We start from the raw sequence: 144179 nt of genomic DNA on the forward strand, positions 1-144179 counted from the left end.
TTGTCTCTGATTGAGAATCATACTTAGGTAGCCTGAGTTTCACTGTGTGTTTGTGGGTTATTGTTCCTGTCTCTGTGTTTTGCACCAGATAGGGCTGTTTTTGGCGTTCCACGTTTATTGTTTTGTAGTGTTCGTGTTTATCTTTTTGTTATTAAACATGAATCAAAGAAACCACGCTGCATTTTGGTCCGCCTCTACTTCACCACAGGAATACCGTTACACCTGTCTCACGTGAAAATTCTCAACTTGATTCTGTAATCCATAGGTTGCATTATCAAAGCACGTCTCTTGCCTATGCATGTCAAAGAAAAATGCAATAACATTTCCCTGGCTTCTCGGCCTTGTCTCGTACATGCTGTCCATATGAGAGTTTCAGTGGAGAATGTGTGAGCAACAAACAATTTTTTTTTTTTATTATTATTTTTTTATTTTACCTTTATTTAACCAGGCAAGTCAGTTAAGAACAAATTCTTATTTTCAATGACGGCCTGGGAACAGTGGGTTAACTGCCTGTTCAGGGGCAGAACGACAGATTTGTACCTTGTCAGCTCGGGGGTTTGAACTCGCAACCTTCCGGTTACTAGTCCAACGCTCTAACCACTAGGCTACCCTGCCGCCCGAGAGAAGATACATTACGATACCTTGATATTTCAACGATTTCCGCTTTTCCTCTCCCTGTTATTCATGACCTGATCTGCTATCTGTATAATCATCAAATCGGTTTCCCCAAATATAGGAGATATTGTGTCAATTGTTGAAGTAGGTTATCTAGAAAGCTTGGTAACATTTGGTCATTGGACTTTTGTTTGACTGCCCTTACAAAGTTTGCATAATTCCACAACGTTGTACTCAGGGTGCACTCTGTGTGGAGATGGCCTACTGCTGAAATGCTCTGAATTAACCGAGGAACATGATAACCAACCCATTCTCCAAATAAAAAGCCAACCTTTGGCGTAACTGCACAAACAGAATTACACCATGTGGTGCTGTATCTTAGCTGTCAGTCACACGCAAAATAAATGTTAAAGTTAGGGTTAGGACAGAAATAGGATACCATTTATGATTAGGCATTTATTCTGAGTGGTTAAATCAAGTGTTAAGGTTTGGGAAAGGCTTAAAACAAAAAAAACAACATTTGAATTTAGCACTGGGATTGCACATGGGACCTTCGGAACCAAAAAGGGTGCTTCAAAGGGGTTCTCCTATGGTCACTTCCAAATAACACTTTTAGCTTCTAGGTAGCAATTTTTTTCTAAGAGTATCGTGGTGCAGCCAAGCAGACAAGTTACGCAGCCCCCTTATAATTTTAGGAGAACATTGGCATAGTGACCATATCTTGGTTTTAAACACTTTAAGTGGGCACTTCCCATTTGTCCTATATTTCCCAGGACTCATTGAGTAATTATGAATTATTCCCGGTATTGAAATCTGGTAGATTTGTGGGAAAACATTCATCCCTGATAGGCAGAATATTGATTTCCATTGTTGTTGGTGAATGTCCGCAGTACTTTATCCTACAATGCTAGTCTGAGCCATATGTCTGCTATAATGGACAACATACACCTCCTTACATTTCCAGTCACTTTCATTGGAGTGTCCAGTTAATTTCTCTCATTGCTTTGATGCAGTCAGCCTGTGTTCAAAAGCAGCAGCCGTTGTTACGGCTATGGCAGTATTTTACTCCTACCCCCTCAAAGCTTTCCCCTTCCTCTTATACCAGCCAATCCTTGATAGCAGAAGAGTGATCGCTTGTCAAAGCCACTCCACTCATGCCCCCCCCCCTCCACTTACACCCCTCCATCCCCTGCCGTCCATTTAATTTAGATGTCAGCATGTGTCTGTGTTATTGAAAGGCCTGTATATTTTAGTCTATTTACGCAGTAAATGAAAGCCCCTGTAAAAGCCTCATCAATTTCTATTAGGCCCTACCTCTCTCTAACTCAAACACACATGCACACTCATGTGGTCGGACAGCTAGACACACACACACACACACACACACACACACACCTACACATTTCCCTGGCTTCTCGGCCCTGTCTCGTACATGCTGTCCATATGAGTTTCAGTGGAGAATGTGTGAGCAACAAACGATATGAAGATATGGTCCCTGTTAAGATACCTTGATATTTCAACTATTTCTGCTTTTCATCTCCCTGTTCTTCATGAGCTGATCTGCTATATGTATAATCATCAACTCGGTTTCCCCAAATATAGGAGATATTCTGTCAATTGTTGAAGTAGGTTATCTAGAAAGCTTAGTAACATTGGTCATTTTACTTTGTTTGACTGCCCTTACAAATTTGTATAATTCCACAACTCTATACTCGGTGTGCACTCTTTGTGCCCTGAGCGCGCTCTGTGTCGAGATGGCCTACTACTGAAATCAAATCAAATTTTATTTGTCACATACACATGGTTAGCAGATGTTAATGCGAGTGTAGCGAAATGCTGAATTAACTGAGGAACATGATAACCAACCAATTCTACAAATAAAAATCCAACCTGTGGCGTAACTGCACTAGCAGTATTACACCATGTGGTGTGTATCTCAGCTGTCAGTCAAACACAAAATGAATTAGGATTACATTTAAGATTAGGCATTAATTCTCAGTGTTTAAATTAAGGGTTAAGGTTTGGGAAAAGCTGAAAACAGACACAAAAAAATGTGTACTTAGCACTGGGATTGCTAAGGACCTTCGGAACCAAAAAGGGTTCTCCTATGGGGACAGCCAAATAACACTTTTAGGTTCTAGATAGTACCTTTGTCTCTTAGAGTATAGTGGTGCAGACAAGTTGCGCAGCCCCCTCTAATTTTAGGAGCAGTCACCAAAGCTGTGAGCACAGCTGTCCTCAACGCAAAGGGTGGCTACTTTGAAAAATTTAAAATATATTTGTTTAACCTCTCTTGGGTACGGGGCAGTGTTTTGACGTCGGGATGAAAAGCGTGCCCATAGTAAACTGCCTGTTACTCAGGCCCAGAAGCCAGGATATGCATATAATTAGATTTGGATAGAAAACACTCTAAAGTTTAAAACTGTTAAAAGTATGTCTGTGAGTATAACAGAACTGATACGGAAGGCGAAACCCAGAGGACAAACCATCCCCCCCTCAAAAAAAATGTGGTCTTAAACAATTTTCAATGGCTATCACTTTTATTATAAGTCCTCCCAGATTGCAGTTCCTAGGGCTTCCACTAGATGTCAACAGTCTTTAGAAAGAGTTCCAGGCTGGTTTTTGAAAAATGAGCCAGAAAATTTTGTTTTTCTAGGTGGCTCCCATTTTGGCTGTAGTGTTTCCAAGCGTGTGGAAGTGTAACGGATTTCCTCCTCTTCGTCTGAAGAGGTGTAGCAAGGATCGGACCAATACGCAGCGTGGTAAGTGACCATGTTTTAATTGAAAAAACTGAACATGACACAAATACAAAATAACAAAGTGAAATGGAAACGAAACAGTCCTGTGTGGCACAAACACTGACACAGGAAACATTCACCCACCAAAATACCCAAAGAATATGGCTGCCTAAATATGGTTCCCAATCAGAGACAACGATAAACACCTGCCTCTAATTGAGAACCAATCTAGGCAACCATAGACGTACATAAACACCTAGATGGAAACAACCCCATAAATCTACAAAAACCCCTAGACAGTACAACCACCATAGATGAGACAAAAACACACATATCACCCATGTCACACCCTGACCTAACCAAAATAATAAAGAAAACAAAGAATACTAAGGTCAGGGCGTGACAGGAAGAGAGTGTGATCTTTGTTATTTTTCTCTGGTAAAGACAATAACGATTCTCCGTCTTAAATTTGATAGTTTATTTACATATTAGGGTACCTAAGGTTTCATTATAAACGTTGTTTGACTTGTTTGGAAAAGTTTATTAGTAACGATTGGGATTAATTGTGTATGCATTTTTATGGAGGGAAACTGGGTGGATTATTGACTGAAGCGCGCCAGCTAAACTGAGTTTTTATGGATATAAAGAAGGACATTATTGAACAAAAGGACCATTTGTGATATAACTGGGACCTTTTGGAGTGCCAACAGAAGAAGATCATCAAAGGTAAGGCAATTTTTATATCGCTATTTCTGACTTTCAAACTTTTAAACTCAGTTTTTCACAATTCCTGACATTTAATCCTAGTAAAACCACCATGTTTTAGGTCAGTTAGGATAACCACTTTATTTTAAGAATGTGAAATGTCAGAATAATAGTAGAGAGAATGATTTACTTCAGCTTTTATTTCTTTCATCACATTCCCAGTGGGTCAGAAGTTTACATACACTCAATAAGTATTTGGTAGCATTGGCTTTAAATTAATTCACTTGGGTCAAACGTTGTGGTTAGCCTTCCACAAGCTTCCCACAATAAGTTGGGTGAATTTGGCCCATTCATCCTGACAGAGCTGGTGTAACTGAGACAGGTTTGTAGGTCTCCTTGCTCACATACACTTTTTTAGTTCTGCCAATAAATCTTCTATAGAACTGAGGTCAGGGCTTTGTGATGGCCACTCCAATACCTTGACTTTGTTGTCCTTAAGCCATTTTGAAACAACTTTGGAAGTATGCTTGGGGTCATTGTCCACTTGTAAGACCAATTTGTGACCAAACCTTAACTTCCCGACTGATGTCTTGAGATGTTGCTTCAATATATCCACATAATTTTACTTCCTCGTGATGCCTTCTATTTTGTGAAGTGCACCAGTCCCTCCTGCAGCAAAGCACCCCCACAACATGATGATGCCACCCCCGTGCTTCACGGTTGGGATGGTGTTCTTCGGCTTGCAAATCTCCCCCTTTTTCCTCCAAACATAACGATGGTCATTATGGCCAAACAGTTCTACTGTTGTTTCATCTGACCAGAGGACATTTCTCCAAAAAGTACGATCTTTGTCCCCATGAGAAGTTGCAAGTTGTAGTCTGACTTTTGTATGGCGGTTTTGGAGCAGTAGCTTCTTCATGGCCATGTCAATATAGGACTCGTTTTACTATGGATATACAGTCGTGGCCAAAAGTTTTGAGAAAAACACAAATATACAATTTCACAAAGTCTGCTGCCTCAGTTTGTATGATGGCAAATTTAATATACTCCAGAATGTTATGAAGAGTGATCAGATTAATTACAATGAATTGCAAAGTCCCACTCTGCCAAGCAAATTAACTGAATCGCCCAAAAACATTTCCACTGCATTTCACTCCTGCCACAAAAGGACCAGCTGACATCATGTCAGTTCTCTCGTTAACACAGGTGTTAGTGTTGACAAGGACATGGCTGGAGATCACTCTGTCATGCTGATTGAGTTTGAATAACAGACTGGAAGCTTCAAAAGGAGGGTGGTGCTTGGAATCATTGTATTCCTCTGTCAAACATGGTTACCTGCAAGGAAACACGTGTCGTCATCATTGCTTTGCACAAAAAGGGCTTTACAGGCAAGGATATTGCTGCCAGTAAGATTGCACCTAAATCAACCATTTATCGGATCATCAAGAACTTCAAGGAGAGCAGTTCAATTGTTGTGAAGAAGGCTTCAGGGTGCGCAAGAAAGTCCAGCAAGCGCCAGGACCATCTCCTAAAGTTGATTCAGCTGCGGGATCGGGGCACCGCCAGTACAGAGCTTGCTCAGGAATGGCAGCAGGCAGGTGTGAGTGCATCTGCACGCACAGTGAGGCAAAGACTTTTGGAGGATGGCCTGGTGTTAAGAAGGGCAGCAAAGAAGCCACTTCCCTCCAGGAAAAACATCAGGGACAGAGTGATATTCCGCAAAAGGTGCAGGGATTGGACTGCTGAGGCCTAGGGTAAAGTCATTTTCTCTGATGAATCCCCTTTCCGATTGTTTGGGGCATTCATAAAAAAATCTTGTCCGGAGAAGACAAGGTGAGCGCTACCATCACCGCTGTGTCATGCCAACAGTAAAGCATCCTGAGACCATTCATGTGTGGGTTGCTTCTCAGCCAAGGGAGTGGGCTCAATCACAATTTTTCCTAAGAACAGAGCCATGAATGAAGAATTGTATCAACACATCCTCCAAATGCAACTTCTCCCAAACATCCAGGAACAGTTTGGTGACGAATAATGCCTTTTCCTGCATGATGGAGCACCTTGCCATAAGGCAAAAGTGATAACTAAGTGGCTCGGGGAACAAAACATCAATATTTTGGGTTCATGGCCAGGAAATACGCCAGACCTTAATCCCATTGAGAACTTGTGGTCAATCCTCAAGAGGCGGGTGGACAAACAAAACCCCACAAATTCTGACAAACTCCAAGCATTGATTATGCAAGAATGGGCTGCCATCAGTCAGGATGTGGCCCAGAATTTAATTGACAGCATGCCAGGGCGGATTGCAGAGGTCTTGAAAAAGAAGGGTCAACACTGCAAATGTTGATTCTTTGCATCAACTTCATGGTATTGTCAACAAAAGCCTTTGACACTTATGAAATGCTTGTAATTATACTTCAGAATTCCATAGTAACATCTGACAAAAATATCTAAAGACACTGAAGCAGCAGACTTTGTGAAAATTAATGTTTGTGTCATTAATCAAAACTTTTGGCCACGACTCTAGATACTTTTGTACACGTTTCCTCCAGCATCTTCACAAGGTCCTTTGCTGTTGTTCTGGGATTGATTTGCACTTTTCTCACCAAAGTACGTTCATCTCTAGGAGACAGAACGCGTCTACCTCCTGAGCAGTATGACGTCTGCGTGGTCCTATGGTGTTTATACTTGCGTACTATTGTTTGTACAGATGAACGTGGTACCTTCAGGCATTTGGAACTTGCTCCCAAGGATGAACCAGACTTGTGGAGGTCTACAATTATTTTTCTGAGGTCTTGGCTGAATTCTTTTGATTTTCCCATGATGTCAAGCAAAGAGGAACTGAGTTTGAAGGTAGGCCTTGAAATACATTCACAGGTACACCTCCAATTGACTCAAATGATGTCAATTAGCCTATCAGAAGCTTCTAAAGCCATGACATCATTTTCTGGAATTTTCTGAGCTGTTTAAAGGCACAGTCAACTTAGTGTATGTAAACTTCTTACCCACTGGAATTGTGATACAGTGAATTATAAGTCAAACAATCTGTCTGTAAACAATTGTTGGGAAAATGACTTGTGTCATGCACAAAGTAGATGTCCTAACCGACTTGCCAATGCTATAGTTTGTTGACAAGACATTTGTGGAGTGGTTGAAAGACAAGTTTTAATGACTCCAACCTAAGTGTATGTTAATATCCGACTTCAACTGTATATATATATATATACAGTTGAATATATATATATCCTTTCTATGCACCTTATCGAACAAAACATACATTTATTGTGTAACATGATGTCCTATGAGTGTCATCTGATGAAGATCATCAAAGGTTAGTGATTCATTTTATCTATATTTCTGCTTTTTGTGACTCCTATCTTTGGCTGGAAAAATGGCTCTGTGTTATTTTAACTTGGCGGTGATCTAACAATCATATGTTGTGCTTTAGCTGTAAAGCATTTTTGAAATCGGGCACGATGGGTAGATTAACAAGATGTTTATCTTTCATTTGCTGTATTGGACTTGTTAATGTGTGAAGGTTACATATTTCAAAAAAGTATTTTTGAATTTCGCCTTTTCAGCGGAATGTTGACGAGGGGTTCCGCCTGCGCTAGAATGGTTAATGCAACCGCTGTGTCAGATTTATTTATTTTTTTAGCGGAAAAAGCATAATCTGAGAACGTTGCTCAGAGCCCAAAACAGCCAGAGAAATATCCGCCATTTTGGAATCAACAGAAGTTAGAATAAACAATATAAATATTCACTTACCTTTGATGATCTTTATCAGAAGGCACTCCCAGGAATCCCAGTTCGACAATAAATGACTGATTTGTTCCATAAGGTTCCATAAAGGTCATCATTTAGTCACTTGTTGTTAGCGTGTTCAGCCCAGTAATCCATCTTCATGAGGCGCAAGTACTTCGTCCAGACAAAAACTCGAAAAGTTCCGTTACAGGTCGTAGAGACAAGCCAAACGATGTATGGAATCAATCTTTAGGATGTTTGTAACATAAATCATCAATAAGGTTCCAACCGGAGAATTTCATTGTCTGAAGAAAAGCACTGGAACGAGAGCAAACTCTGTCGGTAGCACGCGTCACATGCCTGAGACACCCTGCCAGACCACTGACTCAAAGAGCTCTCATGAGCCCCTCCTTTATAGCAGAATCCTCAAACCAGTTTCTAAAGATGGTCGACATCTAGTGGAAGCCCTAGGAAGTGCAACTTCATCCATATCTCACTGTAAATTCAATAGGGACTGGGTTGAAAATCGACCAACCTCAGATTTCTCACTTCCTGTTTGGATTTCTTCTCAGGTTTTTGCCTGACATATGAGTTCTGTTATACTCACAGACATCATTCATTTTAGAAACTTCAGAGTGTTTTCTATCCAATACTAATTATAATATGCATGTATTAGCATCTGGGACAGAGTAAGAGGCAGTTCACTCTGGGCACACTATTCATCCAAAAGTGAAATGCTGCCCCTTATCCCAAAAAAGGATATAGAGACAGAGAGACAGAGAGACAGAGACAGAGTCAGAGACAGAGACAGAGACAGAGAACAACAAGTAGCTATAGTGTTGCAATGTTTCTACAGAAAATGTTTGCGAAATTTTTAAATATGAGTCACTAGTCTACGTAACGTAACATGTGCGACCTGATAAATCAATGTGAAATCACTAGTTCTGTTTTGTCTTCGCAAAACTCTTCAAAATTGGATAACGGATGACACTATCAAGCTTGAGCACAGAGAAGATTCATCCATATACAACCACAGGCTCTTATAATATAACTATAGCTCTGTCCTGCGTGTCTTATGAAGCCGGACTGGACCTGTGTTGTTTGGATAGTTCCCTGTTTGAGTGTGGCTTCTTGTTGAAATTGTCTACTTTGTAAAACAAATGTATGCCGTGGAAGATACAGCATGATGAACGAGATCACGTTCTGAAATCGCTGAGAGATAAAATATTCTGACAGGCGGCCCTCCGATAAGAATGGATAGAATACAAAAGAGGAGAGGAGACTCAAAGACTTGGTCATCTGGAATGGAGTGTTGTACACAAAAAAAGCTTTATCTTAAAAGTAAAATCATCTTTTATGTATCTTATGACTGCATTTATGATAGCTAATTGTGGTCAAATACATGCAAGAGCATGTGTTAAATCATTAATCAAATTGTGTGAATGGCTGTACCTATCCATATTTATATAAGCTGATTATATCGCAGCATTTCAATAATGTGTGTATGTTGGATAGGAAATGGAACAGAGATGGCAGGTATGACAACACTAAAGTAGATCTGCACTAACTCTTTGGCCACCTCACTGTCACATGTTTTCTCTCTTGCTCTCTCACACACACACGCACACGCAAACACACACACACACACACTCCTTCACATATCACTTCTGCAGCACTACTACTATCTCTGTCCCTGGACTGGGTAAATCCCTTGGTGTAATCAGCTTCAGCTTGTCTGTCAGCTGATAAAAAGGGACACTGAGTCTCTTCTCCACTTCCCTGCCTCTCCTCTTCATTCTCTCCATCTATCTGAGACAACTGCTTCCACAGGTAGAGCTGTGTGTCTGAGTCCGCTTCCCTCTATGTACCTGCCTCTCTGGGGTTTCTCTTGTTTAGAGAACCACAACGCTCCATAGAACATGTACTAAAAGTGATAATTCACCCTTGAAATTTTATCAGATGTTTTCATACCGTGGCCTGAAGTCGAGCTGTGTCCATGTCCCGCTGCATTCATTCCATTTATCCATAGAAACCTCTGCAGTCTTGATTCCCTGAAGGAATTATTTTTTTTAGCACCAACTAGTTATAGCACAATTGTCCTAATTGTAACAATTGCAATAGACACTACTTTCAATTGGCAAAACCTTGAGATAGTGATGGGGTCAACTTGGGGTCATGATAGGGGCTGCACCAAAGGTTTGATGTATTATAATAATTGATTATGCTTATGTTGTATTAATAGAAGGGGAAGGGCTTTAAGACACCTCCCCCACTACATTTATAGGGTCCTAGACTACAGATTAACAATATATATATGCATTATAAGGCTTGCATATTGTTCCACAGTTCTTTTCTAGTCTTTGCCTCTTATAAGAAACAGTCTGAGAGATGTGTGAGTTAATGCAGTCAAAACAGGGTGTCTGTGAGAAAGTGCCTCGGGGCTAAAAGAGATTCATAGACACAGAACCCTGCAGGGGAGTGAAAGTGATAAGAGACTATATAGACATCCACTATAAAGCAACTTGGGGAGTGGAAAATTAAAGCCCTTAAAAAACACTGAAACTATTGTCTCTCCTGCAAGTTTGTAAAACTGTATATGCATGGGCTTGGTCTCATGAGTAGAAGGTAATAACGTAGGCAGTTACATTGCAAGGGGTTGACTGCAAGCATATTAAAAGCAACTTGGAGTTTTCCTACTTTGTAGAACTCAGGGGAGACATCAGTTGTATGTTTGATCTTTGATCTTTGACTTCTGTCTACAACTGTATTTTGATTAAAATTGTTATGATTTATAAGTGCACATTCTGAGTATTCCTTGTTTGTTAATTAAATAACTGAGCCCAGAAAAGTGGAACCAACATTAGCAAACTCTTAAACTTGTTGTACTTGTCTTGTTCTCCATCCTCAAATGAATATATACATTTTGTTTAACTTCTTATGGCTGAGATCCCATTACCAGGAGCGATATAACAACAACCACTGATAGTAGAGGGCGCCATATTCAAAATAACAGAAATATCATAATTAAAATTCCTCAAACATACACATATTTTATATCGTTTTCAAGGTAGTCTTGTTCTTAATGCCACCACAGTGTCCAATTTCAAATAGGATTTACGGGGAAGGCACCACAAACGATTATGTTAGGTCACCAACAACTCACTAAAATACATAGCCAATTTTACCAGCCAAAGAGAAAGAGAAAAAGCACATATTGAGATAAAATGAATCACTAACCTTTGATAATCTTCATCAGATGACACTCATAGGACTTAATGTTAAACAATACATGCATAGCCACATCATTCAACAGAAATACTCATCATAAATGTAGATGATAATACAAGTTATACACATGGAATTATAGATGTGTCAGATTTCAAAAAAACTTTATGGAAAAAGAAACGCATGCAGTAATCTGAGACGGCGCTCAAAAGTAAAAACACCACAGCCGCAAAGATGGCGTCAACATAAACAAGAAATTACATGATAAATATTCCCTTACCTTTGATAATCTACATCAGAAAGCACTCCAGGAATCCCAGGTCCACAATAAATGTTTGTTTTGTTCAAAAATGTCCAAATACCTTCTTTTGTTAGCGTGTTTGGTATACATATCCAAACGCTAATTCTGGTCAGTGTTATATCGGACAAAAACTTCAGAAAGTGATATTACCAGTCAAAGAAACATTTCAAACTAAGTACAGATTCAATCATTATGATGTTTTAACATATAGATTCAATAAAGTTCCAACCGGAGTACTCCTTCTTGTCTTCGTGAGCAATGGAACGCAAGTGACTACCACAAGGAATAAACATGATCAGAAAATGGCTGACTGCCAGACACCTGACCTATTCTGCTATCATTCACTCCCACAACATCATAGAAGTCTCATTAGAATTTCTATTGATGGTTGACATCTAGTGGAACCCCTAGGCAGTACAACATCATTCATATCTCAAGGGGATTTCATTGGGGACTCTGGTGAATACATACAAAGCTCAGATTTCTGACTTCCTGTTTTGATTTCAACTCAGGATTTTGCCTGCCAATATGAGTTCTGTTATACTCACAGACAATCATTCAAACAGTTTTAGAAACTTTAGAGTGTTTTCTATCCAATACTACTAATAATAAAATGCATATATTATATACTGAGACTGAGGAGCAGGCCGTTTACTTTAGGAACCTTATTCATCCAAGCTACTCAATACTGCCCCCCAGCCGTAAAAAGTTAATAAATTAAGCGTTAGTTACAGTTTGGACCGTTACAGATTCAAATGTTCTTCCAAATTACTGATTTGATGGTGCCAACTACCGCAAGAACGGACATTTGCTGGAACATAGTAGGTAGCAAATTATCATCTAAAGGGGACAATTGCCCTCTCCCAGAGGTTTGGTTCTTGAGTAAAACCTGCAAATTCAGTAAGCATAAAATGTGTTGGGTCCGCATAAAATATGTCGCATAAAGCTTACTTTCCTTTTCTTTATAATAGCTACCGGACTAACTATTTAGCAGTCTTATGGCTTGGGGGTAGAAGCTTTTCAGGGACCTATGGGTTCCAGACTTGGTGCATCAGTATCGGTACCACTTTCCGTGCAGAAGCAGAGAGAGCAGTCTATGATTTGGGTAGCTGGAGTCTTTGAAAATATTTACGCCCTTCCTCTGACACCGCCTGGTATAGAGGTCCTGGATGGCATGAAGCTCGGTCCCATTGATGTACTGGCCCGTACACACTACCCTCTGCAGCGCCTTGCGGTCAGATGCCAAGCAGTTGCCATACCATACGATAATGCAGCCAGTCAAGATACTCTCAATGGTGCAGCTGTATAACTTTTTGGGGATCTGAGGGCCCATACCAAACATTTTCAGCCTACTGAGGGGAAAGAGACGTTGTTGTGCCTTCTTTACGACTGTGTTGGTTTGTGTGGACCATGATAGATTCTTAGCGATGTGGACACTAAGGCTTAGCAGTTCTCTTTTCAACCTGTCATTGGCTAACATATTGATTTTGCAAATTTGAAGTCTTTTTTTTTTTTTTTACAATTTTGCTAAAATTAGATGCTGCTATTTTTGTCCATTCTAACTGGGAATCAAGACTGCAGAGGTGCTTACGGAATAAATGCAGTGGGACACAGCTGGACACAGATTCCCTTTAGGACACTGCCGAGGTGTGAAACCGTCTGATAAAGTTGTATATTCCATTAATTGCCAATGTGTTGGGTAGGCCTATGTGTTGCTCAAATCAAAATAGGCCTAGTTGTTACTGATAAAGAGTACATTGGAGGTAGTTCATGTGATCAAATGGCTAAGTTAGAGGTAGAGGAAAAACAGGGATGAGAGGAAAGAGGAGGAGTTGCTACAGAGGAGGATGGGACATCACCAGCATCCATCTTAGCTAATCAAGTAGGCCTAATTCCAGTGGTGGAAAAAGTACTCAATTGTCATACTTGATTAAGTAAAGATACCTTCATAGAAAATTACTCAAGTAAAAGTGAAAGTCACTCAGTAAAATACTACATGAGTAAAAGTCCAACAGTATTTGATACTTGTACTTAAGTATCGGAAGTGTATGGGACTGCTCAAATGAACTTAATCGCTATTTGTGAATTTATGAAACCTGTACCGGTGGAAAAAATATTTTGATGTGGGGCGCCGTCCCAAAACAATCGCATGGTATGCTTTCGCTGTAATGGCTACTGAAAATTTGACAGTGTAGTTAGATTAACCAGAATTTAAGCTTTCAACCAATATAAGACACTTGTATGTACCTACATGTTTAATATCCATCATTTGAATAGCGCGCCCTCCAGTTTCACAGGAAGTTGCCAAGCCCTTAGAAGAGTATCAGAAGTAAAAGTAAAAGCCATTTAAAATTCTGTATATTAAGCAAACCGGCACAATGTTTTTTTTTTATTGATGGATAGCCAGGGGCACACTCGAACACTCAGACATAATTTACAAACAAAGCATTTGTGTTTAGTGTGTCCGCCAGATCAGAGGCAGTAGGGATGACCAGGGATGTTCTCTTAATAAGTGTGTGAATTGGACCATTTTCCTGTCAAAATGTAACAAGTACTTTTGGGTGTCAGGGAAAATGTATGGAGTAAAAAGTACATTATTTTCTTTGGGAATGTGGAACAGGGAAACCCAAGAGCAGACTCAGACGAGGAGACAGGGATTAAGTAACCAAGGTATTTATTTAAACAAAGGGGGAAGATGGATTGCAGGCCAGGGGAAGCTTGGGCGGGTTGCAGGAAACCAGGTGCGGAGGCTGAGGCTGGAACGAAAGGGGTTGGGACAGGGTAAGCAGGTCCGGAGGGGAATCCAAGGGAGCAGTAGAGTGGGGAATCCAGGGCAGAGCAGCAGGATGAGGAGGCGTGGGACTGGAGACAGGGATCAGAGTCAATGCGGGCAGAACTGTAGCGGAGAGGAAAACATAGTCAGGAAAGGAAAACAGGGACAACAGGCTAACAGGATCTAAATGGCTAGAAATGTAGACTGACTGAGCAGAGATTACGATCTGGTAGTGTGGAAGTGGCAGGACTGAGTATTTGTAGAGGTCTTGATTATGGAACAGGTTGCAGCTGGTGGGGATCTGCTCTGACTTCAGCACACCTGTCTCTGCCAACACAATCCCACACACAGAGGGAGAGGGAGAGGGAGAGGGAGAGGGCACTGGGGGAGTGGTGGCAGTTCAAGGAGGCACAGGATGAGCAGTAGAGGGCGTGACAGGAGCACATGTAACAGAAGTAAAAGTAAAAGATGGCAAACAAATATATAGTAAAGTGAAGTGCAGATACCCTAAAAAACGACTTAGTAAGTACTTTAAAGTATTTTTTACTTTAGTACTTTACACCACTGCCTAATTCACATAATGTTAGCACCATCTGAAGCAGCGTATGAATGCGAAAGCATGAATACTGCATGATATTATTCCTCTAGAATGAATGAACATATACTACACTGAACAAAAATATAAATGCAACATTCAACAATTTCAACTATTTTACTAAGTTACAGTTCTTAAAAGGAAATCAGTTATTTGAAATAAATTCATTGGGCCCTAATCTATGGATTTGACATGAATGGGAATGCAGATACGCATCTGCTGGTCACAGACACAAGAAAATAAGTAGGGGCGTGGATCAGAAAACCAGTCCGTATCTTTTGGGAGCACCATTTGCCTCATGCAGCACGACACATCTCCTTAGCATAGAGTTGATCAGGCTGTTGGTTGTGGACTGTGCGAAGTTGCGGGATATTGTCAGGAACTGGAACATGCTGTCGTATACGTCGATGCAGAGAATCCCAAACATGCTCAATGCTTATTGGAAGAACTTGGACATTTTCAGCTTCCGGGAATTGTGTACAGATCTTTGCGACATGGGACTGTGCATTATCATGCTGAAACGTGAGGTGATGGAGGTGGTTAAACGGCACGACAGTGGGCCTCAGGATCTTGTCATGGTATCTCTGTGCATTCAAATTGCTATCAATAAAATGCAATTGTGTTCGTTAGCCATAGCTTATACCTGCCCATACCATAACCCCACCGCCACCATGGGGCACTATCAGCAAACTGCTCATCTGCATGACCCCATATACCCTATCTGCCATCTGCCCGGTACAGTTGAAACCGGGATTAATCAGTGAAGAGCACACTTTTCCAGCGTACCAGTGGCCATCGAAAGTGAGCCTTTGCCCACTGAAGCCAGTTATGACTCTAAACTACAGTCAGGTCAAGACTCTGGTGAGGATGTCCCTGAGACAATTTTTTGGTTGTGCAAACCCACAGTTTCATCAGCTGTCCGGGTGGCTGGTCTCGGATGATCCCACAGGTGAATAAGATGGATGTGGAGATCCTGGACTGGCGTGGTTGCACGTGGTCTGCGGTTGTAAGGTTGGTTGGACGTACTGCCAAATTCTCTAAAATTACTCTGGAAGCGGCTTATGGTAGAGAAATTAATATTAAATGATCTGGCAACAGCTCTGGTGGACATTTATGCAGTTAGAATTCCAATTGCATGCTCCCTCAAAACTTGAGACATCTGTGGCATTGTGTTGTGTGACAAAATTGCACATTTTAGAGCTGGCCTTTTATTGTCCCCTGCACAAAGTGCACCTGTGTAATGATCATACTGTTTAATCAGCTTCTTGATATGCCACACCTGTCATGTGGATGGATTATCTTGGCAAAGGAGAAATGCTCACTACCAGGGATGTAAACAAATTTGTACACAACATTTGAAAGAAATACGCTTTTGTGTGTATAGAACATTTCTGGAATCTTTTATTTCAGCTCATGAAATATGTGACCAACACTACATATTGCATTTATATTTTTGTTCAGTGTATATAATCTTCATATTCCACATCATAGCAGCCTATAGTTTTGAAAGAAAGATTTCCTCCTGTTTGGCCAGTTATTCAGAATTAGAGTGATGGCTGTTGTGTAGAGGAGTATCCTAAATGGCAGAGAGAAGAATGATCTATCCCTCAGCAGCAGCAGCCATTACTGTCACAGAGAGACTAACAGCGTGTGTGATCCTCATTGTAACGGCTTGGAGCAGCTCCCTCACACAATAGATAAAGGTCAGGCTGGAGTTGCATGGCTGCAGGCTACGTCTGATTGTCCCTCACACTGGGGCTGGTTTTGGCCTAAATGTCTAGCCTTTTCAGGTACAAATGTGTAGCCTGTTCTACTAAAATTCTAAATCAATTTCAAAAAGCTTACTGTCCATCTAATTTGCACGAGACAGAATTTTTTTTTTTGATATACAGTTGAGTTATGCAATACTATAAAAGCACTCACAATATACTAAAAGCACTCACATATAGTACATGCAAAGTCTCCCTCCCGCTCTCCCTGTTTTTCACTTCCAAACACCCACACACTCAGGCATTTCCAACCCATCATGTACATTCACACTTTGAAATAAAAGGCTACATTCATTTCCCTCTCCTAACATTAAATCCATGAATGTATAGTTCTGCATCATGTATCCCCTTCTCATTAGGAAGTAACCTTAAAATGCTGTCACTACTGACCTTTCACTGAGCTGCCTCTTTATCCTTCACGTCCACAGCAAAAGGGTTTCACAGAGTTATCACTTAGCATTAGTCGCCTCAAACGCTCCAACTAATTAGTGTCTAAATCTTTAAGCTTTTCATAGAAATATATTTCGTATTTTCTATTACTTCTCAGGTTTTATGTATCCTTGGTTACTGAAAATGGCAACTCCTGTGGAATGTCTACAGTGGCGTGTGGTCAGTGGTGACTTACAACCCAAACTAATTCATCAGATACTGTGTTTAAAGAACTAGGCCTATTTACAAATAGAACAGCTGAACACCTTCTTCACCCGTTTTGAGGAAAATGACACCCAGCCACCATTGCGGGGCCCTGCTGCTCACTAGGACTGTGGGCTCTGAACTAAATTATTATTGCCCCGTAGTGTTCTTTGAGAGGCTAATCAAGGACTACATCATCCCCACCTTACCCCACACCCTATACCCAATTTACATACCACCCCCAACAGATCCACAGATGACAGAACAGCCACTGCACTGCACACCTCCCTATCCCACCTGGACAAGAGGAATACCCATGTGTTAATGCTGTTCATTGACTACAGCTCGGCTTTCAACACCATAGTGCCCCCCAAGCTCATCACTAAGCTCCAGGTCCGGTGCAACTGGGTCCTAGACTTCCTGTCGGATCGCCCCCAGGTGGTGATGGTAGTCAACAACACCTCCGCCACACTGATCCTCAAGCCGTGGCCCCCCAGGGATGTGTGCTCATCCCCCTCCTTGACTCTCTGTTCACCCATGACTGCATGGCTGTGCACAACTCCAACTTTATAAATAAGTTTGCTGACAACAGTGGTAGGCCTGATCCCCAACAATGACGAGACAGCCTACAGAGAAGAGGTTAGTGCCCTGGCAGAGTGGTGCTGGGGAAATAACCTCTCCCTCTCCCTCAACTTCAACAAAACAAAGGAGCTGATTGTAGACTACAGGAGACAGCAGAGAGAGCGAGCGACCCCATCCACGGAGCCACAGTGGAGAGGGTCAAATGCTTCAAGTACCATGGTGTGCACATCATGAAGGACCTGAAATGGTACCACCAGACAGACACCGTGGTGAAGAAAGTGCAACAGCGCCTCTTCATCCTCAGGAGCCTGAAGAAATTCGGCATGGCCCCTAAGACCCTCACAAACTTCTACAGACGCACCATCAAGAGCATTCTGTCTGGCTGCATCAGCACCTGGTACGGCAACTGCGCCGACTGCAACCTCAAGGCTCTCCAGAGGGTTGTGTAATCAGCCCAACGTAACACCGGGGGCACAGTGCCTGCACTCCAGGATATCTACAGCACGCAGTGACATAGGAAGCCAGGGAAAATCATCAAGGACCTCAGCCAACCGAGCCATGCTCACCATGCTACCATCTAGAAGGCGGAAACAGTACAAGTGTCTCCGAGCCAGGACCGAGAGAGTTAAAAGCTTCTGTCTCTAGGCCATCAGACTGCTGAACAGCTATCAGTAGCCGTTCACTTCCCAGTACACTGTCCGGAACCTTAGATATTATCTCTAGCCGGCTACCTCCGGGTACACTGCCCTGCACCTTAGAGACTGATGGCACATGCATATAGAGACACTGGTCAATTAGCAAAGCTTACATACTGTTTTACCCACTTTATATGTACAGTGCACTTGGAAAGTATTCAGACCCCTTGACTTTTTCCACATTTTGTTACGTTACAGCCTTATTCTAAAATTGATCACTTTTTTTCCCCTCATCAATCTACACACAATACCTCATAACGACAAAGCGAAAACAGGTTGTTATACATTTTTGCAAATGTATTGAAAATAAACAACAGAAATACCTTATTTACATAAGTATTCAGACCCTTTGCTGTGAGACTCGAAATTGAGCTCAGGTGCGTCCTGTTTCTATTGATCATCCTTAAGATGTATCTTCAACTTAATTGGAGTCCACCTGGGGTAAATTCAATTGATTGGACATGATTTGGAAAACCACACAACTGTCTATATAAGGTCCCACAGTTGACAGTGCATGTCAGACCAAAAACCAAGCCGGGGCAGCAGGTAGCCTAGTGGTTAGAGCGTTGGGCCAGTAACCGAAAGGTTGCTCGATTGAATCCCTGAGCTGACAAGGTAAAAACCTGTTGTTGTGCCCCTGAACAAAGCAGTTAACCCACTGTTCCTAGGCTGTCATTGTAAATAATAATTTGTTATTTAACTGACTTGCCTAGTTAAATAAAGGTTAAATAAAAAAAATGAAAAATGAGGTTGAAGGAATTGTCCACAGAGACAGGATTGTGTCGAGGCACAGACCTGGGGAAGGGTACCAAAAAAATGGTCGCCAAGAACACAGTGGCAACCATCATTCTTAGTTTGGAACCCACAAGACTCTTCCTCAGCGGTGTAAAAATACTTTCAGGTATTTTACTTTTACCTCACTTACACTCCTACGTTTTAGTCCATCCATTTTCCCTGACACCCAAAAGTACTCGTTGCATTTTGACAGGAAAATTGTCCAATTCACACACTTATCAAGAGAACATCCCTGGTCATCCCTACTGCCTCTGATCTGGAGGACTCACTAAACACAAATGCTTCATTTGTAAATGTTACAAATGCAAGAAGGCTTGTTGAGCATTTAAACTGAACTTCATCACTTCAGATCAACATGTAAACAACTCGTACAAAACTCACTTATCCCATCCTCACACCTCCGTTTGTGCACAGCGTGCCTCATACATTCTTAAAGCAACAGTATTCAATACGCAACTGAGCTAAGACACCATATTACTGAACACAACAGTAAATTATGAGTGTTGGAATGTGCCCCTGGCTATCCGTCCCCCAAAAAATTATGGTTTGGTTAATATGGGGAATTTGAAATGGTTTATATTTGTACTTTTACTTTTGATACTTAAGTACATTTTAGTAATGCTATTTACTTATGATACTTAAGTATATTTAAAACAAAATACTTTTAGAATTTTACTCAAGTACTATTTTACTGGGTGACTTTCACTTTTACTTGAGTCATTTTCTATTAAGTTAACTTAACTTTTACTCAAGTATAACAACTGAGTACTTTTTCCACCACTGCTCTTCCTAGAGCTGGCCGTCCGGCCAAACTGAATAATTGGGGGAGAAGGGCGTTGGTCAGGAAGGTGACCAAAACCTGACGATCACCTTGACAGAGCTCCAAAGTCCCTCTGTGGAGATAGGAAAACCATCCAGAAGAACATCCATCCCTGCAGCATTCCACTAATCAGGCCTTGACTGCAGAGTGGCCAGATGGAAGCCACTCCTCAGTAAAAGGCACATGACAACCCTCTTGGAGTTTGCCAAAAAGCACCTAAAGGACTCTCAGACCATGAGAAACAAGATTCTCTGGTCTGATGAAACCAAGATTGAACTCTTTGGCCTGAATGCCAAGCGTCACGTCTGTAGGAAACCTGGCAACATTCCTACGGCGGAGCAAGGTGATGGTGGCAGCATCAAGCTGTGGGGATGTTTTTAGCGGCATGGACTGGGAGACTAGTCAGAATAGATGGAAAGATGAACAGAGCAAAGTACAGAGAGATCATTGATGAAAACCTGCTCCAGAGCGCTCAGAACCTCAAACTGGGGCAAAGGTTTACCTTCCAACAGGACAACGACCCTAAGCACACAGCCAAAACAACGCAGGAGTGGCCTCAGGACAAGTCTCTGAATGACCTTGGGTGGCCCAGCCAGAGCCCGGACTTGAACTCGATCGAAAGTCTCTGAAGAGACTCGAAAATCGCTTTGCAGGGACACTCCCCAACCAACCTGACAAAGCTGTAGAGGATCTGCAGAGAAAAATGGGAGAACTTGTGGAATCATACCCAAGAAGACTCGAGGCTGTAATCGCTGCCAAAAGTGCTCCAACAAAGTACTGAGTAAAGGGTCTGAATACCCGCATGCTCAGTGGTTTGTATGTGTATTGCCAGTGTGTACGACTATGTGCAGTGTGTGTGAATGTCTCTGTGTGTACATGTGTCAATTGAAGACTAACCACATAGCTTTTCTGAGCTAGTAATTCTCAGTTGGAGATGATCATAGCATAAGGAAAACACTGAGGCACAAAGGAGATGGTCCAGAGTAATATAAATATAAAATATCAAATGTTTGATATGATATTCATTTGCGAATGAATAGTTAGGTTGGCAATGCATGATTGAGCTCAGATAGCACTTGTGTCAAGGTTTTTTTTAATACAAAAAGCCCTCTTCAGTACGAAGAGCTATTATTTGTATAATGGCTGAGCGTGCTCTGGAATTAATTTCTCACACAAGTTAGAAATAAATGGAATTGAAAGAAGAGAACAAAGACAATGGGTAATATGACTGCTGTAACTTATAGAAAAGTGTGCATTGTGTTGTAGTGGCCTTCACAAATCCTTTCACGTATAGTAAGAAGTCATATGAAATCTCAGCAAATGCAACTTATTATTGACATGTACGTGAGTGTATTAAGACAAAGTGCAATATCTTAAAACCTATACAGCAGCCACAAATAATGCATCTCAATTCCAATTTTGAAGTATCTGTTGCCAAGTGCTCCACTTTTCTTGAAAAGCATACATCACCAAATAATATAAAAGCATGGTGAGGGTGAAAAGTTATTGGAAAAACTCAATTGTGAAAAATGTTAGTGTGGGATTTGTGAGATCAGGTGCAGAATGCAGAAGAGTCAGAGTCTGGGTCCCAAATGGCATCCTATCACCTACAGGTATGCAGTGCACTACTTGTGACCAGAGCCCTATGGACCCTAGTAACTCTGTCTCACTTTGTCCCTCTGTCCATTTTAACCAATGAGGAACACACCCACGCACAGCACACACACCGCCACAACCCCACCGGCCACTCTCTTTTCAGCCCACTCCTGTGTAAACATATGGCACATCCAATCAGGTAAACCCCTCTCTTCCTCCCCCTGTCCACCCTTCTCCCCTGGCTTTTCACTCCTGTGACAGCGTGGTATTGGCACATGAGAAGCGGTGTGTGTAATGAAAGCAGTCCAGGCTGAGCCCAGGGACTGAGAGTTAGTGTTTGCCAAACCCCCAGGTCCTTATGGGACATCCTCTCCCTGCAGGGACACACCGCACAGCTCATAGCTCAGCTGTCTTTCTGAGCTCCGACTACTTCTCCTTCTACCCTTTACACCCCCAGAGGAGCAATACGGAGACATCCCTCATCCTTTCCCTTCTTTATTTTCTCTCCCTCTTTGCCTTTCTCTCTCCCCCTACCCACTCTCTCTCCCTCCCCTTACATCACCTCTCTCTGTGTTTACCTCCCGCAGGTCTTCTCTGGGAGGGAAGGAGGGAGGGAGGGGAGAGGGAGCAGTGGAGAAGAGGAGAGCCCATCTTCCTCAGGGAGGGACAGCTTCAGTGACGTCCATCACCCTCCTAATGGTGATAAATGCTCCAACATTAGCATTTCCCTCACGTCTCCCCCGTCTCACCCTAGCCCTCCTCCGTCTCCCCCAAAAGCTCATGGATTTTTCCACTCCTTCCCTGTTTCAGTTATTTCCTTGGGTAATGCAGCAATCTTTGTTTTCTCCACACAGACTTCCAGGTGCGAGGGAATTAGACATGTCAATAAAAAAGAGAAACAAAAAAGAAAGAAATAACCCACTTGTCTTACCTCCTACTGAGCGTGCAAGTTTTTCCACTCAACAGCCTCATTCAACGAATCATAATTTTTCCATGATTGATTAACTACCGTCATTCAGCGTCTTCTGCTGTTATGTTAATATATTCAGTGCAGCATCCCCCACTAACTGTCTCAGATCGTCTCACTCCAGGAAGCAGTATATAAGATTTACAATGATTCAAGATAAACATTTGTTTTGTTCTTAGTGCCACTCATAGAAAGATAGTGTTCTGGTCTCTATGACTGCCTCTGTCTCAGTCTGTGGCTCGCTGGTTGTGAGTCTGCACAGTGCCCTCCTGCTCTTGGCACTGTCTTTGATGAGTGATATTCAGTTCAGGCCAGTGACCCGGGAGGTTTGCTAATCACAATGAGACACCAGGCAGGATGGATACCCTTACCATGCCCCTGTCTCCCTTACACTCCCTCCTTTCCTCTACCAACACTAAGCTTTCACAGGTAGTCCCAACTTCCCTCTCCTCTCACTCCTCCTCCCCCTCTCTGTCTCTCTCTCCCCTAGCTCCCTACTCAAAATGAAGACAGGCCGTTATCATCCCGACTCAGTCCTCCTGAAGCCCACCCAGAACTCCCAGCCAGCCAACAGCTCTACTCTCCTCTGCCCCCATCCATACAGTAGTCTCCTGGTGCATGGCTCAGGATCCTTCCAAGCTCTCCATTCCACAACTCTGTTCTGTCAGATGCCTGGAAGCACCTGTTAATTACAAAGATCCAGGCCTCTGAAGGAGGATGGTTGAAGAGATGAGTGGTTATGAATAGACAGGGGTATCTGTCTCAGTGGTGCTGGGTTGGATCTGAACTGGAAACCCTCCAGGCTGACAGTTCAAAAGAAAGTGGACTCTTATTGTGGGGATCAGTCTAAATGACCTACATTAGTATTGTTCGATCACCGCATTCCTATCAGCACTCAATAGCCTTGGCTTCTCAAATGACTGCCTCGCTTGGTTCACCAACTACTTCTCAGATAGAGTTCAGTGTCTCAAATCGGAGGGCCTGTTGTCTGGACCTCTGGCAGTCTCTATGGGGGTGCCACAGGGTTCAATTCTCGGGACGACTCTTTTCTCTGTATATTTCATTAATGTCGCTCTTGCTGCTGGTTATTCCCTGATCCACATCTACGCAGATGACACTATTCTGTATCCATCTGGCCCTTCTTTGGACACTGTGTTAACAAACCTCCAAATGAGCTTCAATGCAATACAACACTCCTTCTGTGGCCTCAAACTGCTTTTAAATGCTAGTAAAACTAAATGAAGGTTCTTCAACCGATTTTTGCCTGCACCCGCCCGACCGACTAGCATCACTACTCTGGACGGTTCTGACTTAGAATATATGGACAACTACAAATACCAAGGTGTCTGGTTAGACTGTGAACTCTCCTTCCAGATTCACACTAAGCATCTCCAATCCAAAATTAAATCTAGAATCTGCTTCCTATTTTGCAACAAAGCATCCTTCACTAATGCTGCCAAACATACACTGGTAAAACTGACTATCCTACCGATCCTTGACTTCCGCGATGTCATTTACAAAATAGCCTCCAACACGCTACTCAACAAACGGGATGTAGTCTATCACAGTGCATTACGTTTTGTCACCAAAGCCACATATATTACCCACCACTGCGACCTGTATGCTCTCGTTGGCTGGCCCTCGCTTCATATTCATTGCCAAACCGACTGGCTCCAGGGCATCTATAAGTCTTTGCTAGGTAAAACCCTGCCTTATCTCAGCTCACTGGTCACCATAGCAACACTCACCCGTAGCACACGCTCCAGCAGGTATATTTCACTGGTCATCCCCAAAGCCAACACTTACTTTGGCCTTTCCTTACAGTTATCTGCTGCCAATGACTGGAATGAACTGCAAAAATCACTGAAGCTGGAGTCTTATATCTCCCCCTCTAACTTTAACATCAGCTGTCAGAGCAGCTTACCGATCACTGTACCTGTACACAGCCAATCTGTAAATAGCACACCCAACTACCTCATCCCCATATTGTTATTTATCCTCTTGCTCTTTTGCACCTCATCATATTCACATCTGTCACTCCAGTGTTAATGCTAAATTGTAATTATTTTGCCTCTATGGCCTATTTTTTGCCTTACTCTTTTACATTTGCACATAATGTAAATTGTTCTATTGTGTTATAGACTGTACTTTTGTTTATGTGTAACTCTGTGTTGTTGTTGTTTTTGTCACACTGCTTTGCTTTATATTGGCCAGGTCTCAGTTGTAAATGAGAACTTGTTCTCAACTGGTGAAATGAAAAAATAAATAAAAAGGTCAACACAACCATAACCTTAGTCCTAACCCATAACCCCTAACCCTAGTACTACGCTCTAACCATAACCCTAGTCCTAACCCATAACCCCTAACCCTAGTACTGCGCTCTAACTCTAGTCCTAACCCATAACCCCTAACCCTAGTACTACGCTCTAACCCTAGTCCTAACCCATAACCCCTAACCCTAGTACTACGGTCTAACCCTAGTCCTAACCCATAACCCCTAACCCTAGTACTACGCTCTAACCCTAGTCCTAACCCATAACCCCAACCCTAGTACTACGCTCTAACCCTAGTCCTAACCCATAACCCCTAACCCTAGTACTACGCTCTAACTCTAGTCCTAACCCATAACCCCTAACCCTAGTACTACCCCATCCCTAGTCCTAACCCCTAAATCATACCGCTAGTTCTAACCCCTAACCCTAGTACTGCGCTCTAACCCTAGTCCTAACCCATAACCCCTAAACCTAGTACTACGCTCTAACCCTAGTCCTAACCCATAACCCCTAACCCTAGTACTACGCTCTAACCCTAGTCCTAACCCATAACCCCTAACCCTAGTACTACACTCTAACCCTAGTCCTAACCCATAACCCCTAACCCTAGTACTACGCTCTAACTCTAGTCCTAACCCATAACCCCTAACCCAGGTACTACCCCCACCCCTAGTTCTAACCCCTAACCCTAGTACAACGCTCTAACCCTAGTCCTAACCCCTAAATCATAACCCTAGTTCTAACCCCTAGTCCTAACCCCTAAATCATACCCCTAGATCTAACACATAACCCTAGTACTACGCTCTAAACCTAGTCCTAACCCATAACCCCTAACCTTAGTACTATCCCCATCCCTAGTCCTAACCCCTAAATCATACCCCTAGTTCTAACCCCTGACCCTAGTACTACACTCTAACCCTAGTCGTAACCCCTAAATCATACCCCTAGTTCTAACCCCTAACCTTAGTACTACGCTCTAACCCTAGTCCTAACCCCTAAATCATACCCCTAGTACTAACACCTAGTCCTAACCCCTAAATCATACCCCTAGTTCTAACCCTAGTCCTAACCCCTAAATCATACCCCTAGTTCTAACCACTAGTCCTAACCCTTAAATCATACCCCTAGTTCTAACCCATAGTCCTAACCCCTAAATCATACCCCTGGTTCTAAGCCTAGTCCTAACCCCTAAATCATACCCCCAGTTCTAACACCTACCCCTAGTCCTAACCCCTAAATCATACCTCTGGTTCTAACCCCTAACCCTAGTACTACGCTCTAACCCTAGTCCTAACCGCTAAATCATACCCCCAGTTCTAACCCCTAACTCTAGTACTACGCTCTAACCCTAGTCCTAACCCCTAAATCATACCCCAAGTTCTAACTCTGAACCCCTAGTCCTAACCCCTAAATCATACCCCTTGTTCTGTCCCTGAACCCCTAGTCCTAACCCCTAACTCCTACCGCTGGTCCCAACCCCTAACTCCTACCCCTAGTACTGACCTGAACCCTACCCCTAGTCCTAACCTCTAACTCCTACCCCTAGTCCTAACCCCTAACTCCTATCCCTAGTACTAAACCCCTAACCCTAGTACTACGCTCTAACCCTAGTCCTAACCCCTAACTCATATCCCTAGTACTAAACCCCTAACCCTAGTACTACGCTCTAACCCTAGTCCTAACCCCTAAATCATACCCCTAGTTCTAACCCCTAACCCTAGTACTACGCTCTAACCCTAGTCCTAACCCCTAAATCATACCCCAGTTCTAACCCCTAGTCCTAACCCCTAACTCATACCCCTAGTTCTAACCCCTATCCCTAGTATTACGCCCTAACCCTAGTCCTAACCCCTAAATCATACCCCTAGTACTATGCCCTAACCCTAGTACTACGCTCTAACCCTAGTCCTAACCCCTAAATCATACCCCAAGTTCTAACTCTGAACCCCTAGTCCTAACCTCTAAATCATACCCCTTGTTCTATCCCTGAACCCCTAGTCCTAACCCCTAACTCCTACCGCTGGTCCCAACCCCTAACTCCTACCCCTAGTACTGACCTGAACCCTACCCCTAGTCCTAACCTCTAACTCCTACCCCTAGTCCTAACCCCTAACTCCTATCCCTAGTACTAAACCCCTAACCCTAGTACTACGCTCTAACCCTAGTCCTAACCCCTAACTCATATCCCTAGTACTAAACCCCTAACCCTAGTACTACGCTCTAACCCTAGTCCTAACCCCTAAATCATACCCCTAGTTCTAACCCCTAACCCTAGTACTACGCTCTAACCCTAGTCCTAACCCCTAAATCATACCCCAGTTCTAACCCCTAGTCCTAACCCCTAACTCATACCCCTAGTTCTAACCCCTATCCCTAGTATTACGCCCTAACCCTAGTCCTAACCCCTAAATCATACCCCTAGTACTATGCCCTAACCCTAGTACTACACTCTAACCCTAGTCCTAACCCCTAAATCATACCCCTAGTTCTAACCCTGAACCCCTAGTCCTAACCTCTAAATCATACCCCTAGTTCTATCCCTGAACCCCTAGTCCTAACCCCTAACTCCTACCGCTGGTCCCAACCCCTAACTCCTACCCCTAGTACTGACCTGACCCCTACCCCTAGTCCTAACCCCTAACTCCTACCCCTAGTACTACGACCTAACCCCTACCCCTAGTCCTAACCCCTAACTCCTATCCCTAGTACTAAACCCAAATATTCTACCCCTAGTCCTAAGGCCTATCTCCTACCCCTAGTACTAAACCCTAATCATCTACCCTTACCCCTAATCCTAAGGCCTAACCCCTAGTCATAACCCTTAACTCCTACCTCTAGTACTCAGCTCTAACCCCTATCCCAAGTCATAACCACTACGGCCTACCCATGGTACTTAGCCCTAACCCCTATCCATGCTGTATCACAACCGGCCGTGATTGAGAGTCCCATAGGGCGGCACACAATTGGCCCAGCTCTGTCCGTTTTTTGCCTGTCTAGGCCATCATTGTAAATAAGAATTTGTTCTTAACTGACTTGCCTAGTTAAATAAAGGTTACATTTTTTTTTAAAGTAAAAACCTCTAGCCCTAAACCCTACCAGTAGTCTTAACCCCTAACCCTGGCAATAGAATACTTTTACAGTTACTAATGTGACTACAAAGCGTTCTATTGTGCACATCTTTTGAACAGCACTGCATACATCTGAGTTGATTTTGCACACATTAGGTAGCTAGCTAAGTGCTTTGGGGTGTGAATTTGTTTTTAAGAAATTGTATGTGCATCTTCTTACAGATGTATGATCTTAATTTGAGCCAGTTTGCTACATCAGGAAAATATTCCTGTAGCGGTAGGAAATGTGAATTATTACGTGGATTATTATTTATTTTGTCGGGGTTGGTACATTTTACATTAGGACAAATCAAGTCTAACATTTTAAAGTGGAAATGACAAACTTTAGAAGGCTTTGTAAACCTTCTTTAAATACACTACAAGTTTGCATTTCCTACTGTGGACGACAAATCCAATCAACAAAGGAGGGATCAACGAAACATCTTATGTCGGATACTGTTCTGTGCTCTTCTTGGTTACATGGTGGGTAAGCTAGTAGAACATAAATATTGACACCCTATTCTGAATGAGAAAATCAATTTACACTGAATATTATAAGCCTTGCTATAGATCACACTTCTAGAGACAAACAGGAATTTAAAAAAAAACAGTAGATTGCAATAAATTCCGAGGTGAGATCTTGGGAATGGGACCAGATTCTGGCTCCGTCCTCCACTGTATCAGAATCTGTCAGAAAGCAGAAATCTTAGAAGGAATAAAAGATTTGGATCTGTTGTAAAATGTCCAGATCAGCAGTAGAACTCCTCTCTCGCGTCACCAGGGTCAGAATATGTGCTGCTGACACAGCACTCCAGTCTTTGAGATGTGTGTGTGCGTGCATGTGTCTACAATTTGTGTGTGTGTGTGTGTGTGTGTGTGTGTGTGTGTGTGTGTGTGTGTGTGTGTGTGTGTGTGAGTGTCTACCAGACAGACTCCCACAAATGCAGCACAGACCTGAGGACTCAGAACACTTCGTAGAGTGTACAGTCCTACAGTGCATTCGGAAAGTATTCAGACCCCTTCACTTTTTACACATTTTGTTACGTTACAGCCTTAGTCTAAAATGGGTTGAACACATGTTTTCCTCATCAATCTACACACAATACCCTGTATGACAAAAAAACAAACGTTTGCAAATATATACAGTTGAAGTCGGAAGTTCACATGTTTTTCAACCACTCCACAAATGTCTTGTTAACAAACTATAGTTTTGGCAAGTCGGTTAGGACATCTACATTGTGCATGATACAAGTCATTTTTCCAACAGTTGTTTACAGACAGATTATTTCACTTATAAGCTTCTAAAGCCATGACATCATTTTCTGGAATTTTCCAAGCTGTTTAAAGGCACAGTCAACTTAGTGTATGTAAACTTCTGACCCACTAAAATTGTGATACAGTGAATTATAAGTGAAATAATCTGTCTGTAAACAATTGTTGGAAAAATGACTTGTGTCATGCACAAAGTAGATGTCCTAACCGACTTGCCAAAACTACAGTTTGTTAACAAGACATTTGTGGAGTGGTTGAAAAACAAGTTTTAATGACTCCAACCTCCAAAGTGTATATAAATGTCAGTCAGTCAATCAGTGGGTCCTCATAATCTCAAAATAAAGTAATTTACCCAGTCAGGTAATGGCAAGAGGAATTTAGACAATAAATTCTTTGCTATTCCTTTCTTTCTGTGGCACCACATTTTTAGCATAATAGGCTACTTGGTAATGTAATAGGCTACTTGGTAATGTTACTAGGACCACGTTCAGTTGCAACCTGTTCTTAAACATTGCAGATAGAAATTCCATGAATTATGCCAACATTATCCCTTATTAAACACGATAGAGAGGCATGTTTGTTCCACATAGCATATGTCTATCATAACATTCCAAAACATTTTATCCTGCTGAATACGCCCCTGGTTGTTAGCTATAGCTATCTAATGAGGTAACATGACTGAACACGGGGTAGCCTAAACAAATGGTTAGCGGTCCGGTCCACAAGAAGCCTAGTTTTAGAACGGCCTGTGATATGCTCTATGGAAGTCAAATGCGGCCTGCCATTGAACGATAGAGAGAAAAAACCTGCCGCTGGAATTATTGGTCATATCTTTTGAACTGTAAGTGCTAGAATCAAGCTGTTTTCTCGGAAGAAAATATGAAATGGCTTCGAAATGCAGTGGGGAAAGTGCGAGGGTTGAGAGAGACTACAAGTTTTTTTTAAATTTAACACTCAAGGGAAAGAAAAACATTGCTAGACTGTTGTATTATTATTCAGCTCAATGCTGCTATTGTTTTTCATTTCCTCGTAAAGCAGCTTGTGTTTCTTAACCAGGCAAGGGGTAGCTAACTAGAAGGCTGGTGGTGACTGGTTAGCTACGCGGAACCAAGAGAGTCGCCTGCATGATGTTCCTAATCAGAGGCAGTCTGTCTGCTTTTCTGCCCACACTCATTGCTTGCTCCCCCGCAGCTCACCAGATGATACAGGCTAGGCTGTGTATACCGGGTGAGGAGTGTCCTTCCCACTGCTGAACAGAACTGCGCTGCACATACTGCTAATATTAAATGTGTTATCACTGAAAAGCTCTCAATCTATCTGAAAACTCATGTCCAGTCCACTAACTTTACAGGTTTTAGTCACAGAGATAATTTATCTTTTTAGTCAACTTAAATTACATTTGCCACTGAAAATTTGATGTATGATGAATATTTTTGTCATCATATTTGTTGACAAAATGAATACTGCAATAAGCTGACCTTGGAGGATAGTAAAGGGTGCTTGGAAACTTTCTAATGAAGGAATCATCCAGGAATCATGCTGCTTCAATGCTGCTGACCAACAGCCTCTAGTCTCGATTTACACCCCGGTTCTGCTCTTCTCTCTCTCCTCTCTTTCCCATCCTCTCTGTCTCGTTACACAATCTCTCTATTTCTCTCTGTCAATTCAATTTCAATTTAAGGGGTTTAATTGGCATGGGAGACATGTGTTTACGTTGCAAAAGCAAGTGAAATAGATAATAAACAAAAGTGAAATAAACAATAAAAAATGAACAGTAAACATTACATTCATAAAAGTTCCAAATTAATAAATACATTTCAAATGTCATATTATGTCTATATACAGTGTTGTAATGATGTGCAAATAGTTAAAGTACAAAACTGAAAATAAATAAACATAAATATAGATTGTATTTACAACAATGTTTGTTCTTCACAGCTTGCCCCTTTCTTGTCTCAACAGGTCACAAATCTTGCTGCTGTGATTGCACACTGTGCTATTTTACCCAACAGATATGAAGTTTTATCAGAATTGTGTTTTTAAATTCTTTGTGGGTCTGTGTAATCTGAGGATAATATGTGTCTCTAATATGGTCACACATTTGGCAGGAGGTTAGGAGGTACAGCTCAGTTTCCACCTCATTTTGTGGGCACATAGCCTGCCTTCTCTTGAGAGTCAGGTCTGCCTTCGGCGCTCTTTATCAATAGCAAGGCTTTGCTCACTGAGTTTGTACATAGTAAAATATGTCCTTAATTTTGGGCCAGTCACAGTGGCCAGGTATTCTGCCACTGTATACTCTCTGTTTAGGGCCAAATAGCATTATAGTTTACTCAGTTTTTTTGTAAATTATTTTAAATGTGTCAAGTAATTATGTTTTTTATTTACTCATGATTTGGTTGGGTCTAATTGAATTGCTTTCCTGGGGCTCTGTGGAGTCTGTTTGTGAACAGAGCTCCAGGACCATCTTCCTTGATGGGCTCTTCTCCAGGTTAATTTCTCGGTAGGTGATGGCTTTGTTATGGAAGGTTCGGGAATCGCTTCCTTTTAGGTGGTTGTAGAATTTAACGTCTCTTTTCTGGATTTTGATAATTAGCGGGTATCGACCTAATTCTGCTCTGCATGCATTATTTGGAATTTTACTTTGTAGAATTCTGCAAGCAGTCTCAATTTGGTGTTTGTCCCATTTTGTGAATTCTTGGTTGTTGAGTGGAACCCAGACCTCACAACCATAAAGGGCTATGGGTTCTGTAAGTATTTGTTTGTCAATTAGGGTGTGCAGAGTGAATACGTGGTCTGTCGTACGGTAATTTGGTAAAAAGACAATTTGACATTTGCTGAGTTTATTGTTTTTTGCTGAGGACATGTATGAGTCTGCTGTTAATGATAATGCAGAGGATTTTCCCCAGGTTGCTGTTGATGCATATCCCTCAGAAGTTATTGGGGTCAAATTTGTCTCCACTTTTGTGGATAGGGGTGATCAGTCCTTGGTTCCAAATATTGGTGAAGATGCCAGAGTGGAGGATGATGTTAAAGAGTGTTAGTATAGTCAATTTGAATTTGTGGTCTGTGTATTTAATTTAGAATACCATCAACCCCACAGGCCTTTTTGGGTTGGGAGGTTTGTATTTTGTCCTGTAGTTCTGTCACAAATGTTGTTGTAGAGCAAACCGAGCAAACCGAACGTGAAGCTATGCAGTGCTCAAGGCAACTAACACAAACATAGACAAGATCCCACAACAAACAGGTGGGAAAAGGCTGCCTAAATATGATCCCCAATCTGAGACAACGATAGACAGCTGCCTCTGATTGGGAACCATACCAAGCCAACATAGAAATAACTAAACTAGAATGCCCACCCTAGTCACACCCCGACCTAACCCAAAACCCAGAATAAAGGATCTCTAAGGTCAGGGCATGACAAGTTCATTCAATGTAGTTGGAGAATTCAGTGGGTTCTCATAGTCTTTAATAGTTTATTCAAAAATGTGTTTTTGATCATGTATATGTTTTTTTCTGTCTGTTCTTTGTTATGGAACCAAAAAGATTGGAGAATTGGTTTATCCTTAAATCTCCATTTTGGAGAGATAACTCTTTGTGTTGTTGTTTCTTTGGAGTTTTCCAATTTTCCCAGAAATGTTTAGACTCTATGGATTCTTCAATTATTTGATTTGTGCCGTGCTGTTCCTTCTTTTTCCACAGTGTGTTTATGTATTGTTTTAGTGATTCACCATAATTCAGGTCTAGGCTCAGGTTTTCTGGATCTCTATGTTTTTGGTTGGATAGGTTTCTCAATTTCTTTCTTAGGTTTTTGCATTCTTCATCAAGCCATCTGTTATTGTTGTTAATTTTCTTAGGTTGTCGGCTTGAAATTTGATAGGGAAGCTGAGAGGTTAAATATACTGTTTAGGTTTTCTACTACCAAGTTTATACTTTTACTTTTTTTCATACTTTTTTTTCACTATTACAGTGAAACAAGGAAATTGTCCAGAAGGGATTGAATTTGTTGTTGCCCAATTGTTTTTTTGGTAGATCTATAGCATTTCTTAATATTATTCAGTTCCTTTGGCTTTGATGCCTTGTAATTAAGCATAGCTCTCTCATTTTGTTGTGATCTGATATGGGTGTCTGTGGACTGACTGTGAACGCTCTAAGAGACACTGGATTGAGGTCAGTGATAGTCTAAAGTACTACCTAGAGCACTACTGCCGAGAGATGAGCTATAGGTGCACCTACCATAGGAGTCCCCTCGAAGCCTACCATTGACTATTTACATACCCAGCGTCTGACAGAGATGCAGGAATTGTGACACGTTTTTGTTTGTTATGTTGTTGTAGTTGTGTCTAGGGTGGCATATGGGGGAGGGAATGCTGTCACCTTCAGGTAGGTGTTTGTTCCCCTGTGTGCTGAGGGTGTCGGGTTCTTGTCCAGTGCTGGCATCTCTCTCTTTTTTTCTCTCTCTCTCTTTCTCTCTCTTTCTCTCTCTTTCTCTCTTCTCTCTTCTCTCGGAGGACCTGAGCCCTAGGACCATGCCTCAGTACTATCTGGCCTGATGACTCCTTGCTGTCCCCAGTCCACCTGGTCATGCTGCTGCTCCAGTTTCAACTGTTCTGCTTGCTGCTATGGAACTCTGACCTTTTCACTGGATGTGCTACCTAGTCCCGGACCTGCTGTTTTCGACTCTCTCTCTACCGCACCTGCTGTCTCTAACTCTGAATGATTGGCTATGAAAAGCCAACTGACATTTACTCATGAAGTGCTGACCTGTTGCACCCTCTACAACCAAAGTTTGATTATTATTATTTGACCCTGCTGGTCATCTATGAACATTTGAATATCTTGGCCATGTACTGTTAAAATCTTCACAGCCAGAAGAGGACTGGCCACCCCTCAGAGCCTTGTTCCTGTCTTTGTTTCTTGCGTGGTTCCTGCCTTTCTAGGGACTTTTTCCTAGCCACCGTGCTTCTACATCTGCATTGCTTGCTTGCTGTTTGGGGTTTTAGGCTGGATCTCTGTATAGCACTTTGTGACATCGGCTGATGTGAAAAGGGCTTTATAAATACATTTGATTGAATGATTGATTGATTTAGGTCGCCACAGACTAGTACATGTCCCTGAGCCTGGAAATTGTTGCTCTCCCCCTCTAGGACGGAGAAGCTGTCATTGTTAAAGCATGGGGATTCTATTGGGGGGACATAGGTAGCACACATAAGGACATTGTGTGCTACCATTGTACATTTCTAGCTAGATGTAAAATGTTCCCATTTTGACTAATTTAATAGAGTGGGTTAGGTCTCTTCTATACCAAAGTATTATACCTGTCACGCCCTGACCATAGTTTACTTTGTATTTTCTATGTTTTGATTGGTCAGGGTGTGATCTGAGTGGGCATTCTATGTTACATGTCTAGTTTGTCTAGTTCTATGTTCGGCCTGATATGGTTCTCAATCAGAGGCAGGTGTTTTCGTTACGTTCATCACGTTCTTTATTTTGTAGTGTTTGCATTGATTCGTGTTTTACGTTTGTTCATTAAAACATGGATCGCAATCTACACGCTGCATTTTGGTCCGACTCTCCTTCTCATAAAGAAAACCGTTACAGAATCACCCACCACCAACGGACCAAGCGGCGTGTCAACAGGCAGCAGCAGCAGCAAAAAGAGGAGTTACGTTGTAAGGATTTCTGGACATGGGAGGAAATCCTCGACGGGAGAGGACCCTGGGCTAAACCAGGGGAGTATAGCCGCACCAAGGTGCAGCCGAAGAAGGAACAGAGGCAGCAGGAGCAGCAGCAGCCGCAGTGGGAGAGAGCGTCATGGGAGTATGAATTAGATAATGGTGGACCATGGGCTCAACCGGGAGAATATCGCCGTCCCAAGGAAGAACTGGAGGCGGCGAAAGCTGAGAGGCGCAAATATGAGGAAGTAGCACGACGGAGCGGATGGAAGCCCGAGAGTAAGCCTCAAAAATTTCTTGGGGGGGGGCTAACAGGGAGTATGGCTACGCCAGGTCGCAGACCTGAGCCAACTCCCCCTGTTTATCGTGAGGAGCCAAGGAGGAGACCAGAACCGGTGTTGGAGGTAAGCGAAGCAGAGACTGTGAAAGAGTTAATGGGGAAATTGGAGGAGAGTGAGATGAGGGAGTTGCTGTGTTGGTGCTTTAAATATGATATTCGCCCGAAGGAGCGTGTCAGGGATTTATTGGCACCTGGGTCAGTGCTCTCTACTCGTCCTGAGGTGCGTGCTAGTCAGCTGGTGAAGACAGTGCCAGTCTCACGCACCAGGCCTCCTGTGTACCTCCCTAGCCTTGCATGTCCTGTGCCAACACCGCTCTCAAGATCTCCAGTACGCCTTCACGGTCTAACCCATCCTGTGCCACCTCCACACCCCAGCCCTCCGGTAGCAGCTCCCCGCACTAGGCTTCCTGTGCGTGTCCTCGGCCCAGTACCACCAGTGCCAGCACCACGCATCAGGCCTACAGTGCGCCTCGCCTGTTTAGCGCTGTCGGAGCCTTCCTCCTCTCCAGCGCTGTCGGAGTCTCTCACCTGTTCAGCGCTGCCAGAGCCTTCCTCCTCTCCAGCGCTGTCGGAGTCTCTCACCTGTTCAGCGCTGCCAGAGCCTTCCTCCTCTCCAGCGCTGTCGGAGTCTCTCACCTGTTCAGCGCTGCCAGAGCCTTCCTCTTCAGCGCTGTTGGAGTCTCCCGCCTGTTTAGCGCTGTCAGAGCTTTCCGCCTCTACAGCGTTGCCGGAGTCTCCCGCCTGTTCGGAGCTGCCAGTCTGCATGGAGCTGCCAGTCTGCATGGAGCTGCCAGTATGCATAGAGCTGCCAGTCTGCAAGGAGCTGCCAGTCTGCAAGGAGCCGCCAGAGCTGCCAGTCTGCAGGATGCTGCCAAAGCTGCCAGTCTGCAAGGAGCCGCCAGAGCTGCCAGTTTGTAAGGAGCTGCCAGTTTGTAAGGAGCAGCCAGGGCCGCCAGTTAGCAGGGAGCAGCCAGGGCCGCCAGTTAGCAGGGAGCAGCCAGGGCCGCCAGTCAGCATGGAGCAGCCAGGGCCGCCAGTCAGCATGGAGCAGCCAGAGCAGCCAGGGCCGCCAGTCAGCATGGAGCAGCCAGAGCAGCCAGAGCTGTCAGTCAGCATGGAGCAGCCAGAGCAGCCAGGGCCGCCAGTCAGCATGGAGCAGCCAGAGCTGCCAGTCAGCATGGAGCAGCCAGAGCAGTCTGCCAGCATGGAGCAGCCAGAGCTGTCAGTCAGCATGGAGCAGCCAGAGCAGCCAGTCTGTGTCGACCAGTCTCTTCCAGATCTGCCAGTCGTCCAGACTCTTCCAGATCTGCCAGTCGTCCAGACTCTTCCAGATCTGCCAGTCGTCCAGACTCTTCCAGATCTGCCAGTCGACCAGACTCTTCCAGATCTGCCAGTCGTCCAGACTCTTCCAGATCTGCCAGTCGTCCAGACTCTTCCAGATCTGCCAGTCGACCAGACTCTTCCAGATCTGCCAGTCGACCAGACTCTTCCAGATCTGCCAGTCGACCAGACTCTTCCAGATCCGCCAGTCGACCAGATTCTCCCAGATCCGCCAGTCGACCAGATTCTCCCAGATCCGCCAGTCGACCAGATTCTCCCAGATCCGCCAGTCGACCAGATTCTCCCAGATCTGCTAGTCGACCAGGATCTGCTGAAACCGCCAGCCAGCCAGGTTCTGGTAGTTTCTACTACCTGCCTGGGCTTCCTCTCAGTGCTGAGCTTCTTCTCAGTGCTGAGCTTCCTCTCAGTGCTGAGCTACCCATCTGTCCCAAGTTACCTCTGTCCCGAGCTGTCCCTCTGTCCCATGTTATCATTGTGGTGGGTAACCTATTTAGGGACGTTTAGGAGGGGGATTAAAACTGTCATGGAGTGGGGTCCACGTCCAGCGCCAGAGCCGCCACCGCGGACAGATGCCCACCCAGACCCTCCCCTATAGGTTCAGGTTTTGCGGCCGGAGTCCGCACCTTGGGGGGGGGGTACTGTCACGCCCTGACCATAGTTTACTTTGTATTTTCTATGTTTTGATTGGTCAGGGTGTGATCTGAGTGGGCATTCTATGTTACATGTCTAGTTTGTCTAGTTCTATGTTCGGCCTGATATGGTTCTCAATCAGAGGCAGGTGTTTGTCATTGTCTCTGATTGGGAACCATATTTAGGTAGCCTGGGTTTCACTGTGTGTTTGTGGGTGATTGTTCCTGTCTATGTGTTTTTCACCAGATAGGCTGTTTTAGGTTTTCGTTACGTTCATCACGTTCTTTATTTTGTAGTGTTTGCATTGATTCGTGTTTTACGTTTGTTCATTAAAACATGGATCGCAATCTACACGCTGCATTTTGGTCCGACTCTCCTTCTCATAAAGAAAACCGTTACAATACCCCTGAGTCTCTTCCCTCTTTTACACCTGATAGCTTGGTGGATGGGACTACCAGCTCTCTGCAATCTAGAGGGCAACCAGTGGGTCTGTCTCCTTTAAACCATGTTTCTTGTAGGATGACAATGTCTGTATTTCCAATTTCTTTGATGAAGTCTGGGTTCCTGCTCTTTAGGCCAAAGGCAGATGACCTCAGACCTTTTATATGACAGGAAGAGATAGTAAAAGCTTTGTGTTCCATAGTGTCTAGTGTAGTTTTTGTGTGTTTTAGGCCCAGACTCATTATCACATTATGTACAGTATATTGCGATAATGAGTATTTTTCAAGTCCCAGATCGCAGAACTGTTTTGTGATGTCTTGCTCTTTCATGACTTTATAGTCCAAAGGTTTCTCTCTCTCTCTCTCTCTCTCTCTCTCTCTCTCTCTCTTTCTCTCTCTCTCTCTTTCTCCCTCTCTCTTTCTCTCTCTCTATTTTTCACTATCTCTCTCTCACTATATTGAGAAACATAAATCCTGTATGTACATTAAGCAGTGTGTCCCATACTGCACCTGCACTTCTGTGGAAAGCGTTTTACATGGAACCCAAAAAGGTCCTACCTGGAACCAAAAAGGGTTATTCAAAGGTTCTCCTATGGGGACAACCAAAGTACCATTTTAGGTTCTAGATAGCACCTTTTCTTCTAAGTGTAACAATGCAATTCACAATTAATCTTAAATCGTCATTATCAGTAAGGGATGGCACAATTACTGTATAACCATGTAAGTGACAGTTATCGGTGAAGACCGTCATGAAAATCAAATGACTTTGCTGAAACAAGCCACGTGTTGTAGCAAACAAGTCTGTGGTTGCCTAGCAACCAATGGTCCCCTCCCTGCAGCAGCAGCACCTGTATAAATATAATGCATCAAATGGGCTTGGAAGCTCTAACCCTGGCAATTTGACTGGTACGCTCATGGGTACACTCACAATGGCTGTCTGGTATTGGGATGAAATGTAGAATTTGAATTCAAATTATACTTACTAATGAGGCTCATGCAATGGAATGCAATTTTTGTAATGGCAGTTGAGTTGAATCACCAAATCACAGCACACGTTGATGGGTACACTTGCTGCTGTTACGTTCTGCTCTGCTACTAGGTCGAAAATATACCATCTCCATCATCATCTTCAACCTAGCTTTGCTCCTATGGGTACACTCGCAATGGCCGCCAATCCACCCATTATGCCAACAAGTCCACCCATCATGCCAACAAGTCCACTCACTATGCCATTGACTTGAAGGGGGACGCTTGTCCTATTCATTCTATTTAAACGGCAACACATGAAGCCAGGAGTGGAGGAGAGGAGAACATGCGTCTTAATTATTGTATATTTATTTTTATTATTCAATGGTTATTGCGGTATCTGCGGTCATTTGGCTGGCCAATACCCATCATCCAAAGTTCCATGACCATCACAACCCTATTACCAACAAGAAGTTACTCCCTGTCTTGTTCATCAATGTGTGAATTTCTCATTTACAGTACTTCTTATAATAACGAATATACACGATGTGAAAGTAGAACGAGTACATTCATGTAGTACACCCTTGCATTTCTGGCAAACACCTTTGCTGAGAGTTGCCATGGCAATAGGGCCGTTGAGATTTGCACAATTTATTGATTCTTTTTGTATTACACTTCAACCTCTGAGAGTTCCTAATTCACAGTTTAGAGTTTGAATGATTAAATGGGAAAGGGAAAACATAATTTGATGGATGGCAAGTGGACAGGGAAGGGAGCCAGGGAGGAGGGGAGGGAAGGAGGGAAGGAGGAATTGAAACAAAAAGATGTAGGAGAAAAAACCAAGAGAGTAGCTGGTAGTCAGACTGAGACAAAAAGAGTCAGGAAGAAAGAGGAGAGTAGAGAGAGAAAAGCAGCCATTTTCTCTTCCTTTTTCCCTTCATAAGCTGGCCTCACCATCCATCATGGTTACAGCCTGTGAGGAGGATGTCCAACTCAGGGCTGTGTGTGTGTGCATGTGCTAGTGCGAACGTGCACGTGCTAGTGTCACCTCTCCCCTTTATTTCTCTATCTCCCCTCTCTTTCTCTATATGCATCCCATCTCTCTCTTTCGCTATATGCATCCGATCTCTGTCTCTTTCTCTATATGCATCCCATCGCTCTCTCTTTCTCTATATGCATCCCATCTCTCTCTCTTTCTCTATATGCATCCCATCTCTCTTTCTTTCTCTATATGCATCCCATCTCTCTCTCTTTCTCTATATGCATCCCATCTCTCTCTCTTTCTCTATATGCATCTCATCTCTCTCTCTTTCTCTATATGCATCCCATCTCTCTCTCTTTCTCTATATGCATCCCATCTCTCTCTCTCTTTCTCTATATGCATCCCATCTCTCTCTCTTTCTCTATATGCATCCCATCTCTCTCTCTTTCTCTATATGCATCCCATCTCTCTCTCTTTCTCTATATGCATCCCGTCTCGCTCTCGTTCCCTATATGCATCCCATCTCTCTCTCTTTCTCTATATGCATCCCATCTCTCTCTCTTTCTCAATATGCATCCCATCTCTCTCTCTTTCTCTATATGCATCCCATCTCTCTCTCTCTCTTTCTCTATATGCATCCCATCTCTCTCTCTTTCTCTATATGCATCCCGTCTCGCTCTCGTTCCCTATATGCATCCCATCTCTCTCTCTTTGTCTATATGCATCCCATCTCTCTCTCTTTCTCTATATGCATCCCATCTCTCTCTCTTTCTCTATATGCATCCCATCTCTCTCTCTCTTTCTCTATATGCATCCCATCTCTCTCTCTTTCTCTATATGCATCCCGTCTCGCTCTCGTTCCCTATATGCATCCCATCTCTCTCTCTTTCTCTATATGCATCCCATCTCTCTCTCTTTCTCTATATGCATCCCATCTCTCTCTTTCTCTATATGCATCCCATCTCTCTCTCTTTCTCTATATGCATCCCATCTCTCTCTCTTTCCCTATATGCATCCCATCTCTCTCTCTTTCTCTATATGCATCCCATCTCTCTCTCTTTCTCTATATGCATCTCATCTCTCTCTCTTTCTCTATATGCATCCCATCTCTCTCTCTCTCTTTCTCTATATGCATCCCATCTCTCTCTCTTTCTCTATATGCATCCCGTCTCGCTCTCGTTCCCTATATGCATCCCATCTCTCTCTCTTTGTCTATATGCATCCCATCTCTCTCTCTTTCTCTATATGCATCCCATCTCTCTCTCTTTCTCAATATGCATCCCATCTCTCTCTCTTTCTCTATATGCATCCCATCTCTCTCTCTCTCTTTCTCTATATGCATCCCATCTCTCTCTCTTTCTCTATATGCATCCCGTCTCGCTCTCGTTCCCTATATGCATCCCATCTCTCTCTCTTTGTCTATATGCATCCCATCTCTCTCTCTTTCTCTATATGCATCCCATCTCTCTCTCTTTCTCTATATGCATCCCATCTCTCTCTCTCTTTCTCTATATGCATCCCATCTCTCTCTCTTTCTCTATATGCATCCCGTCTCGCTCTCGTTCCCTATATGCATCCCATCTCTCTCTCTTTCTCTATATGCATCCCATCTCTCTCTCTTTCTCTATATGCATCCCATCTCTCTCTTTCTCTATATGCATCCCATCTCTCTCTCTTTCTCTATATGCATCCCATCTCTCTCTCTTTCCCTATATGCATCCCATCTCTCTCTCTTTCTCTATATGCATCCCATCTCTCTCTCTTTCTCTATATGCATCTCATCTCTCTCTCTTTCTCTATATGCATCCCATCTCTCTCTCTTTCTCTATATGCATCCCATCTCTCTCTCTCTTTCTCTATATGCATCCCATCTCTCTCTCTTTCTCTATATGCATCCCATCTCTCTCTCTTTCTCTATATGCATCCCATCTCTCTCTCTCTTTCTCTATATGCATCCCATCTCTCTCTCTTTCTCTATATGCATCCCATCTCTCTCTCTTTCTCTATATGCATCCCATCTCTATCTCTTTCTCTATATGCATCCCATCTCTCTCTCTTTCTCTATATGCATCCCATCTCTCTCTCTTTCTCTATATGCATCCCGTCTCGCTCTCGTTCCCTATATGCATCCCATCTCTCGCTCTTTCTCTATATGCATCCCATCTCTCTCTCTTTCTCTACATGCATCCCATCTCTCTCTCTTTCTCTATATGCATCCCATCTCTCTCTCTCTTTCTCTATATGCATCCCATCTCTCTCTCTTTCTCTATATGCATCCCATCTCTCTCTCTTTCTCTATATGCATCCCATCTCTCTCTCTTTCTCTATATGCATCCCATCTCTCTCTCTTTCTCTATATGCATCCCATCTCTCTCTCTTTCTCCATATGCATCCCATCTCTCTCTCTTTCTCTATATGCATTCCTTCTCTCTCTCTTTCTCTATATGCATCCCATCTCTCTCTCTTTCTCTATATGCTTCCCATCTCTCTCTCTATATGCATCCCATCTCTATCTCTTTCTCTATATGCATCCCATTTCTCTCTCTCTTTCTCTATATGCATCCCATCTCTCTCTCTTTCTCTATATGCATCCCATCTCTCTCTCTTTCTCTATATGCATCCCATCTCTCTCTCTTTCTCTATATGCATCCCATCTCTCTCTCTTTCTCTATATGCATCCCATCTCTCTATCTTTCTCTATATGCATCCCATCTCTCTCTCTTTCTCTATATGCATCTCATCTCTCTCTCTTTCTCTATATGCATCCCATCTCTCTCTCTTTCTCTATATGCATCCCATTTCTCTCTCTCTTTCTCTATATGCATCCCATCTCTCTCTCTTTCTCTATATGCATCCCATCTCTCTCTCTTTCTCTATATGCATCTAATCTCTCTCTCTTTCTCTATATGCATCCCATCTCTCTCTCTTTCTCTATATGCATCCCATCTCTCTCTCTTTCTCTATATGCATCCCATCTCTCTCTCTTTCTCTATATGCATCCCATCTCTCTGTCTTTCTCTATATGCATCCCATCTCTCTCTCTTTCTCTATAAGCATCCCATCTCTCTCTCTTTCTCTATATGCATCCCATCTCTCTCTCTTTCTCTATATGCATCCCATCTCTCTCTCTTTCTCTATATGCATCTCATCTCTTTCTCTATATGCATCCCATCTCTCTCTCTCTTTCTCTATATGCATCCCATCTCTCTCTCTTTCTCTATATGCATCTCATCTCTCTCTCTTTCTCTATATGCATCCCATCTCTCTATCTTTCTCTATATGCATTCCTTCTCTCTCTCTTTCTCTATATGCATCCCATCTCTCTCTCTTTCTCTATATGCTTCCCATCTCTCTCTCTATATGCATCCCATCTCTATCTCTTTCTCTATATGCATCCCATCTCTCTCTCTTTCTCTATATGCATCCCATCTCTCTCTCTTTCTCTATATGCATCCCATCTCTCTCTCTTTCTCTATATGCATCCCATCTCTCTCTCTTTCTCTATATGCATCCCATCTCTCTCTCTTTCTCTATATGCATCCCATCTCTCTATCTTTCTCTATATGCATCCCATCTCTCTCTCTTTCTCTATATGCATCTCATCTCTCTCTCTTTCTCTATATGCATCCCATCTCTCTCTCTTTCTCTATATGCATCCCATTTCTCTCTCTCTTTCTCTATATGCATCCCATCTCTCTCTCTTTCTCTATATGCATCCCATCTCTCTCTCTTTCTCTATATGCATCTAATCTCTCTCTCTTTCTCTATATGCATCCCATCTCTCTCTCTTTCTCTATATACATCCCATCTCTCTCTCTTTCTCTATATGCATCCCATCTCTCTCTCTTTCTCTATATGCATCCCATCTCTCTCTCTTTCTCTATATGCATCCCATCTCTCTCTCTTTCTCTATAAGCATCCCATCTCTCTCTCTTTCTCTATATGCATCCCATCTCTCTCTCTTTCTCTATATGCATCCCATCTCTCTCTCTTTCTCTATATGCATCTCATCTCTTTCTCTATATGCATCCCATCTCTCTCTCTTTCTCTATATGCATCCCATCTCTCTCTCTTTCTCTATATGCATCTCATCTCTCTCTCTTTCTCTATATGCATCCCATCTCTCTCTCTTTCTCTATATGCATCCCATCTCTCTCTCTTTCTCTATATGCATGTCATCTCTCTCTCTTTCTCTATATGCATCCCATCTCTCTCTCTTTCTCTATATGCATCCCATCTCTCTCTCTTTCTCTATATGCATCTCATCTCTCTCTCTTTCTCTATATGCATCCCATCTCTCTCTTTCTCTATATGCATCCCATCTCTCTCTCTTTCTCTATATGCATCTCATCTCTCTCTCTTTCTCTATATGCATCCCATCTCTCTCTCTTTCTCTATATGCATCCCATCCCTCTCTCTCTTTCTCTATATGCATCCCATCTCTCTCTCTTTCTCTATATGCATCCCATCTCTCTCTCTTTCTCTATATGCATCCCATCTCTCTCTCTCTCTTTCTCTATATGCATCCCATCTCTCTTTCTTTCTCTATATGCATCCCATCTCTCTCTCTTTCTCTATATGCATCCCATCTCTCTCTCTTTCTCTATATGCATCTCATCTCTCTCTCTTTCTCTATATGCATCCCATCTCTCTCTCTTTCTCTATATGCATCCCATCTCTCTCTCTCTTTCTCTATATGCATCCCATCTCTCTCTCTTTCTCTATATGCATCCCATCTCTCTCTCTTTCTCTATATGCATCCCATCTCTCTCTCTTTCTCTATATGCATCCCGTCTCGCTCTCGTTCCCTATATGCATCCCATCTCTCTCTCTTTCTCTATATGCATCCCATCTCTCTCTCTTTCTCTATATGCATCCCATCTCTCTCTCTTTCTCTATATGCATCCCATCTATCTCTCTCTCTTTCTCTATATGCATCCCATCTCTCTCTCTTTCTCTATATGCATCCCGTCTCGCTCTCGTTCCCTATATGCATCCCATCTCTCTCTCTTTCTCTATATGCATCCCATCTCTCTCTCTTTCTCTATATGCATCCCATCTCTCTCTCTCTTTCTCTATATGCATCCCATCTCTCTCTCTTTCTCTATATGCATCCCGTCTCGCTCTCGTTCCCTATATGCATCCCATCTCTCTCTCTTTCTCTATACGCATCCCATCTCTCTCTCTTTCTCTATATGCATCTCATCTCTCTCTCTTTCTCTATATGCATCCCATCTCTCTCTCTTTCTCTATATGCATCCCATCTCTCTCTCTTTCTCTATATGCATCCCATCTCTCTCTCTTTCTCTATATGCATCCCATCTCTCTCTCTATATGCATCCCATCTCTCTCTCTTTCTCTATATGCATCCCATTTCTCTCTCTTTCTCTATATGCATCCCATCTCTCTCTCTTTCTCTATATGCATCCCATCTCTCTCTCTTTCTCTATATGCATCCCTTCTCTCTCTCTTTCTCTATATGCATCCCATCTCTCTTTCTTTCTCTATATGCATCCCATCTCTCTCTCTTCCTCTATATGCATCCCATCTCTCTCTCTTTCTCTATATGCATCTCATCTCTCTCTCTTTCTCTATATGCATCCCATCTCTCTCTCTTTCTCTATATGCATCCCATCTCTCTCTCTCTTTCTCTATATGCATCCCATCTCTCTCTCTTTCTCTATATGCATCCCATCTCTCTCTCTTTCTCTATATGCATCCCGTCTCGCTCTCGTTCCCTATATGCATCCCATCTCTCTCTCTTTCTCTATATGCATCCCATCTCTCTCTCTTTCTCTATATGCATCCCATCTCTCTCTCTTTCTCTATATGCATCCCATCTCTCTCTCTCTCTTTCTCTATATGCATCCCATCTCTCTCTCTTTCTCTATATGCATCCCGTCTCGCTCTCGTTCCCTATATGCATCCCATCTCTCTCTCTTTCTCTATATGCATCCCATCTCTCTCTCTTTCTCTATATGCATCCCATCTCTCTCTCTTTCTCTATATGCATCCCATCTCTCTCTCTCTTTCTCTATATGCATCCCATCTCTCTCTCTTTCTCTATATGCATCCCGTCTCGCTCTCGTTCCCTATATGCATCCCATCTCTCTCTCTTTCTCTATATGCATCCCATGTCTCTCTCTTTCTCTATATGCATCCCATCTCTCTCTCTTTCTCTATATGCATCCCATCTCTCTCTCTTTCTCTATATGCATCCCATCTCTCTCTCTTTCCCTATATGCATCCCATCTCTCTCTCTTTCTCTATATGCATCCCATCTCTCTCTCTTTCTCTATATGCATCTCATCTCTCTCTCTTTCTCTATATGCATCCCATCTCTCTCTCTTTCTCTATATGCATCCCATCTCTCTCTCTCTTTCTCTATATGCATCCCATCTCTCTCTCTTTCTCTATATGCATCCCATCTCTCTCTCTTTCTCTATATGCATCCCATCTCTCTCTCTCTTTCTCTATATGCATCCCATCTCTCTCTCTTTCTCTATATGCATCCCATCTCTCTCTCTTTCTCTATATGCATCCCATCTCTCTCTCTTTCTCTATATGCATCCCATCTCTCTCTCTTTCTCTATATGCATCCCATCTCTCTCTCTTTCTCTATATGCATCCCATCTCTCTCTCTTTCTCTATATGCATCCCGTCTCGCTCTCGTTCCCTATATGCATCCCATCTCTCTCTCATTCTCTATATGCATCCCATCTCTCTATCTTTCTCTATATGCATCCCATCTCTCTCTCTTTCTCTATATGCATCCCATCTCTCTCTCTTTCTCCATATGCATCCCATCTCTCTCTCTTTCTCTATATGCATCCCATCTCTCTCTCTTTCTCTATATGCATCCCATCTCTCTCTCTTTCTCTATATGCATCCCATCTCTCTCTCTATATGCATCCCATCTCTCTCTCTTTCTCTATATGCATCCCATTTCTCTCTCTTTCTCTATATGCATCCCATCTCTCTCTCTTTCTCTATATGCATCCCATCTCTCTCTCTTTCTCTATATGCATCCCATCTCTCTCTCTTTCTCTATATGCATCCCATCTCTCTTTCTTTCTCTATATGCATCCCATCTCTCTCTCTTCCTCTATATGCATCCCATCTCTCTCTCTTTCTCTATATGCATCCCATCTCTCTCTCTTTCTCTATATGCATCCCATCTCTCTCTCTTTCCCTATATGCATCCCATCTCTCTCTCTTTCTCTATATGCATCCCATCTCTCTCTCTTTCTCTATATGCATCCCATCTCTCTCTCTTTCTCTATATGCATCCCATCTCTCTCTCTCTTTCTCTATATGCATCCCATCTCTCTCTCTTTCTCTATATGCATCCCGTCTCGCTCTCGTTCCCTATATGCATCCCATCTCTCTCTCTTTCTCTATATGCATCCCATGTCTCTCTCTTTCTCTATATGCATCCCATCTCTCTCTCTTTCTCTATATGCATCCCATCTCTCTCTCTTTCTCTATATGCATCCCATCTCTCTCTCTTTCCCTATATGCATCCCATCTCTCTCTCTTTCTCTATATGCATCCCATCTCTCTCTCTTTCTCTATATGCATCTCATCTCTCTCTCTTTCTCTATATGCATCCCATCTCTCTCTCTTTCTCTATATGCATCCCATCTCTCTCTCTCTTTCTCTATATGCATCCCATCTCTCTCTCTTTCTCTATATGCATCCCATCTCTCTCTCTTTCTCTATATGCATCCCATCTCTCTCTCTCTTTCTCTATATGCATCCCATCTCTCTCTCTTTCTCTATATGCATCCCATCTCTCTCTCTTTCTCTATATGCATCCCATCTCTCTCTCTTTCTCTATATGCATCCCATCTCTCTCTCTTTCTCTATATGCATCCCATCTCTCTCTCTTTCTCTATATGCATCCCATCTCTCTCTCTTTCTCTATATGCATCCCGTCTCGCTCTCGTTCCCTATATGCATCCCATCTCTCTCTCATTCTCTATATGCATCCCATCTCTCTATCTTTCTCTATATGCATCCCATCTCTCTCTCGTTCTCTATATGCATCCCATCTCTCTCTCTTTCTCCATATGCATCCCATCTCTCTCTCTTTCTCTATATGCATCCCATCTCTCTCTCTTTCTCTATATGCATCCCATCTCTCTCTCTTTCTCTATATGCATCCCATCTCTCTCTCTATATGCATCCCATCTCTCTCTCTTTCTCTATATGCATCCCATTTCTCTCTCTTTCTCTATATGCATCCCATCTCTCTCTCTTTCTCTATATGCATCCCATCTCTCTCTCTTTCTCTATATGCATCCCATCTCTCTCTCTTTCTCTATATGCATCCCATCTCTCTTTCTTTCTCTATATGCATCCCATCTCTCTCTCTTCCTCTATATGCATCCCATCTCTCTCTCTTTCTCTATATGCATCTCATCTCTCTCTCTTTCTCTATATGCATCCCATCTCTCTCTCTTTCTCTATATGCATCCCATCTCTCTCTCTCTTTCTCTATATGCATCCCATCTCTCTCTCTTTCTCTATATGCATCCCATCTCTCTCTCTTTCTCTATATGCATCCCATCTCTCTCTCTTTCTCTATATGCATCCCGTCTCGCTCTCGTTCCCTATATGCATCCCATCTCTCTCTCTTTCTCTATATGCATCCCATCTCTCTCTCTTTCTCTATATGCATCCCATCTCTCTCTCTTTCTCTATATGCATCCCATCTCTCTCTCTCTCTTTCTCTATATGCATCCCATCTCTCTCTCTTTCTCTATATGCATCCCGTCTCGCTCTCGTTCCCTATATGCATCCCATCTCTCTCTCTTTCTCTATATGCATCCCATCTCTCTCTCTTTCTCTATATGCATCCCATCTCTCTCTCTTTCTCTATATGCATCCCATCTCTCTCTCTCTTTCTCTATATGCATCCCATCTCTCTCTCTTTCTCTATATGCATCCCGTCTCGCTCTCGTTCCCTATATGCATCCCATCTCTCTCTCTTTCTCTATATGCATCCCATGTCTCTCTCTTTCTCTATATGCATCCCATCTCTTTCTCTTTCTCTATATGCATCCCATCTCTCTCTCTTTCTCTATATGCATCCCATCTCTCTCTCTTTCCCTATATGCATCCCATCTCTCTCTCTCTTTCTCTATATGCATCCCATCTCTCTCTCTTTCTCTATATGCATCTCATCTCTCTCTCTTTCTCTATATGCATCCCATCTCTCTCTCTTTCTCTATATGCATCCCATCTCTCTCTCTCTTTCTCTATATGCATCCCATCTCTCTCTCTTTCTCTATATGCATCCCATCTCTCTCTCTTTCTCTATATGCATCCCATCTCTCTCTCTCTTTCTCTATATGCATCCCATCTCTCTCTCTTTCTCTATATGCATCCCATCTCTCTCTCTTTCTCTATATGCATCCCATCTCTCTCTCTCTTTCTCTATATGCATCCCATCTCTCTCTCTTTCTCTATATGCATCCCATCTCACTCTCTTTCTCTATATGCATCCCATCTCTCTCTCTCTTTCTCTATATGCATCCCATCTCTCTCTCTTTCTCTATATGCATCCCATCTCTCTCTCTTTCTCTATATGCATCCCATCTCTCTCTCTTTCTCTATATGCATCCCATCTCTCTCTCTTTCTCTATATGCATCCCATCTCTCTCTCTTTCTCTATATGCATCCCGTCTCGCTCTCGTTCCCTATATGCATCCCATCTCTCTCTCATTCTCTATATGCATCCCATCTCTCTATCTTTCTCTATATGCATCCCATCTCTCTCTCTTTCTCTATATGCATCCCATCTCTCTCTCTTTCTCCATATGCATCCCATCTCTCTCTCTTTCTCTATATGCATCCCATCTCTCTCTCTTTCTCTATATGCATCCCATCTCTCTCTCTTTCTCTATATGCTTCCCATCTCTCTCTCTATATGCATCCCATCTCTCTCTCTTTCTCTATATGCATCCCATCTCTCTCTCTCTTTCTCTATATGCATCCCATCTCTCTCTCTTTCTCTATATGCATCCCATCTCTCTCTCTTTCTCTATATGCATCCCATCTCTCTCTCTTTCTCTATATGCATCCCATCTCTCTCTCTTTCTCTATATGCATCCCATCTCTCTCTCTTTCTCTATATGCATCCCATCTCTCTCTCTTTCTCTATATGCATCTCATCTCTCTCTCTTTCTCTATATGCATCCCATCTCTCTCTCTTTCTCTATATGCATCCCATCTCTCTCTCTTTCTCTATATGCATCCCATCTCTCTCTCTTTCTCTATATGCATCCCATCTCTCTCTCTTTCTCTATATGCATCTAATCTCTCTCTCTTTCTCTATATGCATCCCATCTCTCTCTCTTTCTCTATATGCATCCCATCTCTCTCTCTTTCTCTATATGCATCCCATCTCTCTCTCTTTCTCTATATGCATCCCATCTCTCTCTCTTTCTCTATATGCATCCCATCTCTCTCTCTTTCTCTATAAGCATCCCATCTCTCTCTCTTTCTCTATATGCATCCCATCTCTCTCTCTTTCTCTATATGCATCCCATCTCTCTCTCTTTCTCTATATGCATCTCATCTCTCTCTCTTTCTCTATATGCATCCCATCTCTCTCTCTTTCTCTATATGCATCCCATCTCTCTCTCTTTCTCTATATGCATCTCATCTCTCTCTCTTTCTCTATATGCATCCCATCTCTCTCTCTTTCTCTATATGCATCCCATCTCTCTCTCTTTCTCTATATGCATCTCATCTCTCTCTCTTTCTCTATATGCATCCCATCTCTCTCTCTTTTTCTATATGCATCCCATCTCTCTCTCTTTCTCTATATGCATCCCATCTCTCTCTCTTTCTCTATATGCATCCCATCTCTCTCTCTTTCTCTATAAGCATCCCATCTCTCTCTCTTTCTCTATATGCATCCCATCTCTCTCTCTTTCTCTATATGCATCCCATCTCTCTCTCTTTCTCTATATGCATCCCATCTCTCTCTCTTTCTCTATATGCATCCCATCTCTCTCTCTTTCTCTATATGCATCCCATCTCTCTCTCTTTCTCTATATGCATCTCATCTCTCTCTCTTTCTCTATATGCATCCCATCTCTCTCTCTTTCTCTATATGCATCCCATCTCTCTCTCTTTCTCTATATGCTTCCCATCTCTCTCTCTATATGCATCCCATCTCTCTCTCTTTCTCTATATGCATCCCATCTCTCTCTCTCTTTCTCTATATGCATCCCATCTCTCTCTCTTTCTCTATATGCATCTCATCTCTCTCTCTTTCTCTATATGCATCCCATCTCTCTCTCTTTCTCTATATGCATCCCATCCCTCTCTCTCTTTCTCTATATGCATCCCATCTCTCTCTCTTTCTCTATATGCATCCCATCTCTCTCTCTTTCTCTATATGCATCCCATCTCTCTCTCTCTCTTTCTCTATATGCATCCCATCTCTCTTTCTTTCTCTATATGCATCCCATCTCTCTCTCTTTCTCTATATGCATCCCATCTCTCTCTCTTTCTCTATATGCATCCCATCTCTCTCTCTTTCTCTATATGCATCCCATCTCTCTCTCTTTCTCTATATGCATCCCATCTCTCTCTCTTTCTCTATATGCATCCCATCTCTCTCTCTTTCTCTATATGCATCCCATCTCTCTCTCTTTCTCTATATGCATCCCGTCTCGCTCTCGTTCCCTATATGCATCCCATCTCTCTCTCATTCTCTATATGCATCCCATCTCTCTATCTTTCTCTATATGCATCCCATCTCTCTCTCTTTCTCTATATGCATCCCATCTCTCTCTCTTTCTCCATATGCATCCCATCTCTCTCTCTTTCTCTATATGCATCCCATCTCTCTCTCTTTCTCTATATGCATCCCATCTCTCTCTCTTTCTCTATATGCATCCCATCTCTCTCTCTATATGCATCCCATCTCTCTCTCTTTCTCTATATGCATCCCATTTCTCTCTCTTTCTCTATATGCATCCCATCTCTCTCTCTTTCTCTATATGCATCCCATCTCTCTCTCTTTCTCTATATGCATCCCATCTCTCTCTCTTTCTCTATATGCATCCCATCTCTCTTTCTTTCTCTATATGCATCCCATCTCTCTCTCTTCCTCTATATGCATCCCATCTCTCTCTCTTTCTCTATATGCATCTCATCTCTCTCTCTTTCTCTATATGCATCCCATCTCTCTCTCTTTCTCTATATGCATCCCATCTCTCTCTCTCTTTCTCTATATGCATCCCATCTCTCTCTCTTTCTCTATATGCATCCCATCTCTCTCTCTTTCTCTATATGCATCCCATCTCTCTCTCTTTCTCTATATGCATCCCGTCTCGCTCTCGTTCCCTATATGCATCCCATCTCTCTCTCTTTCTCTATATGCATCCCATCTCTCTCTCTTTCTCTATATGCATCCCATCTCTCTCTCTTTCTCTATATGCATCCCATCTCTCTCTCTCTCTTTCTCTATATGCATCCCATCTCTCTCTCTTTCTCTATATGCATCCCGTCTCGCTCTCGTTCCCTATATGCATCCCATCTCTCTCTCTTTCTCTATATGCATCCCATCTCTCTCTCTTTCTCTATATGCATCCCATCTCTCTCTCTTTCTCTATATGCATCCCATCTCTCTCTCTCTTTCTCTATATGCATCCCATCTCTCTCTCTTTCTCTATATGCATCCCGTCTCGCTCTCGTTCCCTATATGCATCCCATCTCTCTCTCTTTCTCTATATGCATCCCATGTCTCTCTCTTTCTCTATATGCATCCCATCTCTTTCTCTTTCTCTATATGCATCCCATCTCTCTCTCTTTCTCTATATGCATCCCATCTCTCTCTCTTTCCCTATATGCATCCCATCTCTCTCTCTCTTTCTCTATATGCATCCCATCTCTCTCTCTTTCTCTATATGCATCTCATCTCTCTCTCTTTCTCTATATGCATCCCATCTCTCTCTCTTTCTCTATATGCATCCCATCTCTCTCTCTCTTTCTCTATATGCATCCCATCTCTCTCTCTTTCTCTATATGCATCCCATCTCTCTCTCTTTCTCTATATGCATCCCATCTCTCTCTCTCTTTCTCTATATGCATCCCATCTCTCTCTCTTTCTCTATATGCATCCCATCTCACTCTCTTTCTCTATATGCATCCCATCTCTCTCTCTCTTTCTCTATATGCATCCCATCTCTCTCTCTTTCTCTATATGCATCCCATCTCTCTCTCTTTCTCTATATGCATCCCATCTCTCTCTCTTTCTCTATATGCATCCCATCTCTCTCTCTTTCTCTATATGCATCCCATCTCTCTCTCTTTCTCTATATGCATCCCGTCTCGCTCTCGTTCCCTATATGCATCCCATCTCTCTCTCATTCTCTATATGCATCCCATCTCTCTATCTTTCTCTATATGCATCCCATCTCTCTCTCTTTCTCTATATGCATCCCATCTCTCTCTCTTTCTCCATATGCATCCCATCTCTCTCTCTTTCTCTATATGCATCCCATCTCTCTCTCTTTCTCTATATGCATCCCATCTCTCTCTCTTTCTCTATATGCTTCCCATCTCTCTCTCTATATGCATCCCATCTCTCTCTCTTTCTCTATATGCATCCCATCTCTCTCTCTCTTTCTCTATATGCATCCCATCTCTCTCTCTTTCTCTATATGCATCCCATCTCTCTCTCTTTCTCTATATGCATCCCATCTCTCTCTCTTTCTCTATATGCATCCCATCTCTCTCTCTTTCTCTATATGCATCCCATCTCTCTCTCTTTCTCTATATGCATCCCATCTCTCTCTCTTTCTCTATATGCATCTCATCTCTCTCTCTTTCTCTATATGCATCCCATCTCTCTCTCTTTCTCTATATGCATCCCATCTCTCTCTCTTTCTCTATATGCATCCCATCTCTCTCTCTTTCTCTATATGCATCCCATCTCTCTCTCTTTCTCTATATGCATCTAATCTCTCTCTCTTTCTCTATATGCATCCCATCTCTCTCTCTTTCTCTATATGCATCCCATCTCTCTCTCTTTCTCTATATGCATCCCATCTCTCTCTCTTTCTCTATATGCATCCCATCTCTCTCTCTTTCTCTATATGCATCCCATCTCTCTCTCTTTCTCTATAAGCATCCCATCTCTCTCTCTTTCTCTATATGCATCCCATCTCTCTCTCTTTCTCTATATGCATCCCATCTCTCTCTCTTTCTCTATATGCATCTCATCTCTCTCTCTTTCTCTATATGCATCCCATCTCTCTCTCTTTCTCTATATGCATCCCATCTCTCTCTCTTTCTCTATATGCATCTCATCTCTCTCTCTTTCTCTATATGCATCCCATCTCTCTCTCTTTCTCTATATGCATCCCATCTCTCTCTCTTTCTCTATATGCATCTCATCTCTCTCTCTTTCTCTATATGCATCCCATCTCTCTCTCTTTTTCTATATGCATCCCATCTCTCTCTCTTTCTCTATATGCATCCCATCTCTCTCTCTTTCTCTATATGCATCCCATCTCTCTCTCTTTCTCTATAAGCATCCCATCTCTCTCTCTTTCTCTATATGCATCCCATCTCTCTCTCTTTCTCTATATGCATCCCATCTCTCTCTCTTTCTCTATATGCATCCCATCTCTCTCTCTTTCTCTATATGCATCCCATCTCTCTCTCTTTCTCTATATGCATCCCATCTCTCTCTCTTTCTCTATATGCATCTCATCTCTCTCTCTTTCTCTATATGCATCCCATCTCTCTCTCTTTCTCTATATGCATCCCATCTCTCTCTCTTTCTCTATATGCTTCCCATCTCTCTCTCTATATGCATCCCATCTCTCTCTCTTTCTCTATATGCATCCCATCTCTCTCTCTCTTTCTCTATATGCATCCCATCTCTCTCTCTTTCTCTATATGCATCTCATCTCTCTCTCTTTCTCTATATGCATCCCATCTCTCTCTCTTTCTCTATATGCATCCCATCCCTCTCTCTCTTTCTCTATATGCATCCCATCTCTCTCTCTTTCTCTATATGCATCCCATCTCTCTCTCTTTCTCTATATGCATCCCATCTCTCTCTCTCTCTTTCTCTATATGCATCCCATCTCTCTTTCTTTCTCTATATGCATCCCATCTCTCTCTCTTTCTCTATATGCATCCCATCTCTCTCTCTTTCTCTATATGCATCCCATCTCTCTCTCTTTCTCTATATGCATCCCATCTCTCTCTCTTTCTCTATATGCATCCCATCTCTCTCTCTTTCTCTATATGCATCCCATCTCTCTCTCTTTCTCTATATGCATCCCATCTCTCTCTCTTTCTCTATATGCATCCCGTCTCGCTCTCGTTCCCTATATGCATCCCATCTCTCTCTCATTCTCTATATGCATCCCATCTCTCTATCTTTCTCTATATGCATCCCATCTCTCTCTCTTTCTCTATATGCATCCCATCTCTCTCTCTTTCTCCATATGCATCCCATCTCTCTCTCTTTCTCTATATGCATCCCATCTCTCTCTCTTTCTCTATATGCATCCCATCTCTCTCTCTTTCTCTATATGCATCCCATCTCTCTCTCTATATGCATCCCATCTCTCTCTCTTTCTCTATATGCATCCCATTTCTCTCTCTTTCTCTATATGCATCCCATCTCTCTCTCTTTCTCTATATGCATCCCATCTCTCTCTCTTTCTCTATATGCATCCCATCTCTCTCTCTTTCTCTATATGCATCCCATCTCTCTTTCTTTCTCTATATGCATCCCATCTCTCTCTCTTCCTCTATATGCATCCCATCTCTCTCTCTTTCTCTATATGCATCTCATCTCTCTCTCTTTCTCTATATGCATCCCATCTCTCTCTCTTTCTCTATATGCATCCCATCTCTCTCTCTCTTTCTCTATATGCATCCCATCTCTCTCTCTTTCTCTATATGCATCCCATCTCTCTCTCTTTCTCTATATGCATCCCATCTCTCTCTCTTTCTCTATATGCATCCCGTCTCGCTCTCGTTCCCTATATGCATCCCATCTCTCTCTCTTTCTCTATATGCATCCCATCTCTCTCTCTTTCTCTATATGCATCCCATCTCTCTCTCTTTCTCTATATGCATCCCATCTCTCTCTCTCTCTTTCTCTATATGCATCCCATCTCTCTCTCTTTCTCTATATGCATCCCGTCTCGCTCTCGTTCCCTATATGCATCCCATCTCTCTCTCTTTCTCTATATGCATCCCATCTCTCTCTCTTTCTCTATATGCATCCCATCTCTCTCTCTTTCTCTATATGCATCCCATCTCTCTCTCTCTTTCTCTATATGCATCCCATCTCTCTCTCTTTCTCTATATGCATCCCGTCTCGCTCTCGTTCCCTATATGCATCCCATCTCTCTCTCTTTCTCTATATGCATCCCATGTCTCTCTCTTTCTCTATATGCATCCCATCTCTTTCTCTTTCTCTATATGCATCCCATCTCTCTCTCTTTCTCTATATGCATCCCATCTCTCTCTCTTTCCCTATATGTATCCCATCTCTCTCTCTCTTTCTCTATATGCATCCCATCTCTCTCTCTTTCTCTATATGCATCTCATCTCTCTCTCTTTCTCTATATGCATCCCATCTCTCTCTCTTTCTCTATATGCATCCCATCTCTCTCTCTCTTTCTCTATATGCATCCCATCTCTCTCTCTTTCTCTATATGCATCCCATCTCTCTCTCTTTCTCTATATGCATCCCATCTCTCTCTCTCTTTCTCTATATGCATCCCATCTCTCTCTCTTTCTCTATATGCATCCCATCTCTCTCTCTTTCTCTATATGCATCCCATCTCTCTCTCTCTTTCTCTATATGCATCCCATCTCTCTCTCTTTCTCTATATGCATCCCATCTCACTCTCTTTCTCTATATGCATCCCATCTCTCTCTCTCTTTCTCTATATGCATCCCATCTCTCTCTCTTTCTCTATATGCATCCCATCTCTCTCTCTTTCTCTATATGCATCCCATCTCTCTCTCTTTCTCTATATGCATCCCATCTCTCTCTCTTTCTCTATATGCATCCCATCTCTCTCTCTTTCTCTATATGCATCCCGTCTCGCTCTCGTTCCCTATATGCATCCCATCTCTCTCTCATTCTCTATATGCATCCCATCTCTCTATCTTTCTCTATATGCATCCCATCTCTCTCTCTTTCTCTATATGCATCCCATCTCTCTCTCTTTCTCCATATGCATCCCATCTCTCTCTCTTTCTCTATATGCATCCCATCTCTCTCTCTTTCTCTATATGCATCCCATCTCTCTCTCTTTCTCTATATGCTTCCCATCTCTCTCTCTATATGCATCCCATCTCTCTCTCTTTCTCTATATGCATCCCATCTCTCTCTCTCTTTCTCTATATGCATCCCATCTCTCTCTCTTTCTCTATATGCATCCCATCTCTCTCTCTTTCTCTATATGCATCCCATCTCTCTCTCTTTCTCTATATGCATCCCATCTCTCTCTCTTTCTCTATATGCATCCCATCTCTCTCTCTTTCTCTATATGCATCCCATCTCTCTCTCTTTCTCTATATGCATCTCATCTCTCTCTCTTTCTCTATATGCATCCCATCTCTCTCTCTTTCTCTATATGCATCCCATCTCTCTCTCTTTCTCTATATGCATCCCATCTCTCTCTCTTTCTCTATATGCATCCCATCTCTCTCTCTTTCTCTATATGCATCTAATCTCTCTCTCTTTCTCTATATGCATCCCATCTCTCTCTCTTTCTCTATATGCATCCCATCTCTCTCTCTTTCTCTATATGCATCCCATCTCTCTCTCTTTCTCTATATGCATCCCATCTCTCTCTCTTTCTCTATATGCATCCCATCTCTCTCTCTTTCTCTATAAGCATCCCATCTCTCTCTCTTTCTCTATATGCATCCCATCTCTCTCTCTTTCTCTATATGCATCCCATCTCTCTCTCTTTCTCTATATGCATCTCATCTCTCTCTCTTTCTCTATATGCATCCCATCTCTCTCTCTTTCTCTATATGCATCCCATCTCTCTCTCTTTCTCTATATGCATCTCATCTCTCTCTCTTTCTCTATATGCATCCCATCTCTCTCTCTTTCTCTATATGCATCCCATCTCTCTCTCTTTCTCTATATGCATCTCATCTCTCTCTCTTTCTCTATATGCATCCCATCTCTCTCTCTTTTTCTATATGCATCCCATCTCTCTCTCTTTCTCTATATGCATCCCATCTCTCTCTCTTTCTCTATATGCATCCCATCTCTCTCTCTTTCTCTATAAGCATCCCATCTCTCTCTCTTTCTCTATATGCATCCCATCTCTCTCTCTTTCTCTATATGCATCCCATCTCTCTCTCTTTCTCTATATGCATCCCATCTCTCTCTCTTTCTCTATATGCATCCCATCTCTCTCTCTTTCTCTATATGCATCCCATCTCTCTCTCTTTCTCTATATGCATCTCATCTCTCTCTCTTTCTCTATATGCATCCCATCTCTCTCTCTTTCTCTATATGCATCCCATCTCTCTCTCTTTCTCTATATGCTTCCCATCTCTCTCTCTATATGCATCCCATCTCTCTCTCTTTCTCTATATGCATCCCATCTCTCTCTCTCTTTCTCTATATGCATCCCATCTCTCTCTCTTTCTCTATATGCATCCCATCTCTCTCTCTTTCTCTATATGCATCCCATCTCTCTCTCTTTCTCTATATGCATCCCATCTCTCTCTCTTTCTCTATATGCATCCCATCTCTCTATCTTTCTCTATATGCATCCCATCTCTCTCTCTTTCTCTATATGCATCTCATCTCTCTCTCTTTCTCTATATGCATCCCATCTCTCTCTCTTTCTCTATATGCATCCCATCTCTCTCTCTTTCTCTATATGCATCCCATCTCTCTCTCTTTCTCTATATGCATCCCATCTCTCTCTCTTTCTCTATATGCATCTAATCTCTCTCTCTTTCTCTATATGCATCCCATCTCTCTCTCTTTCTCTATATGCATCCCATCTCTCTCTCTTTCTCTATATGCATCCCATCTCTCTCTCTTTCTCTATATGCATCCCATCTCTCTCTCTTTCTCTATATGCATCCAATCTCTCTCTCTTTCTCTATAAGCATCCCATCTCTCTCTCTTTCTCTATATGCATCCCATCTCTCTCTCTTTCTCTATATGCATCCCATCTCTCTCTCTTTCTCTATATGCATCTCATCTCTCTCTCTTTCTCTATATGCATCCCATCTCTCTCTCTTTCTCTATATGCATCCCATCTCTCTCTCTTTCTCTATATGCATCTCATCTCTCTCTCTTTCTCTATATGCATCCCATCTCTCTCTCTTTCTCTATATGCATCCCATCTCTCTCTCTTTCTCTATATGCATCCCATCTCTCTCTCTTTCTCTATATGCATCCCATCTCTCTCTCTTTCTCTATATGCATCCCATCTCTCTCTCTTTCTCTATATGCATCCCGTCTCGCTCTCGTTCCCTATATGCATCCCATCTCTCTCTCTTTCTCTATATGCATCCCATCTCTCTATCTTTCTCTATATGCATCCCATCTCTCTCTCTTTCTCTATATGCATCCCATCTCTCTCTCTTTCTCTATATGCATCCCATCTCTCTCTCTTTCTCTATATGCATCCCATCTCTCTCTCTCTTTCTCTATATGCATCCCATCTCTCTCTCTTTCTCTATATGCATCCCATCTCTCTCTCTTTCTCTATATGCATCCCATCTCTCTCTCTTTCTCTATATGCATCCCATCTCTCTCTCTTTCTCCATATGCATCCCATCTCTCTCTCTTTCTCTATATGCATCCCATCTCTCTCTCTTTCTCTATATGCATCCCATCTCTCTCTCTTTTTCTATATGCATCCCATCTCTCTCTCTTTCTCTATATGCATCCCATCTCTCTCTCTTTCTCTATATGCATCCCATCTCTCTCTCTTTCTCTATATGCATCCCATCTCTCTATCTTTCTCTAAGCATCCCATCTCTCTCTCTTTCTCTATATGCATCTCATCTCTCTCTCTTTCTCTATATGCATCCCATCTCTCTCTCTTTCTCTATATGCATCCCATCTCTCTCTCTTTCTCTATATGCATCCCATCTCTCTCTCTTTCTCTATATGCATCCCATCTCTCTCTCTATATGCATCCCATCTCTCTCTCTTTCTCTATATGCATCCCATTTCTCTCTCTTTCTCTATATGCATCCCATCTCTCTCTCTTTCTCTATATGCATCCCATCTCTCACTCTTTCTCTATATGCATCCCATCTCTCTCTCTTTCTCTATATGCATCCCATCTCTCTCTCTTTCTCTATATGCATCCCATCTCTCTATCTTTCTCTATATGCATCCCATCTCTCTCTCTTTCTCTATATGCATCCCATCTCTCTCTCTTTCTCTATATGCATCCCATCTCTCTCTTTCTCTATATGCATCCCATCTCTCTCTCTTTCTCTATATGCATCCCATCTCTCTATCTTTCTCTATATGCATCCCATCTCTCTCTCTTTCTCTATATGCATCCCATCTCTCTCTCTTTCTCTATATGCATCTCATCTCTCTCTCTTTCTCTATATGCATCCCATCTCTCTCTCTTTCTCTATATGCATCCCATCTCTCTCTCTTTCTCTATATGCATCCCATCTCTCTCTCTTTCTCTATATGCATCCCATCTCTCTCTCTCTTTCTCTATATGCATCCCATCTCTCTCTCTTTCTCTATAAGCATCCCATCTCTCTCTCTTTCTCTATATGCATCCCATCTCTCTCTCTTTCTCTATATGCATCCCATCTCTCTCTCTTTCTCTATATGCATCTCATCTCTCTCTCTTTCTCTATATGCATCCCATCTCTCTCTCTTTCTCTATATGCATCCCATCTCTCTCTCTTTCTCTATATGCATCCCATCTCTCTCTCTTTCTCTATATGCATCCAATCTCTCTCTCTTTCTCTATATGCATCCCATCTCTCTCTCTTTCTCTATATGCATCCCATCTCTCTCTCTTTCTCTATATGCATCCCATCTCTCTCTCTTTCTCTATATGCATCCCATCTCTCTCTCTTTCTCTATATGCATCCCATCTCTCTCTCTTTCTCTATATGCATCCCATCTCTCTCTCTTTCTCTATATGCATCCCATCTCTCTCTCTTTCTCTATATGCATCCCATCTCTCTATCTTTCTCTAAGCATCCCATCTCTCTCTCTTTCTCTATATGCATCTCATCTCTCTCTCTTTCTCTATATGCATCCCATCTCTCTCTCTTTCTCTATATGCATCCCATCTCTCTCTCTTTCTCTATATGCATCCCATCTCTCTCTCTTTCTCTATATGCATCCCATCTCTCTCTCTATATGCATCCCATCTCTCTCTCTTTCTCTATATGCATCCCATTTCTCTCTCTTTCTCTATATGCATCCCATCTCTCTCTCTTTCTCTATATGCATCCCATCTCTCACTCTTTCTCTATATGCATCCCATCTCTCTCTCTTTCTCTATATGCATCCCATCTCTCTCTCTTTCTCTATATGCATCCCATCTCTCTATCTTTCTCTATATGCATCCCATCTCTCTCTCTTTCTCTATATGCATCCCATCTCTCTCTCTTTCTCTATATGCATCCCATCTCTCTCTCTTTCTCTATATGCATCCCATCTCTCTCTCTTTCTCTATATGCATCCCATCTCTCTATCTTTCTCTATATGCATCCCATCTCTCTCTCTTTCTCTATATGCATCCCATCTCTCTCTCTTTCTCTATATGCATCTCATCTCTCTCTCTTTCTCTATATGCATCCCATCTCTCTCTCTTTCTCTATATGCATCCCATCTCTCTCTCTTTCTCTATATGCATCCCATCTCTCTCTCTCTTTCTCTATATGCATCCCATCTCTCTCTCTTTCTCTATAAGCATCCCATCTCTCTCTCTTTCTCTATATGCATCCCATCTCTCTCTCTTTCTCTATATGCATCCCATCTCTCTCTCTTTCTCTATATGCATCTCATCTCTCTCTCTTTCTCTATATGCATCCCATCTCTCTCTCTTTCTCTATATGCATCCCATCTCTCTCTCTTTCTCTATATGCATCCCATCTCTCTCTCTTTCTCTATATGCATCCAATCTCTCTCTCTTTCTCTATATGCATCCCATCTCTCTCTCTTTCTCTATATGCATCCCATCTCTCTCTCTTTCTCTATATGCATCCCATCTCTCTCTCTTTCTCTATATGCATCCCATCTCTCTCTCTTTCTCTATATGCATCCCATCTCTCTCTCTTTCTCTATATGCATCCCATCTCTCTCTCTTTCTCTATATGCATCCCATCTCTCTCTCTTTCTCTATATGCATCCCATCTCTCTCTCTTTCTCTATATGCATCCCATCTCTCTCTGGAACAGTAGCTGTATTTCTCCTTTGCTTATTGGTTCACAGAGACCTGACAAAATCACTGGAGCCTGACCCACCTCACTCCTCTTCTCTTTCTCTCTATCATCTACCCTGTCACTCTCTTTTTCCCTCTCCTGCCCATTTTGCTATCTCTTCCATATAGTATATACGTAAAGCTGTAAATCACCCACACGTTTACCCCAATATCCATATCTCTAGACCTCATTTCTATCTTTAAAGTGTGGTCAAAAGGAATCAAATAAGATTTATTGACAATCATGTTCATGGCATGATTCACAGAATTTTCCCTCTTTCACTCCCTTAGTCTTCCTTCCTTCATAACTTTCCTCTCCATAGATTCTCCTCCCTTTATCTCCCCCCTTTCAGGCTGAGCTGTGAGGGGGTCATGGTGGTTGGCACCACCTTGGTTGTGTTAGTGTTCTCTGTGTGGCCTGTCGGGCTAGAGGCCTGGACTCAATCATGCTACAGTGGGAGCCAAAGGTCCATGGTTCAGACACTGACTAAACATCCACTAGAGCAGTTTACAGTCACAGTAACACTGGTGTAACAACGGCATGCCAATGTCAAGCAGTCATGGAAACATCTGTAACTTAGGGACTGGTATGAATATTTTTAAGGTGTGTGTGTGTGTGTGTGTGTGTGTGTGTGTGTGTGTGTGTGTGTGTGTGTGTGTGTGTGTGTGTGTGTGTGTGTGTGTGTGTGTGTGTGTGTGTGTGTGTGTGTGTGTGTGCTTACAGTCGCTCTGTGTCAGTATGTGCTTGGCACCAAGGTGTTTTGCCTGGCCTGATGAACCCTGACAGTCTAACAGTAGGCCATCTGCATAATGCCTTCTCCCTCCATTATGAGCCCAGTCCCTGCTGACTCAGGTGCTAAGTGCTGTTTCGCCCACACTTAAGATGGAACACTGCAGCTTCATTAGCATCTAAAATGGGTATTTTCCACAGCGATACTAACAGAGCACAACAACTCACTGGCGCCCTTAGGGTGACCCTGTTGTCCTTAATTAAGGAGCATGGCTAAGGCTGACAGAGTTAATGTCTGTGTGAATTGTAATAGGGATTGTGTGTGTGTGTGTGTGTGTGTGTGTGTGTGTGTGTGTGTGTGTGTGTGTGTGTGTGTGTGTGTGTGTGTGTGTGTGTGTGTGTGTGTGTGTGTGTGTGTGTGTGTGTGTGTGTGTGTGTGTGTGTGTGTGTGTGTGTGTGTGTGTGCGTGCGTGCGTGCGTGCGTGCGTGCGTGCGTGCGTGTGCGTGTATGTGACCAGTGATGAATACATGTATTGATCAGGCATTGGCATTTGTGCCAATCAGGAGTAGTTGATGGTGCAATAATACTGGCATCACTCTAGATGGACGGGCCAAAAACAATGATTATTTCGCTGCCTAAGTAAAATGTTGAATGCAAGCAATCCCTCAAGTAGGCTTCAAGTGGGGCAAACAGGCTCAGTTGATTATGCCAACACTAAATGGAACAAATAATGTGATTGCCCCCAATTGAGAGATTTGTCTCAAATTAAGACATCTTTGTGTGTGTGGTTCTGTGTATTTATATTGAATTTGAAATAAAGAGATTCACCCTTGACCTGTCTGGTACTTGCCCTTTCTGGCAAGGCAGTGAGTTGTGTGTTTATTTGAAGTTAAAAGGTTTTGCTGTGTGTCTATGATATAACAAACATGGATATACGCACACCCACGCACACGCGCACACACACCCACATAAAAACACACACACACAGAGGCTGAGTTTGCAGTGAGCTTATGTCTCAGGGGACCGCATACAGACAGTTGTTTGAATGATATTAAATATTTAGCTTGAACTTAATGTAACTATTTACATTTGAGAGCAGGCACTGTCCCTGGGGCAGAAAGCCAGTCTGTAAATCATGTTCAGTTTGCTCAGTCATTTCATGGATGTTTTACATCCATTATTTCCCTTTCTTCTATATTTTTGTTGTAATTTCATGCACTGTAGGACAAAAGCGTTGACATATTTACATAGTTACATAAAGCCCTTTTTTTCATTTTTTTTGTGTTGCAATTGTATATATTTTTTTAAATTACAAACCTTATTTACATAAGTATTCAGACCCTTTGCTATGAGACTCAAAAATTGCGCTCAGGTGCATCCTGTTTCCATTGATCGCCCTTGATTGGACTCCTTGATTGGAGTCCACCCGTGGTAAATTCAATTGATTGCACATGTTTTGGAAAGGCAAACACCTGCCTATATAAGGTCCAACAGTTGACAGTGAAAAAAACAAGCCATGAGGTCGAAGGAATCGTCTATAGAGGATTGTGTTGAGGCACAGATCTGGGGAAGGGTACCAAAACATTTCTGCAGCATTGAAGGTCCCCAAGAAAACAGTGGCCTCCATCACCTGGCCAGTGCAGAAATAACTGCTAACAAACATGCATCCTATTGGTGGAGCTATCTAGCAGCATTCAAATGAAGCCAATTAGTGCTCAAGATACTGAATCACAGAACTGCAGAGAGAGAGAAACAAATGACAGTGGCCTCTACGTGACTCCTGGCTGAAACAAAAGAGAGAAAGGCAGCAGCTCTCCTCTCTTATCTCTAAGAGCCCTGTGATGGAAAGTTTTGAGAGTGGAGCGGCTGAATGCAGACTGCCTCTGTGATTGGGCTATTATACTGGCAGAGTAGAGGTGATCAAGACCCCAATGGTCACTCTGACAGAGCTCCAGAGTTCCTCTGTGGGGATGGGAGAACCTTCCAGAAGTACAACCATCTCTGCCGCACTCCACCAATTAGGCCTTTATGCTAGAGTGGCCGGATGGAAGCCACTCCTCAGTAAAAGGCACATGACAGCCCTCTTGGAGTTTGCCAAAAGGCACCTAAAGGACTCTCAGACCATGAGAAACAAGATTCTCTGGTCTGATGAAACCAAGATTGAACTCTTTGGCCTGAATGCCAAGTGTCCCGTCGGAAGACACCTGGTACTGCTCATCACCTGGCCAATACCATCCCTACGGTGAAGCATGGTGGTGTCAGCATCATGCTGTGGGGATGTCTTTCAGCGGCAGGGACTGGGAGATTAGTCAGGGTCGAGGGAAAGATGAACGGAGCAAAGTACAGAGAGATCATTGATGTAAACCTGCTCCAAAGCACTCAGGACCTCAAACTGGGGCGAAGGTTCACCTTCCAACAGGGCAATGACCCTGAGCACACTGCTAAGACAATGCAGAAGTGGCCCAGCTAGAGCCCAGATTTGAGTGGCTCAACCAGAGCTCGGATTTTAACCTGTTTATGGGGTATTCTGTGTAGATTGATAAAAAATCTAATACAATTTTGAATAAGGCTGAAATATAACAAAATGTGGAAAAGTGAAGGGGTCTGAACTTATTTTTGGGGGTTTAAGCCAACCACAAGCATGCCACAATTCTAAGAAAGCAAAACACACGTCAAACAAAACAACATCAGAATTGAAGCTACGAGTTATATGTACATTTTTGTTTCGCTATATTTCAGTCAAAGGAAACCTGCCGAGGAAACTTGGAAAAGGAGATTATGGACTGTGGTCTGTCTTGGAAAGCCATCCAAAAAAAGCCAAAGATTGGCAGCTGTGGCCCTCTCTCAAGGAAGCCTTATGTTCCACATAGGAATGAAGAGGGTGAAGTAAGTTATAGCATATTCCAGTCAAATGACCAATGTTTGCCTCCCGGGTGGTGCAGTGGTTAAGGGCGATGTACTACAGCGCTAGCTGGGCCACCAGAGACTCTGGGTTCGTGCCCAGGCTCTGTCGTAATCGGCCGCGACCGGGAGGTCTGTGGGGTGACGCACAATTGGCCTAGCATCGTCCGGGTTAGGGAGGGTTTGGCCGGTAGGGATATCCTTGTCTCATCGCGCACCAGCGACTCCTGTGGCGCGCCGGGCACACCTCGCTAACCAAGGTTGCCAGGTGCACGGTGTTTCCTCCGACACATTGGTGCGGCTGGCTTCCGGGTTGGATGCGCACTGTGTAAAGAAGCAGTGCGGCTTGGTTGGGTTGTGTATCGGAGTGCGCATGACTTTCAACCTTCGTCTCTCCCGAGCCCGTACGGGAGTTGTAGTGATGAGACAAGACAGTAGCTACTAAAACAATTGGACACCACAAAATTGGGGAGAAAAAGGGGGTAAAAAAAAGACCAATGTTTACATTGTATGTCATTACCATGGTACTACAGTCATGACTATGACCATGGTCATCATGGTCATCATTCTCCTCCAGCAATGTTAACCTTCATGACACCATGAACTGCCCTCTCGCGAAAATCAATCCAACGCTTTTGTAATTAATTGAGTAAGGAAAGAGATTATCAGAATTGTTCAGATTTAAAATGTTATCACTCTGTAATTCTGTATGTTTTGAAGTAGTTCACTTCATACTGCTGAAGCTGTGCTGGAACGTCCCACCTGCTCCTCTTCCTACTTGGTATGTCTAATTCCCAGCTTGTCTCTGTGAGGCATGTGGGATTGAATACTTTAGGTCTATGCTCACTGGTTCTCATGCTTTTGATGCAGTGGGGAGATTTCCCTGGTCAGAATTCATTTATAAAGGAAATGTATGCTCAATGTGTTTTCTCTTACTTGGGCTGAGAAGAAGTGAAGCATACAGTCTCTCTTTCTCTCTCTCTCTCTTCTCTCTCTCTCTCTCTCTCTCTCTCTGTCTCTCGCTCTCTCTGTCTCTCTCTCTCCGTCTCTCTCTGTCCGTCTGTCTCTGTCTCTGTCTCTGTCTCTGTCTCTGTCTCTCTCTCTCTCTGTCTCTCTCTCTCTCTCTCTCGCTGTGTCTCCCTCTCCACTCTCCCTCTCCTCTTTCTCTCTGTTTCTTCTCTCTCTCTGTTATCTACGGCTGCATGTGCAGTACTTAAGGCATTTTGTAAACCACAGTAGAGTGAGGGAAGAGTAAATCAGGTACCATGGTGATTCTAGTTGATCCCCCCCCCACGTGTGTGTGTGTGTGTGTGTGTGCCTGTGCCTGTGTGTGTGTGTGTGTGTGTGTGTGTGTGTGTGTGTGTGTGTGTGTGTGTGTGTGTGTGTGTGTGTGTGTGTGTGTGTGTGTGTGTGTGTGTGTGTGTGTGTGTGTGTGTGTGTGCCTGTGTGTGTGTGTGTGCCTGTGTGTTTGTGTGTGTGTGTGTGTGTGCCTGTGTGTTTGTGTGTGTGTGTGTGTGTGTGTGTGTGTGTGTGTGTGTGTGTGTGTGTGTGTGCCTGTGTGTTTGTGTGCCTGTGTAACTATGGGGAAACATGAGGTAAACAAACAGCTAAATGATGGATTCCAATCAAGGTTCTCAATAATGTATGGTTGAGGAGAAATGGATCGGTGGAAGTCTGAGTTCGAAAGAGTACTTACAACTTACTAAAGCAGGCCATGACCGTTTACAATGGGAGAGAGTGAGGATATAGTACTGGGAAAGTAGAACTGGACATGATAGCCATACCAAATATCCTGTACCATATGAGCCCTATTATCAGAAATCACCAGGGCAGAAATAACTGCTAACAAACATGCATCCTATTGGTGGAGCTATCTAGCAGCATTCAAATGAAGCCAATTAGTGCTCAAGATACTGAATCACAGAACTGCAGAGAGAGAGAAACAAATGACAGTGGCCTCTACGTGACTCCTGGCTGAAACAAAAGAGAGAAAGGCAGCGGCTCTTCTCTCTTATCTCTAAGAGCCCTGTGATGGAAAGGCTTGAGAGTGGAGCGGCTGAATGCAGACTGCCTCTCTGTGATTGGCGCTATTATACTGGCAGAGTGGAGCGCAGTTTTGATGAATGGGACAGACAGGGGTTGGGGGGGTGGGAGGATCAGGATGCAGGGTGAGGCAGAGGTTTGGTGTGTATTGGATGTGGGTGGTGGGTGGAAGGGGGCTTAAATTCCCAGTGGAGAGACCAAATCTGGGCCTGAGGCCTTGGGCTATTGATCTGCCTCCAGAAACCCATCACTCTCTCCCAGAAGCCTGTGACGGCATTGTACAGAGGAAGCCTAGAGAAGAGACGAGAGGAGGCAGGCCTGGAGAGGAGGGAGGGAAGGAGGCAGGCCAGGAGAGGAGTCAGGGAAGGAGGCCGGGAGAGAGAATAGAGTTGGAGCCGAAGCCAGAAGTCTTGTTTATCATAATGTGTGGTTGCCTTACTGCTTTATCAGACCGGCCTTTTAAAAGTCATCTAAGCAGTGGGCGCTGCTCCGCATTGCTCTGTGCCAAAGCTAAATCAGTCCCTCAGCACTGTCTCTGACTGCAGGAGAACTCTCTCAAGAGAAGCAGGGAGGGAGTGAAAAGAAAAGAAGAGAAGGACATGGGGGGGGGGGGGGGGTCTGAGTACTGTTTGTTACTCAGAATGCAATTCATCAAAACTGTGTTCAGTGTAGGTACGTTTGACACCGCTTCACCGCTAAAAGTCAGGTCATGCTTGGATTCTCTAATCTCAATGTCAACCGGAGCTTGCATCTGGTTGGTTGCTGTGGTTGTGCTTGCAGACGTTTACCACTCCTCTGCTGTTGGAGAGGAGGGTCTATGGAGGTGACTGATCAGACGTTCCAGGTAATAATACGATAATCACACCCCTGCCTTCCTGAGTCCGTCTCCTTTGTATTCCACTTGGATATGATGCATGTGTGATTAGTCTAGCCTTTGGTTTTTGTACGGACAAACCCCGGTCCAATCAGTAGACCAGATAACCCAGTCCTGTCAAATCACAATCACTCGACCAGATTACAGCCTATCAAAGGCCCTGGCCCCACAAATGCCTCCCAGGTCGGCCCTTAATTCTTCTCCTTCAGACTGCTTATTGGCTGTCTGATTGGGTGTGCTCTGAGCTAAGCATTTTAAACTGGCCGGTTTAGGGAGGTGTGAGAGTACCCCTGTGGGTCTGACCTTGTGGGGAAGCTGATCAAGCTCCAGAGGGCGGAGCGGCTATGCCAGGCCAGTGCGACTGACTCCTACCACACAGCAGGACCCCTATTAGAGAAACACAAAGCTCCTTTTATATTTGAGACTTTTCTTTAAAGGGGGAACTCATTTTAATTGGCATAGTTAAAAAAAAACAGGGGACGTGGTACAGTGCAACAAAGGGCTGTGGGAATCATTTGCATTCTAAAGTTGAAAGTCTTCTCTCTCTCTCTCTTTACTTCATCTCTCCCTCTCTCTGTCCCTGACTGACTCTTTCCCTCTACTTTGTACTCTCTCTTCCTCTCTCTCTCACCTCTCTCTATCCCCATATCTATCTTCCTCTTCCTCCCCTCTCTCTCTCCCCCTCTCTATATCTCCCCTCTCTCTTCCTCTCTTTCCCCTATCTTATCCCTCTCCATACCCCTCTCTCTCCATCCTCTCTCTCCCCTCTCTCTCTCTTCCTTTTTCTCCCCTCTCTCTTTCTCCCCTCTTTCTTTCTCTCTTTCTTCCTCTTTCTCCCCTCTCTCTTTCTCCCCTCTCTCTATCCCCTCTCCCCCCTCTCGCTCTTTCTCACTGTTACATCCAAACCACAAACAACCAAATGCCATGCTTCCATTAACCACTACATCATGTGTGTGTTGTGCATGTACATGTACGAATGCTTAATTGTTTAATGATAATGGTTACCCGATTTTAGGAATTAAGGGTCTCCTTCATACTCTCTAGCAGTGACTATTGACAGTGCGGTAATGGAGAGGACATGGATTTCTGCTCTCACAGCCGACAAATTGTCCCATCAATATGACTAATGTAACAATGATTTTTTTTCAGAAGGGCCATTTGCAAAAGATCAGAACTTTACAGTTGGGTCTCATGGCAGCAAAATCATTGAGAGTTATGTATCTTTCAAGTATGACAGTCTGATTGCCAGTCACTCCCACAAGCGCTATTTAACATTATGGGTCATTAGCAGGTACAAATCGTTCCAATGACGGGTTGCCAGGGTGACCGTCGCCAAGTTGATTCTGTTATTGACCTTACTGCGAGCTAACCCCCATCTGCTGTCATAGAAGCAGGGGAGTAATTTAATATCCAATCACACGATAGGATAGGAACCCTACGGAGAAAAAAGGAAAAGGAGGGCTCGTAAAGTGTGGACTTGAAAAGAGACGCCCCTAAGCTTACTGAAGAGGATATTAGGAAATGCTGCTTAATTATGAGAGCAAACCTTTGTGGATGGCCTCAAGACATTCAATTTACGAATTCATTCACCAAATAAAGAGACCATAAAATCTAAATAGCCCTCCAGCCCCTTAAGGATGTCTCATCCATACGCTCGTGAAACTTAGAGAAACCATTTCAAGAACATTTCTGGAATGGGTGTTGGATGGATAAGAAAGCAAGCAAAAGTCCATATTAAAAACTCTGATACTCAACCGCTCACTTCGATGAGTTGCCGTTGATTCACTCCCACTTATGCCTTAAAAACCGTACATTTTAGTCATCCAAACGAATGACGCAAAACTGCAATCAAATACATTTATTATTAGGCTAAATACGTTCTCACATGCCATGGTACTGCAGGCTACATCTGCAACCTTGAGTCTACTTCTAAAACAAAGAAAGAGTATAAGTGAGAAAATAAAAATGGCTTTAAAGAGTTAGAGCCACAGTGAAAAGACCCTGACCCTGATGCTCTTATGAATAGTGAATACGTTTGGTAATATCATCTCAAAATCTAGCCTGACCTTTCCTGATAAAGCCGGCCCCGTCGCGCTCTCCTGTGCATACATGATTGTGCTTTGGGCTGTAAAAGAAAAGAGCCCAAAGGAAAATACATAATCTGCCCTTAAGCATATGCTAATATCCAACAGACACTTCGTCTACTCTTCTTCACATCTCACAGTTTTATTTTTACTCTGGAATAGAGCGAGAGAAAGAGAGGGGAATGAGAGACATACAGAAAGACAGAAGGATGAAGACAGCATGTTTCAGCAGCCCCCTCAGCGTCACTGAAATGGTCAGACAGTGGCATGAATTCGTGGCTGCGGAAGCCAGGCTTCCCCAAATATTTCACCCATGAAAAAAAAAAATGATTCTAAAATAAATTGACCGGATTTGTTTTTATCATTTTCCGTCAATTCACAAGTGGCTGAATCTCATGGAGAAATCATCCTTGCGAGGGAAACAGCGCCCCCTCTGTCTCAGTACGTGTAGCCCATGTATCTGATGCTGTCTGGAATAAAAGAGTATGATATGTTGCTGCCTTAGCATTTGATTCATTGATGCCAGCAAGCATTTGGCCTCCCTTGATGAATTAAAAAAAATAATAATTAGCCAATTAGCATTGAGCTGAGCTCAACTGTGGGTTGTCCTGGCGCAGCAAAACACCCCCCCACTGGAGGCCAGTTTGGATTTGGATTCACACCAATCAAACCACATCTTGAGCAAAACCTCATCACTGTCAGACAAACATGTCTGTTTCTGGTCTGCTTGTTTTGATGTCCTGCAGTAGCTAGCTTGTTAAATTGGCTCTTTCCTAAGCCATAAATGAAGATGTCGATTTGGACTTGTGGTTTTGACGTAATTCTCTGTATAGATTATGACAGCAATTCTGATCTAACCATAAATGTGTCATGGTTCCACCTGTCACCAAAGGGTGCCAGAGACCGCTCGAGAGACATTAACGACAATCAGGTGTGTCCTATTTACTGTTACTGTTTAAAAGAGGTGTGTTTTCTGTTGTCCTATACTGAAGCTAGAATTATGTGTTGTGTGCGTTTGTCTCCTGAGTGAGTTTTCGAGACTTAGTGTTACTGTGATCCTTCCGTTTCTTAGTAAAGTATTTAGTTTATCCTTAGCTGCTGATTCCTCGTCTGGTCTCTTCTCTGCACCTGGGTCCAAACTCACCATGTCACAAAATGTATATGTTGTGCCTCTGGTCTGAGATGAGTTCAATTTGTAGCCTAGTAGGCTGACGTTAACGAGCTAGCTAACTTAGCTGGTTCATTGTTGCCCATGCCAGGAGGTTTGGCTAGTAAGCATTTTAGCTAGGTAGTCTATGACAACAAAAACTAAAAGGGTACTGTATGACAGAGACAGGCCGTTTTGCCAACATGAAAGAGAGGAGGTTGACATTGGCTTTCAACTAGTATACAAGTGTTTTACTTGTAAGCACGCACACACACACACACACACACACACACACGCACACACACACACACACACACACACACACACACACACACACGCACGCGCACGCACACGCACACGCACACACACACACACACACACACACACACACACACACACACACACACACACACACACACACACACACACACACAAATCACTACAATGGACAGCCACATGATATTTAGCAACATTGATGGAACTATATTGTTCTTGGTATTTTTAAGTTTGTTTTCAAAGTATTAAAATAAGCATAGACAGTCGAAGTCGGAAGTTTACACATACCTTAGCCAAATACCATTTAATCAGAGTTAAATACCCTATTTTAGGTCAGTTAGGATCACCACTTTATTTTAAGAATGTGAAATATCAGAATAATCGTATATAAAATAATTTGTTTCAGCTTTTATTTATTTATTTATTCTTTCATCACATTCCCAGTGGGTCAGAAGTTTACATACACTAAATTAGTATGTGGTAGCATTGCCTTTAAATTGTTTAACTTGGGACAAACGTTTCGGGTAGCCTTCCACAAGCTTCCCACAATAAGTTGGGTGAATTTTGGCCCATTCCTCCTGACAGAGCTGGTGTAACTGAGTCAGGTTTGTAGGCCTCCTTGCTTGCACATGCTTTTTCAGTTCGGCCCACACATTTTCTATAGGATTGAGGTCAGAGCTTAGTGATGGCCACTCCAATACCTTGACTTTGTTGTCCTTAAGCCATTTTGCTACAACTTTGGAAGTATGCTTGGGGTTATTGTCCATTTGGAAGACTCATTTGCGACCAAGCTTTACAGTTTTTTTCGATTGCTAAATGACAGTGGGCACAACTGGAGTCACATGTGCAAAACTCTAACTACAGTCTGCACTACCAACAGTCACCTGAGCTAAACAGTTCACATCACCTGCAAAACTCATTCCAAGCAACACAACTCTTAACACATGGCTCAAAACACGCTCAGTGCAGCCAAACACTATGCACAACCCTCACTGAGATAACACACACTGTCACTCAGAACACACTGAGAGTAAAAACACTAGCATCAAACACCAATACAGAAAATACAAACTTTTCATCTTTACAGTTTGAACAATTTCAGTGACTTCATACAAAGTAATATTTTCTTCAAAGAAAAGAGTGACATTCTTTCACTTGATTTATTAAATTTTTTAGAACATAACAATTCTTTAAGGTAAATGAAAATTAGCAGTTTGCTTCAATAGTCTGTAGTAATTTACGGAATTACAGTAATGAGAAAAAAAAGGTAGAAACTAAAAGTACATACTGTAATTCAAACAAATAATTGAGGGGCTAATCCTGCCTCTCTCTAGCATCAGGCCACAGGTTTTCTTCAACATCACATCTAATGTTTTCTCTTGCCATGCACCTGGGGAAGAACCTTCTGGAGTGCCTTATCCATCCCTGGCAGTCCTCTGGACTCATGTCCTCACATCCGGCACGCATGGCTTCTAAAAGAGACATTTGGTCATGTGGGTGGTGACCAAACACTTTCCACCTCCAGGCAGAGAAAAACTCCTCTATTGGGTTGAGGAAGGGTGAATATGCAGGCAGGTACAAAACCATAAATCTGTGATGTGCTGCAAACCAATCTGTGACAGCTGCAGAGTGGTGAAAAGCAACGTTATCGCAAACTATGACAAAAACTTGGGGGTTTCTTACTGGCTCCCCCTGTTCTGCTGGCACTAGCTGAGCATAGAGCTGTTCTAGGAAAGCTATAAGCCTTTCTGTGTTGTATGGGCCAATGAGTGGTGTGTTGAGAAGCAAACCATCATTGGCCATTGCAGCACACATGGTGATATTTCCCCCCCTTTGGCCTGGAACCTCCACAGTGGACCTTTGACCTATAACATTCCTTCCTCTGCGCCGTGTTTTGGCAAGGTTAAATCCAGCTTCATCGATAAATACAAATGAATGTGGTCTTTCCAGTGCTTCCACCTCCATTACTCTCTGAAAAACAGTAAGTGCACAGTTTTACTGTAGAAATGCTAGTGTTTTTTTTAACTGTAAATATTTTGAATTATTGTGTACGTAACCTCAGACGTCTTACCTGGACATATTGGTATCTTTGCTCTTTTACCCGTTCACTGTTTCTCTCGAACGGTACAGTGTATAACTGTTTCATTGTAACTTGGTGTTTCTTTAGGACTCGAGCAATAGTTGTTGTGCTGACAGAATTAACATTTTCAAATATATCATTATCAGCCAGCACTCTATCTTGAATCTCCTGCAGTTTTATTGCATTGTTGACAACAACCATGTCAACAATAGCATTTTCCTGCGCATCTGAAAATATTTTTCCTCTTCCCCCTGTTGGGGGCAGCCTTTGGGTCCTGTTGTAAAAATATATTTTACAGTCAAACTTACTGTCATATATATTTGTGTAAATATTCTATAATTGCAATACAAAATAGATTCCTGTGATGTTTTCATTTACTGTAAGGATATAACTCTCACCTGTTTGCATGATGGAAAATTTGCATTACAGATGCCACTGTGGATCTTTGCAGATTGGGTTGCACCCTCAACGATGCCTCTCTCAATGAGAGACCATGGTTCACGACATGGTCTATAAGTGTAGCCCTTATTTCATCTGAAATAACAGCTCTTTGTCTTCTTTGTCTTCCTCCAAGCATCCGCCCTCTCCCTGCCACCCTTCTCCCTCCACGAACCCATCTTCCTTGTTCCATTTCCAAAATGAGTCTTTCTGAGCTCTACCTATATATACTGTAATATGTGTGTGTGTTCACTAACAAGTCTAAAACAAGACACCTGCTTAGCCTTTCAGCTGAAATTGCAATCAGCAGTGTTTGAAAGGCACAAGGCTGAACTCTATTCCGTTTTGAATGTGTGGTTCACAGTTTTGAAAGCAGTTAGAATTTGAACAAAGTGCTGTAAATCCACAGTGTTGTGCAGGTTGTGGTTAAAGTCATGGGATAAGTGTGTAGAGTTTTGAAAACTGTGTTCAAGCAATGAAAAACTAACTAGAGTTTGGTCCACATGAACTGCTGCTGTGCAGACTGTAGTTAGAGTTTTGCACATGACTCCAGTTGTGTCCACTGTCCTTTAACAATCGAAAAAAAACTGTAACTTTCTGACCGTCTCGAGATGTTGCTTCAATATATCCACATAATTGTCCTCCTCATGATGCCATTGATTTTGTGAAGTGCACCAGTCCCTCCTGCAGCAAAGCACCCCCACAACATGATGCTGCCACCTGTGCTTCACGGTTGGGATGGTGTTCTTCAGCTTGCAAGCCTCCCCCTTCTTCCTCCAAACATAATGATCATTATGGCCAAACAGTTCTATGTTTGTTTCATCAGACCAGAGGATATTTCTCCAAAAAGTATGATCGTTGTCCCCATGTGCAGATGCAAACCGTAGTCTGGCTTTTTTATGTCGGTTTTAGAGCAGTGGGTTCTTCCTTGCTGAGCTGCCTTTCAGGTTATGTCGATACAGGACTCGTTTTACTGTGGATATAGATACTTTTGTACGTCTTTCCTCCAGCATATTCACAAGGTCCTTTGCTGTTGTTCTGGGATTGATTTCCACTTTTCGCATCAAACTACGTTCATCTCTAGGAGATATAACGCATCTTCAACTGTACTACTGCGGACAGAGCAACGGTATAAGATATAGGATCAGAATTTGATTTGTTTTATTTATTTTATTTCACCTTTATTTAACCAGGTAGACAAGTTGAGAACAACTTCTCATTTACAATTACGACCTGGCCAAGATAAAGCAAAGCAGTTCGACACATGCAACAACACACAGTTACACATGGAGTAAAACAAACATACAGTCAATAATACAGTAGAAAAATAACTCTATATACAATGTGAGCAAATGAGGTGAGATAAGGGAGGTAAAGGCAAAAAAAGGCCATGGTGGCGAAGTAAATACAATATAACAGGTAAAACACTGGAATGGTAGATTTGCAGTGGAAGACTATGCAAAGTAGAGATAGAAATAATGGGGTGCAAAATGAGCTAAATAAATAAATAAATAAATACAGTAGGGGGAGAGGTAGTTGTTTGGGCTAAATTATAGATGGGCTATGTACAGGTGCAGTAATCTGTGAGCTGCTCTGACAGAATGGGTATGTGGGGGTAAGTCAGAGAGTCTGTGAGAGAGCGATGGAGTGTGTTCCTCCGTAACAGAGTGCATGACCAAGGGAAGCCACTGTCGGGAGTGACAGCTGCTGATGTGTCCATCCTTCCTGCCATCCTGCACCACCCTCATCACAATCGATGGCTGCCCTGTACTAATCTGCCTGGCCAATAAATTAGTGTTCCTTCCTCGTGCTCCTTAATGACTGAGGACCCAGCGTATCAATGAGAGATATGACTAGTCAGAGAGCAGCATGGCTGAGAATAACTGCTGAGCCTAATCGTCTCTCACACACACACACACATGAACGGAATAAAAACACACACACACATGCAGGTACGTACGCACAGACACACGCAAACACACACTAACTATTCCCAGAAGCTACGGTCATCTCTTTAAGCATGATTTAATCTGATGAATTATTGATATTGTGGTGTCCTGCCACTTTCATCAGATTATCAGTTGATCTAAGTGGGGCTTTGGGCTGTGTTGACCAGGGAGAAGGGGGGGGTTAAATGTGTCAGCTACTGATCAACTCTAACAATGAGTCCCACTGATAAAACAGCCAGTCTAACTGATGGGTGTAAAGAAATTAACCATTCATGTTCTGCTGCCAGTTCTATGCCCCAAAAAATCTATGGAGACAAAGACAGAGTGAAGTGTTTGAGAATTTACACATTGGAGCAGAAATGTTGAGAAAAATAACACTGGAATTGCAATTAACACCCTGAACCTGATATTAGGGGGAGTTACACATCGGTGTGTGAGGTGCATACAGGGAATATGGACAGGCATACAATTTAGAACAAAAAGACCAAAAAAATCTATGTTAAATCTTTGGCTGATGTTCCTATTACAAACTTACCTCACATCCCAGATTCCACGGCTCCATAGACTGGCACAGAATATGAGCTGTGTCAATAGCTAACGGCAGCGAGAGCATGTATCATTCTCGAAAGCTTCTTTGATCTTGTCCTCGGAATGCTGATCACGAGGACAAAGACGGGAATTCCCTGCGGGAATGCTGCTAACTTTGATGAAACTTTCACGGTTGTTCGACTTTAGTGGAGCGCGTTGGCAGGGTAACTGTTCGCACTGCTGGGGCTGAAACTCCCAGTCTTCCATAAGGCTCCTGCTTGCGTCTGAACTACGTCTAGGAGCTAACAGTCTCAGCATGTGTGTTATGAGTGTGTTATTGCTACACAGCTGTTAAATTAAGAACATATCAACCCACTCCTCCACAACACCCCAGAACTCGACAGTGTCTGGTAAATATAGTTCTAAATTCCCACCCCGTGAAGAGCTTCATATCTATTTCTCTTTTTTCTTTCATTAAAGCTTAGTCTGCTTTGTCTGCTGTTTTTAATCTCAACATGAAGATGAAATTACCCAATAAATGAAACAATCTTATTTTTTGGGCCTTTTTCTCCTTTTCATCGTTCTGTTCATCCTTAGAGTATTATCTCTCCTTTGGCCTCTTGCCAGGTCCCGGCTGAGTGTTAGCGCTCCCTGCGGTGTTAGCGGTTAGATCAAATGGCCCACAGGTCAGGGGGGACTGATATCGGTGTAACACACAGATCAGCGCCACGTTACACTGCCTTGTCTCCCGTGACAACAGTTCAGTTCTGAGGTGGGTTTGTGGGTAGTAAAGCGTACAGCGTGCCAGGGTAGCCCCAGGAAAGCATGATGATTGTATGCTGCTAATCCTTTGATCTTCGCTATGACAACAAGTGCCAATTATTGTTGCTCGGCTTTAGACAAAACAGTTTGACCCGAGATGTCAATATTGATTGTCATCGATGTCTTGTTTTCGTCAATAAATAATGATGTTTGTTGAAAACAGTCCACTGCAGTATCAGGGGAACACTCGATTGTGATCCACATTCGGATATTTCATTTGGCACCGAGACAATTTAGACATCGTTGAGAGTATACAAGGAGAGATTCTGTCTGAGTTGAATGCACTTTGTAATTAAAGTGATTGCTGATTATTTAGTCATTTGGTTAGGCCCACTCTTAGGCCCTCCACTCTTCTGTAGTGCATCAGGCATTCTAATTGGCCAGATACAGAACACAGTAAAAGCACTGAGACTCCAGCAAACTCTATTAAGCCACATTAAGACAGATTACGGACACCATTGGACAACTTGTCGTCATGGAAACTCCACCCAGATTTCTGATGACCGATCCGGTTTTAGATTTGTTAACAGGGATTAGCCAAATAATTTCCCCCTGCCTGCCTGCCTGCCTGCCTGCCTGCCTGCCTGCCTGCCTGCCTGCCTGCCTGCCTGCCTGCCTGCCTGCCTGCCTGCCTGCCTGCATGCCTGCATGCCTGCCTCCCTCCATCTTTCTTTTTAAACCTTCTCTGGTCTTACACCAGATGTTGTGGGGAGATAGTTCTCTCTGGATGTGCAAGTTAACTTGTGGCAAGATGAGAAAAGCCTCAACACTGCTATTAATCTCCTAACTCTAAATCTCTCTTTCTCATCTTTCTTTCTTTCTTTCTCTCTTCCGTCTACATCTCTTCTTCTCTTTCTGATTGCCCTAAGCCAGTGAAGTGAAAGGAGTGGCGTTTTATGCAACGTTGAATCATTCAGAAAGTGCTGGAGCAGCTAGGGACCTGTTATAAGGAGGCTGACCCTCCATGCCTTCGCCTTGACCATGATAATCCTGGTCTTAACATAACAGTCAACAATTCACAGAGTGAGGACTAGTGGTGGATTTCATAAAAACAGCAGATCCGTTATGACTTCCTAAAGACAGAAGGATAGTCCAGGGCTCCTCAAATACTGCAGATTAGTCATTGACTTTAAGTGGATTTCACTTAAACACTGGGATAACCCCAGACTTTGCAGGGACAGCAAAGTAGTCACGTATTTCACAGAGGACAGGACAGCCTTTGTCCTCATAGAGAGAGTGGAATAATGCTTAAAGTTACTGCAGAATAGTCATTGACTTCACTTTCTGAATTATTCAACCCTGCATGAAACATCATGCCATTCCTTTAATTTTGCTGGCAAAAGGAAATCAGAAAGAGACAAACTGAAATGGTCCACCCACACAGACAATGTGGTGAAGAAGGCGCAACAGTGCCACTTCAACCTCAGGAGGCTGAAGAAATGTGGCTTGGCACCTAAACATCAAGGACAACAACCACCCCAGCCACTGCCTGTTCACCCCGCTACCATCTAGAAGGCGAGGTCAGTACAGGTGCATTAAAGCTGTGAACGAGAGACTGAAATACAGCTTCAATCTCTAGGCCATCAGACTATTAAATAACCATTACTAGCACCATAGAGGCTGCTGCCTTATATACATAGACTTGAAATCTGTCACGGTCTTCCTCCTCTTCATCTGAAGAGGAGAGGCGAGAAGGATCAGAGGACCAAAATGCGGCGTGGTATTTGTTCATAGTGAATTTTAATAAAGAGAACACTGAACACTGCAACACTATACAAAAACAATAAACGAATGACGACCGTGAAGCTACAAATGAGACCTATGCTGACACAAGCCACTAACATAGACAGAATCACCCACCAACCAAGGACCAAGCTGCGTGGTAAAAGACAGCGATGACAGCAGCAACAACAGCGGCCAGCATCACAGGACTCCTGGACATGGGAGGAGATACTGAACGGAGAGGGACCCTGGGCACAGGCTGGGGAATATCGCCGCCCCAAAGCAGAGCTGGAGGCAGCAAAAGCTGAGCAGGGAGATATGAGGAGGAAGCACGGCAGCGCGACAGGTACGAGAGGCAGCCCCAAACATTTTTTGGGAGGGGGCACACGAGGTGTGGAGCTAAGCCAGGTAGCAGACCTGAGCTCACTCCTCGTGCTTATTATAAGCAGCGCGTTACTGGTCAGGCACCGTGTTTTGCGGTTAAGCGTAGGGTAGCCCCCCGAGAGTGTCATGCGAGTGCGGCATCGAGCCAGGGCGTATGGTGCCTGCTCAGCGGGTCTGGTCGCCGGTACGCAGTTTTGGTCCAGGGTATCCTGCGCCGGCTCTGCGTGCTGTGTCTCCGGGGCGCTGGGAGGGTGCAGTGCGTCCTCTGCCTGCGCTCTGCTCGTGCCGGGCAAATGTGGGAGTGGAGCCTAAGGGAGAGGTGTGAATAGTAAGCACTAGATCTCCCGTGCTTACCCACAGCCCGGTTCAACCTGTGCCTGCACTCTGGAGGGTCCGGGCTAGAGTAGTTGTCCAGCCTGGGGAAGTGGTGCCAAGGTTGCGCACCAGAGCTCCAGTATTCCCCCACAGCCCGGTCTTTCAGGTGCCTCCTCCTAACACCAAGCCTCCTGAAGGTCTCCCCAGCCTGGTGGTTCCTGTGGCAGCCCCACGCACCAGGCTGTCTCTCTGTCTCCTTCCTGCAGGTGGTCCTGTCTGTCCGGCGCTGCTGCCGGAGTCTCCCGCCTGTCCGGCGCTGCTGCCGGAGTCTCCCGCCTGTCCGGCGCTGCTGCCGGAGTCTCCCGCCTGTCCGGCGCTGCTGCCGGAGTCTCCCGCCTGTCCGGCGCTGCTGCCGGAGTCTCCTCGCCTGTCCGGCGCTGCCGGAGCCTTCCTCCTCTCCAGCGCTGCCGGAGTCTCCCGCCTGTTCGGCGCTGCCAGAGCTCCCGCCCCTCATTCCAGAGGCGCCAGAGCTACTCAGTCCAGCGCTACCAGAACCTTCCTCTCCAGCGTTGCCGGAGCTTCCCATCTGCCCAGCGCCGTCTGAGCTACCCGTCTGCCTAGCGCCGTCTGAGCTACCCGTCTGCCCAGCGCCGTCTGAGCTACCTGTCTGCCCAGCGCCGTCTGAGCCACCCGTCTGCCCAGCGCCGCCAGTGCCGCCAGTCTGCCCAGCGCCGCCAGTGCCGCCAGTCTGCAAGGAGCCGCCAGTGCCGCCAGTCTGCAAGGAGCTTCCGCCCCTCTGTCCCGAGCTTCCGCCCCTCTGTCCTGAGCTTCCGCCCCTCAGTCCAGTGGGGTCATTTAGTAGGGTCGCCGTGGTTAGGAGGCCACGGAAGCGGACAAGGTGGTGGACTAAGACTATGGTGAAGAGCCGCCACCGCGGACAGATGCCGTGTATAGTTTTCTTCATTAAAGAACCATGACTAGAATCCACGCTGCGCTTTGGTCCGCCTCTCCTTCAAGTCAAGAAAACCGTTACAAAATCACAGGCCACTTAAATAATGGAACACTGGTCACTTTAATAATGTTAACATGTTTTAAATTACTCATCTCATGTGTATATACTGTATTCTATTCTGACACTGCTCTCCCAAATATTTATATATTCTTAATTCATTCTTTTACTTTAGATTTGTGTGTATTGTGTGTATTGTTGTGTAATTGTTAGATGTTACTTGTTAGATATTGTCACGTTCTGACCTGTATTTCCGTTGTTTTGTATTTATTTAGTATGGTCAGGGCGTGAGTTGGGTGGGCAGTCTATGTTTGTTTTTCTATGTTTTGGGGCATTTCTATGTTTTCGGCCTAGTATGGTTCTCAATCAGAGGCAGGTGTCATTAGTTGTCTCTGATTGAGAATCATACTTAGGTAGCCTGGGTTGCACTGTTTGTTGGTGGGTGATTGTCTATGTTGATGGCTTGTTTCAGCACAGTCCATATGATTAGCTTCACGGTTGTTATTTTGTTTACTGGTTTTGTATAGTTTTCAGTGTTCACTACTTTCTTTATTAAAGATTGACCATTGACACTTACCACGCAGCGTATTGGTCCTCAGATCCTTTTCGCCTCTCCTCTTCAGATGAAGAGGAGGACGACCGTGACAGATATTACTGCACTGTTGGAGCTAGAAACACAAGCATTTCTCTACACCCGCAATAACATCTGCTGAACACGTGTATGTGACCACTAAAATTTGATTTGATTTGACAGCCTTATTGACTTGACAGAGACAGCAGGATAACCATGGGACCTTTTACTAACTGCACTTTGTCTTACACACATATCTTACACAAACCCTCTGCTCTAACCCTCTTCCCCTGTCTGAACTTGTATAAATGCCTGAGAAGAAGACACTTGAGGTTGTAGTCAAAACAGAAGCTGTATTCAAATACCCATACTAACATACGGTATACTACATACTTAATGAGTATATACTATTAGTTAATTTTAGTATACTGTAAACAAATGGTATCCTTTCAGTTAAACTTACTTGCACTTCGCCTGTCTCCTGGAAGTTGCTGTTGTTGCTATGCAACACCTTGCTAGCTTGTTAGCTGAACAAATGACTAGCTTGACATTTGTTACGATTTTGTGTGTGTTCGTAAATCAATCTGGAGTGGCAGAGTGCGCTCAGAGTGCACAAATCCAGAGCGTTGTCAGATTGTCAGTTCGTAAATTCAGAGCGTTTTGCTATCGGAGCGTACACTGGACACTGTGGTCAAGGAGTAGGGTTGACCCGAGCGTTCAGACCTCACAACGGCAGACAAGCACCCAAACTAACTGGATAACACTGGCTAGCTTGCTAGCTACTTCCAGACACAAATGAGAGAACACCTCATTCTGACCATTTTACTCACCTTAGCGGAGCTGGTTAGGCTATTTTCATGTTACCCAGATTGTTGGTGATTGTGTTGCCGACGTTTACTGACACCGGCCATATTCAACGTGTGTTGAGCGTTCGTAAATCCTTTACTTTTTATGGCTGCAGGGGCAGTAGTGAGTAGCTTGGATGAAAAGGTGCCCATTGTAAACGGCTAGCTCCTCAGTCTCAGTTGCTAATATATGCATATTATTATTAGTATTGGATAGAAAACACCTCTAAAGTTTCCAAAACTGTCAAAATATTGTCTGTGAGTATAACAGAACTGATATTGCAGGCGAATCCCTGAGGAAAATCAAAACAGGAAGTGGCTTCTATTTTGAAAACTCCATGTTCCATAGCCTTCCCTTTGCTGGATTTAAAGGGATATGAACCAGATTCCTTTTCCTATCGCTTCCTCAAGGTGTCAACAGTCTTCAGACATAGTTTCAGGCTTTTATTTTGAAAAAATTAGCCATAACGATAACATCGCGTCAAGTGGTCACATGAGTTTTGCTCACGCAACAGAGTTTGTGATTGTGCTCTGTTATACACACAGACAATATTTTGACAGTTTTGGAAACTTTAGAGTGTTTTCTATCCAATACTAATAATAATATGCATATGTTAGCAACTGAGACTGAGGAGCTGGCCGTTTACAATGGGCACCTTTTCATCCAAGCTACTCAAAACTGCCCCTGCAGCCATAAAAAGTTAACTACCAGTGTCCGCACGTAGCACAGTGGCTTCAATACCATCCACATGTGGTTGGCCTCATAGAGAGTCCCTGTATCGTCTCTGTACTGTAACTAATGCCATTAAAATTCACATTTAATTTGATGTTTGAAATCCATCAATACCTACACCCTAATCTCTGAGGAAATACACTGTTACCATCTGCCCCCCCTCCCCCGTGTGTCTGTGTGTGTGTGCGTGCGTGAGTGCCTGTGTTTTTCTGCTTTTGAGCATTTGTGTGGATTTCTGTGTTTGCACACCTATGTGTGTGTTATGTGTGCATGTGCATGTGTGTATGTGTGTGTGTGTGTGTGTGATTGTGCTCATTTGTGTGTGTTTGTGTGCTTGTGTTTTCATCAGTAATACTTCATAACAGCCCTGGAAGAGTGAGTGAGTGTTATTCCGTCCAATACACCATAATAAGACTGAGGGGAAACAGCACAGCTGTGGCTCCACTCATCAGAATACTAGCCATGGGCCTGTAGCTGCCATCACACTCATCAACACACTTCGTTTTCATTCCACTCATTATATTGGCCTTATTCCTACAAACAGTATTTGACCATATTTACAGCAGTTAGTGTACATGACGCAGTTATGTGGATTACGTGACAGGAAAAACTCACATCTTTTGTTTGCACAGCAACAGTAGACAGATAAATTGTACATTTTAGCTGCTGTATACATTTCAAATGAGAATAGTCTGCAGAAACATCCCCAAATCCCCTTGTACGGTAAATATTGAAGAAAGAACTCCCTTTTTCTTCATGGCATATTTTTGCTGGAATGTCTGTGCATGTGATTCCTCAAGCTGCAGGCATTTCCATCTATGACATTACAAATGAGTTCTAGTGCCATTCCCAAAAAACTCATTTTAATCTTCTGAAGGCGTCCGCATACATAGGTTCGGGTTGCTCCTAGCGGAACCTGGCTAGGTAAAGTGAACGTCTGTGCTCTCATACAGTGCTCCCTTAAAAGACCTTCGGTTGAAAAATGAGAAATATGACTGTTTGTCCCTCTTGAGATGCCGTAGGAACAAATAGAACTATACACTTTTCAAAATAGTCAGAATAAATCTAAGATAAATCAAGAAATATGTAATCAATGAGGTCTTCGTCCTGCAATTTTACATCTAGCTAAGATGTTTGGTTCAATATTTCGTAAGTGAAAAAATGTGCATGAAAACTAGTCCATCGTTTAATGTAAACGTGACTGTGTATATGATGACGACAAACACTTAACTGAAGAAACCCTACTGTTGACCAATCACAGATGGAGGGGCGTAGACTTCGAATACCGAACTTCGACTAGCCTCAAGCTAAAAAATGGTGTACTCAAACAGCCCGAAAAAAAAACCTACCGAACATTGCCGAAAACAAAACAAACATAAACTGCACAACATTTTGTCAGGATAAATGTATATGAGCAAACAGTTTTGACTCTCTCTCTCTCTCCCCTTCCTCAGCCAAGGAGATGAAAAGTGGATTCCCTTCAATTTATCTCTTTATTTGTCTGTTAGCCCTGGATTTTCATTTCCTGTTCATTCCCATCTCTGATATCAACATGAAATATGTTTTTCACCCCTCGCATATCTGCTTGATTTAGAGATGATATCTGAGATGTATAGGTCCGTGTCTCTTGTCTCCCACGGGGAAGGTTGTATCGGCCAGTCCAAAGTCATAAACCTCTCCAGGCATCCAGCTTTACCATCCAGGGAGATAATTTTCCCTTATTTCATCAGACGACGCCATGCTGTCTCCCATGGTCAGGGAGGACTAGCGCAGGGTGCTCAGAGGAGAAATCAGCTCTTTAATCACAATTATAAATCTAATGGGTATTGGATCATATCTCCTCTGCATCACTTCAGCATGCTTCTCTGAGGGCCTGCTCAGAATCCCGAGAGATTAGATGAAGCGATCTCAGATTTATAGCTCCCCAAAGTGGAGAAGCAGCCAGCACATGGCACAGGCTGAGGCCATCTTCCATCTCCAGCAGGGGGGCGGCCCATTCCTTCCAAACAGTTTGAAATAGGTTTGAAGCAGTGGGAGAGAAGTCATTGTTAGACTGAATAGATACATCAGCTTTGGTGATGAGATGAGAAACACGGTCAAAGAGAACTTTGGGAATGGACTCCGTTTAAGAATCTTACAGCAGTCTTCCACCTCATCATCCCATTGTAAAACACCATCAGTGAAATCAAATGTTAATGGTCACATACACATGTTTAGCAGATGGTTTTGCAGGTGTAGTGAAATGCTTATGTTTCTAGCTCCAACAGTGCAGTCATATCTAACAAGTAATTTCTAACAATTTCACGATAATACACATTAAGAAAATATAAATATTTGGACGAGCAATGTTGGAGCGGCATAGACAAAAATGTAGTAGAATATAATAAAATACAGTATATACATATGAGATGAGTAATTTAAAACAAGTTAACATTATTAAAGTGACTAGTGTTCCATTATTTAAGTGGCCTGTGATTTCAAGTCTATGTATATAAGGCAGCAGCCTCTAATGTGCTAGTGATGGCTATTTAACAGTCTGATGGTCTTGAGATTGAGGCTGTATTTCAGTCTCTCGGTCACAGCTTTGATGCACCTGTACTGACCTCGCCTTCTGGATGGTAGCTGGGTGAACAGGCAGTGGCTGGGGTGGTTGTTGTGCTTGATAATCTTGTTGGCCTTCTTGGACTTTTTGGCCTTCCTAGGTGTCCTAGAGGGCAGGTAGTTTGCCCACAGTGATGTGTTGGGCAGACACATCACGGGCGGTGCAGTTGCCATACCAGGCGGTGATACAGCCCAACAGGATGCTCTCAATTATGCATCTGTAAAAGGTTGTGAGGGTTTTAGATGCCAAGACACATTTCTACAGCCTCCTGGAGTTGAAGAGGCGCTGTTGCTCCTTCTTTACCACACTGTCTGTTGTGGGTGGACCATTTCAGATGGTCACTGATGTGTACGCAGAGGAACTAGAAGCTTTCCACCTTCTCTACTGCGGTCCCGTCGATGTGGATAAGGGGGTGCAGACGGTCACACACTTTATGAACATACCACACGGCTAATTTGGAATATTTTCTTAATAAAATTGTTATCACATGCATATTCAACTGCATCAATTTATGCAACTTTGAAAAAGCAGACAGTGCCTTTGGAAAGTATAAAGACCCCTTTTTCCACATGTTGTTACATTACAGCCTTTATTCTAAATGTATTAAACTGGTTTTTCCCTCATCAATCTACTCACAAAGCAAAAACAGGTTTTTAATTTTTTGGGCTAATTTATTACAAATAAAAAATTCAAAATTCACATTTACATAAGTATTTACTGTACTTTGATGAATCCCCTTTGGCAACAATTACAGCATTGAGTCTTCTTTGGTATGACATGCTTGGCACACCTGTATTTGGGGGAGTTTCTCCAAGTCTTCTCTGCAGATCCTCTCAAGCTCAGTCAGGTTGGATGGGAGAGTTGCTGCACAGCTATTTCCAGGTCTCTCCAGAGATGTTAGATTGGGTTCAAGTCCGGGCTCTGGCTAGGCCACTCAAAGACATTCAGAGACATGTCCCAAAGCCATTCCTGCGTTGTCTTGGCTGTGTGCTTAACCCTTGTGTAGTCTTAAAATTCTGTATACTCCCCTTGTCCTCAGGGTCAAAAATGACCAGCCTTCACTAAACCCGTAAAATAAATAAACTTAATTGAATTTTATATCTATTTGAGTTACTCCTCGCTCTTTTGTTTGGGTTTCAACCCTGTGTTTTTGTTACGTGTTTGTTTGGTCTTCGTCCTCGTGTTTTTTTGACATTGCCCTTACCCACAAGGTGTGTAAACAACAACAATGAATAAGAATAAAATAAGATAATAGATACAAAACAAAAACGTGAAGAACATAAATCAATCAACTCTATTTAGCACATGTAGGACATTATGCAAGTGTGTGTGCATGGACTTTGCAGATGTATTTCTCACAGGTGCAGCACATAGTACTTATTTTACAGTCCTTCTTTGGGGGGTAGAATTGGCATCTCCTCCTCTTGCCTGCCCCAGCTGCAGCCTCAGGTGGATCCGGACAAGATTCAGCCCCCTGAACAGCTTTCACAAGAGCTGCAGAGGCTGCTGTGTGAGGGAGGCGCTCCCTTCTTTGAATGTGTGGGATTACAAGTGCCTTTCCCAGCTGATCTAGGAACACCCTCCTCGTGTTCTGCTTATCCAGGCATCTTGTTCCATATCACAAAGGCATTGTATGAGGACACATCAATAATGTTACGGAAGATGACCAGTGACCAGCAGGCAGTCATCCTCCTGCAGCTCCACACCGCCCCTAAATATGTGTTCACCCCTTTGCTATGAAGTCCCCAAATAAGATCTGGTGCAACCAATTACCTTCAGAAGTCACATAATTAGTTAAATAAAGTCCACCTGTGTGCAATCTAAGTGTCACAAGATCTGTCACATGATCTCAGTACATGTTCTGAAATGCCCCAGAGTTTGCAACACCACTAAGCAAGGGGCACCACCAAGCAAGCAGCACCATGAAGACCAAGGAGCTCTCCAAACAGGTCAGGGATAAAGTTGTGGAGAAGTACAGATAAGGGTTGTGTTATAAACAAATATCAGAAACTTTGAACATCCCACGGAGCAACATTAAATCCATTATTAAAAATTGGAAAGAATATGGCACCACAGCAAACCTGCCAAGAGAGGGCCGCCCAACAAAACTCACAGACCAGGCAAGGAGGGCATTAATCAGTGAGGCAACAAAGACATAACCCTGAAGGAGCTGCAAAGCTCCATAGTGGAGATTGGAGTATCTGTCCATAGGACCACTTTAAGCCGTACACTCCACAGATCTGGGCTTTAAATAAGCAAACACATTTGAAGTTCACCAAAAGGCATGTGGAAGACTTCCAAAACATATGGAAGGTAGTCTGGTCAGATAAGACTAAAATTAAGCTTTTTGGCCATCAAGGAAAACACTATGTCTGGTGCAAACCTAACACCTCCCCCCACCCCGAGAACACCATCCCCACAGTGAAGCATGGTGGTGGCAGCATCATGCTGTGGGGATGTTTTTTATCGGCAGGGACTGGGAAACTGGTCAGAATTGAAGGAATGATGGATGGTGCTATATACAGGGAAATTCTAGAGGGAAACCTGTTTCAGTCTTCCAGAGTTTTGAGACTGGGATGGAGATTCACTTTCCAGCAGGACAATGGCCCTAAGCATACTGCTAAAGCAACACTCGAGTGGTTTAAGGGGAAACATTTAAATGTCTTGGAATGGCCTAGTCAAAGCCCAGACCTCAATCCAATTGAGAATCTGTGGTATGACTTAAAATTGCTGTACATCAGCAGAACCATTGCAAATTGAAGGAGCTGGAGCAGTTTTGCCCTGAAGAATGGGGAAAAAAACAGTGGCTAGATGAGCCAAGTTTATAGAGACATACCCCAAGAGACTTGCAGCTGTAAATGCTGGTGGCTCTACAAAGTATTGACTTTGGGGGGGTGAATAGTTACGCACGTTCAGGTTTTTCTGTTTAATTCTTGTTTGATCCACAATTAAAATATTTTGCATCTTCAAAGTGGTAGGCATGTTCTGTAAATCAAATGATACAACCCCCCCCCCCCCCCCCCCATTTTATTTCCAGGTTGTAAGGCAACAAAATAGGAAAAATGCCAAGGGGGGTGAATACTTTCGTAAGCCACTTACGAAAGGACAGCAACCTTTTGACAAAATAAATACTATCTGTAATTAGTATGAGTGTCACAGAAAACAATCACATAAATCAATGATATTACAGCAATACATAATAAAATTAACAGTGAAAATCACTTACATTACAGATATGAAGATAAAAATGTATCTCTGACCGGAACCAGTTGCTCATCCACTGTTACTTCAGGCCCAGGGTTGTAGAGGTATGGCAGACGCTTCACCCACTTCTCCCAGACCTCTCTTATGGCCGCCAGTTTGTCTCTCGCACGTCTCGCAGGTCTTGAGGTCTTGCAGGTCTTGTCTCTCGCACGTCTCGCACGTCTCGCACGTCTCGCAGGTCTTTCTCACATTCGTGAGAAAATGTGAAAGACTTTCAATGGCATCGTGGCACAGAAAATATCCCTTCCAGTCTCTGCATCCCAGAGACTACATGTAGCCTCGCCTCAGGACGTATACACACCCAACAACATTAGCAGACCTACGTAGTCACATAGGTCAATCTCATTCATCCTTTTCCAGTTGTCTCCATATTTACGGAAACCCTCCAAATTTGTCATCTCCAGGATGATTTTTTCTATGGCTGGTGTGATGAACATGTAGAATGCTGAGGCAATGTCCTGGGCATGGGCAACTGCATGTCTTGTGGGCACTGGGGTCATCCTTATGACATTTTGTGCTGCCATCCTGCCCTGGTTGTCATATGGTGACAAGGACCATGTTATTTCGTTGTTCTTTAACAAAAATGTCTCTCTTTCAACTTGGGGTTTTTCTTGTATTATTTTTCTTCTTAAGATAACTCCTCTTCTAAATCATTGTTCTCTTGTTCCTCCTGGATATCTGAAAAAAAATCAGATCTACGACCTGTTGGACACTTAAACATGCACTCATGGCTTCAGCAAAGAGAGAACTGGGGATACTGTCATCTGCAGCACCTTTATAACCTCTGACTGCATTCCCCATTAGTGAACCATGCTTTCAATCAATGTTTATTTTGTCTGAAACTTTGTATATTTTGTCGGTGAACTTGAGTCATGTGGTGTGTGTGTGTCTTTGTGATTTTTGTGGTGTGTCAATCATTTTATTACTGCCAGGTCAAAAATTACCCTAAGACAATATTTGTACCCTGGTGGTGTACAGCTTTCATGGAAATATGAACAAAGACGATGTTTCACTTTTTCTAATGTTGGAGTCACTCTTGTAAAAGTAATCAAATTTCAAGTTGAAAACATATCATTTAGGGGGGTTTCTCTGCTGTTAAACATAGTGGCGGGTCATTTTTTACCCTTAAGACAACACAAGAGTTAAGGTCGCTGTCCTGTTGGAAGGTGAAACTTTGCCCCGGTCTGAGGTCCTGAGTGCTCTGGAACAGGTTTTCATCCAGGATCTCTCTGTACTTTGCTCCTTTCATCTTTTCCTCAATCCTGACTAGTCTTCCAGTTTCTTTTGCTGAAAAATAATAAAAACAACAGCAAGATGCTGCCACCACCATGCTTCAACGTAGGGATGGTGCCAGGTTTCATCCAGACAACGCTTGGCATTCAGGCCAAAGAATTCAAACTTGGTTTCATCAGACCAGAGAATCTTGTTTCTCATGGTCTGAGAGTCTTTAGGTGCCTTTTGGCAAACTCCAAGCAGGCTATCATGTGCCTTTTATTGAGGAGTGGCTTCCATCTGGCCCCTCTACCATAAAGGCCTAATTGGGGGAGTGCTGCAGAGATGGTTGTCCTTCTGGAAGGTTCTCCCATCTCCACAGAGGAACTCTAGTGTTCAGTCAACGTGACCATCAGGTTCTTGGTCACCTCCCTGACCAATGCCCTTCTCCCCCGATTGCTCAGTTTGGCCGGGCGGCCAGCTCTAGGAAGAGACTTGGAGGTTCCAAACTTCTTCTATTTAAGAATGATGGGGGCCAATGTGTTCTTGGGGACCTTCAATGCTGCAGAAATGTTTTGGTACCCTTCCCCACATCTGTGCCTCGACAAAATCCTGTCTCGGAGCTCTATGGACAATTCCTTTAACATCTAGGTTTTTGCTCTGACATGCACTGTCAACTGTGGTACATTATATAGACAGGTTGGTGTCTTTCCAAATCATGTCCAATCAATTTAATTTACCACAGGTGGACTCCAATCAAATTGTAGAAACATCTCAAGGATGATCAATGGAAACAGGATGCACCTGAGCTCAATTTCGAGTCTCACAGCAAAGGGTCTGAATACTTCTGTAAATTAGGTTTTTTAATTTATTTTCTTAATACATTTAGAACATTTTCTAGAAATCTGTTTTCTCATTGTCATTATTGGGTACTGTGTGTAGATTGCTGAGGAATTGTTTTTATTTAATCCATTTTAGAATAAGGCTGTAACTTAACAAAATATGGAAAAGGTCAAGGGGTCTAAGTACTTTCCGAAGGCCCTGTATGTCTGGATTGGGAAGAAAATAGGCATTGATGCTGGCATCGTAAATAAGGAGGTTAAAAGCAATTATTAGCTTAATAATTCCTTTGCAAAGTATATAATATAGCTTTACATAAACAACTGATGCTACTCCCCTAGGCCAGTGGTTCCTAAAATATCTTCCTCCTTGAGGCCCAATTAGCCTTTTCCATATGGCTCTGGAGTTCACTTTATTAGAAAAATAAGATATTAAGATGATTAATTATCCTTTAACAAGATAAGAAGAGCACAAACAAATGAAAGACCATATGGAACTATATTGGAACTTCTAAAGTTTAACTTTGAGGTTGGTCTTGCCTCTATTCCATTCATGGCTTACATTTAAGATAGAAAAGTTCTCTATAATGGAGTCTGCTATGGCAAGTAAAGACCTTCAACATTGTTGAGATGAGGGGACGATGCAGACTAAGTTTGAGAAGAGTGAAACTGCGCTTGCTAATATAAGCCTGCTCTGATACTGCTATCCAATCATACACATATACAGAGGATATCAACTGACAGATTGTCATAACTAGACAAGATCAAAATGGAGCTCAGATGAAAACTATAATAAAGAGGGCTGTTCAGTGGAAGAGGGTTTACTTGACACACATCATTCTGTCATCAGCGGTATGCAGAGGTCCAGAGATCCATATCAGGTCCAGACACACTCTGCAAATCCATGCAGGAACCATCTGGCCTGCTGGCTCGCTCTTCCAGACGACACTCAGCAGATCCATGCAGGCACCGTCTGGCCTGCTGGCTCGCTCTTCCAGACGACACTCAGCAGATCCATGCAGGAACCGTCTGGCCTGCTGACTCGCTCTTCCAGACGACACTCAGCAGATCCATGCAGGAACCGTCTGGCCTGCTGGCTCGCTCTTCCAGACGACACTCAGCAGATCCATGCAGGAACCGTCTGGCCTGCTGACTCGCTCTTCCAGACGACACTCAGCAGATTCATGCAGGAACCGTCTGGCCTGCTGGCTCGCTCTTCCAGACGACACTCAGCAGATCCATGCAGGAACCGTCTGGCCTGCTGACTCGCTCTTCCAGACGACACTCAGCAGATTCATGCAGGAACCGTCTGGCCTGCTGGCTCGCTCTTCCAGACATACTCTGCAGATCCATGCAGGAACCGTCTGGCCTGCTGGCTCACTCTTCCAGACACACTCTGCAGATCCATACAGGAACCGTCTGGCCTGCTGGCTCACTCCTCCAGACACACTCTGCAGATCCATGTAGGAACCGTCTGGCCTGCTGTCTCGCTCTTCCAGACACACTCGGCATGTTCGGAAATTTAGGAGTAAGGATTTGTTTGTAGTGGTGCTGCTCCAAATCTGGGAAGCACCAACAGATGTTCAGAATGCTGTTGGCATCTCCTGCTGTTCAAGCATGCTAGCTACGACAACCCCCTTTTCTCTCACTCTCTGTCTCCCTCCCTTTCCTCCCCCACTCCCTGAGAACCTTGCCTCATCCACACTGAAAGGCTGAAATGAATAACTTCTGTTTATCACTCACCAGTCCTGCGTTCCCATGGGGGCCTGTTATGGTGTGACACATGCCAATGACAGATAATGACTAGGCTAATGAATTTCAAAACTAATCTATATTTGTGCACAGATCACAAGGGGGCAGGCTTGTAGGCATTCAGGCAGGCATGTGGGATGGCAGGCAGTGATACAGGCAGGAAGGCATACAGGCAGCGATATATGCAGGCAGTCAGGCAGAAGGCGGTATTTCTACAGCTGGCAGGGAGGCATGCCATCCTCCACTTTCCTTCACGTGATGTCATCAAACCCTCTTTAACCAGAACACACGCGGCCAGTCACACAGCTGTGGGGAGGGAACTGATAATACATGTGCGGAGTGCAAGAATGCTCACTTCTAAGGAGTGTGAAGTGTGTGACCGAAGCATACACAAGAAGAACACCTAGCTGTTGGCTCCAAGACTGTAAATGTGTAAATGTGTTTCAAGGCTTCACTGTATATTTCACCCTGTGTTTTGTGATCTTGTAACAGACAAACTTCCCCTCCTTACCTTGCTTAATTGTCATTTACCCGAAACAAGTTTTGATGTAGATTGTAAGCAGGCAGCTTAAAGTCATAGATGGTAATTGAGATTTGATGAGGTGTGAACAGTCTTATTGGATTTTAAACTGATTCATTAACTACACAAGTCGTATGGTTGTGCCGTGCTATTTCTGGGGAGGTAAAATGAAATTAGCATAACTGTCCGCACATCTAAGCAATTTTGGCATAACTCTGCGGCTGCTTTGCATAAATCTGGATTAGGAGAGCTCAGGCAAGGTGTTTTGAGGCCGTGCTGTGAAATAATAGGGAGCATGCAGAGAGAGAGAGAGGATCACTCTTATCTCCAAGGAAGGATGCACTAATACCAGAACGCTAGAACCGCTGATACATCTGCATGGTGGTCGGTTGAAAGCCTTAGTAGTGTTACAGTTTTTATTCTCTCTCTCTCTCCCTCTCTCTCTCACCATGTATTCTTCTGTGACTTTGACCTTAGTAAAGCGCTGCCATACTGTATTCAAGATTGTATTCAAAGCCAATGGCATAGTGATTATGAATAAGAGAATAGAGGGGAATAAAAAGGGTGTGTGAGGGGGACCAAGTAGAAGAGGGAGTGACTGGAAAGAAGAGAGAGAGGGATGAGAGAGAGGGACGAGAGAGGGACGAGAGAGGGGGACAAGAGAGAGGGACGAGAGAGAGGGATGAGAGAGAGGGGCAAGAGAGGATGAGAGAGAGGGATGAGAGAGAGGGACGAGAGAGTGAGAGTAGGAGAGAGAAAGGGCGAAAGAGAGAGAAGAGATAAATAGAGATTGAGAAAGAGGGGTAGAGAAAGAGAGAGTGGTAGGGGTAGAGAGAGATATATTAGTTATTTCACTCTAACGATGAAGGAGAGGGACTTCATTAAATGTGTCCTGACTGATCTGCTCGTCAGACACCCCTGGTTTGATGCATGATAAAACGCAGAGAGAAAGCGCGAGAGGGAGGCGAGCGATTGGAGGGAAAGTGATTGAGGGAGAGAGTGGTAATAGAAAGAGAAGGACAGAGTTAGGAATAGAGGGATAGAGGAAGAGAGTGGGATGTGAAGATATCAAGGCATGGAGCCAGTGGAAAAAAGAGAGAATAATATCTTAATTTCGCAAGACTGTCCATTTTTATTTATTTTATTTATCCTTTATTTAACCAGGAGTGGCTCATTGAGATTTAAAATATATTTCTCAAGAGTGTCCTGGCCAAGATAGGCAGCACCAAGTCATTACAAAAATGACAGACAGACAACATGAAAAACTACAAGTAATCTAGTAAAAACCATTGAATTCACAAGAGTATAACAAAATCAAAAACAGCAAATTAAAAATATTGACAGGTCAGGGAATCAGCCTCAAAATCCTTCATCAGTGATTTAAAAACACCAATCGGTGTAATATACCTTCAAAAGCATTGGAGTCCCTTAATAAACATCAGTTTATTTGATTTAACCCTAAATGAGCCTACGCTACAAGTGTTGAACAATGCTGTATTTGACTAAGCAGCTATTCCTTTTCCTTTGGACTAGGCCTGTTAGGAGTGTTCGTTTCAGAAGTCTTGCTCTAGCAGATCTTTGGATACAGCAGTGCTATCCTGACCCAAACCTCCCTGTGTATCAAATTAAGATAGTGGCCAGCCGTAAACACTATATGGAAATCTGATTTGACACGGAGCCAGCCAGCCACTCTGTTGGGTCTTTTAGTGTGAGATATTGATGAAGTTTCTCCATATGGGCAGCATGAATTATGATTATGAGATCAAATCACTATATGCTACAGCCCCTCCACCCAACACACAATTCACTTCTATATGGACAGCTTAAGTCTTCACGAGATTCATGATTATTTCCCTTTTAGATATTCCTCCTGCACCCTACCACACCACTCAGCTGACTGCTCACTGACTGACTGACGGAGAGGGGGACAGAGAGGGTCTCCAGAGACTGTGGTGATTGATTGACATGACTAATCAGATCGAGTCCACCTTCCATGCTTTTAAAGTTGTCAAATTTAAATTTGAGGGACATTTGGTGTTTGAAGTTGGATTTCTTCTCCCTTTTAAAGTATATTTTGTTTAAAAAAATAAGTACACATTTTCATTTTGATGTGTGTGACTGCTCACTTTGATTTTGTCCTTTCATTTTATTTCCCCTCAACAATTCATCTAAGTTAATTATAAGAAAATTCTTTGTTTACCTGACTGTCAAATAATGAAATTGGACCCCTTCTAATGATACAAAAACATTTACGTTCGATCAAACACACCAAACCGACAGTGAATCAAACACATTTTTAGTCGCTCATGCCAAGTAATGCTGTTTTCTTCTCTCTCAAGAAAGCTCTAAAAGACCTTAATATGTTTCTTACATCATAGCACACAGTGTTTTACTCAGGGATCGCCCCCCTCTCTCTCCCCTGTATGGTCTAGCCTCTGCTCCTCCAGGCCTGGTGTGCCTTCAGTCAGCCCAGCGTAAACTGAAACAAATGATCGCCAAAGCACACGGGGACTGGACCCTAGACTGTGAGCTGCAGTACAGTCAGGTAGCTTACCTTCCAGACCTTCCGGAGCATTCTCACAATGATTGTGTTTAATCCTCTGGGTCTTTATCCAGCCTTCCACCTCAAAACAACTGGCAATTATGATCGCTAACAAGCCTTAAGACTGTTTCAAACTGACACCTTTATAGGAACAAAGTGAGGTGGTGGCGGACTGTGAGGTTGCCTGTTATTGGGACCAAGGAGTGCTGAAGGTAATTGTGACCTGCAGACATCACAAGGGATAGCCTGCTGTTTGTGTTTCTGTACACAAAGAGCCCCTGTTAATGGTACGCCAGCTGATTCAGCACCATTTACCTCTGGAGCCGTTACACACAAAGACAGGTCAGCTTTAGTTGTAATGGTGTTTCTTCTTGTTGCTTTCACATTGTTGATTACTCATTTTGTAAGCATGGCGCCAGTCAATCATTAGGAGAATGGAATCCTGTGTTTTCCCTGATGAACACAGCGGTTTTTCATTATCTTACTTTTTTACAAATTGGTGTCCATACAGTCTTGAAGGACACTGGGATCGATAACCAGTGAACCCATCATGAATTCATCTTTGAAGACTGATGACACCACAAGGTGAACACCCACAGTATGATATGTTATGAAATCAGAGCATTACAATGATTTATCATCATTCATAGAGAACAAGGAACTTCAGAGTATTGTCCCAGAGACAAGGGTGTATGATTATATTAAGCAGCCAGGTCACCCATGATACAAGTCAGTATTCGACATCCATCCATGTCCGAGGACCTCAAAACCGGCCACTAGGGGGAAACAGTGAGCACTGTGGACAGACCTTCCGGAGCATTTCAGATGGGCATGCAGATGGGCGTAAGCATCTGATTTCCAAGGTTTCAAGATCAAATACAGCAATAAAACGTTTATTTTAGTTTTAAGCCTATCCCAAACCTTAACCTTTACCTTAAACATGCCTAAACTTAATCCTAAACTTTCATATTCGGAGTTAATGCCTAAACTTAAAGTGGAACTGACAGTGTTATAACTACTTGCATATATGGAAAAAAAACAGACAATCATAATATCAGTAAAAAATACAAAATTCCCAGTTCATGCTACAAAAATAGCTTTATAAGAGGTTTTAAAAATAGGTTATATTTGACTCAACATTCCGTGACGTACACTAAGGCATTGTTGGCAGAATAGATGGATGCAGTGCAATGCATGATTAATATTTCCCCAATACATTTCTTGGCAGTCCCAAACAGATTTTTATCATGTTGTACATCACAGCTGGCCTGGTACATTGTTTTCTGCCTCCATTTGGGATGCACTGTTTAGGTTTCAACGGCTCAATATTTTGGACAAAAACTGAAAAATTTAACTAAGGCTGGGAATGTCACTATAATCAAACAAGCAAGGGCAATAATCACAAGTCAGTCATAACGTGGCTAATGGGCTAGCGTACCTATTTATGTAACAAGCTAAAAACACGGAGTCTAACGTTAGCTTGATAGCTAGGTAGCAGCTAGGAGGATGTTATGTCATTGGAGGAGTGGGGATTGACTGAGTTTTTCCCCTCGTATCTTTTTTTGATGGCTATACACACAGCTAGAGATGCAGGTGTCATTTGGATAGCTATCAAGAACTTGAATGACTTTTATCCATTCAGCATATCTATTGCGTTAGCAAATTCACTCTGGCTCTCTGCTCTAATTTTAGAGCACTCTCGTCTGAGTGTGCCAGAGCACAGAATAACTAATTAATTTACGAATGCACAACACCCACTGAATATGACGTAGGCAAACGTAGGCAAAAAAAGTAATAGTTAGTCACGAACACTCTAGATAACTGGTAAACAGCTTACCAGCTAAGCTAGGGTGAGTAAAATGGTCAGAGTAAGGTTTTCTCTCATTTGTGTCTGGATGTAGCTAGTTAGCAAACTAGCCAACTTTATCCAGTTAGCTTGGTTACTTGGTTGAGACAAGCATGCTTTGGCAGACAAGCTGCATAAGCATGAGTAGGCTACAATTCCCCCATCATTTATTACTGCAATTTTGACGGCCATCTAGCTGAAAACGTTTGAGAGGGTTTATCTAACGTTCCTTCATTCAATTTTAGCTCATCTTGCTATGGCTAGCATTAGTTATTGATCTTGTTGACCTTGTTGTTGTTGATGTCCATTTGCAGAAATCCACTCATGTGTATTTTGTGGCTTTTGGCGAAAGCGTTCTAGTGATCTAAAGTCACCTTGTTGCTACTCCCTGTAAACACACAGTCCAGTTCAAAGTGAATGAAGGCAGGCCTTGGTGGCATACGGCTTGTTTGCATAAAGGCCTACTCTAGCTCTGATTGGCTATGAGACAGATACTTTATTAGGTTTTATTTACTGCAGTGTCTATTAATTGTCCAAATGCACGGCCGCTTTCCCAATCTATATTGCTATAGAATTTTCACAGAGAATTTATGAAAATGGGAAAATTGCCATATCTAAGCGCACGCTTGTCAGACATTTAGAAAAGTGTCATATACTTCCAGGAGGTGGATATGAACATATTTTTTACAAGATTTTGTGTTGTGAAAATACTGTCAGTTCCACTTTAACCTTAAACACTTCAAAATGTGACGTTCACAATAACTTCGAAATTTGAAGTACAAGAAACATGGATGAAGATCTAATTCTGAAGTGAGACTGTGAGAGCTAGTTGATATTAGGCACTAACATCAACAGATCACAGAGCGAGAGCGGTACAGATGCAGGATAATCCGGCAGCAACGGGAAATGTGAATTATTATGTGATTCATAATTCAAGAACATTTTTGTAGGACTTGCTAAATTTCTTTTGTAAGAGAAAATCAATTCTGACATTTCAAAGTGGAAATTACAAGCTTCAGAAGCCTTTTAATAACTAAGATAAACTACACTTTTACATGTTCTGCATTGCAGACAAGTTCTCCTGCTACAAGGAGATCAAATTAACAATCCTACATCTGTATGTAGAGGCAGTAAGAGAGCTGGTTGGGTGTGTATGATAATTCAAAAGAGAGTGAGTGGAGATGCTGAATGTGTTTGACTATGATAAGTAAGATGACAGAGTATATATGTGATGGTATGCTGGATGTATTTGATAACTAGCGATACAAGCAGATGTACAAGCAGAGAGTATGTCGCCTGTATGTAATGGTAATGCGGAATGTGGTTGAGTGCCTATGATAACTAAATGAGAGCATGTCTAATACCAGTGGATGAGATTGACTGTATTTGCAGTGAGAATACTAGATGTGGTTGAGTGCAGTAACTAGTCTGAGGGTCTAATGGCCTCCAGAGCATCTTCACTAATGACATCCTCTGTGTCCCTCTGGTTGGACCCTAATGAAGGCCATAGAGCTGACAGACAGACTGAAAGACAGACAGCTTCAACTGCTCACACACACACACACACACACACACACACACACACACAGAGAGAGAGAGAGAGAGAGATACGTATAATGGTTTGCAGATACTTTAATAAGAGGGAATGACTCACCCACACACACACAAACAGTAAACACATTCATACAGCCAGCTTTTCATCCCAGTCCTCACTGCCAGGGTCGACCTCACACACACATTGCCGACTGTTTGTATCTTGATTCTCCCAGCACAAAGGCCACAGTCACAGACAGACATATTACATGTGAGGCTTCCCCTCAAGGACATTATAAATGGGAACTCAGAGCCCGTCACCCCTGAGACCTCTGCTCTGGGTGGCCGCTTCCGCATGCCACAGATCTGATCTCCGATATTATTTATAATAACACTGAGGACAAAGTGGAGGAGGAGGAGGAAGAGGAGAAGGAAGACAAGGAATAGGAGGAGGAGGATGAGGAGGAGGAAGAGGAAGACAAGGAATAGAGGGAGGAAGAGGAGAAGGAAGACAAGGAATAGGAGGAGGAGGAGGAGGAGGAAGAGGAAGACAAGAAATAGGAGGAGGAGGAGGAGGAGGAGGAGGAGGAGACAATTACAGTGAGCCAGACCAAAAATGTCACATCAACTGCTTTTCTCTTCTGGTGCCCCACCTCATAGTCATGCTGTTACTCTGTTCCCCTTATGCACAATGCATCTTAACCTCAAAATGTAGAAGAACACTTGATATCATCACCACTCCTACTCATACACTCATTATGTGTGTGTGTGTGCGCGCGCGCGCGTGTGTGTGTGTTATAAAATCGTCCGCACTGGAGCAACAACGGTTGTGTTGATGTTTGGTACGAAGGACATGTCATCCGTCATTGGAATGAGACTGTAGATCAAGGCACTTTTTTTTGCCCTTTGTTAGCGGTCTGAATCTGTCACAGGAGATAAAAACTCCTTAGATTTCCCAGGCAGATTTACAACGCCATTATATCCTCCATATTATACAGCAAAGCATCTGCAACCCACATTAAGCTCCTGCTGTTTCTCATTCAATCATCCCGCTGGACACAGACGTCAATTCAACGTCTATTCCACATTGGTTCGAAGTCCTTTCATTGAAATGACGTGTAAACCACGTTGATTCAACCCGTTTCTGCCCAGTGGGAAGTCACTCCTTCACTCCTGCTCTCTAACACTGCTCGCTCCTCCGTCTCGTTGACTCAGTCTCTCACGTTCTCTCTCACGCATTCTGCCCCTCTCTTTTCAAGTCTATAAATGCACCGCAGGTGAATTATTGAGTCTATCTTATTGTTTGCTTGCCTCCATCATTTTCTTTACTGGGGAACCGCTCTGCATATTGATGAAGTTAGATAGAATATCTAAGTGTGTCATGGTATTGGGTATTTCCAGCACATTTTGGGGGGAAAAACTGTAAGTGTAAGCTGTTTGGAAAGACCACCTGAAATATCAGCCTGTTTTGGTGGGATGGAGATTTGTCCTTCCATGGTGACATCACCATGCGGTAATAGACCTATTTAATAGACCAATAATAAAGACAGTTCCAAACCTCTCTGCCAATAACAGCTCATTTTCCCTCCCTAAGTTACACCACTCCTAGACAGTTCTAGTAAAACTCTTGCCTGAGAAATTGCCCTTCGCTAAGAAGCTATTTTTGTTTCTTTTGAATACTTTTAATTGAAAACAATCACAGTAAGGTGCTTAATTGTTACCCAGGAATTCTTTGATCGACATAAAACGGCTGCATGGGACCTTTTAAGTACTTCAGGCAGTTTGAGTAAATTTCTCTGTCAGTCCTCTATCTCTCTGTTCTCCCTCTCTCTGTCACTTACCTCAGGTTAACCCAATATAATATTACATATCTGAGCCACTCACTATGCCAATGGCTTCAGAGAGAGAGAAGGAGGGAGGCTGTAGTTGACCGTACTGTAGCTCTCAGGTAAAGACCTGGGGCCTGAGGGATAGAGAGTCTGTGTCAGGATGAAGGCCCCCCAGTCTCAGAGCCCTGCTGCCTGTCACAGGAGAACCCTCTGAAGAGGAAAGTCTGGCAGGATGTCTCAGTGATTATGACTTGGAGAGACAGGGGGAGGTAGAGGGAGGGGAAGGGAGATGGTGGCAGGCCCCTATTGGATGTCACAATCAAGTGCCAGGAGCTCCATGTTCAATGATGTATGATGATGATGAAAGAGGAAGACGAGAAAGAAGATTTTGATAATGACGTTCGGTATGGTCACAACAATGACCAAATCAAATCAACGTTTATTTGTCACGTGCACCAAATACAACAGGTAGACCTTACAGTGAAATGCTTACTTAAAGGCACTAACCAACAGTGTTATTTCTAAGTTTAAAAAAAAAGGTATTAGGTGAACAATAGATAAGTAAAGAAATAAAAACAACAGTAAAAAAAGACAGTGAAAAATAACAGTAGCGAGGCTATAACAGTAGCGAGTCTATAACAGTAGCGAGGATATATACAGGCACCGGTTAGTCGGGCTGATTGAGGTAGTATGTACAGTACATGTAGGTATGGTTAAAGTGACTATGCAAATATGATAAACAGAGAGTAGCAGTAGCATAAAAGAGGGGTTGGCGGGTGGTGGGTGGCTGGACACAATGCAGATAGTCGGGGTAGCCAATGTGCGAGGTCACCAATTGGTCAGGCTAATTGAGGTAGTACGTACATTAATGTATAGTTAAAGTGACTATGCATGTATGATAAACAGAGAGTAGCAGTAGCGTAAAAGAGGGGTTGGGGGAGGCACACAATGCAAATTGTCCAGGTAGCCATTTGATTACCTGTTCAGGAGTCTTATGGCTTGGGGGTAAAAACTGTTGAGAAGCCTTTTGGTCCTAGACTTGGCACTCCGGTACAGCTTGCCATGCAGTAGTAGAGAGAACAGTCCATGACTGGGGTGTCTGGGGTCTTTGACCGCCTGGTGTAGGGGTCCTGGATGGCAGGCAGCTTGGCCCCAGTGATGTACTGAGCCGTACGCATTACCCTCTGTAGTGCCTTGCGGTCTGAGGCCGAGCAGTTGCCGTACCAGGCAGTGACGCAGCCAGTGCTCCATGCTCTCAATGTTGCAGCTGAAGAACGTTTTGAGGATCTGAGGACCCATGCCAAATATTTTTAGTTTCCTGAGGAGGAATAGTGTCATGTACTGTCATGTTGTGTCTTGTCTCTGTCCTTTCCCTTCACCCTGTCTCCCTCTGCTGGTCGTTGTTAGGTTACCTTTCCACCCCCTCTTTCCCCCAGCTGTGCCTTGTCTCCTCCTAACCACCTCGTCACCCCTTTTCCCACCTGTTCCTTTTTTCCCTCTGATTAGTCCCCTATATCTCTCTCTGTTTTTGTTCCCGTCCTTGTCGGATTCTTGTTTGTTGTGTTTCATGCCTGAACCAGACTGTCGTCATGTTTGCTGTAACCTTGTCTTGTCCTGTCGGAATCTGCCGGTCCGTCTGAGCCTACCTATGTTTGGTAATTAAAGAAGCTCTGTTTAAGTTAATTCGCTTTTGGGTTCTCATTCACGCACCGTAACAGAAGAATCCGACCAAGAATGGACCCAGCGACTTCGGATCCTCTCCACTCAGCCGTCGGGATCCAGGGAGCGATGCTAGGCAGACACGAGCAGGAAGTGTCTGCTGCTCGACATGCCGTTGAGACCCTGGCCACCCAAGTCTCCAACCTCACAGAACAGGTTCACCATCTCCGCCTCGATCCACCGGCCACTTCCAGGGCTTTCGAATCTCCGGAGCCCAGAATCAATAACCCGCCGTGTTACTCTGGGGAGCCCACTGAATGCCGCTCGTTCCTCACCCAGTGTGATATTGTGTTTTCTCTCCAGCCCAACACTTACTCCAGGAGCACTGCTCGTGTCGCCTACGTCATATCTCTCCTTATTGGACGGGCTCGTGAGTGGGGCACGGCAATCTGGGAGGCAAGGGCTGAGTGTACTAACCAGTATCAGGACTTTAAGGAGGAGATGATACGGGTTTTTGATCGATCTGTTTTTGGGGAGGAGGCTTCCAGGGCCCTGTCTTCCCTATGTCAAGGCAATCGATCCATAACAGACTACTCTATTGAGTTTCGCACTCTTGCTGTCTCCAGTGGCTGGAACGAGCCGGCCTTGCTCGCTCGTCTTCTGGAGGGTCTCCGCGCAGAGGTAAAGGATGAGATTCTCTCCCGGGAGGTTCCTTCCAGCGTGGATTCCTTGATTGAACTCGCTATTCGCATTGAGCGACGGGTTGATCTTCGTCACCGAGCTCGTGGAAAGGAGCTCGCGCTCTCCGTCGCCCCCCTCTCCGCATCACTACCATCTTCCTCTGCCGGCTCGGGTGCTGAGCCCATGCAGCTGGGAGGTATCCGCATCTCGACTAAGGAGAGGGAACGGAGAATCACCAACCGCCTCTGTCTCTATTGCGGTTCCGCTGGTCATTTTGTCACTTCATGTCCAGTAAAAGGCCAGAGCTCGTCAGTAAGCGGAGGGCTACTGGTGAGCGCTACTACTCCTGTCTCTCCTTCAAGATCCTGCACTACCTTGTCGGTCCATCTACGCTGGACCGGTTCGTCAGCTTCCTGCAGTGCCTTAATAGACTCTGGGGCGGAAGGCTGTTTTATGGACGAGACCTGGGCTCGGGAACATGACATTCCTCTCAGACAGTTAAAGGAGCCCACGGCCTTGTTCGCCCTGGATGGTAGTCCTCTCCCCAGGATTCAGCGTGAGACGCTACCTTTAACCCTCACTGTTTCTGGTAATCATAGTGAAACCATTTCTTTTTAAATTTTTCGTTCACCTTTTACACCTGTTGTTTTGGGCCATCCCTGGCTAGTTTGTCATAATCCTTCCATTAATTGGTCTAGTAATTCTATCCTCTCCTGGAACGTCTCTTGTCATGTGAAATGTTTAATGTCTGCTATCCCTCCTGTTTCCTCTGTCTCTTCTTCACAGGAGGAGCCTGGTGATTTGACAGGGGTGCCGGAGGAATATCACGATCTGCGCACGGTGTTCAGTCGGTCCAGGGCCACCTCTCTTCCTCCACACCGGTCGTATGATTGTAGTATTGATCTCCTTCCGGGAACCACCCCCCCCCCCCCGGGGTAGACTATACTCTCTGTCGGCTCCCGAACGTAAGGCTCTCGAAGATTATTTGTCTGTAGCTCTTGACGCCGGTACCATAGTCCCCTCCTCCTCTCCCGCCGGAGCGGGGTTTTTTTTTGTCAAGAAGAAGGACGGGTCTCTGCGCCCCTGCATAGATTATCGAGGGCTGAATGACATAACAGTGAAGAATCGTTATCCGCTTCCTCTTATGTCTTCAGCCTTCGAGATCCTGCAGGGAGCCAGGTTTTTCACTAAGTTGGACCTTCGTAACGCTTACCATCTCGTGCGCATCAGGGAGGGGGACGAGTGGAAGACGGCGTTTAACACTCCGTTAGGGCACTTTGAATACCGGGTTCTTCCTTTCGGCCTCGCTAACGCTCCAGCTGTCTTTCAGGCATTAGTCAATGATGTCCTGAGAGACATGCTGAACATCTTTGTTTTCGTTTACCTTGACAATATCCTGATTTTTTCACCGTCACTCCAGATTCATGTTCAGCACGTTCGACGTGTCCTCCAGCGCCTTTTAGAGAATTGTCTTTTTGTGAAGGCTGAGAAGTGCACTTTTCATGCCTCCTCCGTCACATTTCTCGGTTCTGTCATTTCCGCTGAAGGCATTAAGATGGATCCCGCTAAGGTCCAAGCTGTCATTGATTGGCCCGTCCCTAAGTCACGCGTCGAGCTGCAGCGCTTTCTCGGCTTCGCGAACTTCTATCGTCGTTTCATCCGTAATTTCGGTCAGGTGGCAGCTCCTCTCACAGCCCTTACTTCTGTCAAGACGTGCTTTAAGTGGTCCGTTTCCGCCCAGGGAGCTTTTGATCTCCTCAAGAATCGTTTTACATCCGCTCCTATCCTTGTTACACCTGACGTCTCTAGACAGTTCGTTGTCGAGGTTGACGCGTCAGAGGTGGGCGTGGGAGCCATTCTTTCTCAGCGCTCCCTCTCTGACGACAAGGTCCACCCATGCGCGTATTTTTCTCATCGCCTGTCGCCGTCGGAACGTAACTATGATGTGGGTAACCGCGAACTGCTCGCCATCCGGTTAGCCCTAGGCGAATGGCGACAGTGGTTGGAGGGGGCGACCGTTCCTTTTGTCGTTTGGACTGACCATAGGAACCTTGAGTACATCCGTTCTGCCAAACGACTTAATGCGCGTCAGGCGCGTTGGGCGCTGTTTTTCGCTCGTTTCGAGTTCGTGATTTCTTATCGTCCGGGCTCTAAGAACACCAAGCCTGATGCTTTGTCTCGTCTCTTCAGTTCTTCAGTAGCCTCCACTGACCCCGAGGGGATTCTCCCTGAGGGGCGTGTTGTCGGGTTGACTGTCTGGGGAATTGAGAGGCAGGTAAAACAAGCGCTCACTCACACTCCGTCGCCGCGCGCTTGTCCTAGGAACCTTCTTTTCGTTCCCGTTCCTACTCGTCTGGCCGTTCTTCAGTGGGCTCACTCTGCCAAGTTAGCCGGCCACCCTGGCGTTCGGGGTACGCTTGCTTCCATTCGCCAGCGTTTTTGGTGGCCCACCCGGGAGCATGACACGCGTCGTTTCGTGGCTGCTTGTTCGGTCTGCGCGCAGACTAAGTCCGGTAACTCTCCTCCTGCCAGCCGTCTCAGGCCGCTTCCTATTCCTTCTCGACCGTGGTCTCACATCGCCTTAGATTTTGTCACCGGACTGCCTTCGTCAGCGGGGAAGACTGTTATTCTTACGGTTGTCGATAGGTTCTCTAAGGTGGCTCATTTCATTCCCCTTGCTAAGCTTCCTTCTGCTAAAGAGACGGCACAAATCATCATCGAGAATGTTTTCAGAATTCATGGCCTTCCGTCAGACGTCGTTTCGGACAGAGGTCCGCAATTCACGTCTCAATTTTGTTTTGCCGTTTGATTGGGGCTTCCGTCAGTCTCTCTTCCGGCTTTCACCCCCAGTCTAACGGTCAAGCAGAACGGGCCAATCAGACTATTGGTCGCATCTTACGCAGTCTTTCTTTTCGTAACCCTGCGTCTTGGTCAGAACAGCTCCCCTGGGCAGAATACGCCCACAACTCGCTTCCTTCGTCTGCGACCGTCTGCGACCGGGCTATCTCCTTTTCAGAGTAGCCTCGGGTACCAGCCTCCGCTGTTCTCATCTCAGTTCGCCGAGTCCAGCGTCCCCTCCGCTCAGGCTTTTGTCCAACGTTGCGAGCGCACCTGGAAGAGGGTCAGGTCTGCACTTTGCCGTTATAGGACGCAGACTGTGAGGGCTGCTAATAAGCGTAGAACTAAGAGTCCTAGATATTGTCGCGGTCAGAGAGTTTGGCTCTCCACTCAGAACCTTCCCCTTAAGACGGCTTCTCGCAAGTTGACCCCGCGGTTCATTGGTCCGTTCCGTATTTCTCGGGTCATTAATCCTGTCGCAGTTCGACTTCTTCTTCCGCGATACCTTCGTCGCGTCCACCCGGTCTTCCATGTCTCCTGCATCAAGCCCGTCCTTCGCGCCCCGCTCGTCTTCCCCACCCATCTACAGGGTCCGTAGAATTTTGGACATGCGTCCTCGGGGCCGTGGTCACCAGTACCTCGTAGATTGGGAGGGGTACGGTCCTGAGGAGAGGAGTTGGGTTCCCTCTCGGGACGTGCTGGACCGTGCGCTGATCGAGGATTTCCTCCGTTACCACCCACCACTGCGACTTGTATGCTCTAGTCGGCTGGCCCTCGCTACATATTCGGCGCCAGACCCACTGGCTCCAGGTCATCTACAAGTCCATGCTAGGTAAAGCTCCGCCTTATCTCAGTTCACTGGTTACGATGGCAACACCCATCCGTAGCACGCGCTCCAGCAGGTGTATCTCACTGATCATCCCTAAAGCCAACACCTCATTTGGCCGCCTTTCGTTCCAGTTCTCTGCTGCCTGTGACTGGAACGAATTGCAAAAATCGCTGAAGTTGGAGACTTTTATCTCCCTCACCAACTTCAAACATCTGCTATCCGAGCAGCTAACCGATCGCTGCAGCTGTACATAGTCTATTGGTAAATAGCCCACCCATTTTCACCTACCTCATCCCCATACTGTTTTTATTTATTTATTTTTATTTTTCTGCTCTTTTGCACACCAATCTCTACCTGTACATAACCATCTGATCATTTATCACTCCAGTGTTAATCTGCATAATTGTAATTATTTGCCTACCTTCTCATGCCTTTTGCACACAATGTATATATAGACTCCCCTTTTTTCTACTGTGTTATTGACTTGTTAATTGTTTACTCCATGTGTAACTCTGTGTTGTCTGTTCACACTGCTATGCCTTATCTTGGCCAGGTCGCAGTTGCAAATGAGAACTTGTTCTCAACTAGCCTACCTGGTTAAATAAAGGTGAAATAAAAAAAATAAAAAAATAAAATAAAAGGTTTCCTCCTCGAGTGCGCCAGGAGGCGCTCGGTGAGTGGGGGGGTACTGTCATGTACTGTCATGTTGTGTCTTGTCTCTGTCCTTTCCCTTCACCCTGTCTCCCTCTGCTGGTCGTTGTTAGGTTACCTTTCCACCCCCTCTTTCCCCCAGCTGTGCCTTGTCTCCTCCTAACCACCTCGTCACCCCTTTTCCCACCTGTTCCTTTTTTCCCTCTGGTTAGTCCCCTATATCTCTCTCTGTTTTTGTTCCCGTCCTTGTCGGATTCTTGTTTGTTGTGTTTCATGCCTGAACCAGACTGTCGTCATGTTTGCTGTAACCTTGTCTTGTCCTGTCGGAATCTGCCGGTCCGTCTGAGCCTACCTATGTTTGGTAATTAAAGAAGCTCTGTTTAAGTTAATTCGCTTTTGGGTTCTCATTCACGCACCGTAACAAATAGGCTTTGTCGTGCCCTCTTCACGACTGTCTTGGTGTGTTTGGACTATTCTAGTTTTTTGGTTATATGGACACTCAACCTCAACCTGCTCCACTACAGCCCCGTCGATGAGAATGGTGTGCTAGCTACACCTTTCCTGTAGTCCACAATCATCTCCTTGGTCTTGGTTGCATTGAGGGATAGGTTGTTATTCTGACACCACCCAGCCAGGTCTTTGACCTCCTCCCTATATGCTGTCTAGTCGTTGTCGGTGATCAGGCCGACCACTGTTGTGTCATCTGCAAACTTAATGATGGTGTTGGAGTCATGCCTGGCCACACAGTCGTGGGTGAACAGAGAGTACAGGAAGGGACTGAACACGCACCCCTGAGGGGCTCCAGTGTTGAGGATCAGCGTGGCAGATGTGTTGCTATCTACCCTAACCACATGGGTGCGGCCCGTCAGGATGTCCAGGATCCAGTTACGGAGGGAGGTGTTTAGTCCCAGGATCCATAGCTTAGTGATGAGCTTTGAGGGTACTATGGTGTTGAACGCTGAGCTGTAGTCAATTAATAGCATTCTCACGTAGGTGTTCATTTTGTCCAGGTGGGAAAGGGCAGTGTGGAGTGCAATAGAGATTGCATCATCTGTGGATCTGTTTTGGGCGGTATGCAAATTGGAGTGGGTCTAGGGTTTCTGGGATAATGGTGTTGATGTGAGCCATTACCAGCCTTTCAAAGCACTTCATGGCTACGGACGTGAGTGCTACAGGTCTGTAGTCATTTAGGCATGTTAGTGTTCTTGGGCACAGGGACTATGGTGGTCTGCTTGAATCATGTTGGTATCACAGAGTCAATCAGGGACATGTTGAAAATGTCAGTGAAGACACTTGCTAGTTGGTCAGCACATGCCCGGAGCACACATCCTGGTAATCCGTCTGGCCCCGCAGCCTTGTGAATGTTGACCTGTTTAAAGGTCTTACTCACGTCAGCTATGGAGAGCGTGATCACACAGTCGTCCCAAACAGCTGATGCTCTCATGCATGCCTCAGTGTTGCTTGCCTCGAAGCGAGCATTGAAGTGATTTAGCTTGTCTGGTAGGCTCGTGTCACTGGGCAGCTCGCGGCTGTGCTTCCCTTTGTAGTCTGAAATAGTTTGCAAGCCCTGCCACATAAGACGAGTGTCGAAGCCGGTGTAGTACGATTCAATCTTAGCCCTGTATTGACGCTTTGCCTGTTTGATGGTTCGTCGGAAGACATAGCAGGATTTCTTATAAGCCTCCGGGTTAGTCCCGCACCTTGAAAGTGGCAGCTCTACCCTTTAGCTCAGTGCGAATGTTGCCTGTAACCCATGGCTTCTGGTTGGAGTATGTACGTACTGTCACTGTTGGGACGACTTCCTCAATGCACTTATTGATAAAGCCAGTGACTGATCTGGTGTACTCCTCAATGCCATCGGAAGAATGGAACATGTTCCAGTCTGTGCTAGCTAAACAGTCCTTTAGTTTAGCATCTGCTTCCTCTGACCACTTTTTTATAGACCGAGTCACCGGTGCTTCCTGCTTTAATTTTCGCTTACAAGCAGGAATCAGGAGGATAGAATTGTTATCATATTTACCAAATGTATGGCGAGGGAGAGCTTTGTACACGTCTCTGTGTGTGGAGGACAGGTGATCTATATGACCGTTTTTGTTGTCCCGTTGGTAGGATATTCGTGATCATGTGACTAGGGTGGGCATTCTCGTTTCTTTATTTCTATATTTTAGCTGGGTATGGTTCTCAATCAGGGTCAGCTATCTATCGTTGTCTCTGATTGGGTATCATACTTGGGCAGCCTTTTTTCCCACCTGTGTTTTGTGGGTAGTTATTTTCTGTTTAGCTGTTTAGTTGCCTGACAGAAATGTGCGCTTTCGTTTTCCTACTTTGTTATTTGGTTGCGGTGTTCAGTTCAATAAATATCATGAACGCCTATCACGCTGCACCTTGGTCTCCTTCTTCAACCCATGAGAGTCGTGACACATACCTCGTCTATTTTTTTGTCCAATGATTGCACGTTGGCGAGTAATATTGACGGTTACGGCAGCTTTCCCACTCGCCTTCTGTGGATCCTTACGAGACAACCCGCTCTGTGTTCTCTGTACCTGCGTCTCTTCCTCTTGTCAAGGACAAAGTGGGATGTTGGCCTTGTCGGGTGTTCGGAGAATGTCCGGTGCGTCCTGTTCGTTGAAGAAAAAATCTTTGTCTAATCCGAGGTGAGTGATCGCTCTCCTGATATCCAGAAGCTCTTTTTTTTGCCGTAAGATACGGTGGCAGAAACACTATGTACAAAATAGGTTACAAATAACGCAACAACAAAAAAACACATAAGAGTACAATTGGTTGTGCGTCCATAAAACTTCTGCCATTTCTGTCGCCGGATGATGATGATGATGATGATGATGATATTGATGATGCCTTGGTAGAAGTTGTGAACCATTCCAGAGTAGACCAGAGTTGTCACACAGACTGCTAGGAAAACAGTGATAGGTGAGATGCCACACATTTGCATAAGGTGATGAATTTATGTTTTCTCCATGTGTCACACTATAACTGATTAGATCAGAGCAACACTCGATGCAGCATTAAACTAATTAAAAACAAAAATGATGTCAGATAGAACAGCACAAAACTGACTGACTGAACATCATGTTCATGGAAGCCTTTGATGAACCACTGTTACTAATTTACTGAATCACTGCAATTTATTCCAAATAATTTCTACTGATGAACACAATCATCAGACTGAGGTTCTTCTCTTCTCCTCTTCTCTGACTAGTACCAGGCTTCCTAAGGTAATCTCCCTATCCTCTTTAGCATTATATCCAGGCTCAGGTACACCCCCACCACTCCTCCTGCTGCCCCGCCCTACCGTATATCTATAGTCCTCCATGCCTCCTCCAGAAGACGCTGGGTTCTGCCTCAGGAGTCCTTTATCTGCCTCCTCCAGTCAGCCATAAGACACTGGGTCGGCCGCCCCTCAGGAGTCTGGCTCTTCCCTCTTCTCAATGTGAATCCCTTGTGGAGATGTTCCTGTAGCCAGCTTGCTCAGTTGGGGTTTGGGCCAGGGTTATATAGTTCATCACTTGTGACAGATGACTTTGCAAAAATCCCTAGCAACGCAACTATAATTTGATTGACATTGCCTACCATCAATCTCCCTTATCCAGACTCATCTACAGTACTGTACCTTCAGAAAGGACTTCACGCCCTTGACTTCATCCACATTTTGTTGTGTTACATGGTGAATTTCAAATTGATAACATTTAGATTTTATGTCATTGGCCGTCATGCCTTGCCCTATATTGTCAAAGTGGAATGATTTAAAAAAAAAAAATTACAAAATAATTTAAAAAATGAAAAGCTGAAATATCTTGAGCCAATAAGTATTCAACCCCTTTGTTATGGCAAGCCTAACTTAGTCACATATTAAGTTGCATGGACTAACTCTGTGTTCGATAATAGTGTTTAGCATGGTTGTTGAATGACGACCTCATCCCTGTAACCCACACATACAATTATCTGTAAGGTCTCTCAGTCGAGCAGTGCATTTCAAACACATATTCAACATCAAAGGCGGACATCTATTGGTACATGGGTCAACAACAAAAAAGAAGAAGATATTGAATATCCCTTTGAGCACGTTGAAGTTATTAATTATACATTGGATACTGTATCAATACACCTAGTCACTACAAAGACACAGATGTCCTTCCTAACTCAGTTGCCGCTTAGGTATGAAACCGCTCAGCGATCTCACCATGAGGCTGTGACAGGAGAAAACTGAGGATGGATCAACAAAATTGTAGTTACTCCACAATTGCTAACCTAACTGACACAGTGACAAGAAGGAAGCCTGTACAGAGTAAAATATTCCAAAACATGCATCTTGTTTGCCACAAGGATCTAAAGTAATACTAAAAAAAATGTGGCAAAGCAATTTACTTTTTGTCCCGAATAAAAAGTCTCATGTTTGGGGGCAAATGCAGCACAACACATTACTTAGAGCCACTCTCCATATTTTCAAGCATAGTGGTGACTGCAATATGTTATGGGTTTGCTTGTAATCGTTAAGGACTGGGTAGGTTTTTTTTAAATTACAGAATGGAGCTAAGCACAGGCAAAATCCAAGAGGAAAATCTGGTTCAGTCTGCTCTCCAAACCACACTGGGAGATTAATTCAACTTTCAGCAGGAAAGTAACCTACAACACAAGACCAAATCTACACTGTTCTTGAGTGGCTAAGTTACAGTTTTGACTTAAATATGCTTGACCTTCTAAAATACTTGAAAATGGTTGCCTAGCGATGATCAACAACCAGTTTGACAGAGCTTGAATAATTTCAGGCAAATGTTGCACAATTCAGGTGTGGAAAGCTCTTAGAGACTAACCCAGAAAGACTCACAGCTGTAATCACTGCTTAAAGGTGCTTCTACAAAGTATTGACTCAGGGGTCTGAATACTTGTGTAAATGAGATATTTCTGTGTTTAATTTTCAATAGATTTGCTCTAATTTCTAAAATCATGTTTTCCCTTTGTCATTATGGGCTATTGTGTGTGTGTATATGGGAGAGAGCAAAAATCAGTTGAATCCATTTTAAATTCAGTCTGTAACACAGCAAAATGTGGAATAAGTCGAAGGGTATGAATACTTTCTGAAGGCACTGTACATGTGACAAATCACCCCAGCTAAACAGAGATTTGTGTAATTTCTCAGCTGCTTTTTCCCGTCTTCTTTTGTTTGGCATAACGGGTCAGCTGTACTGTCGATCCCCGCACAACGCTGTGAAAAAGGCACCTATCTAATGAGGGGAAGATGAGGCTGGGAGAAGACGGAAGGAGGAAAGGATGTACGGATGAAGCCCAGTTGTCAGACAGACATAGACAGGCAGACATACATACCTGACAGAGAGACAGACCGATTCCACCGACCGACCAACCGACCTCTCTCCTTCTCTCATCCACAGACCGACCAGCAAATAAACAGACCGACAGGCAGATCAGACGGCCTCTCTTCTTCCCTCATCCACGGACCGACAGACAAACCGACTGACAGACAGACGTCTATCCTTCCCTCTTCCACAGACCGACCGACCGACTGTCAAACAGAAAGACAGACAGATGCTCCAGCCTGGGTTGTTTTCTGTGTCAGAGGAGCAGGGTCTCTGTCCTTAGGGGACCCAGAGGACATCCAACATCCTGTTGCAGACAGTGGGCCATGGCGGGCGGAGAGCAACGAAGGTAGGCCCTCAATTAGAATGGGATGTTGGAGGACATGGCTACAAATAATTCCTGAAGGGGCCAGGAGGAGAAATAAAAAGAGTGTTTACTGCATCCAATGTCTGAGGCTTTGGTATGTAAATAAGACTCTCTCTTCTCTCGCTCTGTCTCTCTCTCTTTCTCTCTCTCACTTTTTCTCCTCCTCCGCCACCTCCAGAGGGTGTCCAATTTGCATTGTTGCATTGGGTGTTAAATGTTTGGAGTACTCTAAAAAACAGCAGCACTTGTGAAGGAGGCGGAAAAGGCAGAGTTTTCACACATTTCCCTATTATTCAGGCATTTCCTAGCGAGCACATCCATGAAATGTGATCTCATATTATGGCAGAGACCAGAGCAGAGAATAACAAACCATTTGGCTCTGGATGATTTAACTAGGCTATACATTCACATCATGTGAGAATTAATTTAATTAGTGAGTTACTATGAGATGAATACAGTCCGTGTGGCTTAACATACACTGAGTACACGAAACATAAAGAACACCTGTGTTTTCCCATGACAGATCCCTTATTGATGTCACTTGTTAAATCCACTTCAATCAGTGTAGATGAAGGGGAGGAGACAGGTTAAGAAATGATTGAGACAATTCAGACACATGAATTGTGTACAGTATGTGTGCAGAGGGTGAATGGACAAGACAAAAGTTATAAGTAAACCCAGTACAATCATGCAGTACAGTGTACAGTTAACAAGCAGTTTAGCAGTTGCACCGGTGGGCCCCGGGGGGGGGGGGGGGGGGGGGGGGGGGGCTCCAAAAGGGTTCTTCGGCTGTCCCCATTTGAGAACCCTTTTGGGTTCCATGTAGAACCCTCTGTGGAAGAGGTCCTACATGGAACCAAAAAGGGTTCTTCAAAGGGATCTCCTATGTGGACAGACTAATAACCATTTTAGGTTCTAGAGAGCAAATTTTTCTCTAAGAGTGTACTGTAATCAGTATGTGATTTGATGATAGTGTAAAACTGCTGGAAAAACACAAGGACAAACTCCCTGCAAAAAAACAGCTCAGTCGGACCATCTTTCACAGAGTTTTCGACACAGTTGTTTTGAGTGATGTAAGTACAAAAAAAACTGACCCGGAAAGATTTTCTGGTGGTAGAGTTTACCCATCTAGTGACTAAAGTGTCATGCCAGCTAGTCTTGAGTGTGAGCCTGGGAGAAGTTACAGGAGAGACAAGTGGGATGAAAGTAACACAATGTTAACACAATTAAAATGTAAATAAAATTAAGCACAGGCCATTGTCTCATCTAGTTCATACTGCTTTTATAATGTTAGCAAAATACCCTCAAGTGGCTGAATATTTTAAATATATATATGACATCATTAGAATTATGCCTCAATCAATTGACGTGATGGATCAGCTTCTCACATAGGCTTTTACCGGCAGGTTAGTGGTTGCAAATTATCTTTATGATTCTGGGGTTCAATTACCTTGTGTCAAGCCTACGGAAATGTGAAAAGCATGATGAGATTCCCATTTGTGAAGAGAATCAAAGCGTTTATTCTATCAAGACATGAGGAGCGTGCATGACAAGGACAGCTGGAGCTCCCGTGACAAGGACAGCTGGACCTCAGCTGATTGGTAGGGATAAGAATGAATAGTCATTGAAAATGGTGAAAAACATCTCCTACTGCATTCCCCTTAAAGTGAGAGAAGAAAATTCTGGTTAGCTATTAGGTGATCCATTTTAGACCGATTTAATATTGTAAGGCAAAAGGTTGTGGTTGAAGAACATTGCGATGTTCACTCATGGTACATTTTCATAAATGTTGAACCTATATCATGAATTATTTAAATTTGACACAAATGTGAAATGATGTCTGATAGAACATTGTAATGAACATTACAAAACAGAAACATGTAGATTAGACACATATTGTGCCCTGCCGGCAGGGAAAGAAGTAACATTGTGGTCAGGGTTTCCGTTAGCTGGTAATAGCAGGCTTTTGCACTATAAATTTTTTTGAAAAGCCGATATATAAAATTGGTGCTGGGCAATTGTCCAGGAGAAGAAAAAAGAACAATGCTTTTTTTTTGCCCAAAATATTGACTGGTCATGCTTATCGGTCTATAGGTTAATTTGCATAATTGTGTGTAATGAAATTTCCGTGTGCGTAGGCTACAGTATATTCGTTACGTATCTTATTTATCACACCCATACAGCATGCAGATACAGAGCCTTTCTGTCAGACAGAGAGAGTGCCGGCTTCATCAGCTCTTCACACACTGCTTTGCATTGAGCTGGAGGCAATAGGCCACGCATTTTTAAACACATACTCAATTGTTTGAAACCTGAACATTTCCGTACATATTATGAAGCATGTCTTACCTTGCTTTAAAGTAGCCTATTAGATCTCCTCTCTTTCTAAATTTCTAACGGATATTTCCATCTCTGTCTCATTAAACCACTTGCATGTGAGATGCCCTTTTGGCAATGGTGTGTTCCCGCTAATTGCATGATGGAATGAACATTTGCCCGTAGACTATTGCCTTGTGCGTATTGCTGTGCTTATAATGTGAAGAAATAATAGTTTATCAAAATGTTAAGCTAAACTCTCTGATCTGTTGCATCAGACTCATTGCTTTTAAAAATACATATATGTAGCCTAGGCCTAATGGTTGTATGAATTTGGGCTCTATCTTCCCACAACTGTCCCAGAGCCTGTTTGAAATAGGCTATTTCATCCTCGACAAGCTTACCAATAGAATAGGCTAACTTTTCTACTATGGGTGATAGTAGATTGCCATGGGGTAGTGATTTAGCTGTTCATTAATTGTCTTGTAGGCTGAGGAAAAGTACATGTGGACAGTTATTCTAACATTTTCAAAGTGCGCATCAGAACTCAGTCAGAAGGACATCACATCAGTGCATCCTCGATTTGCATGTTCTCTTCATATGAATTACCATAATCTAAATGTGATTTCTGTCATTCTGAGCAGCGTTGGTGGATGCCCTCTTCAAGTTACTCAATGCATATCGTTCCAGCAGATTTCTCAAATGTCTGGTAAATGTAAATGTTGTCGGTCAAATGTCCAACGTCACATTTCCCTAAAGGAAATCTTGGCTGCGGTAGTTCTGTTATCTGTCTATTTAATTTCAACAAATTTACCCTAGAAATGAAATTACAGTTGCTAATGGTAGAGGACATACAGTACACTGTATATAGAAAAGTATGTGGACATCCCTTCAAATGAGTAGATTTGGCTATTTCAGCCACACCCGTTGCTGACAGGTGTATAAATCGAACACACAGCCATGCAATATCTATAGGCAAACACTGGCAGTAGAATGGTGTTACCGAAGAGCAGTTGTGTAAAGTATTTAAGTAAAAAATACGTGAATGTATTACTTAAGTAGTTCTTTTGGGGTATCTGTATTTTACTTTTTATATTTTTCACGACTTTACTTTTACTTCACTATTCCTCAAGAAAATAATGTACTCCATATATTTTCCCTGACACCCAAAAGTACTCTTACATTCTTAGCAGGACAGGAAAATAGTCAAATTCACACGCTTTTCAGGAGAACATCCCTGGTCATCCCTACTGGCTCTGATCTAGTGGACTCAATAAACACACATGCTTTATTTGTTATGATGTCTGAGTGTTGGAGTGTGCCCCTGGCTATCAGGAAATAAAAAATACAAGAAAATGATGCAGTCTGGTTTGCTTAATATAAGGAATTTGAAATGATTCAAATTTTACTTTTACTTTTGATACTTAAGTATAGTTAAAACAAAATACTTTTAGACTTTTACTTAAGTATTATTTTAATTGGTGACTTTCACTTTTACTTGAGTAATGTTCTCTTAATGTATCTTTTCTTTTACTCAAGTATGACAGTTGGGTACTTTTTCCACCACTGCTGAAGAACTCAGTGACTTTCAACGTGGGACCGTCATAGGATGCCACCTTTCCAACAAGTTAGTTAGTCAAATTTCTGCCCTGGTAGAGCTGTCCCGGTCAACTGTAAGTGTTGCTATTGTGAAGTGGAAATGTTAAGGAGTGGGAGGTCACACAAGCTCACAGAACGGGACCGGCGAGTGATGAAGCACGTTGCACGTAAAAATCGTCTGTCCTTGGTTGCAACACTCACAACCAAACTGCCTCTGGAAGCAACTTCGGCACAATAACTGTTCATCTGGAGCCTCATGAAATGGGTTTCCATGGCAGAGCAGCTGCACTCAAGCCTAAGATCACGTTGGCTGGAGTGGTGTAAAGCTCACCGCCATTGGACTCTGGAGCAGGGGAAACACATTCTCTAGAGTGATAAATCACACTTCACCATCTGGCAATCCAACGGTCAAATCTGGGTTTGGCGGATAACAGGAGAATGCAACCTGCCCAAATGCATAGTGCCAACTGTTACGTTTTGTGCAGGAGGAAAAATGGTCTGGGGCTGTTTTTAATGGCTTTGTCTAGGCCCTTAGTTACAGTGAATGGAGATCTTAATGCTTCAGCACACAATGATGATTCTGTGCTTCCAACTTTGTGGCAACAGTTTGGGGAATGCCCTTTCCTGTTTCAGCATGTCAATGCCCCTGTGCACAAAGGGAGGTCTATACAGAAATGGTTTGTCGAGACTGGTGTGGAGAACTTGACCTTCCTGCACACAGCCATGACCTCAACCCCATCGAACACCTTTGGAATGAATTGGAATGTTGACCGGCGAGCCAGGCCTAATCGCCCAACATCAGTGCCAAACCTCACTAATGCTCTTGTGGCTGAATGGAAGCAAGTCAACGCAGCAATGTTCCAAAATCTGGTGGAAAGTCTTTCCAGAAGAGTGGAGGCTGTTACAGCAGCAAAGGGGGGACCAACTCCATATTAATGGCCATGATTTTGGAATGAGATGTTCGACGAGCAGGTGTCCACATACTTTTGTTCATGTAGTGTACGTCGTTTGTCATAAAATATTGTGTCTCTAGCTCTATCAATCTCTGAGTAATTAGGAAAAAAACTAACAAAATTGGTACTTACTCCCAGTTCTCCCCTGCATCTAATTAGGGGAATTTAAATGTTAATCTATTCTCCTCGCCCAATACATTACATTATAAGAGACTGGTCGTTTATTTTCTGTGTGTGTGTGAGTGTGTGTGTGTGTGTGTGTGTGTGTGTGTGTGTGTGTGTGTGTGTGTGTGTGTGTGTTTGACTCTGAGACGATCCATCTCTTTGTCATCCCTGGGATATGAACCGTTTAACATAAAGAATCCCAAATCCTCCGAAGTTGGTGTAATTATTTAGGGGCTCTATCTTCCTGTACTTTGGCTAAAACGGATGTTGGACCTTCGCAAATCAGCATACAGACAGAATAGAATTGGATCAAGTAAGCTGACATCTCTCCTTTCAACTCAATCCCCGTTATTCCCCTTTGCTAAGCAGGGCTTTCTCCTTCCTTCTCCTTTCACCTGCTTTCACCTCCCCACTAAAATCTCCCTTAAATCCCCCTGTGCTGTACCTAGACGCAAGGCTCCGTGCGCTAAAACGCTAATGCTACAAGCCATTCAACAAAGGTCTCCTAGCAACAGACTACGATCCATCTACTGCTTGCTGCAAATGTGTTTTAGGTAAACCTAATTTGTAGGCCAAACCGTTCGGACGCCACAGTCAATTTCATGAGAAGACTGATTTTCAGGATGTCTCATGGTCTGACAGCTCAGCCACCTCTAGCTTAAACTGGTGGATTGTAATGGGGAATTTTTGCTGGGGACAATAAAAGGCCACTATAAAATGTGTAGTTTTGTACTACAACACAACGCCACAGATGTCTCAAGTTTTGAGGGAGTGAGCAATTGGCATGCTGACTGCAAGAATGTCCACCAGAGCTGTTGCCAGATAATTTAATGTTAATTTCTCTACCATAAGCCTCCTCCAATGTCGTTTTAAAGAATTTGGCAGTATGCCCAACCGGCCTCACAACCAAGGACCACGTGTAACCATGCCAGCCCAGGACCTCCACATGCTGAGCAGTATTTCTGTGTGTATTAAAGCCCCTTTGTGGGGAAAAAGCTCACTCTGATTGGCTGGGCCTGGCTCCCCAGTGAGTTGGCCTGTGCCCTCCCAGGCCCACCCGTGGATGCGCCCCTGCCCAGTCATGTGAAATCCATAAGTATGGCCCTAAAGAATTTATTGTTTATTTTAACTGTAACTCAGGAAAATGTTGCGTTCATATTTTAGTTCAGGACAGGCGTGTCAATAGACTCTTAATAAGTATTAAAATGGGTCTTACTGGGATATACTAAGATACTGTATCATAGGCATCATTTGTCATTTCGGATAGATATCCCTGTAGGCTGCTATCTTCTTTACAGACTACTAGGTAGTTGACACTATTTAAATGGTTTCTGTGTACGTTGGTACTCCCCCCCCCCCCCCCCCCCCCCCCCCCCATAAATGTTCTGTGTGAGAGGTCGGTCTGCTTTGTGTAACAGGGATTTAAAGGCTCTTGAAAGAAATGGAGGTGGACACTTCAGTATAATCCCTGAGTCTGGATCTCAGGGCAGAGGAACAGAGATTTATAAATGGATCTAATGGTCGTGGTTTAAGAGGCCAGGGTGAGACGGAGGTGACCACAGATATGCGACCCGGTCACAACCATATGTTATGTGCATGGCAAGCTAAAGCCTCTGAACCTCATGACCTGATGTGTCCAAGTGTGGTTGAAGAACAGTGAAGGATTAACCTGTCACGGAACTGCACTTTTTTACATGCACTTGAGGTAATCACATAAAACTCGATACACAAACCTAAATACACAGCTTGAGAAGTTCTCCAGACTCTTTCATGGCATTCCGTTCCAACAAAGTCCCCACCCCTGAAGCTAGCTGGAAACGCTCTAAAACCCAAACAAGATAATGTCTACCTTAATGTTTACACAGAGAGAGAGAGAGAGAGAGAGAGAGACCTTCATCCCAGTCAATGGGCCCGGTCTAGAGAATTGTGAAATAGCATTGTGTCCCAGATGTTAACCCTTCTCACAATAGACTACAGTGTTATGGGATGTGAATAAAGACTGGCGTTCCCTATTTAGGATTATGAAGACATATTGTATAGATTCATGTGTTTAGGTTCAGGCAATAAAAGGGCTTTAGCTTGTCTCTTGTCTGAAATGTTGACTCGCATCAAAAGTCTGACTAATAACATTGCTGATATCTCTCCCAACAACAACAACACAACCCCCCCCCCGGCCATACGCACGCACACACACACTCACACACACTCATACACACTGTCTTCACACGCACCCCCTCTAAACCCCTGTGTGCTGTCACATTGTGTTTGGCTCCACGTCATTCTGCCCAGCCATTTATCCAGCAGGGACAAAATGAAGTTTCCTTAAAGAGCACACTCAGAGGTGTTACTGCCACGTATATGCCAGAACACATCTCCTTGACTCATCTCCCCCTCCGCCAAACACAGGAGAAAAGATAAAAACAACACTAAGACTTCGCTCCTTCATTTTCTCATATTTCTCTTCAGCCAGACAGTATTTCGTTTTCAACGGGAGGTTTTCTACCGCCTCAGCTCCCTGAAACACTGCCAAGTTAAATAAGGCATTAGTCATGTCTGATGCTTTCTGTGAAATAAAGCCTTCACTCAGATCAGTCTCAATAGCGCAACACTAACAGCACTGTATTAAACATTTACTCATATCAGTCTCAATAGCACAACACTAACAGCACTGTATTAAACATTTACTCATATCAGTCTCAATAGCACAACACTAACAGCACTGTATTAAACATTTACTCATATCAGTCTCAATAGCACAACACTAACAGCACTGTATTAAACATTTACTCAGATCAGTCTCAATAGCCCAACACTAACAGCACTATATTAAACATGTACTCATATCAGTCTCAATAGCACAACACTAACAGCACTGTATTAAACATTTACTCATATCAGTCTCAATAGCGCAACACTAACAGCACTATATTAAACATTTACTCATATCAGTCTCAATAGCACAACACTAACAGCACTGTATTAAACATTTACTCATATCAGTCTCAATAGCACAACACTAACAGCACTGTATTAAACATTTACTCATATCAGTCTCAATAGCGCAACACTAACAGCACTATATTAAACATGTACTCATATCAGTCTCAATAGCGCAACACTAACAGTACTATATTAAACATTTACTCATATCAGTCTCAATAGCGCAACACTAACAGCACTATATTAAACATTTACTCATATCAGTCTCAATAGCACAACACTAACAGCACTGTATTAAACATTTACTCATATCAGTCTCAATAGCACAACACTAACAGCACTGTATTAAACATTTACTCATATCAGTCTCAATAGCACAACACTAACAGCACTGTATTAAACATTTACTCATATCAGTCTCAATAGCCCAACACTAACAGCACTATATATTAAACATTTACTCATATCAGTCTCAATAGCCCAACACTAACAGTACTATACAAGAACTTCACTCAAATCTATCTCAATAGCGCAACGCTGACAGTACTGTATAAAACCTTCACTCATGTCTCTCTTAATAGCCCAACCCTAAGCTTCGATTGTGTTGTCAAGTGGAATTTGTTGCATTATTTTCCCTTCACATCTTCTCTTCATTATGTAGATCAGTGATGTGATCCAATGATTTGATCCTTTGACTCTGCAATATGTATCAGATGAGTAGATGTGGAAGAGAATCCGAACCTGACCCATGCTGCAAAACCCTGCAGTTACAAGGCATGTGCACCACTGTACCTCCTGAGCTAAAAAGGTCCTGGACCTCAGAGGTCCACAGTCAGCCTACATAAAGTGGGAAGCAGTATCTTGCATTGACGTAGTTCAAAGACTACTGATGCTGATAATAGTGTAGAACCCAGAGAGAGAGAGAGAGAGAGAGAGAGAGAGCGAGAGCGCGCTGATTAATACTATCCAATTCACATCACAGATATTGACTTCAACTCAAATGATCTACTTCTTCGTCTTCTTGTGCTCTCTTTCTTTCACCTGAGCATACGTGGCCTTCTTTGCCTCTATCTCCATCTCGCTTCATCTCTCTCTCTCTCTCTCTCTCTCTCTCTCTCTCTCTCCTCTCTCACCCTCCCTACTCTCTCGCTCCTTTTCCAACACTCTCCCCGTCTCCCTCTCCTCTCCTCTCTCCCCTCCTCCAACTCTCATCTCCCTCCCACCTTTTCCCTCACCCTCTCGCTCTCTCCTTCCCTCTCCCACTCTATGTGGTTTAACATTGATATTCTTGTGCTGAACACACAGAAGAGACAAGATGTGATCTGTAGCAGGTCAAGTCAGCCTTCCTTTCATCCCCACAGCTTTGAACAGATATAAAGACTCTAATTGCATTTGCATAATTGCACTGAAGAGACAACGTTACACGCACACACACATACACACATGCACATGTACACACGCACACGCACACAAACACACATACAGTATACTCAGATACTTCAGTTTGCCAGTTTACAGTGCAATGTTCGCCACATGGAGAACTTGGCTAATTGACAAGTGGGTTATAATGAGAAAACACAGGATAAACAAGCCCATAATAGCTACATAAATCATGCTAATGCCCTAACAGCCTACAGTCATGTTTAGTTAGCTTGTAAGTTGCTGTTTTTAGACCATGTTTGCTTTCTTAACTTTGCTAACTTTATGCCAGTTTCGTACTACACATAAGCCATGGAAAATGTCATCATGTAACAGAGCCAAAGTTGGAGAAACACCCCTGAGAACATGTATATTTGGACTAGCTAGTTCATGCAGAGGTGGATGCCATTCAAGCATACAGTTGAAGTCAGAAGTTTCATACACTTAGGTTGGAGTCATTAAAACACTTTTTTTACCACTCTACAAATTTCTTGTTATCAAACTATAGTTTTGGCAAGTCAGTTAGGACTATTTTGTGCATGACACAAGTCATTTTTCCAACAATTGTTTACAGACAGATTATTTCACTTATAATTCACTGTATCACAATTCCAGTGTGTCAGAGGTTTACATACACTAGGTTGACTGTGCTTTGAAACAGCTTGGAAAATTCCAGAAAATTATGTCATGGATTTAGAGGCTTCTGATAGGCTAATTGACATCATTTGAGTCAATTGGAGGTGTACCTGTGGATGTATTTCAAGGCCTACCTTCAAACTCAGTGCCTCTTTGCTTGACATCATGGGAAAATCAAAAAGAAATCAGCCAAAACCTCAGAAAGAAATTGTAGACCTCCACAAGTCTGGGAGCAATTTTCAAACTCCTGAAGGTACCACATTAATTTGTACAAACAATAGTACGCAAGTATAAACACCATGGGACCTCACAGCCGTCATACAGCTCAGGAAGGAGACGCGTTCTGTCTCCTAGAGATGAACGTACTTTAGTGCGAAAAGTGCATATCAATCCCAGAACAACAGCAATGGACCTTGTGAAGATGCTGGAGGAAACACAAAAGTATCTATATCCACAGTAAAACGAGTCCTATATTGACATAACCTGAAAAGGCAGACTACAGTTTACATCTGCACATGGGGACAAAGATCGTACTTTTTGGAGAAATGTCCTCTGGTCTGATGAAACAAATATAGAACTGTTTGGCTGTATTGACCATTGTTATGTTCATAGGAAAAAGGAGGAGGTTTGCAAGCCAAAGAACACCATCCTAATTGTGAAGCACGGGGGTGGCAGCATCATTTTGTGGGGGTGCTTTGCTGCAGGAGGGCCTGGTTCACTTCACAAAAGAGATGGCATAATGAGAAGGAAAATTATGTGGATATACTGAAGCAACATCTCAAGACATCAGTCAGGAAGTTAAAGCTTGGTCGCAAATGGTTCTTCCAAATAGACAATGACCCCAAGCATACTTCCAAAGTGGTGGCAAAATGGCTTAAGGACAACAAAGTCAAGGTATTGGAGTGCCCATCACAAAGCCCTGACCTCAAGCCTATAGAACATTTGTGGGCCGAACTGAAAAAGTGTGTGCTAGCAAGGAGGCCTACAAACCTGACTCAGTTGCACCAGCTCTGTCAGGAGGAATAGGCCAAAATTCACCCAACTTATTGTGGGAAGCTTGTGGAAGGCTACCTGAAACGTTTGATCCAAGTTCAAAAATGTAAAGGCAATGGTACCAAATACTACTTGAGTATATGTAAACTTCTGACCCACTGGGAATGTGATGAAAGAAATAAAAGTTGAAACAAATCCTTCTCTCTACTATTATTCTGACATTTCACATTCTTAAAATAAAGTGGTGATCCTAACTGATCTAAGACAGGGAATTTTTACTGGGATTAAATGTCAGGAATTGTGAAAAACTGAGTTTAAATGAATAAAAGACACACTCACAAAAAAAATGTGAGGTCCGTTCGTTTTTCTCAGAGGAACACAGACACACACACATCCGCTTATACCAACAAGCTCAGCAGCTCTCAAAGTCTCACTGCAGAATTAAACATTTATCCACGTTTCTCCAAACATCAAATGGCAAAGTAGCTCCAAACGTCAAATTTCGAAGTGTTATTGATACCCTGGGTTGACTCCTCCTAATCAGTATCGTTCTGCTTCTCCAAAAGTCAAATGTCGAAGGTTAAATGTTAAGGTTTGGGATAGGGTTAAAACATTTTTTTTTTAAGTGTGCCCACCACTGGAGTCAAACACACAACCTTATGATCCAGAGTCATGGGATTACAGTGATCCACCACTCCCTAGAAAAACCCAAACCTACTTGATAGTAATAGTGCTCACTGTTGCCCCTAGTGGACGATTTTGAAGGCATTTCCCGATGTCCTCAGGTCATGGATAAAGGTCCAATTTCAAAGTCACTCTTGAGCAATCTGCCTGCTTATACAGTGAGGCCTCATGAGCACCAGTACATTGTTTTAGCAGGTTGGCAAAAGTGTCACAGTTGATTTCCAGAGCAGCTTTCTCCCTCTCATCGCTCAGGTAGAATATGAAGCAGTCTGATATTTTAAGCCCGTTAACCTGTTAAATGATTGATTACTGCATTTAAGTCTGTTTCATTTTTAATCACCGCTCCAATGATGTATTTAATGGAGCCAGAGTTGATAAAGACGTGTGTTTAATAAGGGGGCCAGGAAGAGAGGGAGGAGGGAGGGGAGGGTGGTCTCGAAGGCCTGAGGGGCATCCATCCATTGCCACTGGTTTTGAAATGTACTTTGAAGGATCAGTCTCTCTTCTCGTCTCAGAATTCACATAGAAATGGTAGAAGCTGTTGTACTATACATTCTAATGGCTGATGATAGGGAGCAACCATAATGGCATCTTGTGTAGTCACTAAATCCACCACGGTTCGCTGAACAAAGCCTATGGTAAAATGAATGTTATTGAGGGTTATTGGAGAAATGCTGAAAATATGGTCTATGGTAAACACAGGCTTAGGAGATCTTCCACATTTGTTCTAGGAGAATTTGGTGAATTTTGAACGTTCTGAGCATTTCTTTAATAAAAAAAAAACACATCAAGCACATAAAGTCTTATTCAATATTCATAAAAGTCATGTTAACTGACTGATATTATCTTATAGAGCAAAGTGTATCATATCTCTTAAGCCTGTGTTAACTTCAGACCTTACTTTCAGCATTAATTATAAAGCCCTATTCTTCCTCATTAATTTCCCCCATAGGAATGGCTGAACGAACCAGAGGTAATTCATTTCTGGTTTTAACGACAACAAGCTAGCGAGCTCTGTGTTACATGAAGGGCACATACTCTGCTCTTTGATGTTGCTCTTGTCCTCGCTGTTAGAAATGAGACAATGGATCCATGGTGTTCTCTGTGTGTGTTGGTCTGTGTGTTTAGGAAGGATGGATGGATTGATGGATGGATAGACACATGGATGGATAAATGGATGGATGATGGATGGATGGAAGGATGGATCAATGGGTAGGGAAAATAAGCTCCTGTCTTCTCCAATACTGTCTGTAATGAAACTAGGAATGGGTCAGTTCTTTGCAAATAATCACGTATATTTCTACCTGAAAGTAGGAGGTGGTTGACACTGGATGAGGGACAAGAGTATTATTTATTTAAAAATCTTCATGGTTAATGACTGACTCGTACGATAAGGTAAAGAGTTCCGTTGACCCCACGTGATAAGATCCTCAAGGAAAGCATGCAGATAGGTTTTCTCTCTCTTTCACTTGCTTACTTGCGTACTTGCACACTTGCACACACACACACACACACACACACACACACACACACACACACACACACACACACACACACACAGCAGTCCTTGGCCGATCAGAGAGGAGAGGAGAGTCTAATGGTGCATTGCAGGTGTGCTTTCAACAATCCATTTGTCAAGAGAGGCATTCAATTAGTTCAGGAAGGCAGAGAATGTGAGGGCCCTAGAGTGGCCTGTGTGTGTGTGTTTGCGTGTGTGCGTATGTTTGCGTGTGTTTGTGTGCCTGTGTGTGTTTGTGTGCATGGTCATGTGTATGATTGTGTGTACGTGTGTGTCTGAGAGAGTCAGATAGAGGGAGAAAAAGAGACAGAGAAAGAGTAAGATTAAGAAATAGAGAGAATGTTTCTCCTGAAAGGGTCTCTCCCCGATGAACAGTTAGCTGTCTGTCCTCGCAACCTAACTGATCTGACACAGTACAAACCATCCCTAAGCTCTCTGTCTGTATATCTCTCCCTCTCATTCTCCCATGCATGCCCTATCGACCTCCTAGTTTTCTCCCTTCCATTTAATTAATTAAATTCAAATATGGTTGATTGTCACATTTGTTCCAAGTGCAACAATAATTCCAAAGCTGTTAGAAACAACAGAAGAGAAAACTGCCTTTATATTTTACATCTACTTGCCACGTCTCTCCTCCCTGTCCGATTCAGCTGAGAAGATTTTAATGAGAGCTAAGAAAGTGCCTTTTTAATAGAGAGAGCGAGCGAGAGAGGAAATGAGGATGGAACCAGACATCTCCAAAGAGAGTGTGTGTGCGAGAGGAGAGAATTGGGTTTGGTCAAGCAGAGATGACATTAGGAGTGAGCTCCTCAGAGATCTCCTTAAGCCAGACGTCTGAGTGTAAAGGCCAGAGTTTCTGCCTCCATCACGCAGCTTCTGCTCTCTCTTCCTCACTCTTTCTATCTCTGTTACCCACTGGGAATATCTTGGGAGGTCGGGGGCATTACAGTTTTTCAGAAGTGATATTGTCAACCGGATGTGAATTCAGTGCATCCAGCTGTGCATACTGTAGAGTGTAGATCAGCTACTTCTGTCCCCATCCAACTCCTGTGATTCATGCTCTCTCACTCGCATGCCTTTGTAACTGCTTTTCAGAAATCAAATCCTGGGTTCCTCCCATGTTCTCATCTATCCCTTTTCACCCTTGTGTCCTGTTCCTCCTCCTCTGCTCTACTCCTCGACTCAAAGGGTGATGTGTGTGTGTGTGTGTCTGTGTCTGCTCGATGCGTCGATGACTCACCAGAATGAATAAACAAGCGGAGTGTCGGAACATCGCATCCATGAGTCGTGGAACGAAGCGGGGCGGAGCAGAGGATGACTAGAGAAATGTAAAGGCTACCGTGCTATTCATCTGTAGGCCTGGCATCCCTGTGGCGAGGGACTAGGAGCAGAGCGGGGCCGCCGAGAGAGATGAGTAGATTCCATAATGCAGTCATTGGAAAAGGAACACTTATCTTGACTTTTTTATGAATCACTAACTGCTGCTTCTGAATGCAGAGAGGAGGAGAGAGAAACAAAGAAACAAAAAGCAGCCATAACACAATGAGACTGTGTGATTTTGAAGTTGGCGCTATAGACCAGATGAACCTGAAGGAGATGTTGATTATCTTTGTAATCATTGGCTGAGTCTCATTGCATCTCATTCCTATGCAGTCTCACTGTATCATTACTTGTTAGTGTCTTTCATTCTTATCACCTCCTCTTCGTCTCTGCACGTACTTTGCAGAGAGGAAGTAACACAAAATGTTTCCTTGAGGAAACAAACAACTCTGAATAGTTCGAAAGCAAATTGGGAAAGTAAATAGCTAGTGTTGGTTTTGGCAGCGTACGGCGTTGTCTGCTTGGGTCTACACTGAGGAAGGGTGTTTTTTTTTGTGTGACGATGTGTCTAAAAGTTGACTGTGCCCTAATCTACCTTTATATATACACACACAAACAACCGCATCACCCCTCGGCTCACCCCTCCCCCGTCCCCCTGCCCCCTATACCCTCCCCCGATGTCTCGACCCTTCTGCCCCCCCGTCCCCAGCACACATACACCCTAGGGCTTCCAAATGTTAATCCAATTACAGTGGAATGCAGCCTACATATTCTGTAATGGCAGCACTATGTCATTGTCAGTGGTATTAATCCTATACAAACACGACCAACAAAACACTCCCTTCACTGAGAAAATAATCTCTGCGGCCAAGAGAAAGGCTGTGTGTGTTTGTCTTTGGCAGCATAGAAGATTGAAAGCTGACGTCTTATCTTAGTATTTATTTGAATGTCTAAGGGCTCAGACACACCAAGGATACTGACTGCCGAGAGGTATTTAGCACCTCTGCCCATTGTCGGCAGTTAACTTTTTGTTGTTCAAATAGCACAGATCCAAAGCATTTAGTGTTGTGTGTATTGTGCTCCATTTACAACCCCATTCATTTCATATGAAGTGTGTGTGAGTGACTGCCTGGCTCAGTTAGCAAGCTAATGCTAATGAGCAGGTGTACATTATCACACATAACAAAAAAACAATCCTTCAAGCGCACAACGCTGTATTATGCAGCTTTATTACTTTAGTTAGAACAATTCTGATGAAGAGTTGATTGCACTGGAAAAAGCTCCGTCTTTTGGCCTTATTCTTGTTACTCCTGTCAGGTCGACCATGTGGAAATTCTTGCTCTCTGATTGGCTCAAAGTCACGTTGTCGGCCACTGCCGAGTATTACAATTCTACAAGTAGAAATGGCAGGTTTGTTGGTACCAGATCGGTACACAGCAGGGACGTCTTTTGTCCTAGCAAGAGAAGGAACAGCCTCCTACTGTGACAAATACAGTACCTATCGGCAGTCAGATTTCTTGGTGTGTCTGACGTCTAAGTGGTGGGAGGTCAGGGCTGGAGCTGAAGCCAGACCAGGCCCAGCTGTACTTTACTGGGCATATGGCTGTTAAAGATCAACTTGACTTCAATGTAAGCCTGATAGTGAAATGTATTGTAGTGAAATACATTCCTCAAGGTTTAGATGATGGAAACCCCTCTACACAAATGCACACACACACACACACACACACACACACACACACACACACACACACACACACACACACACACACACACACACACACACACACACACACACACACACACCAACTCTGTGATTTGACTGACCTGTGTAAGTGTTTAGTGTTGGGGAGCTGATTATAAATAATAGAGTCCTGTGGACCGGTGGTCTCTGATTGGATGGGGCTGTCAGTTTGAGACAGAGACGGCTTATGTCACGATAGCGGAGGGGGGAGACAGGGGGCAAGGAGGGGTGAGGCGGGGCTCACACAGGAGGGAAGAGCGTGATGGATAACACCCCTCTCTGGGTTATAAGGAATGAGTGATCTCCACACATCCATCACCCTGTGAAAGGGAGAGAGAAAAAAAAACAAGCTGCCAAACGACAGATACATTTCTGGCTGTGGCTGGGTCATCCTCTAGCTGGCCTGCATAGACTGCCTCCTCCTGCAGGACTAAATCTTAAGCAGACCTTATTTTCCTGATTGCCTTTCTGACAAGATAAAGAGCCAAGGCCCGAAGGGGACGTTCTAATCTGTCTCTCACAGCGCAGACGGGAGGGTCAGAGACTTAAATCTGGAACAATACACAGCCCGGCGCCGCTATTCTAACATGCTGATCCATCTTTAACATTAGGGATTCTCCAGTCCTCCAGAAAGACACACATGTAAACACACACACACACACACACACACACACACACACACACACACACACACAGGCTTAGCTAGTTGCATGTACACTGAATGGACACAAACACAGCACTCAAGCTTGGGGGCTCATACACCCATACAGAACAAAGTTCAACAGACAGATCCTCAAAGAACTCTGTCTCACCTAATTGAGTGAGAATCAAACTCCAGGTCCAAATCCCACTCCACTGCAGCACCAGTCTGCTAACTGACCATCTGGCTAAGCTCTGAGATAGCCCCCCCCCCCCCCTTCACCTTTCCTAAACTATACTATATCTGCTTACATAAACCACTCCTACATTATATCACAGTATATCTGAGTATGAATTTATAACAACCTTGTTTTCCCTCTGCCCCTACTTTCCTATTAATCATTTAAGGTGTTGGTGGTGTGGAGGTGGATGTGGATGTGGGTTTAAGGTATATTTCCCCGTTCTTGCTATTCAGTGAGGATTTGACAGGCAGGAAGCTTCATGACATAGCCAGGGCTTGGCACAAAGGCAGAAACAGTAGGGGAGGATAGGGAGGTGATGGGGATGTGTGTGGATTGTCTGTGATACAATACAGGACTGGCATGGGGGGGGGGTGGCTCATCCCTGCACTAGTTATAGTGACAGGAGAACAGAGAATAGGGACAGAGGGGAACACACCAGTGAATAAGCTCAAATTTCTTTGATTTCTGCCTTTTTCTTCCCATAATGAGCTTTTTTAATGGCTTCTCTGGCTTCTCTGGCTGGCGAAGGAGAGGAGAAACTCTCTCCCTGAGCTGTGTGACTGTGTGTCTGTGTGTGTGTCTGTTTGTGTGTGTGTGCGTGCGTGCGTGTGATTGGGTTATTTGGTGATTGGGTGTGTGTTTGGGTGTACAGGCAAGTCTGGGCAGAGCAGAGAAGCAGAGGAGTTTGCAACATGGCTCTAATGCTAAGTAATGATGGTTAATGGGAGTAATGCTGTAAATAATCATATTGTATTGAGGCAGAGCCCAGAGGTGCAGGTGGATGCTGTGCAGGTGTACACTCAATTAGTGAGATAGAACAGAAACAAACAAGTGAACAAGAAACATCCACTTGTCTTTTACCATGGCAGAAGACCTGGCAGTGCGATGGGTTAGCCTCTTAAGTCGACCCACTACTTTTTCGAACATTCTGTTAAAAATCGTGCAACATTTCAGCGTCCTGCTACTCATGCCAGGAATATAGCATATGCATATGATTAGTATGTGTGGATAGAAAACACTCTGAAGTTTCTAAAACTGGTTAAATAATGTCTGTGACTATAACAGAACGTGAACAGCAAGCGAAATCCCAAGAAAAACCTGGTCACAAAAACCACAGAAAAGTATTAATCCGCCAGTCTCTGAATTGTTTATTGCAAGCAAAAATATATAGCCGGGAGCTTGCAGTTCCTACAACTTCCACACGATGTCGCCAAAAACGTCATTTTCATTGACAAAAATCCTTTGTGTAATGACAAATAGATCCTTCATTTCGTCCAGCATACAGGAAGAGATTTTTGGAAGAGAGAGAATGGACAACGTTTTCTTGAGTAGCTGCTATTGAATACAGATCGGCCAGTGATCAATTTGATCGATTATTAACGTTTACAAATACCTAAAGTTGGGTTAGAAAAGTAGTTTGAAGTGTTTTGTCAAAGAATATAGGCAACTTCTATAATTTTTAAAAATGACGTTGCGTTTTGGAACGGCGCTTTTTCCTGAACCAGACAGGCTATACAAATGGATATTTTGGGCATACATGGACGGATTTAATGGGGAAAAAGACCCAATTGTGATGTTTATGGAACATATAGGAGTGCCAACAAAGAATATCATCAAAGGTAATGAATGTTTTATAGTTTATTTCTGCGTTTTGTGTAGCGCCGGCTACGCTAATTATTTTGTTTACGTCCCCTTCAGGTATTTTGGGGTGTTGCATGCTATCAGATAATAGCTTCTCATGCTTTCGCCGAAAAGTATTTTAAAAATCTGACTTGTTGGCTAGATTCACAACGAGTGTAGCTTTAATTCAATACCCTGCATGTGTGTTTTAATGAACGTTTGAGTTTTAACGAGTACATTTAGCATTTAGCGTAGCGCATTTGCATTTCCAGGTGTCTAGATGGGACGTCTGTGTCTCAGGTGGGAGTAATTAGGTAAAAAGAATGATTGAATTTGGTCTATAGCCCAGAGAAATACGTTGAATATTTGATTTGATTTGAATAACACATTCATAAATGGGAAAAAAAGAGTAAAGAAATATGATAAGTAACAAACGGATGTTTCTTGTTCACTTGTTTGTTTCTGTTTTATCTCACTAATTGAGTGACCTGTCTATCTATATATATACTACCGTTCAAAAGTTTGGGATCACTTAGAAGTGTCCTTGTTTTTGAAAGAAGAGCGCATTTTCCGTCCACTAAAATAATATCAAATTGATCAGAAAGGTCAGCATCCCAGAGTCGCCTCTTCACTGTTGACGTTGAGACTGGTGTTTTACGGGTACTATTTACTGAAGCTGCCAGTTGAAGACTTGTGAGGTGTCTATTTCTCAAACTAGACACTAATGTACTTGTCCTCTTGCTCAGTTGTGCACCGGGGCCTCCCGCTCCTCTTTCTATTCTGGTTAGAGGCAGTTTGCATTGTTCAGTGAATGGAGTAGTACACAGCGTTGTATGAGATCTTCAGTTTCTAGGCATTTTCTCGCATGGTGTAGCCTTCATTTCTCAGAACAAGAATAGACTGACGAGTTTCAGAAGAAATTGCTTTGTTTGTGGCCATTTTGAGGCTTTAATCGAACCCACAAATGCTGATGCTCCAGATACTCAACTAGTCTAAAGAAGGCCAGTTTAATTGCTTCTTTAATCAGCACAACAGTTTTCAGCTGTGCTAACATAATTGCAAAAGGGTTTTCTAATGATCAATTAGCCTTTTAAAATGATAAACTTGGATTAGCTAACACAACGTTCCATTGGAACAGAGGAGTGATGGTTGCTGATAAAAGGCCTCTGTACGCCTATGTAGATATTCCATAAAGAATCTGCCGTTTCAGCTACAATAGTCATTAACAACATTAAAAATGTCTACAATGTATTACAGATAAATTTGATGTTATTTTAATAAACCAATTCGGCACATTTGGGCAGTCTTGATACAACATTTGGAACAGAAATACAATTCTTCATTGGATCAGTTTCAAACTGGAATAATACAATATGGCCTTTCTCTTGCATTTCAAAGATGGAAAGAAAAATACAAAATATATATTTTTTTCTTTGTATTTTCTTTAACCAGATCTAATGTGTTATATTTTCCTACATTCATTTCACATTTCCACAAACTGCAAAGTGTTTCCTTTCAAATGGTATCAAGAATATGCAAATCCTTCCTTCAATGCCTGAGCTACATGCAGTTAGGTTTGGGTATGTCATTTTAGGTGAAAATTGGGGGAAGAAGGGGCCGATCCTAATTAATAACTTTTCAAGTTCATAACTCATCAAACATGGCATTGGCATTATTTCAGTGTAATAGCTACTGTGAATTGGACAGTGCAGTTAGATGAACAAGAATGTAAGCTTTCTGCCAGTATCAGATATGTCTATGTCCTGGGAAATGTTATTTTACTTACAACCTCATGCTAATCGCATTAGCCTAAGTTAGCACAACCGTCCCATGGGGTTCCCACCGATCTTGAAGAAGATTTACTGGACAAAAACATTTGCTTTTCTTTCAAAAACAAGGACATTTCTAAGTGACCCAAAACGTTTGAAAATATATTGTGTATATATATTATTACTTTAAGTATTACATTTTTTTTGCACATATTTAACTACTTATTTTGGTAGGCACAAAACTACCTTCATACTTCCAATGTATTTTTTTCCTGTACTGGTTACCTTCAGTCTGGTCACGTGACACTTTGTAGCACCAACAGTTCGGATTCTACAAACAGAAGTTGGCACATCGACGGCACTGACTTCAAATGAGTCCCCTGACACTTGTGTCGGTTGTAGAGCAAAAACTGGAGACCACCATTGTGTTCGTGAGAGTCTCCCCTTTCCATAGAGTAGAGGTCAAACCGTTTGGACGCTACAGACGTTTTCACGAGAAGACCAATTTTAGGGATGCGTCATGGTCTGACAAACGTTGCTCTAGCTCTGCCACCTTTCACCGTGGATGCAGAAGTGAAACATACTGTAGACAGATGTGGTCGATTTAGACTCACTAATGCAAAAAAAACATAAGTCAGTAAGACAGGTTTGGATCATCAAGCCAGGCCTTGCCATCCCCAGTTTCTCTGCAGACTTCGTGGGTAGATACAGTGCCTTGCAAAAGTATTCATCCACCTTGGCATTTTTTCTATTTTGTTGCATTTCATGTAATGGACATAAACAAAATAGTCCGAATTGGTGAAGTGAAATGAAAAAAAATTACGTAATTTTTTTTAAAAATTTAAATTTAAAACGCAAAAGTGGTACGTGCATATGTATTCACCCCCTTTTCTATGAAGCCCCCAAATAAGATCTGGTGCAACCAAATATCTTCAGAAGTTACATAATTAGTTAAATAAAGTCCACCTGTGTGCAATCTAACTGTCACAAGATCTGTCACATGATCTTGGTATATATACACCTGTTCTGAAATTCCCCTGAAAGGAGTCTGCAACACCACTAAGCAAGAGTCACCACCAAGCAAGCGGCACCATCAAGACCAAGAAGCTCTCCAAACAGGTCAGCGACAAAGTTGTGGAGAAGTACAGATCAGGGTTGGGTTATAAAAAAATATCCAAAACTTTGAACATCCCACAGAGCACCATTAAATCCATCATTAAAAAAAGTAAAGACTATGGCACCACAACAAACCTGCCAAGAGAGGGCCGCACACCAAAACTCACAGACCAGGCAAGGAGGACAATAATCATAGAGGCAACAAAGAGACCAAAGATAACCCTGAAGGAGCTGCAAAGCTCCACAGCGGAGATGTCCATAGGACCACTTTAAGCCGTAAGCTCCACAGAGCTGGGCTTTATGGAAAAGTGGCCAGAAAAAAGCCATTGCATAAAGAAAAAATAAGCAGACTCCCCAAACATATGGAAGAAGGTATTCTTGTCAGATGAGACTAGAATTTTGCTTTTTGGCCATCAAGGAAAACACTATGTCTCGCCCAAACCAAACACCTCTCATCACCCCGAGAAAATCATCCCTACAGTGAAGCATGGTGATGGCAGCATCATGCTGTGGGGATGTTTTTCATCGGCAGGGACTGGGAAACTGGTCAGAATTGAAGGAATGATGGATGGCGCTAAATACAGGGAAATTCTTGAGGGAAACCTGTTTCAGTCTTCCAGAGATTTGAGACTGGGACGGAGGTTCATCTTCTAACAGGACAATGATCCTAAGCATAAAGCTAAAGCAACACTAGAGTGGTTTAAGGGGAAACATTTAAATATCTTGGAATGGCCTAGTCAAAGCCCAGACCTCAATCCAAATGAGAATCTGTGGTATGACCAGCGGAACCCATCCAACTTGAAGGAGCTGGAGCAGTTCTGCCTTGAAGAATGGTAAAAAAATCCCAGTGGCTAGATGTGCCAAAAAGTGGCTTTATAAAGTATTGACTTTTGGGGGGTGAAAACTTATTCACGCTCAAGTTGTCTTTTTTTGCCATATTTCTTGTTTGTTTCACAATAAAAAATATTTTGCATCTTCAAAGTGGTCACCGCCACAAAGAGTGGCAGTCATGTTGTGTAAAATCAAATGATACAAACCCCCCAAATATCCCTTTAATTACAGGTTGTAAGGCAACAAAATAGGAAAAATGCTAAGGGGGTGAATACTTTCGCAAGCCATTTTATTCCTCAAACAAAATGTAGCACCGACCTAGGTGAAGCCGGCGTTGGCTAGATTTAGATAGGGGCCTAGAGGCTCAATAGAAATGAACTATTGTCCAACCTTAGAGTAAGCGATCCACTCAAAACTAAAGCAATGATATCCAAGCCTTAGCGATCTCCAATTTCAAATAAAAACTAACTGACTTGCTGGTCTTATGACAAAGTTGAATTGATATATAAATAATCTTAACTTACTAAACTAACAAAATGAAAAGTAGATTTTTAAAGAATGCTATCAGAAAACACATAAAAGCAATAAAATATTGACACATTGACAGGCGTTCTCTGCCTAGGCGACCTCACGGCTCCAGGGCAACCACGAACTCATCACTGAGCCGTTAACTGGCCGTTATAACACACACAAACAATCCTTGATAAAAAAAAATCAAGTTGTGGCCTACAGCTAAAGACATTTAGACAACCTATGCACGCAACACGTTTTGACTCAGTCTTCCTCAGGCATCTCCGGTCAGACCCATCAGTCAATGACCTTATCAATTGATGACAACCACCCATTTCATGCAGTGTTAACTTCAACCACAAAACACACATGGTCATTCTTCTGCTTTCACACTGCGATGATGGATGTCTTCTGCTGTTGCTGATCTCTCTCCATCTTTATCTCGTGTTGTTGTATTTTCTTGTGGATGTGCTGCCATCAACACAGGCTGAAGCCAAAATTACACCTTATTCCATATATGTGCAGAACTTTTCACCAGAGCCAGTGCATTCTCTATAGTGCAGTATTTTTGACCAGAGCCCAATAAGTTACCATTTTAGCCACACTGTTAGAAATAGTCCCTCTTAGTGAGCTGAATTGATTAATTACATGTTAAGCCCCATCGAGTGGTTGTTTGAGAGAAGAGACCTTAGAATTCCACTGCTGTCACGCACACAGGCAGGCACGAACACACACGCACACTAATAAACACACAAGCACAGTAACAAACACACCAATATGCGCACACACACCAACAACAGCACAAACACACACTGACGCGTGCACTACACAAGCAAACACGCACTCACAAAGGAAACTAACGAACGCACAAACAGACGAAACACCCATCACACACAGACGAACACGCATCACAAACAGACGCATGCCCATCACATTCCAAATGCGTGGTAACTGTAGAGCGATGAGCGTTCTGAGTGGCGGAATAAAAGACAACACCTGCCTCAATTAGTGAGAAGAGAAAGAGAGAAAGCGGAAGAGAGGGAAAGATGGCGAGAGGGTTGGAGAGGAAGACGAAGAAAGAGAGTAGAACAGGGAGAAAGAGTGAAAAAGATGTTCCAAGAGAGAGAAGCATCAGACGGAAAGAGAGAGGGATAGGAGGGATAGAATGGCTATCTGTAAGAGTGATGTGTTTGTTGTGGTTTTAGCTTCAGTCCTTCTTGGACGAACACCTACCCATTTACTGTATGGATGTTTCTTCAACCAGTCATGTCGTCTCACAAGACATTACAGAATTTGTCTTTAAAATAGCTATGGCTAGCTCCTCTGTTAGCAGAATGGTACAGTCCGCTTGTTCTGTTTGATGCTATAGTGAGTGTAATGTTTGGCAGTGGGCTGCAGTAGCTCCTCCACAGTTCCAGAGTATGACAGGGAGGACATTAAACACAACATGGACACAGAGAGAGAGCGAGAGAGAGAGAGAGAGAGAGAGAGAGAGAGAGAGAGAGAGAGAGAGAGAGAGAGAGAGAGAGAGAGAGAGAGAATGTCAGTAAGTGAAGGAGATAGAGAGATACTAAGAGGGATCTTCTGTCAGGATACCTTTCTCTTGTATTCCTGTGTGTGCCTGTGTGTGTGTGACCTGTTTTATGTGTCAGTTTGGTAAATGGGTTTGTCTGTTCCAGATGAGGGGAGAGAAGAGAGATAAGAAGCCCAGCTCAAGCACTCAGGTCTGGGGTAGAGGGACAGAGCCTCTCCTGTTCTCACATGTCCTCCATACACCAGCTGGCAGCCGGGATAGGGTATTAAGCAGGGGTATTGACTTACAACCTCTCTCGCTCTCGCGCTCTCTTGCTTTCTAACCCTCTTGCCCTCTTGCTCCCTCTCCCTCTCTCTCTCTTTTCCTGACCCACCCCCCCATTGAACACAAACACACCGGAGAGCTCTGGTTCCAAGCCTAATTCATAGAGGGCGACATGAATTTTCCCCTTCCTAATTAAGATGTATTACCCCTCTCACACAACTAAAACATGCCATGACATGCTCTGCTTCTGAGCTGATCAGCCCTGTCTGGGGAACTAGTCTCACCACTGACACACAGCCCATCATCAAGCCTAGCTCAAATGTAACCATTAGGCTGGTTTATCTTCTATTACCGTTTCATATTCAAAGCGAGAAAACATCAGCTCTTTGCTAATAACAGAATGGCTGCTCATTGGCGCAGGCAATTAGAGAGTGGATCTACTAGGATGAGAATAATATGTACAGGGATTACTTCATAACAAGACATTGGGGATAATCCAGGAGCGTTTCACTTTAGCATGAAAGCAATTCATTACCATGAGTTCTATTGCTCTAATTATCATGACAAAATCTTTTCACCAACATCCTTCTCCTCCCTCTCCTCCTCCATTCTCCATTGCCCTCCTCCTCCATGTCATCATCATCATGTTGATCATCATGATCATCCTCATCACCACTACTTCCTCATATGATATGACCATCATTCCTGTGATCCTGATATTCACATGGTGGGTGCCATTTCCTCTCCTCGCTGATCTAAATGTCACTAATGTTCCAGCTCTGTTTCTGCCTAATGGACACAGATGTCGATTCTAAGTCTATTCCGTGTTGGTTCAACATCATTTCATTGAAATAACCTGGAAACAACGTTGATTCAACCAGTGTGTGCCCAGCGGTTTCCTAGTTTCCTACAGTGCAGAGGAGAGATACGTGGACCAACGCTCAGACATAGAGGCTTCTTTGTCATCGGCTCTGATGATGTGTGAGCCGAGGCTCAGGCTGTCTCCCTCTACCTCTCCTTCACCTTCTCCCTCTCTCTTGGATTCTGGTAGTTAATGAATAGCAGCAGTGCCGGATAACATATTGTGCTGCATTAAAATCATGACAGATCAATTATGCCATCATCGGGATTTGTTCAGCTCAAAGGAGAGGGAATAACACCCAGGGGACCCCAGATCACATGGCTGCATTCAGCTCCAGCAGCCAACACCTGTTTGGTGAAGGACTGGGGTCGTGTGTGTGTGTGTGTGTGTGTGCGTGTGTGTGTGTGTGTGTGTGTGTGTGTGTGTGTGTGTATGTGTGTGTGTGTGTGTGTGTGTGTGTGTGTGTGTGTGTGTGTGTGTGTGTGTGTGTGTGTGTGTGTGTGTGTGTGTGTGTGTGTGTGTGTGTGTGTGTGTGTGTGTGTGTGTCTCAATGTTCATAACTGTACTTCAACCTACTGCCATTGGAAGGAACTACAAAATCATGTGAACTGAAAAAGGTGCAGTACATGAACATGTTAACACAACCAGATGTTGGAGACTTCCAGACTGACTAACTGCATGTCAGAGTCTGAGGAGAAGAGGGACAACCTCCCAAGGGCTGCCTTCTCAAGGCACCCAGAAAACCTAATCAAGGGTGACTTGACATTGCTTGGAGGGTGTGTGAAACTGTGTGTGTGTGTGTGTGTGTGTGTGTGTGTGTGTGTGTGTGTGTGTGTGTGTGTGTGTGTGTGTGTGTGTGTGTGTGTGTGTGTGTGTGTGTGTGTGTGTGTGTGTGTGTGTGTGTGGAAAGGAAATGCGAAGAGAAGCAAGAAGGTTAAGATGAGTTTGGGGGAGAAAAAAGAAAGGGGAAGATGGAAGGAGGAGTGGAGGGACGAGGAGGTCTGAATAGAATGCTATTTGGCCCTAAACAGAGAGTACACAGCGGCAGAATACCTGACCATTGTGACTGACCCAAACTTAAGGAAAGCTTTGACTATGTACAGAATCAGTGATCATAGCCTTGCTATTGAGAAAGGCCGCTGTAGGCAGACATGTCTCTCAAGAGAAGAGCTTAGCTGCACTTCCTAACCTCCTGCCCAATGTATTACCATATTAGAGAGACATATTTTCCTCAGATTACACAGATCCACAAAAAATGTGAAAACAAATCCAATTTTGATAAACTCCTATATCTACTGGGTGAAATTCCACAGTGTGCCATCACAGCAGCAAGATTTGTGACCTGTTGCCACGAGAAAAGGGCAACCAGTGAAGAACAAACACCATTGTAAATACAACCCATGCTTATTTATTTTATCTTGTGTCCTTTAACCATTTGTACATTGTTAAAACACTGTATATATATAATATGACATTTGTAATGTCTTTATTGTTTTGAAACTTCTGTATGTGTAATGTTTAATGTTAATTTTTATTGTTTATTTCACTTTTGTATATTATCTACCTCACTTGCTTTGGGAATGTTAACACATGTTTCCCATGCCAATAAAGCCCCTTGAATTGAATTTAATTGAGAGAGAGAGAGAGAGAGAGAGAGAACGAGAACTTTCTTTTAACATTTGTGTTTACTGTTACTTTTTGATTGTTTATTTCCCTTTTGTTTATTGTCTATTTCATTTGCTTTGGCAATGTAAACATATGTTTCCTATGCCAATAAAGCCCTTTGAATTGAGAGAAAGAGAGGGCAAGATTGATATACACACTGTACAGAACTTCTGAGAGACAGATTACATCTCAGTTTCTCCACTCTTCCTCTCGTTCATTAAAAAGCACGATCCGACAAAAAAAACACTTGAATCGGAGGAATGGAAATCTATGCCACTCTAACTCTGGCAACATCATTGCTTAATATAACAGTCAAACACAGGATCAAACCAATTAGTATTAATTATAGAAAATCACTGCAACTACAATAACGTACATTGTGTTGAAGTTCTTGGAAATGCATTTCACTTTCCCCTTTCTTTCTCTCTATTTCTTATTTCTTTCTCTCTCTCTCTCTCTCTCTCTCTCTCTCTCTCCCTCTCTCTCTCCCTGTATCTCTCCCCCTTTCTTTCTCTCTCTTTCTTATTTCTCTCTCTCTCTCTCTCTCTCTCTCTCTCTCCCTGTATCTCTCCCCCTTTCTTTCTCTCTCTTTCTTTATTTCTCTCCCTCTCTCTCTCTGCCTCTATCTCTCCCCTTTCTTTCTCTCTTTCTTATTTCTTTCTCTCTCTCTCTCTCTCTCTCTCTCCCTCTCTCTCCCCTTTCTTTCTCTCTCTTTCTTATTTCTTTCTTTCTCTCTCTCTCTCTCTCTCTCTCTCTCTCTCTCTCCCTCTATCGCTCCCCTTTCTTTCTGTCTCTCTTTCTTTATTTCTCTATCTCTCTCCCTCTCTTGCTTCCTGTATCTCTCCCCCTTTCTTTCTGTCTCTCTTTCTTTATTTCTCTCCCTCCCTCTCTCTCTTTCTCTCTCTCTCTCTCTTTCTCTCTCTCTCTCTCTCTCTCTCTCTCTCTCTCCCCCTTTCTTTCTGTCTTGATCGCTCAATTCAATTCAAAGGGCTTTATTGGCATGGGAAAGATATGTTTATATTGCCAAAGCAAGTGAAATAAATAATAAACAAAAGTGAAACTATTTAAACAACCCTTTCTTTCGCTCTCTCCCTCTCTCTCTGTCTGGGTGGGTGACGTCAGTGTGTGATTAACATTGGCCTAATTCAGTGGGTATATTCACAGTACTTAGGGGAGGCTGGCTGGACAGAGGTAGTGACTCAGGAGAGAGAGGTAGAGACAGAGGTAGAGCTCAGTCCCTGTTTAATAAAGTCTACAGCTACTGAAGCCCACTAAGAGGAGAGAGGTCAGCGCCATCCCATGTCATACACTTCTCCAAAGAAAGGAGGGATTTTCTCCACCATGTGTGTTGGTGTGTGAGGGAAGTTGACTGTGTCTGTGTCCAAATAACGTTTCAAGACTGATCTCTCTAACAGCTAGAGATGAACAGGTTCTTTCTCTCTCTCTTTCTCTCTCTCATAAACACATATTCACACAGACCCCAATCCCCTCTCCCCACCACACACACACACTTACGACACACACACGTTGGGTGGACACCTCTATGGCCCCGTGACGGATGACTGTTCCATATCCCCCTTTTAATTATACACATTGATTCCCCCGGTGGCCGTTCCCTTGTTTACTCCGAGTCCAATAATGCATTTGTGTCCCTCGCTGCATTGATTCATGGATCTTAATCTTAATCTGCTCCGGCCCGCGCGGCCACATCCATCTGAGTAATGCAACTGTGGAATAAATCAGCCGTCATACGGGCCAGTCGGGAGGGTTGGCCCTGCCAGCTGGCTCACACTCACAAACCTTTTGCAATTAGCTGCCTACAAGAAATGGACTGACTCCTCACTCTGCCTCAGTGTTTGGGTCACACTGTCTTTGTTTCAGGAGGAATAGAGGGAGAAAAGTTACATTGGTGTGCGGTTGCTTCTCTTTATTAACCTTGGAGCAGAGGGTGGGAGCCTCCCCCTCATCCACTAATACTGGAGTAATCCAACAGAGTTGTGTTTAAAGAGTTTTATTTGCCTCTCTGGCTTCTTACTAATGACAGTCATGCAGTTTGTTGTTGTCACAGAGACGAACTGTCAACATTAGACTTTCTTCTGAAACAATAAGCTTGGGGATTTGTCAAAGTCAAACGCAAAGAACAAGAGAAAGGTGAAAAAGAAGAGAAAGAGAAGAGAGAAAGGAGGGAAAGGGGTGAGAGGAAGCAGATCCTCCTCTGGGTTAAAGACGAGTACGACCCAGCGAGCCGATCCCCGAGCGGAACATCTAATTAGTGTGTTCAGAGACACCTGATCTCACCACACGGGGGAATCCGTTCAGCTCTCCATATCTCGCGCATACCAGCCTCTGAATAATTGGCTTTTTCTCCTTATTCTTCTTGTTCGTTCTCTCCTTCTACCTCTCATCCTCTCTCCTTCTCTCCCTGCTCTGTTCGCTCGTGTTTGAATGTGGCTGACACCTCCCAAAAAGTAGGCCGCACCAGAACACGCTCCAGATGATTTCCCTGATCCCTTAACCCCCAACACAATTCAATTCCTTCAGGGCGTCCGCACAGAGACCTGTAGCACGTCACCCCAATACCCTCATCAGACACACACTGCCTCTCTCTCTCTCTCTCTCCCTCTCTCTCTCTCTCTCTCTCTCTCTCTCTCTCTCTCTCTCTCTGTGTGTGTGTGTTTTATTCTCTCTTCTCTCTCTCAAATATTCAGGAACTCTCTCTGCTTTTTCTAAAGCAAGCCTCCTCCTACACGTATCATTGTTCTTTCAAACTGTTTTTAAAGTCTATAGTGTTGTCCATATGTCCTGCTCTCCAGAGAGGGCAGAATAGGAGAGAGGAAAACAGAGTGAGAAGAAGAGCGAGAGAGTATTAGGTCAAAGTGGAGTTGGAGTTCAACAAGGTTGCATTGGATCACATGGTCCGTAAAATTAGGTCATGAGTGTATGTTTATTGTTTATGTCTGTACCATGTTTCTGTACAATCCTTCAACATAGCCAACTCATCCCTCTAACATCTATCTTTAAACAAACCCTCTCTCCTTTAACATCTTCTCTCGTTCCTGCCAT

Source organism: Oncorhynchus mykiss, chromosome 14 (assembly GCF_013265735.2).
Source record: "Oncorhynchus mykiss isolate Arlee chromosome 14, USDA_OmykA_1.1, whole genome shotgun sequence".
Lineage (NCBI taxonomy): Eukaryota > Metazoa > Chordata > Actinopteri > Salmoniformes > Salmonidae > Oncorhynchus > Oncorhynchus mykiss.